This window comes from Carettochelys insculpta, chromosome 28 (genome assembly GCF_033958435.1).
Source record: "Carettochelys insculpta isolate YL-2023 chromosome 28, ASM3395843v1, whole genome shotgun sequence".
Classification (NCBI taxonomy): Eukaryota; Metazoa; Chordata; order Testudines; family Carettochelyidae; genus Carettochelys; species Carettochelys insculpta.
The window spans coordinates 9,863,916-10,005,937 of record NC_134164.1 but is presented as its reverse complement, the minus strand read 5'-3'; the positions used below and the strand labels follow the sequence as shown (position 1 = coordinate 10,005,937).

General features: G+C 51.9%; 1 protein-coding gene across 1 annotated transcript; it reads left to right on the top strand.

Annotated features, from left to right (window-relative positions):
* The first annotated feature begins 26,764 nt into the window (after nucleotides 1-26,764).
* Nucleotides 26,765-141,109, top strand: MRC2 (mannose receptor C-type 2). Its single transcript, XM_074978825.1, has 31 exons — nucleotides 26,765-26,805; nucleotides 27,317-27,648; nucleotides 77,295-77,702; nucleotides 79,732-79,905; nucleotides 80,889-81,053; nucleotides 83,201-83,314; nucleotides 84,854-84,997; nucleotides 90,627-90,815; nucleotides 93,506-93,660; nucleotides 94,621-94,731; nucleotides 106,977-107,092; nucleotides 107,312-107,460; nucleotides 108,242-108,459; nucleotides 110,408-110,550; nucleotides 112,402-112,504; nucleotides 113,797-113,935; nucleotides 126,319-126,354; nucleotides 127,588-127,748; nucleotides 128,416-128,483; nucleotides 130,859-130,959; nucleotides 131,524-131,669; nucleotides 132,309-132,423; nucleotides 132,641-132,804; nucleotides 134,322-134,430; nucleotides 135,142-135,380; nucleotides 135,497-135,665; nucleotides 136,323-136,472; nucleotides 137,356-137,475; nucleotides 139,097-139,276; nucleotides 140,147-140,173; nucleotides 140,889-141,109. Exons 2-31 carry the CDS (start codon nucleotides 27,546-27,548, stop codon nucleotides 141,107-141,109), a joined length of 4,437 nt encoding a protein of 1,478 aa, XP_074834926.1. The 5' UTR covers nucleotides 26,765-26,805; nucleotides 27,317-27,545.
* Nucleotides 141,110-142,022: the final 913 nt, after the last annotated feature.

Here is a 142,022-nt window from a genome sequence, read left to right as displayed (position 1 = left end):
TGTTCAGGCGGGGTGAGGCTGAGGGTCTGTTTGAGTGGATGTGTTCGTCTCAAGGGCCAGTTTTGGGCTGAGGCAGGTTAATCCTGTGAAGTGGGGGTGAGTCTGGGGCTGAGAAGGGTTAGGCCTGGGGATGGAGGTCAGGTTTGGAGCTGAGAGAGGTAAAGCCTGGAGATGGGGATGGGTTTGGGGGCCAAGGAGGGTAGAGCCTAGAGGTGCATGGATGGTTGATACAAACCCATATAAAAGGGGTGGTTCTTCGAGTGGTCCCCGTGAGTGCTCCACAGTAGGGGTCAGGCTCGCCCCGACACCACAGATCGGAAACTTCTAGCAGTGACTGTCGGGTCATGTATGCACTGATGCGCGCCGCTCCCCCCGCACGCTCTCGGCCACATACGCAATCCAGTCCCCGCCAGTTCCTTCTCAACCGCCAGCGGCTGCAGACGGAATTTGCTCCGGCTCTAATGCCTGAGACCCAAAAAAAAAAAAATTGTGGTTATTGTTGTTGATAGTTGTTAGTAGTTAGTCGTGTTCTCACTGTTCAAACCATTGTGCAAAAAAAAAAAAGGGAGGAACAAAGGGGAGAAGAGCAGACACAAGTGGCTGCCTTTGGCGGTCCGCTACCCCTGGAGGCCGTGAACGTTATTTGGTTAAAGACTTCATTAGCCAATAAGTACTCTTTTAACCTTTAAAGACTTACAAGCCGCAGCAGAGATGTCTTCGCAGGACTTTAAGAAGTGTGCGTCATGCCGCGAGACCATGCCTGCCTCAGACGGACATAGCGAGTGCGTTTGTTGTCTTGGAGAGGCTCACGTTACTCAGAAGTGCTCTCATTGCGCTAGGCTTACAGCCAGGGCCAGGAAAGACAGGGAAATGAGACTAAAAATGATCCTGTTTGATAAGGCCATCCAGCCTGAACCACCAGAGAAGCCCCAGAAAGAGGGGCCCTTGGGAGTGCACAAGAGGAAGGTGGCCTCCCTAACCACTTCGGTGCAAAAGAAAAGAAAGCTCTCTCCAGCTCAATCCTTGCCGGTAACACCAGCTAGCAGGATGAGCGAAACACAGGGCCCTGACCCCATGGGTGCTCATAGCGGGGATACAGCAGCACATAGGAACGCGCTTGGGCCTCCGATTGATCAGCAGTTGGCACCGAGGGCGCCGCAGGCGCCAACGCGGCAAGCACCGGAGCCGGTGGCGCAGACTCATGTGGCACCACCCCTTGCGGCACCGATGGCACTGGAGGAGGGGCACCCAGAACAGGGCCAAAGGGTAAGGGAGGAAGCTATCCACGTGGCACCATATGCAGTGGCACTGACAGCGGCACTGAGGTCCCCAGCACCGGAGGGAGCGGTGCCTGCTCTGCAGGGGTGGGGGAAGGCAAAGACAAAAACCCAGCTCTGCAGTCCGGCTCCGGACGTCATCGCGCTGCCTTTATCACCTAGCCCCCCGGCCCCCAAGATACACACGCCGCACCAGGCAGCCACTCCCAACGGCCTGTCTCAGACCTCCCTCCTCATTCCTTCAGCCACCATCATCATGGCTCAGACAACCTTCACCATTTTCCAGCGTGGGTCCCTACGAATACTATCACAGATCATCTCCGCCATTTTCAATGTCGTCATGGAGATCACGCTCTTCCAGACACCATATGTACACATCCCGATCGTGGTCCAGATCTCCATCTCCGGGCTCTTGCCCGTATTGCCATGGCCACCCTTATCATACTGAACACCGGCATCAGGGGTCCAGATCCAGGGGCAGATCCCCGCTAACACCCCCTCAAACAGTCCCACTCCAGCGGGGAACACAGCTTCCCCAGACAGACACTGGTCCAGAGTCCAGGGACCTTCCTTCACAACCCGCAAAAGAGTGGGTATATCAACAAACTCAAGGGTCAGAAGAATTAGAGGAGGTATACTGCAGCGGCGTCTCCTCATCCTCTCCGGATTAGGCGGGTGTCCCTGGGGACATCTCTCCTTCGGACGACCTTAAGCAATTCCAGGAGCTGTTCAAGAGAGTAGCATTCACACAGGAAATTCGAATAGCGGAGGTGCAGGAGAATCATAAACTCCTGAAAAATGTAAGACCCCCGGCTTCATCCAAAATAGCCATTCCACTAGACGAAGCCATTATGGAATCAGCCACCAATATATGGCAGATCCCAGCCTCCATCCCGCCTACAAATAAAAGGGCGTATAAGAAATACTTTCTTCCAGCCAAAGGAATGGAATTCCTGTTTAGTCATCCACAACCAAATTCTTTGGTGGTCGAATCATCGCAGCATAAGTCTGACACCCCAATATAAATCAGGAGGGTTGGACAAGGATGCAAGGAAATTAGACCTGTTTGGCAAAAAGGTCTACTCCTCCTCTACCTTATTACTAAGAATGGCGAACTATGCGGCACACCTGTCCAACCACAATTTCGACAATTACTCCAGACTGACCCCTCTTATGGACTTCCTCCCAGAGGATAAGAAACCAGTGCTGAAGACGATTGTTCAGGAAGGCTGTGCAGCCTCGCGAGTAGGAGTTCAAATTGCCCTGGATGTGGCGGACACAGTGGCATGCTCAACGACCACAGCAGTGGTCATGCGCAGGGAATCTTGGCTCCAGACGTCCGGCATTCCCAGAGACCTACGAACAAAAATCGTGGACCTTCCATTTGATAAGCAAAAACTATTTGCAGAATCAACCGATTCAGTCCTACACTCAAGCAAGGACTTGAGGGCCACACTTAGGACCTTTGGGTATATATACCTCCCCATACAGGAGAAAAAAGTTCTATCCCCAGCAAAGGCACTACGCCTATCAACCGCAGCGTGCACAATATCAATGAAGCTACGACCATGGGCGCCACCATCAGCAGCAGCAGTATAAGGCCCCCAGGCGACATCCTCAACAAAGTCGCGCAACCTCGGGGCAAGCCTCAAGACAGCAAGTTTGATGGCTATGTTGAGGACTGCAATATCAAGACCATCTCCCAATGCCACTCTCAACACATGTTCCATCATCGCCTCAAACCATTTTATTCCCAATGGCAAAACATCACGACAGACAAATGGGTGCTGGAAATCATAGCCACAGGTTATGCGATCCCCTTCCAATCACTCCCACCACCAAAACCTCCCCCCCAGTCCTCTCTCACAAACCTTTCCCACGAGACCAGGCTGAAACAGGAGGTAAATCATCTCATGTTCATAGGGGCGGTAGAGAGAGTAATGGAACAATTCCAAGGGAAGGGGTTCTACTCACGATACTTCCTAACAGAGAAGAAAACAGGAGGCTGGAGACCAATTTTGGACTTACGGGCCCTCAACAGGTATTTGCGCAAACAGCGCTTCAGGATGACTACAATTGCCTCCATAGTTACGCCACTGGATGATGGAGATTGGTTTGCAGCCCTCGACTTACAGGATGCCTATTTTCATATAACGATCCACCCGGCACACAGATGTTTCCTTCGTTTCAAGGTTGGCAAAGAGCATTTTCAATACAGAGTCCATTCGGTCTTTCTGGCGGTGGTATCAGGGTGGGTTCATTTTTCTATATCTGGACGACTGCCTACTAAAAGGGGTCTCGAAAGCAGAGGTCCTACACATGATACACGTCACCACAAGCACATTCACCTCGTTGGGCCTGGTTATCAACCTCGCAAAATCAAAGACCGAGCCCACACAAGATATAGAATTCATAGGGGCACGCATAGACTCTATTACAGCAAGAGTATACCTATCCAATGCCCATTTCTGCACGATCCAATCCCTGGTACAAGTTATGTACAGCCCCACGGTGCCAATCCTAACATGTCTGCAACTGTTGGGGCACATGGCGGCAGCCACATTCGTGGTACAGAATGCCAGGCTACACATGCGAAGCCTGCAGCACTGGTTGACGAGCTTTTACAGTCCATTAGTCCATACCGCACACAGGGTAGTATCGCCCCCGACGGAGGTGCGAAAGTCGCTGGCATGGTGGTCAGATCCCAAGAACATGCCAGTAGGGGTGCCCTTCCACCAACCACAAATCGTGATTTTTCTTACAACAGACGTCTCCCACATAGGATGGGGAGTGCACATTGGCAGCAATGTAACCCAAGGGCTGTGGTCTTCCTTGGAACAGACACTGCACATCAACGTACTGGAACTCAGAGCAGTGTTCAATGCGTGCAGACGCTTTCGGAAGGACCTGCACGGCAAAGTAGTCGGGATCAATACCGACAACACCTTCACCATGTTCTACATCAATTGACAAGGAGGGGCCTGATCCTCAGCGCTATGCGCAGAAGCAGTCTGGTTGTGGAACTGGTGCATTGCCAACAAGATAACACTAAAAGCTTCATACTTACCCAATGTCCACAATGTGAAGGCGGACCAACTAAGCAGGCGCTGTGCGTTCATGCACGAGTGGCAGAGCTGCTCCGACACGTATTCCACAAATGGGGGTTTCCCAAGTCGATTTGTTTGCCGCCCAACACAACAAGAAATGCCCTCAGTACTGCTCCAGAGCAGGCATAGGACAGGGGTCCTTGGGGGATGCCTTCATGATCTCATGGAAGGGTCCTCTACTCTATGCATTCCCTCCCGTGACACTCATCCACAAGGTTCTAGAGAAAGCCAGAAGGGAGAGAGCATGCCTGGTACTCATAGTCCCAACCTGGGACCGACGACAATGGTTTCCCCTGCTTCTGCGCATGTCATGCCACCCACCACTCCCCCTGCTGATAGTGCCGGACCTACTCACGCAGGCTCAAGGGTCCATAGTGCACCCATATCCTCAGGGGCTCTGCCTACGGGCATGGCTAATCCATGGCTAAGCGCCTTAGAGAGCACATGTTCAGAGGGAGTGAAACAAGTCTTGGAGTGCAGTAGAAGGACCTCCATCAGAAAGACTTACGAGCAGAAGTGGACGCAATTTACCTCCCGGTGCTCTTCCAAAGAGCTAGCTCCTCTGGACGTCCCTATAACTGTGATTCTAGACTACCTGCTGGAGCTGAAACGAGACGGACTCGCCTTATCCTCGCTAAAGGTCCATCTCGCAGCTATATCAGCGTTCCGACACAAAGAGGAAGGGCCTACCATATTCGCCCATCCTGTCACGAGATTCCTAAAGGGGCTGGTAAATTTGTACCCCCCACGGAAACTGTTACCACCGTCATGGAGTTTGGACTTGGTACTCCACACGCTATCGGGGCCGCCCTTCGAGCCATTGGCTATGGCACCCCTCCGACTGCTTACCATGAAAACAACCTTCCTCCTCACGATTACGTCAGCCCGCAGGGTAAGCGAACTTGCAGCAGTAATGGCAACGCCGCCCTGCACAGTATTCTCAAAGGAAGCGGTGACCTTACGGTTACACCCAGCCTTTGTTCCAAAAGTTTCCTCGGAGTTCCACATTAACGAACCAATAGTATTACCCTCGTTTTATCCGAAGCCTCACAGCTCCAGCAAGGAGGCGTGGCTGCACTTGCTAGACGTGAGGAGGGCATTGGCCTTTTACATAGACAGAACTAAGTCCTTCCGGAAAACAGATAGGCTCCTGGTGTCCATTGCACCGAGGTCGAAAGGGGAAGGTCTATCGTCCCAGAAGATTTCGAATCACATTGTATCCTGCATAAGACTGTGTTATGAGCTCCGTAAGACCCCTCTGCTAGCTCCGCCCAAGGCTCACTCCACCAGAGTGATGGCGGCATTGACGGCTTTCTTCAAAGGAATCCCGTTGAAAGATGTTTGCAGAGCGGCGACTTGGTCCTCTTACGACATCTTCGCCAAGCATTATGCCATGCACCGGGTGTTTGAGGAGGATACACGTCTGTCAACAGCAGTCCTCTCAAGGGCGAGCTGCACATGACTCGATTACCCACCTCCTTACTTGGGGTCACTGCTGGGTAGTCACCTACTGTGGAGCACCCACGGGGACCACTCGAAGAAGAAAGAGAAGTTACTCACTTGTGTAGTAACGATGGTTCTTCGAGATGTGTCCCCGTGGGTGCTCCACTACCCGCCTGTCCTCCCCGCTTCGGATCTGTCTATTGTTTTTCAGGAGCATCCGGGGCGGTTGGTCAAGGAACTGGCGGCGACTGGATCGCACACGTGGCCGAGAGCGCGCAGGGGGAGCGGCGCGCATCGGCGCATGCACGACCCGACGAACACTGCTAGAAGTTCCGATCTGCGGCACTGGGGCGAGCCCAACACCTACTGTGGAGCACCCATGGGGACACATCTCGAAGAACCATTGTTACTACACAAGTGAGTAACTTCTCTTTCCTCAAAATTCTCAAGTTTAAAAGGGTTCCATGGCCAAACACTGCCATAGGTGTACGCCGCTGGAGCCTGACAATTTCCACCTGCTGTCAGGCAGAAAGCTCCATGGCTGTAAGAGAGCTAAAACAAATTGAGGAACTCTGCTGTGAGTCTTGTGGCGGGGTGGGGTAGGGAAACTTGGTGACTTTCTGCTCTGTCCCCTATAGAGACGCCTATCTTCTTCTGAGTCACATAGAGAAGTGCCTGGACCCCCTGCTTGAGCTCAAGGGTGCCCCGTGCACACCATGAAAACGCTTAGTATCTGAGGTAGGACCCCAGCATGTCAGGGGCTGTACACAGGGTGGCCTGGTGTGTAGTCAACGTTGGCCTGACTTCTCCCCGAAAGTCAGTGGTGAAAGTCCCATTTGCTTCACTAGGAGCAGAGTTAGGCCAATGCTAAACAATTAAAACCTGCTCTTTCCGGGAGCCTGTGCTTGTCGCTAAAGAGCTACTGCCTGCAAGGTGAAACTGAGGCACAGCACAGAGAAGTGCCCAAGATCACCAAGTAGGCCAGTGGTGGAGCTGGGAATAAAACCCAAGTGGCCTGCTGTCTATTCTAGTGTGTCTACCCATGGGGCCATCCTGCCTCTCCAAGAACTGCTTATTTAGCGCTCCTGTTTCCCAGTTTTTAATGGGTTTCGCTACCTAAGAAGCATTCTCAGCTCAGTCAAGGTCTACTCTCCATCCCTCCATGCCACAGCCCAGGTCATGAGTGGAGGGGAGGATGGGCAAGGCCGGAGAGGAAGGGGCAGCTGTCCCTCAGCTGTGGGTACCTGGCTGGCTGCAGTCCATCTGGATCATTTAACTAGCTGTTGAGCCCTGGAGGGGAGGGGTGGAGGGGATGGTTAAGACTATTTCTTGTAGATTTAAATTCCTCCCTGTGTCTCTCCCAGGCTCTTCCAGAGCCCTTCTCCAAGGGCCAGGGAGGAAGATGATAGTTTACAGACGCTAAGGAGAGCGTCCCACCCCTCTGGCAGTCTCTGGCCCAGTCAGCCCCCACGCTCCTTCTGAAGAGGGTGGAAGGGAAGTCTTCTCTGTGCTGGCCTGTGCTGCTGGCTGGAGCGTGCTGGCATTCCTTACTGCAGTGCTGAGCGAGCCCATCTGGTTTTAATAAATTATTGGAAGCCTGAACTCTGCTGACTTTTAAGGGCTGCTGGGGGGGCGGGGAGCCACGAACATCCTGTTAGCAGAGGGAGAGAGCCCTGCATGCCACACTGAGGGGGCCCAAACAGGCCCAGTCCCACACAAAGGGGGACTCTGGCTTACTATCCCTGCCATGCTGGGGCCTCGGAACCAGCAATTCAACTGCAGGCAGCAGGAAATGCCAGTGGCTGGAAGGGAGCTTGGAGCACAAACCCCCTGCTGGAAGCATAGTTATCAGCTGCAGCATTAACTCTAAATCCCCGGGAGCCACAGGCATTTCTCCTTCCCGGTTGCCAGAGAGCTGCCTGGGAGTAGCCAGCCCCACCCCTAGAAGGTCACTGGGACCTAGGGTGGAACATCTAGCCCTGCCTAAGGCAGGCTGTGCACAGTGACGGATGAGTCTATGCCCCCCACCTTGGACACCAGAGGCTCCTCGGAGCTAGGACAAAACCCAGGCCCAGCCAGATGTTCTCTCAGGTTAGGTGCCAAGCGAAGGGGTAAAGATCACTCCTGTGTGGGGCAGACTGCCACCTGCCATTGCAAGGAGCGTGGGCTGCAGAGAATGAGGGTTAAAACACTTGGACACAGAAGGGCAAGTTGTGGCCCCAGCCAAGGATGGAGCAGAGGAGCAGCAGCTCTTCCTTTGTGTGCTTTGTTCCTCGAGGCAGAGACGTGATGGCTCCTGCTGAGCTCAGGCCAGTGCTGCACACGAGCCCTGCCACAGGTGGTGCCAGTGGAGGGCAAGTTGCGCAAAGCGTGCGTCCGAGCACAGCATGGAGAGCGCTGAAGGGCCTCTGCTGAGGCAACGGCACAGATGAGATTTTCTTTGCTGCCGCCGGCGTGCCTGATGTTGCGGCCGATGGCACCGTGCTCTGAAGCAGAGGCTGTGCAATGCCTCCACATGGAATCACATGCTGTTCCCAGTCACCCTGAGGGATTTCCTACCCCCTCAGTGGCTGAGGTTGGAGGGAGTGATCAGGAGCCAGGGCTGGAAGAGCTTGAGGAGAGCCTAAATTGTGGCTGAATGTCCCAGCCTGTTCCTGGACCGATGCTCTTGTGCTGGGTAAAACAGGAGGGTGCCGCCATCCTTTCCTGAGCAGCCTGTGCTCAGGAACCCTCCGCTTGGCTCTCACGGTGCTGCCAGCTCCCATCCCTAGGCCATTGGGTGTCCTGTGGAGTCTTCCACGTTCCCATCACGTCTTCCTGGCAATGTTCGAGTCTTACTGTAGTGAAGGGCTGCGCTGCTTTCTCTGGGGGCTAGGCCCAGCCAGGTGGGGGAAGAGCAGGGTTGCCATGGATACTACCAGCCATTGCTTTGAGGGCAAAGGGGAAAGTTCATTAGCCCCCCACCTTTTTTGGGGGGGGGATGTTTTTCATAGTGAGGCTGAGGTCCCTGCCCTCCTAACCCTGTTTGACACACTATATAAGCAGCTGAACAAGCTTGGCTAAAGAGACCCCTTGGAGACCCGCGGGCAGAGTCAGGGTCCCACCCTAGAATGGGGTGGAGTCAGACTGAGTGATCCTATTTGGGGCAGCATGGGAAGCTCTCTGCCTGCACTCTAGAGATCACAGACCTCAGGGTCCAGGGCTGCAAGCCATCACTTTTCAGTAGCTCTAAACCCATTAGCTCTGCCTGGCTGCTGTCCAAACACTTCCCCAAGGCCCAGAAGAACTTGTACCTGCTACCGACCTCCCCACCCTGCTAGAATTCCAGCTGTTTGCACCGGCTCCTCTTTCCTGAGCTCTCCTTTCCAAGCACCCGCAGCTTGCGGTGGGTGGGAGCCTCTCTTCCATGCTCCGAGCCTGTAGGAGGGTTGGAATAAACAAGCCCGGGGAGTGGAACTTTGGCTCTCAGTCAGTGATGCTCTTGCTAGGAGTTGTCTCCAATGTTTCCATTCCAATGAGGAACTGTGACCAGGCACGCCATGTCCATACTGCGCACAGGAGCCGCTTCTGGATTTTCCAGTCCTATGAACAGAAGAATGGGCAGGACTCATTCCCCAGCCGTACCCAGCTAACCCCTGTCATCCCAGCAAGATGCCTAACTCGCCGAAGTGGAGGATCCTGTTCCATGCCCTTCAAAGTTCTACTCAACCCCCCGCATGGGGAATCCTGGCCATCACTTTAACCTTCCAAACGCCAGTCCCTCAGTTTGGCCCAGGGAAGCTGGCATGATGGCTCAGGAATACCAGAGCACAGACAACATAGTGGGAGCTCTGAGTACTTTGCAGCTGGCAGGCAGGGACAGCCTGTGGCTAAGGCTTGCAGCCATTGCACCAAAAGGAAGGGAGGCATTGCCACTGGTGATTAAAACTTGGCTTGTTCTACACCTGCAGAGGCTCTGCTTCCCGCCCCCCGTTTATATTCCTGCCTCTGACACATCATTTCGTGTTCAAACCTGGTTGAGTGCCATTGTTCTCTGCCTTGGTTTCCCAAATGAAGGGAGCAGCTGCTCACCTCATCGAAGGGCTGCAAACCTGCCTGGCCAGCAGCCTGGCCAGGGCCTCGTGCCTGGTGACTGGAAGGCACTACAGGGGGGCAACACCTTACTCCTGAGCACCTTCTCAGTGTGACTTGCAACTAATGTGCCCAAGGGCTGGCTAGCCATTATTTCACACATCTGTGTGACTTCATTGACCTGCTACGTAATACCCTGTGAGTGATGTGAACAGTATCCAGCACCTCCCACCCGACCCCAGCATGTTCCAGACGGATCTCCGTTTTCACGGCTGCCAGTGGGAGTGGTGTCAGCCTCACAAAGGCACTGAGTGAGGAGCAAAGCCTGTGAACATCGCTTAGGATGAGCCAGAGACCTGCCTTCTCCTCAGTCCGCGATAAAGGATGGTCTGGGAAGGGCCATGTGCCTCAAACCAATGCTCCAACTAGAATGCAATCCTAAGTGCACTAGCCGATGGCCGTGGTCAGGGAATGGCAGAAGAAACCCCACTGTAGGCAGTTGGAGAGAACGTAACCCAAGGAAATGTTACCCCCGACTCCAATATTTAGAGCTGCTTCAGCCATAAAACAGGCAGGTGGCAGCCTTACCAAACTGGTAGGTTTTTTAAGCATTGCTAGGGGGCAGCGCCCCATCCTAACCACCCGCCCTCTTTCTGGGGAGTGGGGTTGGGGAGCTGCATGGCCGGCCCGAGGCAGGGAGGAAAGGTGCCTCTCAGATGCTATTGACGGGAGTCGCTTCCTGATGTCTGAGCCAGGGGGTGGGGAGAGCGGAGTTGGTAGCAGCATCCACAGCTCAGCTCCTCCCCTTGGCTGTGGTGGGAGGTGGCTGAGCTCTGCCCACCTCCCTTTCCACCCCGCTGGAGCCGCCCACAGCATTCTTCCCCAAGCCTTCCAGGGTGGCAGGTGGACACATTTGCATGATGTCACTATTGTCCAGGAGGAAAATGTATATACATAGAGAGGTGAGCTCTGTAGGCACTCATTCTCCGTACTAAACAGCTAATCCTTATCTGTGTCCTGCTGTGCCCTTCACCCCATGATGCCTGGTAGCAGTGAGTTGCATGAGATAAGTCCCAAAGTCACTGGGGAAATCTGCTACAGAAAGTACCATGCAACATATTTTGAATCCTGTAGTCTGCCTGTTGGGTATTCTCTAGAATACAGCATTCTAGCTTGTCTATTGTATATCCTTATTTTCACATAGAGGTGCATAACACATACAGATATGGAGATGTGGTGTAAGAATCCTGTGCCCTTCTGTACCCCCTCCCATTCAAGGATCTCAAAGCCCTTCATGCACATTAACTCACATTCTCTTCTTGCCCCTCCCAGGGTTACTGCCCCTGCTGTACTGCTGGGTAAAATGAGGCACGGAGTGGGGGAGCATCTTCATAGAATCCTAAGGCTGGAAGTGACCTCAAGAGGTCACCAAGTCCAGCCCACTTCCCAAAGCCGGACCAATCCCAACTGAATCATCCCAGCCAGGATGTAAAACCTCTCGGGATGGAGATTCCACCACCTCTCTAGGTAACGCATTCCAGTGTTTCACCACCCTCCTGGTGACATAGTTTTTCCCAATACCCAACTTCCACCTCCCCCACTGCAACTCGACCATTGCTCTTTGTTCTACCATCCTCCGCTACTGAGAACAGTCTCTCTCTGTCCTCTTTAGAGCCCCCCTTCAAGAAGTTGAAGGCTGCTCTCAAATCACCCCTCAGTCTTCTCTTCTGCAAACTAAATAACCCCAAATCCCTCAGCCTCTCTTCATATGTCATGTGCTCCAGCCCCTACTCATTTTGGTTGCCCTCTGCTGGACTCTCTCCAATGCATCCACATTCTTTCTATAGCAGGGGGCCCAACTCACAAGGGAATCCAGAACATCCTTGTCACTGTTTCTAACTGTGCCCTCTGCTTTCTACAGGAGTGATTAGCACAAGCTGGATAGGCAGAGATCCTTAGCACTCTGCTTTCTTTAACTTCAGTGGCTCGTAAGCCTGCTCTTCTAGACTGCCATCCAGGACACCTGGTAATATCTTTGCTGCTGCTTCTACCTTCTGCCCACAAGCGTTTCTGACTTAGAGAGAGACCAGCATGCCTCCCTCCCCTGCCATTCCAGCCCCAGAAGCAAGTGCTGCACTAGACCTGGGCAGGGTAAGCTCCAGCAGCCCTGAATTCCCCTCCCCTTTTGAAAGGGTGATCTCAGTGCTGTTGTTGCTGACCGAGGGTGCGGGGGGGGGGTGCTGCTCTTTGCTGCTGTGCTCCAGTTGAAGGCCAGCCATGAAGTCAGGTTGGTGCAGACAGAGTGCCGCACTCCAGGCGGAGCCCACAAGTGCTTCTGGTTTCTAGGCACACACTTGCAGCTGGTGACTCAGCATGAGACTTCACGCCTCTGGGTTTAATGCTACAACTTGAAACACAAAGCAGGACCCAGGCCCTCATCAGGGACTGCGTCTCGGAAGCACCTCTTGAATTCTGGCACTGGGGGCAGGACTCTGTGGGGCACTGGCAGGAACATGCCAGTAGCACTGCCTAGTTGTCCTCTGCCATCAGGAAAGGATTTCTGAGTGCTTGGGTTGCACAGCCCCTGTACTGAGCATTCCAGTTCCCAGCAGAGTGGGCACTAACCCACGTGTAGCATCCAAGGCAAGGTCTGGACAAGAACTTTGCAGCTTCGTGGCAAAACCCGCTTTGTGCCACCTCATATCTCCCTGCCCTGCCTGTAGCAGCTTTGCTGGCACCTGGGCAATAGCAAACTCTCATCCTCCTCTTAGAGCTGGGAGGGGAATCGAGGTGCACAGAGAATAAGTGACTTGCCCAAGGTCATGTAAGTCTGTGGCAAAGGTAGGACCTGAACCCCTGTCTCTGTGAGTACTAAGATAATGCTTTGTCTCGCCACTCTCCACCCCACCCTTCCCTTCCAGGGTTTGGTGAAAGGTGGGACAAAAGAGGCTCAGACAAGGCAGCTGTGTCAGATGATACTTCTGCACTCCAAGCCTGAAGAGATCCTGAGGATAGTTTATTCACTTCCCGGCTTAAGCCAGCGTAGTATTGGAGGGGACTGAACTTTCCCATCTGCCTCCCCACCAAGTCCTGTTTTTATTGGCTGCAGTTCATGAGATCACACAAAAGCCAAGGACCAAATCCATAGAAGCTCAGTATGCTGCTGGTCTTGTATATGTGCGAAAAAAAAAAGGCACAAATAAATAAGTAGAACTGCAACTGCCAGCCCTTGCACAAGGACGTGGAGCCAAGGGTAACTTACTAACGTTGAAGCTCTTTGCTCTGTGTCCATACAGCACAGGGCACACTGGTGGGCAACCTGCAAGCGGGGGGCCACATGGCCCATGAGATGTTTGGTTTATCATTGTCCACGTCACGCAAGATTGCGTCATTCCACTGATTTCCATCCACAGTTTGTTTTTTTTTTCCTCCCCGTGGTACTAAAGTGACTTCCTTGACTTAAACTCATGTACTCCGCATGGAGCACAGGTCATCTGCAAGTGTGCTTCACTTCACACTGTCATGGGCCAAAACTTCTAGCTGACTCCAAGAGCACTCCAGTTGTTGTCCTCCAGTCTCAGTAGATCTCCTTCATGTTGTCCAAGGTCTCCTCTTCTGCATTTTCCTTGCAGCTTCCATTAGAGAGCTTGGCGGAAAATGGGTTATTGAAGTGACCCCATAAAGCAAGGGCCCATGATGTGAGGGGCATGTTGATTGCACACGACACAGCCTGTGAGAGCCATGTGTGCCCTCTGCATCCAATCACAGCGCTGCTGCAGTTCAATCAGCACAGCCCATACATTCTAGGCACACAAGCACAGTGAGCAAAACTGTCCCCTCCCAGGAGACTGTCATGGTTGCTCCAATCTTGCCGCCCACTGAGATGAAGAAGGGCCACTCGTGTGACCTATTCGCTAGCCTAGGTGGTCCATCGCTGACCCGGGCATGCTAGGGTCCTGGTCCAGGATCACAGGTGTTTTGGCAAACAAATAATCAAAGTTAATGACGATGGCTCACAAATAGCCATCAAGAAAAACGTTCCTATGTGCTAAGGCCAGAAGTGTCCACTGTGACTCTCTGATTTGACCACCTCAGTCACGCAGGCAAGAGAATGCCCCTGAAATAATTCCACTTTTACACAGAGAACAGCTTTTTGAGACATGCCCCCATCTTGATTTAGAAATGAACCACCAGGGTAGGAAGTGTTGAGTTGTGCATGAATGTCAGAGTTCTCCCTCCCTCCCACCCTGAGGTGGAGTTTCACCAACCAGCCCCTGTGAAGAGAGTCAGGGTATCTTCAATGATCACCGAAGTGGTCAGACCATGCTTTGTTCTTCCTCTTCACTCCTGATAGCGTGGAGCCATCCGTTCCCAACTCACTTGCTGCACAATCATCTGTACCTCCTGCAGCACCAGGGGCATCCCTTGACGGTCACCCCAAGCTCGACTGTGCTTAATATATGAGAACAAGATGACCACTGCCTGGGGCAGAACCATCACAGGGAACAAAGCTACTGGGATAGTTTTCTCCTGTTAGCAACTTTGACAGTGTGGCAATGCCAAACAAAGGTAATGGGGCAAAGGGACGAGGTGAAACATTTCATCAACTTTGATTTTCCATCAGCCAAAGCACCGTAGCCTCTGGAAATACAAGCAGGACTCTAGCAATTGCTATGGCCAAGTAGAATGACATCTCATGGAAGCTGTGCCCAAAAAACAAGGTGACTTATGGCACACGACATTGAGCATGTTAAGAAATTCATAAGTGGTAACTCTATTGCCAGCGTTCCCTGGTGTGAGCCTCTGCTTGTCTGGAACCATCCAGCTGGCTCAGAGAGCAGGAAATGAGTTTGCAAATTGAACTGCAAGCCAGGCTGGGCCCTGATTCTGCATTCCTTTGTGCTCCACTGCCAACAAAGACGGCCTGGGTGTCCGAGGCCTGATGAATCTGCTCCTGTGCAGGAATGTCCAGATGAGAAAAAGATCCAGCCGTGTATGAGCTTTTTCCACGTTTAAGGCTGCAACCAGCTTCTCTTATTAAGATCTTTGTTAGAGCCCAATGCCTGTGACTTTGGCTTGGTCTGAAAACTGCCTAGTTTGTGAAGAAGGCAGAGGCTGTTTGGGCTTTTTTACAAAATGAAAACAGTTTGTCTAACTGTTTTTAAGGCTCTCTCTGCATGCGGATGTGGGTTTACAGGTGCATAGCTTGCCATCCATGTTTCCTCTAGCCCAGGGGTCAGCAACCTTTCTGAAGCAGAGTGCTGAATTTGACCTTTTGTTCTCTATATACGATCTGAGTGCTGGTGATAACGTTTAAAGTCACTGAGGCTACGGCCACACAGCAAAGTGATTTCGAGATAACAGACGTTATTTCTAAATAATTTTGCAAGCATCTACACTACGCACACTATTTCGAGATTCAAAATAACAGATGCACTATTTCAAATGTCATAAACCACATTGCAGGAAGAGTAATGCCTAGTTTGAAACAGCTATTGCGAAATAGGTGCTGTTGAGGCATGGAATAGCGCTATTTTGAAATAAGCCAAAATGGTGCCCAGTAAGGCTATTTTGAAAAAGGCACTACACTATTTCAAAAGAGCTGAGTGTTATTTTGACATGTTTTATTGGGTGTGGCTGTGTTATTCCAGAATGGCTAATGTGTAGATTTAGCCTAATGGTCCTTCTTATAACAGTTTCATTAATAAATAAAGATGCAGAGCTTTACCGCTCAGGTGGTGGTTGGGAGCATTAGCTGTTTCTTTGTTAATCCACAGGCTTTGAGTAAGCTCCCAACTGCCTGGGGGAGAATGGGCGGGGCTGAGCACCCCCCTTGTGTGCCCATGAAAATCTGCTCAGGTGCCGCTCTTGGCACCCGTGCCGGGGGTTGCTGACTCCTTTTCCATCCATGGGGAGAACAGATTTTTATGTGCACTGAGCCATGTGTGACTGCAACAAAAATAATTAAGTATCGGACAGGGTAGCCGTGTTAGTCTGGATCTGTAACAGCAAAGAAGGGTCCTGTGGCACCTTATAGACTAACTTTTCTGTTAGTCTATAAGGTGCCACAGGACCCTTCGTCGCTGTTAAAATAATTAAGGGGCTGGAGCACATGATCTATGAGGAGAGGCTGAGCGATTTGGGCTTATTTAGTTTGCAGAAGAGAAGAGTGAGGCGGGATTTGACAGCAGCCTTCAGCTTCCTGAAGAGGAGCTCTAAAGAGGATGGAGAGCGGCTGTTCTCAGTGGTGACAGATGGCAGAACAAGGAGCAATGGTCTGAAGTTATGGGGGGTGGAGGAGTTAGGGAAAAACTATTTCACCAGGAGTGTGGTGAAGCACTGGAATGTGTTACCAAGACAGGTGGTGGAATCTCCATCCCTAGAGATTAAGTCTTGTCTTGACAAAGACCTGGCTGGGATGATTTAGTTCGGGTTGATCCTGCTGTAGGCAGAGGATTGGACTCAGCGACCTCCTGAGGTCCCTTCCAGTCCTGAGATTCTATGATTCTATGAATGTGAACCAGTGGGTGCTCTGCTAATCAGCTGGACAGCACCTAAAACACTCCTGAGCGGCCACACAACTGCTCAACTTCCAAACTGCTGATGCAGGGAAGCAGCTACTGAACTGGCTTAATCCACCCCTGGCATTTGGCAAAGCTTAAATGATCGGTATTGATGGGGTTCCAAAGAGAACTGAGAATCTGAGTGAGCAACAACCAGACTTGGCTCTGCCAGGCTGGGCGGGGCTCCTCTGGCATTGCTCCAGCACCAGAAGGACCCTGACCATACCTGCGATGCCCTGTTGGAGGAAGCTGCCTTCTCCTCAGCATTGTCTTGTGCCATGCCCCTGTCATCAGCCTCTCCCATGGGCTAGTTTGAGGGCTTAGTGTGCAGGCTTTGTGGATGGCAATCTCAGGTGCCCCTCCCTCCATTGGTTGTGTAGGGTAGTGTTTCTCATCCAGGGGTGTGTGTCCTATTGGAGTTATACTGAGTACTTCTGGGGGGGGTACATCAACTCATCTAGATGTTTGCCTAGTTTTACAACCAAGCTACATAAAATACTCGTGAAGTCAGTACAATCTAAAAGTTCATTCAGAAATTGTTTGTTTCTACTGCTTCATATGTCTTGCACTGAAACGTAAGTACAATACTTCTGTTCCAATTCATTGATTTGCTAATAAGATGGTAGAAAATCCATAAGTTTTCAGCAATAGCCTTCTGGGATATCTTTGCCTATTTTTGCAAGTAACTCGTTTTTAAATTAGGTGTAATTTGGTGGCATGCAAAACAAATCTGGCTCCTGAAAAGAGGACAGTGATCTGGAAAGGTTGAATGGCACCTGTTTCAAGACCTCAGAACCATGTTTCTCAACCAGTGGGGCGCATAACTGTAGGCGTACGTGGGAGAAGTCTGGGGGTACTCCTAACTTTTGTTAAAACGGGTACTTCATTAAAAAAGGTTGAGAAACAGTGGTATAGGGAGCTTTGGTGGCTAGCTCAGGCTTTGTCAGCTGCAGCATTGTGCTTGTAATCTCCTAGACACCTAACAGCTGTTAGTTGCTGGGATGCATCTCACTGCAACATGGAACTCCCTTTGTGGATCCTAACCCTCAGATACCATAATGGAGGCCCCATAAGCTATCCAACCATTCAGCCCATGTCAGCAGCAACTGGGGATATGTTCAGACAGCAGGGGTGTTCCTTGTAAAGACCACGAGCTCAAGATGCACTACTCTGTACTCTCCCTGGGCTCCTTTATGAGGCAATGTTTCCTTCCCTACATGGATCCAGGGACCAACCAAGGTGAGCTTTATGAATGATAAGGACAGCAGGAAGTGGAAGACTTGTAGCTAAAAATTTTATTTAGCTGTAGTAATGATCCAAGGCCTTCTACCAGCATTGCATCAGCATGCATCCTTTTCTAAACAAATTACAGCTGTAGTTACATTGCAAGTTACTCACAGACACGAATCTTGACTTGTTCAATATCTTGCATGAACTGTCATGAAGTAATGACTGACTTTCCATAAGCTCTTTTTTCCTTCAAGAGAAGGCAGCCCTAAGTGCAAGGGTGTCATGCCAAATTCATTCCACTTTGAAGGCCTGTTTGCTTTAGAAATCCTGCCACTAGTACAGCTGCAACCCCAGTGAAGCTATGTTATAGCCAAAAGGGAATTGCAAAGGTGGAAAGTGCCCTATGCTAGTTGTGTTAAGGACAGGGGACTGGGTCATAATATGAAAGGATGCCCTGCTCGTGAAATGAAACTGGCTCTTCATTAAGACAACTAGTTACAGAGACATCACAACTGTAGTTGTAATTCCAGCCATGTGTGCACAGACTGACACTTCTGGGCACCTTCCTTTCTGCAGCTTCTGTGCCTCCCTCCACACACCATGCAGGCTGCTGCACTAGTCATGATTTCAAAAAGACCTGAGATCAGGATCTAGTCCTAATAACCTGGTGGCTGAAAGAAGAGCCAGACAACAAGAGATTTCCAATGTCCAATTTTAACACTGAGAGAGCTACCAAACTGGACAAACCTGAGCATGGGCATACTGTTGATTAGTCGTGTCCCTCCCTTGTGGAAAAATGGAAACCTAAAAGGAGACTGTCAAAGAATTGCTGAGTCAACTGATGCTACTGCCCTGACAGCCAGTTCTTGTAACTAGGCTAATTGGCAGACAGTCAGATTGGAGATGGGCTGTATCCCATTGGTTCTAAGTCTGCTAAGAAGCGTGAATAAAAACTGGGTCTGACAAGGGATTAAACATAGCTAGAGCCAGGCTGGACGCTCACAAGAGGCACTAGCCAAGCATCATCCAAAACAGACTTCTCTCTCTCTCCCTGGGTAAGAAAAGAGCAAAAGGGAAGTGAAATTCAGCAGTAAAAGTACTTTGAGTTACATATGCGAGGCCAAGGGTTGAGCTCTCCCCAGGAGTGGGGACAAGGTGAGACGTATCTCAGCCGTTTGTTTATTTGGCTCCTTTTAATCCGAGGGGTTTGCTGATCCCAGAAGAAAAGGGAGAGAAATCAGGGAGCTGGTGAACCCTCCAGCAGTGCAGGCTGAGCCGTTCTGCAGCCTGGAGGGATGCTGATAATGCCATGAGCATTGCAAGCTCTCAGATACATTCAGTGAGCTTGTGATGCCGTATCAGGTATTGGGGCAGAATGAAACCTCACTGCAAGGTCTTCCTGATGACCTAGTGACAATCTCTAGGGCTGGAATGGTACGTGCACCCAACACACAGGACTGCGAGTGCATCCAGAACTCAGCACGTCATTCTTCCACTGCATGGGACCCAGGTGCCATGCTGCCAGCAGCTCTGCATGTGAAAACGAGGGCAGATATGAGCATGCTCGCCAGTCCATCCCATCTCCCACACCCATGAGTTAGTAATTGAGGCTATGTCTACGCTAGCCCCAAAGCTTGACCATCTGAGGGTCAGTCTTCTGAGGGTTCAATTTCATGGGTCTAATGGGGTGTGTGAAATTGACCTCTCAGGGGTCACAGTTGACTCCTGTACTCCTCATGAGACATGAGGAGTAAGGGAGGTTGGCAGGAGAAACCCTCCTGTCAGCCTTGCTCAGTAAGGCTACGTCTACACGTGCACCCAACTTCGAAATAGCTTATTTCGATGTTGCGACATCGAAATAGGCTATTTCGATGAATAACGTCTACATGTCCTCCAGGGCTGGCAACGTCGATGTTCAACTTCGACGTTGCTCAGCCCAACATCGAAATAGGCACAGCGAGGGAACGTCTACACGCCAAAGTAGCACACATCGAAATAAGGGAGCCAGGCACAGCTGCAGACAGGGTCACGGGGCGGACTCAACAGCAAGTCGCTCCCTTAAAGGGCCCCTCCCAGACACTTTCATTAAACAGTGCAAGATACACAGAGCCAACAACTAGTTGCAGACCCTGTATATGCAGTACGGACCCCCAGCTGCAGCAGCAGCAGCCAGAAGCCCTGGGCTAAGGGCTGCTGCCCACGGTGACCACAGAGCCCCACAAGGGCTGGAGAGAGAGTATCTCTCAACCCCCCAGCTGATGGCTGCCATGGAGGACCCCGCTATTTCGATGTTGCGGGACGCGGATCGTCTACACGTCCCTACTTCGATGTTGAACGTCGAAGTAGGGCGCTATTCCCATCCCCTCATGGGGTTAGTGACTTCGACGTCTCGCCGCCTAACGTCGATTTCAACTTCGAAATAGCGCCCAACACGTGTAGACGTGACGGGCGCTATTTCGAAGTTACTGCCGCTACTTCGAAGTAGCGTGCACGTGTAGACGCAGCTTAAGGGCCCAGGGATTTCAGGCAGCATTATCGTGCCCACTTATATAAACTGAGGCCCAAAAACCTAAAGTGACTTACCCACAGTCACAGTGGCAGAGACACTGATTCCCTTGTCTGTCCTCTTATTTCTAAACAAAGGTTTTCAGGGAGATGCTCTGAGATAGTACTTTTCTGCCAGAGATCTCCAAACACCTTGAAAAGGAGGGAAGGATCATTATTTTCCAATTAGGGAAACTGAGGCACGGAGCAGGTGAGTGACTTGCCCAGGGGCACCTCTCAGGACAGTAGCAGAACCATGACTATCCTGATTCCAGTGTTCTGTGCAATGGGCCATGCTGCTTCCCAAGTTGCTTTCTGCTAGTGGCATTGTTAAGATAGCTGTATGTTTGCCTAAAGCTGTTTCACCCAGGCTTGAAATTCTGCCACATATCACAGAGCTTACACCATCCCTGGCAGAATCTTCCCATCTGCTGTGCTTTGAATCAGCTGCAGCTATGCTGTGAGGGCATCTGTGTGGAAAACATGCCCTGGACTTGTCTGTACTAACTGAGACTTTGCTCTGGGTAGCTCTGAGTCCTGTGGGGATGAGTGACAGGCAGATTTCCAGCAGCTTGGCTGCCTACGCTATCCTCGGCTGAATGTGCATGGGGTTGCAAAACTAGCTAGAAATCTTTGGAGAAGAGTGTATTATTTTTCCTCCAAGATTTCTGGTGCTGCTTCCTTCCATTTGGTCTAGAACAGTCCACACAAACATTTTCTCCAACAGTAGCTTGCTCAAAGCTCAGGCCAGAATCTGGCAGGACTGACACCAGCCCATGAGAAGGCCAAGAGACTTACGTGTTTGGACGGTTTAATGTGTTCAGTGCTGGTGAAAGCTGATGGAACCAAAATCTTCTTTCCAGAGAACTGGCAGAGACTCCCAGTCCTGATGCTGCTTTCTGATAGCCCTGCGTGGGGCTCAGTGTGCTTTATCTCTGTATCACACACACCACTGTGCAACAAAGGATTCTCAGCGGGTGAGACAGGAAATGCCAGACTATTCTTAATTCTGCCTACCTGTGCACTGAATGAGGCAGGGGCGTGATTTATTTAATTGCCTGTACAATTGTTGATTCTTGGTGAGATTTTGAACTCTGTCGTTACCAAGCTGCGAACTCTGGTTTGAAGGTACAACCTCTGTGTCTTCTCCACTTTGTGTCTGCTTGGACTGAAATTAGAAAGTCTGGTGGCAGACACATAACAAAGAGGGATGTTGATTTGACATGTTCCTCCATTGAAACGAAAGAGCTCTAAAAACATAGACTGGCTGCCAAGCAGAAATGTTTAGTGAGGGCAAGGTGGTTTGGCTGTGCTCAGTGGTGACAGATGACCAAATGAGGAGCAAGGGTCTCACGTTGCAGTGGGGGAGGTCTAGGTTGGATGTTAGGAAAACCTCTCTCACTAGGGGAGTGGTGAAGCTCTGGAATATGTAACCTACAGAGGTGGTGGAATCTCCATCCTGAGAGGTTTTTAAGGCCTGGCTTGACAAAGCCCTGGCTGGGATGATTTGGCTGGGATTGGTCCTGCCTTGAGCAGGGCCTTGGACTCGATGACCTGAGGTTTCTTCCAACTCCATGAGTCTAATGGAGTCATGGGGTGACTGCTTTGGTTTCTGGTCACCTCCCAGAGGAGAGTGCAAAGTTATTAAAAAAGGAGCTGATCTATTTGGGGGACCTTCTTTCCTCAGCTCCAGCCAAGAGAGGGAGAACACAGCTGGTCCCCATGGAAAGGGTGAGTGCATGCTGGATGCCTGGGTTAGGAGCTGTGTCATAGTCAGTGTGTTCTGTGCCCCTTTGTGCCTTAGGTAGTAAGTAAAACAGCAAAGGTGATAGATCCCATGTTTATGCGTGTAATACCCAGGGGCACTGAGACCTCATACTAGGGTGAGCAAAGTCTCTGCTCTACAGCCTTAGCTGAGAGCCAGCTGGCCTTTAGCTCATGTGGTAGAGCACAGGACTTTAGGCCCTATGATTGCAGGTTCAATCGCTGGTGACGTGGCTCTGTGAGCGTTATATATGCTTGGCATATACCATGAGTCTCCTGGGAGAGCTCCCCTAAGCCAGGCTGCTGCTGTTCTAGAACTGTGAAGGGGAGGGTTTGATGGTGGGTCTGTGCCCTGAAATATGCCTAGAGCTGGAGCAGTAGCTGGGCATCAGAGGCTTACAACACCTGGGGACTCAGTGGCTGGGTCCTCTCATGGGAATCTGGTGAGCAGTAGCAGAACTGGTTTGAGCATTGGTCTGCTAAACCCAGGGTTGTGAGCGCAGTCCTTTGAGGAGGCCATTTACGGGTCTGAGGTAAATAGACATTTTAAAAAAAAATCTCCCTGGGATGGTGCTTGGTCCTGCCAAGAGGGCAGGGGACTGGACTCTATGACCTCCCGAGGTCCCTTCCAGCTCTGAGATGTGTATCTCCATATATATGTATTTATATGTACATTAAACTAATGGGGCGGCTTGGGGGTGACTGCCTCACCCCTGGCCCCAGCAGCTGTTAGCCAGAAGTTGCTGCAGGCAGAAGCAAGAGATTGTGGCAAGGTGGCTGTGCCACACCCGCCAAGGCAGTGGTGTGATGCTCTGCCCTCATTTGCCCTGTGGCCAGGTCCCTGGTCCTTTGGGCACTTGGATCCCTGAAAGGGGACTGGAGGGAAGCACAGTGATGAGATGTCAATTTGAAAGGCTTCTGCAGGGCCCATGGAGTAGGGGGCTGGGTCCAGCCACTGGCACCTCTCCGAGGACAAGTGCCAGAACAAGAGCTACCCCTTGGACTGGGGGAGCGACCAAGTAAGTGGCACCCCTGCTTTCCTGTCTCCTCCCTGTCAGAGCCATCCTGCCCCTGTCAGGGTCTTAACCCCTCCCCAGCCTCACCTTCCTATATTCCATCTCCCCCTCTGTCCTCGCTCATCTGCCAGCCAGTCCCCATCTATCTTGTCTGCCTTTCCCAGGCCTACTGCCCCTCCGTATCCTGCCCCACCCTACCTGCCTTACTTGATAGCGGTTTTCAAGTACCTAAAATAGTACTACAAGGAGGAGGGAGAAAAATTGTTCTCCTTGGCTTCTGCTGATAGGACGACAAGCAATGGGCTCCAACTGCAGCAAGGCTGGACATTAGGGAAAACTTCCTAATGGTCAGAGTGGTTAAACATGGGAATAAGTTGGAATCCCTGTCACTGGAGATATTCAAGAATAGGTTCGAGAACATCTGTCAGGGATGGTCTAGAGACTCAGGATGGTTCTTGGTCCTGCTGTGAGGGCAGGGGCCAGTCAGTACTTGATGACCTCTTGAGGCCCCTTCTGTTTCTAGTGTTGTATAAACAGAAGTCCTGTGGCACTTTATAGACTAACATTTATTGCTGTTTCCAGTTCCAGTTCTTGGGAAAGATTTATTACAGACTAAATCTGTTAGTCTATAAGGTGCTACAGGACTTCTTGTTGTTAGTCTGTGTTCACAAAAACAGGGCTACCCCTCTGATACTAGAGTTCTATGATTCTACCCCGGAGGTTCTACCCTCCCCATGTCATTTGGCTCCTTTTCTAAGAGCAAGGGGGTTGTTCCCCCACCATTTGTCTCCCTCTGCTCATGAACCAAACCTAGTCCATTACTTGTGTCCTGGCCCCCAGCCCATGTCCAGACTTCAGTCCTCCTGTGTTATGCCTGCCTTGTTTCACTATTACTGCATGCCTCCTAGCCTCAAGGACCACCCCCCAGCTCTTTCTGAACCCTTGGGTTCCTGTTGATTGACATCCAGAAGGGTTCACTTGGGATTGGGTGGGGGCAGAGCCCAATTAGGGTGAGGTATGATGGAGCTGCATAGGAGGGCCAGTACATGGTGCTTTGGGGGACAGAGCCCAACTGAAGGCTGCTGGCTCCTGAGAGTGGATGACATGGGGGTTGGGGGATGGGTGTCATTCCAGGGAAATCTGTTCATAGAGCAGTACCTCAAAGACTAGCTGCAAACCATGCAGGGGGGAGAGCGTCCCAAAGAAAAAGTATCAGGAAGCCTTTATAAGGGGAAGGACCCGACAGACTAACTCCTGGTTCCACGGGCCACCACTGCTGGGTGAAATCAGAACTGCTCAGCTGTGTGTTACATGCCCCGTACTGCTGCATCCCCACCGCCCTGTCTGTGCTTCGCACCTACATGACCTCTGTGTGGGCCCTGCTCCTATCACTTTGATTGTTCTCTTTCCCCCAGCACTGGCCATTTCCCTTGTTCTTAGCCTAACTGTGTGGGCATTTCCCTCTACCCCGCGCCCCCCCACCCCCCCGCCGGCTTCTCATCCCCATAAACAGAGCTTCCCCCAGCCTGTCTCTCCCCTGCCACTCCTGGAGACCCCGCTTCTATCCCCCCTTCCTTTAATTCTCTCCCTTGCCCGCTTTGGGTGTTTTCCCTCTGCAAGAGGGGATGGGAGGAGGAATGACTGGCATGGGGCAGTGCATACAGGTGAGCTGGGAAGTGGGGAAAGCAGCCTGACTTGGGCTGGTCTAGCCTGGACTCTTCATCCCTCAGTGGATTGATTATCATGGGGGCAGGGGGAAGGGCTGCAGTTGACATTTTCCCACAGACTGGCATCGCTGAGCCCCACATTTAATGCTGATCGGTCCTTTCGGACAGGGCTGGCCAAAGGGCTACTGCTGGGAGCAGCTGGGCAGGGGAGGCATAGATGGTCTGTGCTTGGGGTGTGCACCCTCCTCCTCCAGCCAACACAGGTGTGAGAACTTGGGGTGCAGGGGGTGATGCAGCACCCTCATGTTTTACACAGGATTCCAGCTGCTGCCCTATGCCTGGGGTCCCAGCTATCCCCTGGGGCTGCTGTCTCATGCTGTGCCCCAGCTGTGGGCCCCTTATCCCTCTCTGGGTTCCCCTCCCACCAACACGGTCCTGCTCCCAGCGCCAGCTCTGGCAGAGATAAGAAAGCTGGCTTTCAGACCCCCTACTATTAAAAATGTTCCAGCGCCCCTGACTGCCAACCCACATTCCCCCACCCCTAATGGCTAGCTCCAGTGCTTGTGGGCCACCTTTGGGGAAGAGGCCAGGTAACCTGAGGGCTAGAGGAAAGTGGCATGGAGACTGGCGAATTCCTAGACTTTAAGGCCTTAAAGGATCATTGGATCATCTTGTCTGAGCTCCTGCAGAACACCCTTTCTTTTGTGGCTTTTTGCCGTAGGGTGGCCCCTTTGTTTGGGATGTACTGAAGGGCATTTTGTCCCTGAGGATGATCCCTTGGTGCAGGGCTCAGCAACCCCCAGCAAGGCTGCCAAGGTCATCATGTGAAGTGATTTTGATCGGCACTCGAGGCAGGTGCTTAGCTCCACCTCTCCTCCTGCCTGCAGCTCAGAGCTTGCTCAAAGTCAGCCCACCTGTGGATTAACGAAAGCCCAGGTAAGGTTACCAGCCACCACCTAAAGAGTAAAGCTCTGCCTCTTAATGGAGCTGTTGTAAGTGGGGCTATTAGTGCCTTTAAAAAGCATCACCAGCACTCAGACTGTACAGAGCGGTCAAAAGGTCAGATCATCTCAGCACTCTGCCTGGGAAAGGCTGCTGACCCTGGCCTTAGCGTGAGATGTACTGAAAGCTGGTAACGGGGGGAATAAAGAGCCTTTTTAATGCTACAGTGAAGCCCTATCGCACCTTATAGACTAAAAGATTTATTGGAGCATAAGCGTTTGTGGTCAACGACTGTGGTCAGCTGCTGCCTGAGGTACCTCAGGACTCCTAGAAGACTCACACTACTGCCCCTCTGCTACCCCAAAGGTGTTTATGGTGATTGGATTACATACCTGGGGGCAACAGACAGAGAAGCTGAGAGATTTGGGCGTATTTAGTTTATAGAAGAGAAGAGTGAGGGGTGATTTAATAGCAGCCTTCAACTTCCTGAAGGGGCTTCTTTAGAGCAGATGGAGAGAAACTGTTCTCAGTGCTGACGGATGGCAGAACAAGGAGCAATGGTCTCAAGTTAGGGAAGGAGAGGAGTAGGTTGGACATTAGGAAAAACCACTTCACAAGGAGGGTGGTGAAGCACTGGCATGCGTTGCTGAGAGAGGTGGTGGAATCTCCATCCCTAGAGGTTTTTTAAGTCCTGACAGGGATGATTTAGTTGGGATTGGTCCTGCATTAGGCAGGGGGCTGGACTCAATGACCTCCTGAGGTCTCTTCCAGCCCTTGGATTCTATGAACCGATGCCTCCCCTTGAACCAGACACCCATGAGGGAGTTTGGACATTGCTGTTTCCCTCACGTGTCCCCGCAGCCTGAGCCCTCCCGCTCCATGGGGCCTTCCCTTATTTCCACCCAGGGAAGGTGATCCCCGCTTGGCAGCCCACCAGGTGGACTCCAGAGCCACGAGCTTGGGCTCTGTCCTAAGTGAAGCCGCACGGGAGGAGGTTCCAGGGCAGGGGCTTGTCCGCGCTGCGGTTAAGGTTAAGTGCAGCCTGGTCCATAGCTCCGGGCCCGGCCACAGGGGAAGGCGCTGGAGCTGCGCGCTACTTGGCTGGCCCGGCCCGGCCCGGCGGGGGAAACAGGCTGCAGCTGGAGTCCCTGCGCCCCGCAAGCGGCTTGGCGGAGCCGCCGGTAAGTGCTGTCCACGTGAGCCGCCGCGGCGGGCGGCCCCTGGCGTTTCGCGCCCTGCCCGGGCGGCTGGCCACGCGCTGTGCATTGTAGTTGCCGCGCGTCGGCTTTTCTGCAGCATTAGTTTGCACAGCCCGGGAGGCGTTTGGCCGCCTTGGGGGTGGGAAGGGCACGGGGCAGCGCTGACCTCCTGGGGGAGGGGGCAGCCCCCGCGCCTCCCCTTACCCCGCCCCCCAATTGGTTGCCATTAGCAAAGCTCCCCTTGCAGGGGGGACCAGGGCGCTCCGGCGGGCATGGCCATCTGACCACCCCGGTGGGTTTTCATGCGCTTCCTCCCCCCGCCCTGCTTTGCATTCCTCCCAGAAGGGCTGCCCACCCCGCCTCCCCCCTGCCCCGCGTTGCGGCGACTCCCCCGGCCAACGCGCAGCGCGCCCTGCCAAGCGCCTCCGAAGTTTGCTTCCAGTTTGCTGAGCCTGAAACCGTTTCTTCCCCTCGCTGCTTTTTTTGGGCTCAGCCCACCAGTGACTGGCTGCCCGGCGCTCCGGTGACGCAGTGTCTGAGGCTTTCTTTGGATCCTCCGCCGACAGGCAGAACCACACTTTCGTGTCCCTCGCCTCCCCCTCTGCCTAGCCACCCGCGTCCTCCCCTGCGGGGCACAGACGGGAGACAGCAATTAACAAGCTCGGGAGCTCTGTGAGGAGAGAGAGTGAGGGGCGGGGGAGCCAGCAAACCGATCCCTGGGCATGAAACTCACTGGTCCCGCCGGCTCTCCAGGGCCACGGATGCTGCCATGCGCTTTCTTCTGCTTCCTGAGCCTGGACCTGGGACTCGGCGCTGCTCGCTCAGGTAGAGTTTGCGAAAGTTTTTTTTCCCCGACTAAGTGGGGCTGCGGGTGTGGGCGGAGGGAGGTTGTCGGTTTCTTTGTGCATCTGTGGCTCTAGGTCTACTTCTCTCCCCCATTTCCTCCCCCCCATTTTTTGGGAGCGAAGAGGAAAGGGAGGCAGCGGCGGGGTATGCACGGGCTCTGCAGCAGGCTGAGTGAAACCAGATGTGGGGGGTGTGGGAGGGAAAGAGCAGGAATGAAGCTGCACAGCTTATTCCAAGCACAGCCCCCCCGCCCTCCAGCAAAACGTGCTTCTCCTGGAAGATGAGCCCCTCTCTGCTCCCCGGGCGCACCAGTGATTCCACTCCAGAGAATCAGAGATGCCTGGGCTGGAAGGGACCCTCAGGAGGTCATCCAGTCCATCCTGCTGCCCAAAGCATGATCAACTCCAACTAAATCATCCCAGCCAGGGCTTTGTCAACTCTTCACATCTCTCCAGGCCAACACCTCTTTGGGCGATGGTGTTTTCCAGCCATGCTTTTCCCTTCCACCCAAAGGGCAGGCTGTTTGCTTTTCAATCAGTCCCCTCTGTTGGCTATGCCCAGGGTCCCTAGCGGTGTGCGGGTGACAGTGATTTGGCAGGTGCCACCCACTCATGTGTGATTCGGCAGGTTGCTGGCCATTTGGTAGGCGGCAGTAGCTAGTTAGGTTGATGGATGCCAAGCCCAGGCAGACACAGCAGGTCTGCGTGGGTTGATGGTGGTTTATTTATGTGTTTGCATTCGTCCTGCCTCATTTGGCCAAGTTGGCTAAAATCTACCCAAGTCTGGACAACGCTTCAAAAACACCAAGAAGTCCTGGGGCACATTATAGACTAACAGATATTTTGGAACGTGAACTTTCGTGGGCAGAGACCTGCGCTTCGTCCATGGCTCTTGGTTTGCACCAGGCAGAAAGACAAGGGGTGGGGGGGAAGTGGTGTTTCCAGCTCATTTTTAGGACACAAGCTGTTCAGTGCAAAATCCAAGTCAACTCTGCTTTAGGAATTTGGCTGTGGAGAGCAGTGGCAGCAGTGGGGCTGAGGGGAGGTGCAGGGAACAGGGAGTATTAGGTCAGATTGGATGCGAGTCAGAGGTTTGCTTGCCAGCGCTGGAGGCTGCGGATGCAGTGTGGAACCTTTTGTCTCCTGAATGGGAGAGGATTTGGTTTTTGTGTTTTGTTTTGTTTTTTTTTTAAAAGGAGTTTGTATCTTTAGGCCCCCATTCAGCCAATCACCCCAGTTAAGGCAAGAGCCTAAGTTCCACTGGGTAGTAAGCACATGCCTAACAGCGCTTCTGAAGTGGGTCTTGATGAAGTACTTGTCAATTATGATTTTTGTTTTAACTTGATGATAAAATTATTATTTTATCTTGGTGCATATCCTGTGGAACAGCGATTTCATCTGTGGTATAAATCAGGATGTGCCTATTTACATAAGGGAGTGACTGATGTCCAGTTAGTTGCTTACTTCAATTTGGCTTTATTAAAAAGAAATAAGGTCAATGGGCCTTAAACGAAAAACAAACTTAAACCTTTGGGTTTTATTAATTAGAGTGCACTCAGGAAATCCAAGCCCGATTCGTGAATGCCAGTCTGGGAGAGCAATGTTTTCCTTGCTACCCAATAAATAACAATGGGAACAAATTTCTGGTCCACTCCTTACCCTTCCTGGTTATTAGCTGCAGATGTGTGAATTGGCTGACTTCTTGGGGATAACAAAAAAAAGGAGGAATCGAAAATCGGGAGGAATCTGTTGGTATGGGTAGCATGGCCGTAAGATCACAACAGAGATGCTTCTGCTAGGTCTGTGCAGACCAGTGTTCGCTCTAATGCAGCGGTTCCCGACCTTTTCAAGATGGCAGCCCATTTTGACAATTCACTAAGACTTTGTGACCCAAGATAGTTCAAAAGTGGGGGAGGGGAGGTTGTTCCTGGGGGAAAAAATTATTACTCTTGATTTGTGCAGCACTGCGCCCCTAGACTTAAACCCTTTGCAGCCCCAAACCGGCCCTCCCAGCTTAAACTCCTCACAGCCCCAGAACATCCCCCCAACTACCTCACATGACCGCCACTGCTGGTCCTTTGCCGGACTGCCACCACCTCTGCGCGGCTCCCCTCTGCCATCCTACTCCCTTCCCCCACTTCAGCACAAGCAGTTCCCTGTCCTGCCGCGCTGAATGGAACTCAGTTTAATTGGCTTAATGGTAAGATACCGCCTGCTGGCTGTTAAACCAATTAAATTGAGCTCCGTTTCAGCATGGCACGGCAGGGCGGGACTGGGAGCCAGATGAATCAGTGGTGGGAGCTGCAAATGGCTACTTAAAGATCCACATGTAGCTCAGAGCTGCCCAGCTGGCGACACATAGAAAATGCAATGATGACCTATGTTTGGGTCCTGATCCATAGGTTGGGAACCCCTGAGCTAATGTTTTCTGTTCCTGTGCAGAATACATTTTATGTGCATTAGGGATGCAAAGTCCCATTTAATTGGTTAACCAGTTAAAGGATAGGTTTAACGGGGACTGGGGCTGCTCTGGCTGTGTTGGCTGGAGCAACCCCTTACCTAGGGGGCGCTGCTCCATCCCCTCTCAGTTACTTATTAACATCCCTAACGTACTGAGGCATGTGCAGATGTACAGCACCAGCAGAAACACATGCTGCCAGCTGTGGGCCTTCTGCTAATCATCTGGTGGGCATTTGACTTGCTTGTGGGTGGCTGCCCAAGCGCACAGCTTACAGGGAACACTGTCTGCAGACACCCAGAGAGAGGAGACTGTCTACACTGGAGCTGTAATTTGCAACTCAGATAGACATGATGGCCCTCGCTCTAACTAAGCAGGAGTGGAGGGTGAGCTAGCAGCCCTGGTTACATGTCCAAGACTTGCAGATGGGATCCTAGCTGGGGGATTAGTTTCTCCTGCTATTGCGGCTGCATTGCTGTTTTTAGGTGTGTCTGTCTGAGCAGGAAATGACAGCTGCAGTGTAGCTGTACTCTGTAGGCGACACACAGGAGGTCTGTGGAAGTGCCAGGAACTGAACCTAGGTCGTGCAGATCCCACCCTGATTCTGTAATGAAAAGACCAGCCTTACTCCAAGTAGCTGCTAGGGCCCACAAGCTCGCCATGTACCTGTGCGAAGCTGGGTATCACGTGCTGCTGTTCACACTGAGCTTGATGCTAGTGGCTGAAATTGGGGTGGCACAAGACTCCCTGCCCTCCGTCAAGCCCTATTAGCTGCCACTGGGAGGAAGGGGAGTGAGAAGAACTTGTCCTGTGAGGTGTTGTATGAGCAGCTGCCTTTATGGTGAGGGTTTGGGGCTCGGAGCAGGAACTGGAGGGCATGAATTTCTCCAGCTATTTGGAGTGTTTGCAAAACTGCTTTGCGTTCACAAACCTGTCCCTGCCACCACCAACACCCTAGTGAGTTATTCAAGAGAAATACAATGGAAAGTCAACCCCATCCTCACCAGCTCTCCTAGGCAAAGGGAGGCCTCTGCTCAGAAGTAGGGTGCAAAGTACCTCTTCCCACTTGCTTGCTCGCTCAAGCTCCTGGGGCATCTGTAGCCAAGCCGGGTGCTGCGCTTGGTCTGTGTTAGCTTTTCTCCTCCCTCTCATTGCTGCTTCCCTCACAGGCCTTCCCTATGGATGTTTCTATTCTCTCCTTCGTTCTCACTTCTCCCTCTCTTCCCGTCTGTTTCCATCTCTGGTCCTTCCTGCCTTGGCAGCTCTCTCAGCAGACCAGCGGGTCACGTTCCAGTGGAGCTCTCTGGTGGTTTCAAAGTCCAACTCTGGGTGCAGCTGGAGGTGACGCCACCAATGAGCTGACTGAGAAGCACTGGTAAATATCAGATTCTTGTCTCTACTCCTCCCAGGTCAGGCCTGTTTAGTTTATTGACACTGCTGCAGGCTGGGCTGGGGCTCTGCCCCTCACATCATGGGCTGCTGGGGTGCTCTCTGGGTTCTGGCAACTGAAGGTATATTGCTGGGCCTGCGTTATGCAGGGGAGGAGGCCCGGCTGGTCTGTGCACATGGGGCTGAGCTAACAGCAGGGAAGTGAGTCTCTCTTCGGTTTGGGTTCGGGGTGGTTGGTCATTTTGGAGTTGTGTTCTGGAACAGGCTTTAAAGGGATATAACATCATGATAAAAATCCTGGCTGGGGTCCTGAAGAACTGACGCCGGAGCATGGAGCGATCCTTTTATGGAGATACCCCACTGAGGGTCCAGAGGAGCACAGAGTTCCTGCCACGCCTCCCTTCCAGGGGACACTTAGGCTGGGGGAGGAGGAGGCAAAGTTTCTCCTGGGTCTGCAGAGGCACCTGTGGGTGTGGTGGCCCTTTCCAGTAGAAGCCATGCTGCTATTTCCTGGGCACTCTCCACAGCAGCTCCAGGACATGGGGCACCCCCTGGAAAGCCCAGAGGGAGTCAAGGCTGCTTGGGCATCTGCAGGATGAGCAAGGAGAGTGCCGCAGAGTGGCCATTGCCTTGCTGTGCACCTGGAAGAGCTAGACGGGACATGCAGGCTCTGCCAGGGAGTGGAGATGCCCTGGAGGCTGTCCCCTTTCCCCATTGGTTCAGGGCTTTGCCTGCACTGATCCTGGAAAGTGTAAGTAATGAGCTTTATTCCAGGGCAGGGTCCAGGGGCTCACTTCTGCCATGGCACTAGTTTAACCTTGTTGCTGTGGTATAATTCTGATGGATTTTATTAATGAAATGTACAAGTAAATGTAACCTAAGTAAATGTATCACTGGCTAAATGAATATAATTTCCCTAAATCAGCAATGGGGAACCTAGACTAGTGAGTGGGCTGCAGGAGCAGCCATTCTTCATCTCAGTGGGTCACAAGGGCTACGTCTACACGTGAAGCCTACATCGAAATAGCTTATTTCGATGTAGTGACATCGAAATAGTCTATTTCGATGAATAACGTCTACACGTCCTCCAGGGCCAGCAAGGTCGATGTTCAACTTCGACGTTGCGCAGCACCACATCGAAATAGGCGCTGCGAGGGAACGTCTACACGCCCAAGTAGCACACATCGAAATAGGGATGCCAGGCACAGCTGCAGACAGGGTCAACAGGCGGACTAGCGCTTCCGGGGCAACAGCTAGCCGCTCCCTTAAAGGGCCCCTCCCAGACACACTCAGCCTGCACAGCACGCGGTCTGAGGAGCCATAGGCACACAGACCCCGGGCGCCGCAGTCATGGACCCCCAGCAGCAGCAGCAGCCAGAGGTCTACCCAGCCCTCCCGGCAGGAGCAGGGCTTGCCCTGCTCCATGCCATGCGGGAGGCAGCTGAGCACCTCCTTGCTACCCCGGAGGAGGAGCTGCCCCCAGGGCAGCAGGGCTCAACCCCCAACCCTGCAGCACCCTGCCCCCACCCCTCGCCTCACACGCCGGCGGCTGTGGAGCTACCCCACCAGCACCGACTGGTGGGAGCGGCTGGTGCTTGGGGAGTGGGACGACGACCGCTGGCTCAGGAACTTCAGGATGAGCCGGCAGACACTTCTGGAGCTGTGCCAGTGGCTCACCCCCGCACTCAGGCACCAGGACACCGCCATGCGGCGTGCCCTCACAGTGCAGAAACGGGTCGGCATCGCTGTCTGGAAGCTGGCCACTCCAGACGACTACCGATCCGTGGGGCAGCAGTTTGGTGTCGGCAAGGCCACCGTCGGGGCTGTCCTCACGGAGGTAAGAGAACCTACGGGGGGAGGGCAGGGCAGGGGAGGGGGGCCCGGGCAGAGGAGGGGAGGCCAGGGCAGGGCAGGGGAGGGGAGGGCGGGGCAGGGCAGAGGAGGGCCGGGCAGGGGAGGAGGGCAGGGCAGGGCAGGGCCACGCACACCCTGCTCACCCCTCATTGGGGCTGTCCCATGTGCTTTCTCTGCAGGTCGTGCGTGCCATCAACGCCATGCTCCTGCACAGGCTCGTGAGGCTGGGGGACCCAGATGCCACCATCGCGGCCTTTGCCACCCTGGGCTTCCCCAACTGCTTCGGGGCTCTGGATGGGACTCACATCCCCATCCGCGCACCGCATCACAGTGGAGGACGCTACATCAGTCGCAAGGGCTACCATTCTGTCGTCCTCCAGGCCTTGGTGGACAGCCGGGGACATTTCCAGGACATTTATGTGGGCTGGCCTGGCAGCACCCACGACACCCGGGTTTTCCGGAACTCGGGCCTGTGCCGGCAGCTGGAGGCGGGGACCTACATCCCCCAGCGGGAGATCCCTCTGGGGGACACCACCATGCCCTTCTGCGTCATTGCAGATGCGGCCTACCCCCTCCGGCCCTGGCTCATGCACCCGTACACGGGCCATCTCTCCGCTAGCCAGGAGCGCTTCAACGAGCGCCTGAACCACGCGCGCCAGGTGGTGGAGCGCTCATTTGGCCGCCTGAAGGGACGCTGGAGATCTCTCCTGACCCGCTTGGATGCGGGCCCCAACAACATCCCCCTGATTGTGGGTGCCTGCTGCGCCCTGCACAATTTGGTGGAGAGCAAGGGGAAGACCTTTTTCCAGGGCTGGGCTGTGGAGGCCGGCAGGGCCGACGTCCAGCCACCTGCTGCCCCCAGTCGGCAGGTGGACCCCGAAGGGACCCGGGTCCGGGAGGCCCTGCGGGCCCACTTGGATGAAGAGGCCGTGGGGTGAACTCTGCCCAGGCCCCCCACTGCCCACCCCTTCCTCCACCACACTCCTGCCCCAATGCCCACACCATGGAGCACCCAACCACACCCCCCTCCCACTTTTCCTGGACAAATGACAGCACGCACTTGTGGCTGAACTTAAACTGCTTTTTCTTTGAGAACTTTTTTTTTTAACTGTAAATATATAAAACAAGAACAAACTATATACAACATGTGGAAACAAAGTCATATGTACAAATAAAACAATTGTCACAAACAAGTGTCCTCGTTAATAAAAAGAAAACCAGGGAGGATAAAGGGGAGAACTATTTACATGGGGGGGACGGGGCAAACAGGGGGCACAAACAAATAAGTTTAAACTATATACAAGGGGGGTGGCCATGTCCCGGGCCCCTCGCCCCTACAGTCCGGCACTGGGCGTGGGCAGCCGGGAGCCCCGCCGCAGCCGCAGCCCTGTCCTGGGCTGGCTGGGGGCGGGCCGGACCGGAAGATATGCCCGGCGAGTCTCAGCTGGCTCCAGGGGTCCCTCGGCGCTCTGGCCCTCGGCGGTGGGTGGCGGGGTGACGGCGGATGGGACGGCGACGGGCGGAGCAGCTGGTGGTGCGACTGGTGGAGCAGGCACGGCGGGCGCTGCGGCGGCCGGCGCAGCATGGGGGGCCGGGTAGTCCACCAGGCAGTTGAAAGTCTCCATGTAGGCCCCCCATGCCTCTTGGCGCCAGGCCAGCGCCTGCTCCTGCAGCTGCAGGTGCTGCTCCGCGACCTCCAGCTGCCGTCGGTGGATGGCCAGCAGCTGGGGGTCCGTCGCCGTCGGCTGGTGGTGGCGCGGGGTCCGCCGTCTAGCCCGCCGTGGGGCCGGTCGGTCCTCGGCCGAGGGGCTGGCCTGGAGCGATGGTCCCAGAGGGCTCTCCAGGACCACTGATGCCTCACCGGCGCTCTCTTCCGGTCCTTCTGATGGTGCAGGTGCGGGACACAGGAGAGGAGGGGGGGAAGAAGAATGGAGACATGCGTTAGTGTGGGCCCCGAGCCATGGCCTTTGTCCCCCCAGCCCTGTGCTGCAGGTTGCCCATCCCCATCCCCTGGAGATGCTGCTGTGATGGATGGGGTTCAGGGGTCCCCCTGCCCTGCACCCCGTCCCCTGGTGGGAGCAACTCTCACTTCACCCCGCAGGGTCTGACAGCAGGAGAGGTTTCTTAGGCCACAGATGCCCAGTTTCTCCCAGGAGTGACAGCACCAGCTGTCGGAAGAGACAGTCCTTCCAACCCGTCGTGGGGAGAAGACCCCAAGGGGGGCCCCTCTGGGATGCAGCTTTCCCCCTCCTCAGGCTGGCTGCCTTCCAGCTCTCCCTTCCCCTAGCCTGTACCTGTGGCCCCCGCCCTCCCCCACCAATTCCAAGCCAGCTCAGCTCCTCCCTCCTGTTTGTTCAGGGCAGAGGTGTCACCTGCCAGCTGTAGCCCCAGGATCCTCCTTTGCCCCTGGGAGCTATTTGGCTCTTGTTGCTCATATGTAGCCTGAGTCTCCCTTTTGCACTTCCCCCCACTCCATCACATGCTGCTGCTGCTGCTGCTGCTGCTGCTGCGGGGTGTCCCACCCCCTCCTCCCGGAGGCCCCTCGAGCTTCCGCTCCCCCCTGCCCCGGGGATGGGGCATGGCACTGTCGTGCGGGGGGCAGGGGCTGATGCACTGCTGTGAGGGCCATGGCCCTGCTGTCCTTGGGGCCATGGCCATGTGAGCATGTGGGGGGCCCTGGACACATATCTATTACCCCCCCGCCCCTCAAGCCCAGGGGTGTACACCAGAGGGGGGTACCTACCTGTCGGTCCGCTCCCACGGTCTGGAGATCCCCGGGGGGCGGAGGCCCGGCTGCTGCCCCGGGATGGCAGGAGGAGGATCTGCAGCCCGGATTCTGCAGAGGAGGAGCCCCCCTCCTCCTCCTCCTGCCGCGATGTCCCGGGGGTGGCCTCCGGGGGGGGCCCCCGGGGTGCAGGGTTTGCCTCCGGGGCAGACTCCGTCTGCAGGGCCTGCTGGGGCTCGTCAGCCGAGGTGTCAAGGGTGGCCGGAGGGGAGGAGGTGTGCCGGGAGCCCAGGATGTCCCTGAGCTCCCTGTAAAAGGGGCAAGTGACGGGGGCGGCCCCAGATCGGCTGGCCGCATCCCGGGCCCGGGAGTAACCCTGCCGCAGCTCCTTCACCTTACTCCTGACGTGATCAGGAGTGCGGGCAGGGTGACCCCAGGCAGCCAGGCCGTCGGCCAGCTGAGCGAACTCATCCGCGTTCCGCCTCTTGCTCCCCATTACCTGGAGCACCTCCTCCTCGCTCCAGAGCCCCAGCAGGTCCCGCAGCTCGGCCTTCGTCCAGGAGGCGGCCCGCTGCCGCTTGCCAGCCTGGCTGTCCTTCTGGCTGGGCTGGCTGCCCTGGCTCCCCTTGGGGGGGGTGCTGCCGGGCAGCCATCGCAGCTGGGTGGGTGGCTGAGGAACGTGCAGGCTGGTCGCGTGTCTGGGCTGCCGCCTGCACATTCCTTCAGCTTCCTGCACAGGAAGGGAGGGGGAGGGGACCTTTAAGGGGCCGCTCCATGCGGCCACCATTGAGCTGAGGGGCTGGAGAGAGCGTCTCTCAACCCCTCAGCTGATGGCCGCCATGGAGGACCCGGCAATTTCGACGTTGCGGGACGCACAACGACTACACGGTCCCTACTTCGACGTTGAACGTCGAAGTAGGGCGCTGTTCCTATCCCCTCATGGGGTTAGCGACTTCGATATCTCGCCACCTAACGTCGAAGTTAATTTCGAAATAGCGCCCGATGCATGTAGCCGTGACGGGCGCTATTTCGAAGTTAGTGCCGCTACTTCGAAGTAGTGTGCACGTGTAGACACGGCTAAGGTGATCTCCCAGGAGAGGGGTAGCATTGCTAAGTGTGCTTGTGTACCTAGAACAGCAGTGTCCAATAGGAAATCAAAGTTTGCCACACTCGTGGTTGTTGTCTTTCCATATTTGCCGCATTACAGCAGACTCCCAACTCACCTGTAGGTTGCATTCCTGGGCAACCACGTGTAAGTCAAATTTCACCCAAGTTGGCTCAGGGGAGGGGCCCTGCCACCTTTTGGTCCCCCAGTCCTGGCTGTGCCTGGCTCTTTGTTTCTGTGAGCTGTATGGAGCCGGGAGCCAGGCACAGCAGTGCTGGTCAGTTTCCTGACTCCTGCAAGTGGTGGGGAGCCGGGAAACTGACTGGCACTGCTGCACCTGGCTCCCAGCTGTCCGCCACTTGTGGGAGGTTTCCCCTGTCCACCAAGCTGTGGGGACCTGGGAACCGGGCAGAGGAGGTGCAGCAGCACTTGTTGATTTCAACTGGTGTTACTCCAAGAATTGCGCAAGTTGCAATAATATAATTTGGGGCGGGGGGTCTACTGTAATCACACTTCCCACCCCCTGCTCTAAATAAATACCCTCCCCTTCCCCCAGAGTCAGGCTGCCCCAGGGCCAGACACTTCCAGCCTCCCTCCCCCTCTTAAATAAATGCCCTCTCACAGAGTCAGGCTCTCCCGTTCCCTGCCCCCTTCTAAATAAATGCCCTCCCCCTCCTACCAAGTTGGGCACCCCCAGCCCCCTGTTCTAATTCAGTGTTGGTGACACACCAGAGCCGCTGGGGCCACTGCTGCCACCAGGCACTCCTCTCACTTGGAAGAGGGGAAAGCGATCGAATAGTCATGCACGTCTCCCACCAAGTGGTGAGATGCATACACAGAGCAGGCGGGCGGCATTCCCTGCAGGCGGCTCTCAGGAGGAGCCACATTTAAAGGCTCCGAAAGCCACATGCAGCTCAAGAGCCCATACAGTGTCCTAATCGCCACATGTGGCAAGTGGCAAATGTATTGGACACCGCGGACGTAGAATTTGCAGGGTGTGCTGACTGAACCATAGCAACAGTTTGGAAGCAGAGGGAGTTCATGGCTCTCACAGTCCGTGTGTAATCGGCACCCACTGCACTTCACGTGCCCTTCCTTTACGTGTCGCTTCAGTAAAACCAGGAGGAAAAACCACAATGCAGCTAGAAACTAGCAGAATCTGGCAACCCTGTCCATGGGCAGCGGTAAACAAAATGTCTCGCAGACCATGTTTAGAACCCAAATGGGCCACAGGCAGAGGTGAAAAAGTATCCAAAAGTTACTCGAGTAAAAGTGCAGCTGCTTTCCCTGCTAGATTCTGGAGCACAATCTAGATGTGACGTGTGTGTGCACGCACCTTTATGCACGCTTCCAAGTCACAGGCCCTGGTTCTCAAGGGAAACTTTAGCTACCCAGACATTTGTCGGGAGACTAATACAGCAGCACACAGACAATCAAGGAAGTTTTTGGAGAGAATGTTGGGGATAACTTCCTGGTACAAGTGCTGAATAAAATGACCAGGGGCCGTGCGCAGCTTGACCTGCTGCTCTCACACGGGGAAGAACTAGTAGGAAAAATAGAAGGTGGTGGCAACCTGGGCTGCCGTGATTATGGGATGGCAGATTTCAGGATTTTGACAAAAGAAAGGTGAGCAGTAATATATAGACTCTTGATTTCAGAAGAGCAGACTTCGACTCTCTGAGAGAACTGATGGGCAGGATCCCCTGGGAAGCTAATATGAAGGAGAATGGAGTTCAGGAGAACTGGTCGTATTTTAAAGAGGTCTTGTGGAAGGCACAGGAACAAACCATCCTGATGCACAGTAAGAAAAGCAAATATGGTAGGCAACCAGCTTGGCTTGCAAGGGAAAGCATTGGTGAGCTTAAACTCAAAAAGGATGCATATAAGGAGTGGAAACTTGGACAAATGAGCAAAGAGAAGTATAAATATATGACTGGAGAATGTCAGGGGGTGGGAGTCAGGAAAGTGAAAGCATAATTGGAATTGCAGCTATCAAGGAATGTGAAGGGAAACAAAAAGGGGTTCTACAGGCTGTTAACAATAAGAGGGTTATCAGGGAGAGCGTGGGGCTGTTATTGGATGAGGGAGGTAATCTGGTGACAGATGTTGTGGGAAAGGCTGAAGTACTCAATGTGTTTTTTTTGTTTTTTTAAATCCCTCACTCTTTACGGACTACAGCACTCTACAACACAGTATGGGAAGGAGGTGGGCAGTCCTTGGTGGGGACAGAACATGTTAAGAGCTGTTTTAGGAAAGCTAGATTCACACACATCCATTGGTTCGGATTTAATGTATTCAAGGGTGCTGAGGGAATTGGCAGATGTTATTGCAGAACATTTGGCCATTATCTTTGAAAACTCGTGGAGATTAGGAGAGGTCTCAGATGACTGGAAAAAGACAAAATATAGTGCCAATCGTTAAAAAAGTAAAGGAGCACAGTCCAGGGAACTATAGATGAGTCAGCCTTACTTCAGTCGCTAGAAAGATCATGGAGGGGATCCTCAAGGAATCCATTTTGGAGCACTTGGAAGAGGGGAAAGTGATAAAAAGTAGTCAACAAGGATTCACCAAGGGCAAGTCATGCCTGACCAATCTGATTAACTTCTATGACCAGTTAACTGTCTCTGTGGACATGAGGAAGTTAATGGATGCGATATACCTTGACTTTAGCAAAGCTTTTGATACAGTTTCCCGCAAGATTCCTGCCCATAAGTTAAGGAAGTATGGATTGCATACATGAACTGGACCTGGAATCTCGTGAGGTGTGCTGTTTACCGGGAGCTCGAATTCAGGATGTGACTGAGAGCCTTACAAAACCGCTCAAGCCTTCAGAATACTACCCCTTCCTACTGCTGCATGTGGGAACTAACGATACGGCCAAGAATGACCTTGGGCAGGTTATGGCGGATTGTGTGGCGCTGGGAAGAAGGGTCAAAGAATTTGAAGCGCAAGTGACATTCTCATCCATCCTTCCTGTTGAAGGGAAAGGGCTAGGTAGGGACTGTCCAACTGAGGAAGTAAATGCATGGTTATGCAGGTGGTGTCAGAGAGAGGGCTTTAGATTCTTCAATCATGGGACACTGTTCCGGGCGTAAGGATTATTGGGAAGAGATGGGGTCCACCTAACCAAGAGAGGAAGGAGCATTTTCGCAAGTAGGCTTGCAAACTTAGTGAGGAGAGCTTTAAACTAGGTTTGCTGGGAGACGGTAACCAAAACCCTGAGGGGAGAAAGGAACTTGGAGGCCAGGAAGAAATGCAAAGAGGAATGTACAACAAAAGTGGACCCCTGGTTTGAGTAGAGAGGGCGGGGAAATTGACTGGTTATCTAAGATGTTTGTACGCCAATGCCAGAAGCCTGGGTAACAAGCAGGAGGAATTAGAAGCCCTGGCCCAGTCCAAGAACTATGACTTGATTGGGATAACAGAGACTTTGTGGGATGACTCGCATGACTGGAGCGCTGTCATGAAAGCATATAAACTGTTCAGGATGAACAGGCAAGGAAGAAAAGGAGGAGGAGTTGCACTGTATGTAAGAGAGCACTATGATTGCTTGGAACCCCAGTACATAGAGGGAGAAAAGCCTGTTGAGAATCTATGGGCCAAGCTTTAGTGGTGTAGGCGGCACTGGAGATGTGGTAGTTGGTGTCTGCTACAGGCCGCCAAATCGGGATGCTGAGGATTTTTTGGACAACTGAGAGAGGTTTCTGGATCACGGGCTCTCGTTATCACGGGGGACTTTAATTACCCTGACATCTGTTGGGAGACCAATACGGCGGTACACAAGCAGTCCAGGAAGTTTCTGGAGAATGTCAGGGATCACTTCTTGGTACAAGTGCTGAAGGACCCGACCAGAGGTTGTGCACGGCTCAACCTGCTGCTTACAAACAGGGAGGAACTAATAGGGAAGGTAGAGGTGTGTGATAACCTGGGAAGCAGTGATCATGAGGTGGTAGACTTCAGGATCCTGACCAAAGGAAGGAGAGAGAGCAGTAAATTACACACCTTGGACTTTTTGACTCCTTCAGGAACCTGACGGGCAGAATCCCCTGTGATGCTACCATGAAGGGAAAGAAGTCCAGGAAAACTAGAGGTATTTTAAGGAAGCCCTTTTGAAAGCACAGAAAGAAACCATCCCAATGCGCAGCAAGAGATGTTAATATGATAGGAGACCAGACTGGCTTCCTGGGGAAATCCTTGGAAAACTTAGGCACAAAAAGGAAGCTTACAAAAGGTGGAAACTTGGACAGATGTCTAGGGAGGGATATAAATGTATAGCTCAAGAATGTAGGGCAGTTATCAGGAAGGCGAAAGTGCACCTGGAATTGCGACTCGCGAGGAATGTGAAGGATAACAAGAAGAGTTTCTACAGGCATGTTAGCAAGATCAGAGAGGGTGTGGGGCCCCTACTGGATGAGGGAGGTAACCCAGTGATAGATGATGCAGGGAAAGCTGAAGTACTTAATGCTTTCTTTGCCTCTGTCTTTATGGACAAGGACAGCTCCTAGACTAATGCGATAAGTGACGCACTGTGGGATGAAGGTGGACAGCCTTTGGTGGGGAAAGAACAGGTTAGGAGCTATCTAAAAAAGCTAAACATACATAAATCTATGGGCCCACACCTAAATCATCCGAGGGTTCTGAGGGAGTTGGTTTATGTCATTGATGAGCCCTTGGCTGTTATCTTTGAAAAGTCGTGGGGATCAGGAGAGATCCCGGATGATTGGAAAAAGGCAAATGTACTGCCCATCTTTAAAAAAGGGAAGAAGGATGATCCAGGGAACTATGGGCCGGTCAGTCTTACATCAGTCCCTGGAAAAATCATGGAGGGGCTCCTCAACAAAGTCATTTTGAGACACTTGGAGGAGGGGCAAGTGAACAGGAATAGTCAGCATGGATTCACCACGGGCAAGTCATGCCTGACCAGTCTGATTAGTTTCTACGATAACTGGCTCTGTGGATGGGGAAAATCCATGGATGTGATTTATCTTGACTTAGCAAAGCTTTTGATATGTTCTCCCACAATATTCTTGTCAGCAAGTTAAAGGAATGTGGATTGGATAAATGGATGGTAAGATGGATAGAAAACTGGCTAGAAGGTCGGGCCCAGCAGGTTTCTAGTGGAGTGCCCCAAGGTTCGGTTTTGGGTCCTGTTCTGTTGAACATATTTACCCGTGACCTGGATGAGGGGTTGGATTGCACCCTCAGCAAGTTTGTGGATGACACTAAGCTAGGGGGAGAGGTAGATACACTGGAGGGTAGGGATAAGGTCCAGAGTGACTTAGACAAATTGGAAGACTGGGCTCCAAGAAATCTGATGAGGTTCAATAAGGACAAGTGCAGAGTCCTGCACTTGGGCCGAAAGAATCCCAAGTATTGTTACAGGCTGGGGGCCGACCGGCTTAGTGGTAGTTCTGCAGAAAAGGACCTGGGAGTTGCAGTGGACGAGAAGCTGGACATGAGTCAACAATGTGCCATTGTAGCCAAGAAGGCTAATGGCATATTAGGTTGCATCAAGAGGAGCATTGCCAGTAGATCCAGAGAAGTGATTATTCCTTTTTATTTGGCTTTGGTGAGGCCACATCTGGAGTACTGTGTCCGGTTCTGGGCCCCCAATTATGGGAAGGATGTGGACACACTGGAGAGGGTCCAGTGGAGGGCAACCAAAATAATTAGGGGGCTGGAGCATATGACCTATGAAGAAAAGTTGACGGAACTGGGGCTGTTTAGTCTGCAAAAGAGAAGACAGAACTGGATAACAGCCTTCAACATACTGAAGGGAGGCTGCAAAGAGTCTGGAGAGAGGCTGTTCACAGTGATCACGGATGGCAGAACACGGAGCAATGGTCTCAAGTTGCAGTTGGGAAGGTTCAGGTTGAACATTAGGGAAAACTTTTTCACTAGGAGGGTGGTGAAGCATAGGAAGGGTCTACCCAGGGGAGTAGTGGAGTCTCCATCGCTGGAGGTGTTTAAGTCTCTCCTCAACAAAGCCCTGGCTGGGCTGATCTGATAGGTTTGGTCCTGCCTTGGGCAGGGGGCTGGACATGATGGCTTTTTTAGGTCTCTTCCAGCTCTATTGTTCTATGATTCTATGACAGTAGGATGGATAGAAAGCTGGCTTGGCAGACCGGCCCAGTGGGTAGTGGTGAATAGCTCAATGTCTGGTTGGTGTTGGTTTCAAGAGGAGTGCCCAAAGGATCAGTTCTAGGGCCAGTATTGTTCAACATTTTTATTAATGACCTGGATGAGGGGATAGATTGCACCCTCAGCAAATTTGCAGATGACACTAAGCTAGAGAGTTGGGTGGATAAACTGGAGGGCGGGGATAGAGTCCAGACTGACCTAGACAAATTGGAGGATTGGGTCAAAAGAATTTAATGAGGTTCAGCAAGGACAAGTGCAGAGCCCTGCACCTGGGATGGAAGAATCCCAAGCCCTGTTACAGGCTGGGGACTGACTGGCTAAGTAGCAGTGCAGCAGAACAGAACCTGGAGATTACAGTGTATGAGAGGCTGGATCTGAGTCAACAGTGTGCCCTTGTAGCCAAAAAGGCTAATGGCATATTAGGTTCCATTAGGAGAAGTACTTCTAGCGGATCTAGATAAGTTATTATTCCTCTCTACTTGGCACTGGTGAGGCCACAACTGGAGTATTGTGTCCAGTTCTGAGCCCCCCAGTGTTAAAGGGATGTGGACACATTGGAGCGGGTTCAGTGGAGGGCAATGAAAACAATTAAGGGGCTGGAGCACATGACCTATGAGGAGAGGCTGAGAGATTTTGTCTTATTTAGTTTGCAGAAGAGAAGAGTGAAGGGCAGTTTGATAGCTGCCTTCAACTTCCTGAAAGGGGGCTCTAAAGAGGATGGAGAGAGACTGTTGTCAGTGGTGACAGATGACAGAACAAGAAGCAATGGTCTGAAGTTACAGAGCGGGAAGTGTAGGTTGGATATTAGGAAAAACTATTTCACCAGGAAGGTGGTGAAGCACTGGAATGTGTTACCTACAGAGGTGGTAGAATCTCCATCCCTCGAGGTTTTTAAGTCCCAGCTTGACATAGTCCTGGCTGAGATGATTTAGTTGGTGTTGATCCTGCTTCTGGCAGTGGGCTGGACTAGCTGAGCTCCTGAGGTCCCTTCCAGCCCTAGAATTCTGTGATTCTATGAAGTAGTTTTCCAGAGGAGCACTGGAACTTGTACTCAAGTAAATTCCTCCCATAGCAGCTGTACTTTTACTCAAGTAACTTTTTGAGTACTTTTCCCACTTCTGGCCATAGGTTGCCCACTGCTGCCTGAACGCGCACACAGTGGAACACTACAATGATCAACTCACAGCTAAGGTTGGGGTTGAATTGATAGATTGGTAATTGCAGATTTTATTCATGCCTTGCCAGGCATAGCTCCCAGTGGAGTCCATGGTAGGTCAGGCTTAGGAAGGACCAAGAACGTTTGGAAGGAGCTCAGGACCCAGCCATGCAGATTTAAAAGCTTCTCACCTAGTGCTTTAGATTAGCAACCTGGAGTGCTTGACAAGCCTGATTTGGAACAAAATCAGTTTCCTGTTGTAGGGTGCGAGAAGACATAATGGTCGAGAGTGCAGTCCGACCCCTCTGTGAATCCTCAGGAGAATCTAAACAGACCAGTCTGTGCAAGGTGAAAAGCTGCAAAATAACTGCCATGGGAACTCCTGCAGAACAAGGCGCGCTTGCCAAGACTTCAAGGCTACGCTGGCAGTAGGCCACAAGAGATAGTGATAGGAATGTATAGGCAATTTTAGGCAATCTTATGTTAATGAGTTGAGCTTTATGAGCTAGTGTTAGGAGGCCTGTTACAGAGCCTCTCCCTGAGCGAAGCTCTGGCGCGTCGGGTCGTCCCCCACTGGTGACTGCGGCGTCTCCAGGGCTCCCGTCGCGAGTGTCACGCGCTTTCAATAAACCAAATATAGCACTCGCCTTCTGGGTGCAGCCTCGTTTCTGGGGAACCCGAGCCTGGTTGGCTACACCTGTGTATGTGAAAGTTGCATGGAACTCCTGGGCACAATGCAAGGAGGTGCTAATAGAAAATGCACAAATGGCCTTATGTACGTCCAGTCCTTGCACAAGCTGTGGAAGGCACGTGGAGTTCACTCCTCCATGTCTGACTGCTAGTGTGAGTTAGATGCTTGTGCATGGGAAGGGAGGAAGTAAAAGGGGCAGAGAAAAGATGAACGGTTCTTGTGTAACCAGTCCTCCATTTCAGTGACAACCATTTGTTTAGGTGTAAACTTTCCCCTGCAGTTTTTGCACCTCAAACATTGTGACACTGGGCTATTAACAGACTTTTGCCCTCAGTCTCCCATCTGCTGTCTATCATTTGTAGTAGAGAAGAGTGCACAGGCTGCCTCTGAGATCAAGACCCCAGTGTGCTCGGTGCCATGTACACGCACAATCTGCGATCTGAGAAGCTGGCAGTCTGAAGGGACAAGTCAGACAAAGGGTAGGAGGGGAGGCAGACACAGTGTGGGGGAAGTTGCTTGCTCAACAAACTTAGAAAGTGAACAAACAGCATAAATCAGCCACAGTAAAATAGGCTTGTGGGGTTTTGTTGTTTTACATTCCTAATTTGACTAATCCTGGTGGCACAGATCAGTCAGCCCAAGGAATAGTGATGTGGTAAGGAGAAATTTCCCATGTTCTTCAATATTCCCATCTCCGCCCTCTGTCAGCTCCCCTGCTGCCCATCTTGTAAAATACCTGGCCTACTCTGCTCCCTGAGTCCCAGCGGATGGGTGGGTGGATTGAAGACTGGATGGCTAGGGATGGGATGTGGATATTTTCACCTCTAGGTCATTGGTTCTAATCCAGCCCAGCTTGTTAGTGACTGAAAGATGCTCTCCCTGGACAGCTTTTTTCTGTCTTGTCTGGACAGTTTTGGTGGGTCTTAGTCCAGAGCCTCCTGGACTAAGACCTCCTGTGTCTGCAACACAAAAACCACCATCACATCTGAGCCCTCAGCAGCCAGGCCAGCAATGCATTCTAGGTGGAAAACCAAAAGGAAGCATTGAGGGAAGGGATTTGGGGCATGCCAGAGACAAACCAAATGAACTGGATGCTTGTTGACATGCTCATGACACGCTGTAGAAAAAGTAGTGTGAGGAGAAAACAGAAAGGGAAGAAAAGCTGCCAAGACTAGAAAGGGCCATGGAGATGGAATGCCCCTTTCCCCCAGGGCCTGTCCTCCAAGGATGGAGCACATTATCGTGGGCTGAGAAGCTTGAGCAGCCACTTTCAGCACTGCATCTGCTCTGGGATTAAAGACAGGACCTTATTTAGCGTCTTTGTGTTATTGTGGCATCTAGTGAAAAAGGCACGGGCTGTCTGGGAAGGACTATAGGGGCTCAGACTGTTCGGGAGCGTGGGCCTTAGATGCAGCTTTGGTTTGAAAGGGTTTTAAGAAACCCAGTGTGAACTACAAGACACAAAATTCCGTTAAGATGGAATGAAGGCTGAGACTGCGTTTCCGTAACCTAGGGGTGAGAGTGACCACCCGGATGTTGTAATTGTCCTTGACTCAAGCATTGCAAAGCTAAGGCAATTCAGGGCTAAGGTTATGCTTAGCTTGCTGTAGTACAAACATAACTCATAGAAACGAAGCATAAGGCACCTAAACAACCTAATTCTACTCTTGGAGAGATGCCATAACTGTGTGACTATAATAAAGGCATTTTAGGGTTTGCGATCCTGGTTAAAACAAAACTCAAGGGTTGCTGAAACATTGGAGGGATTTTGTAATTATCCTGAAACCAAATAGGGATGCTAAAGATAACCGGTTAACCAGTAAGCCTCATTCTAAGCAGTACAACTAACTGGTACAAGTTAGGGCAGGCAGGAGGTTGCTGTAGCCCTGCAGGGCCACTGCAGGTGGGGGTCACTCCAGCTACAGCAGCCCCAGTGGGGAAGGGCAGCTTGGAAAGCCACTCCAGCCCAGCTGGGCTAGAGCTGCCCCCCAGCAACAGCCTGTAGCACGCCAGGGCAGTGGGTGCTTTGGCTTGGCTGGAGCAGTCCCTGTCTGTGGCAGCCCTGGGCAAACCCTGTATGGGGGCTGCTCTGGCCACATTGGAGTGCCCCCCCCACCTGTGACAGCACTATGGGAAGGGGTGCTCTAGCTGGGCTGAAGCAGCCCTGCTCCCTGGTATGCCATGGGGGGGCGTGTTCCATCCTGGCCAGAGCAGCCCCTGGCCAGGAGCTGCCTCCCCAGCTGCTTCCCCCAACCCATTTAATTGGTTAACTAGTTTGGTTAATTGGTTAACTGGTTAGGCCATGGCTACACTAGCACCCCCCATTTTTAAAGGGGGATGCTCATGTGCCACTTTGGCAGATGCTAATGAGGTGCTATCATGCATATGCAGCACCTCATTAGCATAATGGCAGCTGCGCGTGTTTTGAAAGTGCTGCTTTGAAAACGCACGCTGCCAGTGTAGACAGGGACCTTTCGAAAGGACTCTCAGATTTCGAAGGCCTCTTCTTCCAATTTGGTTTTGGGAAGAAGGGGCTTTCAAAGTCAGGGGGTCCTTTCGAAAGGCCCCCGTCTACACCAGTGGTTTGCATTTCTAAAGTGGCACTTTCAAAACGTGTGCGACTGCCATTATGCTAATGAGGCGTTCCACAAGGTACCCAAAAAGACTTACCTCTGCTTTGTAGTGATGATATGAGGAACTCAAAGGGAATGCTACCATGTAGTATTTCTGTGACTTGGAAGATACAGTGGTAATCGTAAGTCATTTTTGTTAACTTTAGAGGGTGGCATCACAGGTACACCAGAGCAGTGCAAAGCCATTGATGTGTAGTAGTGCATCCAGCTCTTTAATTTGCAGCAGTCTTATTGGATGAGATGGTTGCATGAGTAAGGTGGGTGCTCTGTGAAAAGGGGTGGGAGTCCAGCCCTTTAATCCCAGTGTCTCTGGGCACAGGTGTCTAAGGCTATGTCTACACTACAAAATAAGTCAAATTCATAGAAGTCAACTTGTTACCATTGCATTTTATAAAGTCAAAGATGAGTGTTTACGTAGTTCTTGTGCACCTGGAGAGCAGCGCAGGTGAAAGCAGCCAGAACAGACACGTGGGGCATTGTGGGATACCTCTGGAGGCCAATACATCAATTTAAAATAATGCTGTTTCTACACTAGCATTAATTTGACCTTTTTAAATTCAAACTTGGCATTACACTGCCTGGGTGGGGTGGGGTGGGGTGGAGCAAGAAAGTTGACCTTACTGCCCCTTACAATGATAATGTCCCAAAGCAAGATGGGACAAGTAATTGACCAATGAGCGCTTTTGAGACATGTGCCCAGTCTCTCACATAACTAACTCATTGCAAAGCATAGAATTGTGGCATGTGGAAAAAGAGCGGCCATTGATGTCTCAGTGGTCCGAAATTACCTGAGCAGTTGGTCTGACTCAGTCTGCAGCTTATACATTCATCATAATTAAATGTAACAGTCGCTAATGTTTTAGCTTAATTACAGTTATCAGTATGTGCATAGGACTTCAGTTAAATGGAAAGTGTGAAGTGTCTGCATTACTCCACTGTTATGATCTTTTGGAGCAAAGAAAAGGCCAACACAGATGCACTTCTGTTTTTTAAAGAGCCTGGTTTTTATTTATTTTTAGTTCACAAACTCACCAGTGCATTTTCTTGTAAATTGTCTTTATTCAAAGAGTTATGTCTCGTGGGTTTGGGGAGGGTGTGCCCAATTTTTCATGTACAAGGAAAAGCAAATTAGAATGAAACCTGAATGGTGAAGTTGTGACTGGGCACATATTAGAAATGCTCCTATGCATTGTCTTTTTTTTTAACCTGAGTGTTTGCGGGGAGCAGAGAGATTTAATTTTTCCCTGTAATGTTGTGAAGGCTCACACAACATGTTTCCAATAGCTCGAGAGAACCAAAGAGTTAACACACCAGTGTAGTTTCAGGGTCCTGGTGTGAGCGAAGGGCACAAAACAACCACCATGGGGAGAAGTTAGGCTTCATTTTAAGCATCTTTTCTGTATCGATAATCTAGAATGTGCACAGAATATGTGAAGCCAGAGCCTTGTGATGTGTAAATCGGCACAGTCTTCTTGGAATCAGTGGAGCTGCACCAATTTATGTCAGCTGTGGAGCTGGCCCAGGATTTAAGGAGAAAGTATTTAACAGCAAAGTTGGCTGACAAATGAAAGAGGGTTTGTGGGTTTTTTTTTCTTTTTAATTTTGAAATGTTCATTGATTTACAGCTGCTGTTCTCAGGTGCACACCACATGCTGGGAACAACCAATTTACACCTGATATATTTCACAGTAAACATGGATTGTTAGATTGTCAGGAAAGAAAGGGATCATCTTGTCTGACCTGCTCCATATCCCAGGCCAGAGAATTCACCCGGCATTTCCTGTAGTGGAAGGAATTATTGCTCTCTGATGGACTAGACATGTTCTTATGTCTTGTACCAGAGAGGTAGCTGTGTTTGTCTGTAGTCCACCTAGCAGCTGGCTCTGCTCACATATCTATGCCGGTGACATCACCCCGGGACCTGGCACCAGCTAAGCCGTTGGGGGCTCCTTTGCCTGCACATCTACTAATATAATGTATGCCATCATGTGCCGGCGATGCCCCACTGCAATTTGCATTGGCCGGCCTGGACAGTCTCTCCGTAGGAGAACGGATGCACATGAATCAGACATCAGGAACGATGGTGTGCGGAGGCCTGTGGGGAGCACTTTGGTCTCCCTAGACACTCAGTGGTGGATTTGGGGGTGACAGTTCTGAAACAAAAAAAATTTTAAAAATCAAATGGATGGAGAAATCTCTGAGCTGCAATTTATTTGCAAATTTGACTCCATTGGCCGTGGGTTGAAAGGAGACTGGGAGTGGCTCGCAGTTTACGGGGGCAGTTTCTCTGCTCTGGGTGCTAATAGCTCCCCATTGGACTCTGATGGGGGCTCACATCCCCCTGTCTGATCTGACTTGTTTTTTCCTCCTTTGATGAGTACTGTTGATACTGGGCCATTTCCACCTTGCTGAATAGACCTTGTCAGTTCTGGCCCTCCCTCTTACTGGGACCCCACTCTTTAAATACCCCTCTGAAACCACCTGTTCGCTGTCTAGTCCTGTAACTCATGGCCCGGAGGTCCGACTAGATAATCCTGATGGTCCTTCTAAAATCTGCCAATCCCTCGCCAGGCTCTTCCAGGGGTCAGTTACTCTCATTGTTCCAGTCAGTTTTGGATCACAATTGAAGGCATATCTATGCTTTGAGGTGGGGCTGTCGTTTCCTGCTTGTGGAGATGTACCCATGCTTGGGTGCTAGAAGCAGAATATAGCCAAGGCAGCGTGGGCTGTGGGACAGGCTAGCTGCCTGTGCAAGTGACCTGCACTCATCCAAGAACCTAAGCAGGTAGCTAGCTATGTCAGGTGTGTCACTTTTTAGCTCTGTAGCTATACTGGTCTAATCCTCTTGTGTAGCCATGAGGCTGCAGTAGGTTCTTTATTCGCGATACCTACATTGATTTAATGGATGGGTAATTTTTGCCTTTGAATAAGGGAATTGGGAACTGCTAAATAAGGAACTAACTTCATCCTCTTAGTGTACATGCAGTTATACCTGTATAAAAGTGCTTCCTACCAGTGTCGCTTGCTTCCATTAGTGCAAGGGAGTGAGTTTGCATTCAGTCGGCAGGTGGAGACAAGGCCCAAGACTGAGTTCAACTTAGAAGAGTCCTAGTGGGGGATGCAGGAGCTCAGCCCCTCTGAAAACGGGCCAAGTGAGGTGCCCCCAAACAGGCACTTAAGAACCATCAGCAAATTGTGCAAATAGAATCTTTATCTGAATCTGGGGATATAGTGCTATCACTATTTTACAGTGGGCTCATGTACTTTATTAAAACCCCATTAAATCATCCAATGCATATTAGAATATTTTGCCCTTTCTTATCAATGATCATGCAGGACTAAATGCTATCTAGACTTAGTATTGTTGCCATCCATCATCTTCCTTGATGCACCTCAGCCCACCTGAAACGTGGGCAGTGTCAAGGTTGCATTGATCAGTCAGGCTGAGCAATGGGAAAACTGAGAAAAGAAGTCTGCTGTTAAAACCTGTATTTTGGTAAAAAGCCGTAGTGAGCACTGTTGGAAACTTGGGAAGTAGGTGGGCATAAGCCTGCCCACTGCTGGGAGGGGCCACTGGACCCAGGGACCCATTGATGCTATGGGACAGCTAATGAAAAAATAGAGTCAGGGTGCAGGTCACAGGCTGAAAATGAGGGAACCAGAGGGGGACATTGAGCAGAGAACCTCAGTGTTCACTGCTCCACGAAGCTGTCCAGGGAACCAGTGGACACTGCCTAGAGGAATTCTGCCTAGATATGTGAGACAAGGGAGGAGTGGAAATAAGCCCCACTGTCGCAGAGCAACCCCCGTTCAGCATCCTCCTCCTGGTGTTGTAGGTGGTGGCCTTAGCCAGTGCCAGGAGGAGGTTGATGAGGCAGTCCAGTGACTTTGTGGGGCCAGGGATCAGGTGTGTGTAAACAAACAGGCGACGGGGGGAGTTCTGGAGGAGCTGAAATTGGGGCTGGTGGCTGCTCACAGACCAAAAGGGGGAAGAACCCCTCCCTGAGTGCTGGTAGGCTGAGCCTGGCCCCGTGCCTTTGCCTGAGCAGAAGACAGGAAGTAGGACAACCTGTATAAAAGCCCAGGCCAGAAGCCTGCTCAGGCCCCAGCCATTGGAGGAAGCAGAGGCCTGTCCTAGGCGCCCAAGCTGGGAGACCTCTGCGGATCTGGCAGATGCCAAGGATGGGCCCAGACTGCCAGGCCCTGTAACAGACTAGGAGAAAGACCTCCTGGCTTCACCCAAAGGTTCAGACCCTGGTGACCCTGAGGATTTGTTGCGAGGCTGGATATACCCGTGGAAGGGGTGGGTCCTGAAGTGGCCTGGGGCAGCCGACAAGAGTCAGGCCGAACAGAGGGAACTGTAGTGAGTCAGTGTGTTGTGGGCCAGATTCCTGCTGAGCCCAGTGGCCCTGCCACTGCTGGGACCTTGGGCTAGATTGCAATGCAGTTGGCAGGCCTGTGCCCCCATCCTTCCCGCAGGTGCTCCTAGTCCCAGGGTGGCACCTTCCCACCTGGTTACTCTTACCTGTGTGTTTGTCAGCCCTGCCTTGAACTGGGGTCTGAGCATAGAGCACTGGTACTGTTTATTGCCTTGCCTTGAACCTGTGTCTAGTGAACTGCTACAGTCTGTTACCTTGCCCTGAGCCAGGGCCTGGGCCCCAGGTCTTACAGTGTTGGGCTGAAAGACTGCTACTAGTGCCTGAGCCCTTGGCTAGGCCTGTTGGCTAACAGTGTCAATGGAAAATCCCATGGCAGCCAGTGGGGAGTAGCTGTGACTTTGTCAGCTGATTTCTGCCGTTTGATGCATGCACATTTCTCTGCTTGGGCGCAGTAGAAGTCCTGCATGTCCATGGGCAGCATTCAGCTCTTAAAGATTTTTTCGGTCATGCTTGTGGAGGGAATGTAGGTACTGGAATCAAGATGGGAGACTTGAAGGCCTCTGTCCTGTGATTGGCTCTGTCTGAAGTAAAATAAAGCTTCGGCTGTGAGAAGGCATGAGGGGCTGACCCAGGCCTGTATGTGGGTATAATAGTTGGATTGGGGTATTGGGAGATAGGTCTATTGGATTTTGCTCCTGACTCTGCCCCTGAATCATCACATGAACATGGGCAAACCACTTAACCTGCCTGTGCACTGGCTTCACCTCTGTCACTCAGCTATAAATAACATTTGCCTCCATTCTTAGCAGATTGGGAAAATAAATGAACGTACAGTGCTCTGAGATGCTCAGCTTAACTATGTTTGAGGCCAGTGTTTCTTAAACTTTTTTTTAAAAAATACCCCTTTTTTAAAAAAAATTACTTCCAGATTTCCATGGTCCTAAGGTAATCTGAAGTCTTGAAACAAGTGCCATTCAGTCTTTCTAGATTACTGTCCCCTTTACAGGAGTCAGATTTGTTTTGCATCCCACCAGTTATAGCTCGCTTAAAAACTACTTACTTACAAAAACATGCAAAAATATCACACTACAGAAAACTTACTGACTTTTCTACCATCTTATTATCAAATCAATGAGTTGGAATAGAAATATTGGACTTACATTTCAGCAGTAAGGCATATGAAGCAGTAGCAACAAGTCATTGTCTGCGTGAGCTTTTAGATTCTCCTGACTGCACTAGTATTTTATGTAGCCTGTGTGTAAAATTAGGCAAATTATCTAGATGGGTTGTGGGGTACCCCCAAGGGTACATGTACCCCAGTTAAGAAACTGTTCTGTGTGCCTGCTCCAAAGCTCATTGTCAACACTTGAAAGATTCCCATTAACTTCAATGAACTTAGAGTCGGGTCCTATAAGAACCAACACTGCTAGCTTGCATGGGGTGAGACCAGCTTCAACAAAGAAGCAATCTGAGTAACTCCCTCTGCTCCCTCCCACCACACACACACTTTGCTAGTTTTGGTTGATGTGCTGTGTTGGCTTGGCTTAAGTGAGTTTGTTGGTGCTTTGCTTTGTGGCATTTTGTGCAGAAATTTGACCCATCACAAGAATCCCTTTCATTCCCTGTAGTGATTGCTGTTTATTTTTCCTTGAGGTTTAGTTAAAAAAAAAAAAAAAACAAAGGCTTTTATTTTTTTAACTTGTTGGCTTGAGTGTGTAGCTCCACTTCCTGCTGAGTCAGGCATTAGCCTGAGCCAATGTGCTTCTCTGATGGAACAGATTGTGCTTGGGAAGGGTGCTGGAATGGAGGTGGAGCACTGATGGGAAAATCAGACCCAAGCTCTGCCCAGAATGGTTTTATTTCTTCTCCTTAAGCAGAAATGTTGTGTTTTGAAGAGGGGGATGTAGAGCATGGATGATGTCTCACTTAGGGCACCCCGATAGTAAACATCATCTGAACTGAAATACTTGATTTAAAAACTCCCCCTCTAGATCTCTGGGGAAGCTGGGACAAAAACCAAGACCCAGACTTGGGTTTTGCAGCCTGAGCTCATCTCTGGAGGTACTGGGTCCTATGTATAGGGAACTGGACTCACTCAGTATTCCTAGTCGTGACTTTTGGGGTAAGTGGCCTCTCCACTTCTGTTTCCTCTCTCCCCTGTGGCTTTTTAGCTCATTCAAGGTCTATCTTCTGGGGTTTGATTTAGCGTGTCTAGTTAAGGATGTGCTAGTTAGGGATGTGCTAAATCAAACCATCAGGGCTGTACTGTCGGCCCTGGTACTCCTCATTGTCGTGAGGAGTAAGGGAGGTCAATGGGAGAGTTTCTTCTGTTGATCTCCACCTCGATTCCAATGACACAATTGTCGTAGCTGGACTTGCATATCTTAAACTGACCTTTTGGCTTAGTCTAGACCTGGCCATAGGTGGTAAGGTACATAGACATACACATCTCACAGAGCGGGAAGAGACCTCACGAGATGGAGTACAGTCCCCTGCACTCACAGCAGTACCTATTGCAGTCCCCGACAGATTTTTTTTTTAATCTAACCTTCCCCAGACCCTTGAAGGGCCCCCTCAAGGACTGAGTTTACAACTGTGTGTTTACAAGGGCAATGCTCTAACCACTGATCTCTGCCTCTTAGAGGCACAGCAGGGTTCTGATCTTAATTGGTGTAATGTGTTAACACTTGTCTTGACTGGGTTTATTTGGTTATACAGAAAACTCCCATTTTGGTGGGGGGGAAACCCTGGTGTTCACACTGCAGAACTATACCATTAGGGCTTCTTTACCTGCACATCTATTAATATAATATGTGCCAGCAATGCCCCACTGCAATTTACATTGGCCAAACTGGACAGTCTCTCCGTAAGAGAATAAATGGACATAAATCAGACGTCAGGAATGATAATGTACAGAAGCCCATGGGGGATCACTTCAATCTCCCTGGACATTCAGTGGCAGATTTAAGGGTGACAGTTCTGAAACAAAAAAAATTTTAAAATCAAATGGAGAGAGAAATCTCTGAGCTGCAATTTTTTGCAAATTTGACTCCATTAACCATGGATTAAACAGAGACTGGGAGTGGCTCGCAGCTTACAAAGGCAGTTTCTCTGCTCTGGGTGTTCATATCTCCCCATTAGATTCTGACAAAGGCTCACATCCCACTGTCTGATCTGACTTGTTTTTTTCCTCTTTTGATAAGTACTGTTGATACTGGGCCATTTCCACCTTGCTGAATAGACCTTGTCAGTTCTGGCCCTCCCTCTTACTGGGACCCCACTCTTTAAATATCCCTCCAAAACACCCCCCACCCTCCACTCATGCATCTGATGAAGCAGGTCTTTGCCCACGAAAGCTTATGCTCCAAAATATCTGTTAGTCTATAAGGTGCGACAAGACTTCTTGTTGTTCTTGAAGCTACAGACTAACACGACTACCTCTCTGATACTGCAGAGCTTATTACTCTGGAATAACAGGTAATTTAACTCAAAATAGTAACTCCACCAAAATGAACAACTTTTGCCAACCCCTCCCTTTCATTTCGAAAATGACTCAGTGTTTACTAAGCAGAGGTGATTTATGATTTAATTGACCTCCAGGGAGGCATCCCATCATTGCTTTTATTTCGATGTTGGGCTCTCTCGTGCGAACACTCAATTTCGAAATGCTCTTGCAGTGTGAACGCTCTTTTCAGAAATAACTTATTTCAGCGTTATAATGTCGACATAACTTATCTCTGGAAAAACCTTGCCAGGTTGACATCGCCTTAAAAACTGTTATACTGTAATTACAAGCTGCCACTTTAAGGGTAAAGGGTAAATGCTGGAGGGAAGCTTGTAATCTGGAATTTGAGCAGTTAGTCTGCCAAGGCTCACATTAGAGCAAGGTGGAGTGAGTTGTGGCTTTCTAGAGAGTAGCCTGCTTTGTCTTTCTCTGTTTAGGGTTTTGTGTGTCAGGGTTCTGAATGCCAAGGAGCAAACACAGCATTATGTTGCAGCCTTCCAAAAAGAGCATTTTGTGGTTTTAGCTCTCATTTTTCAGTCTGTGTGCTATGAACATACCATTTGGGTCCTCTGAGCACTACTGGAATTCGAGTAGAAAGAAGTTGCTAGTCAGAATACCAGATAAATGACTATTTTGGTAATAAGATCACCTGTCTTTGGGATCTTGCTGTGAGTCAGTCCCAGTGAAACTCATGTGGAGTTACTCCTATTTGGAAGGTGACCATCTGTCCCGTATTGGGTGGGACGGTCCCGTATTTGGGATGCCAAAGAGGCATCTTGACTAATTTTTTAAAAAGGACAAATTGTCCCGTATTTGGGCCCTCCCCCCGCTGACCTTTTCCGCCAGCAGCTGCGTGGGCAGGTCACTTTCCTGAGCCTTGGGGAAACGTGGATAGCTACCGTGTCCCTGCCGCTTCCCCGAGGCTCCCGGGGAGGGCCAGAGGCTGCTGCTTCCCCGGGAGAATGCCAGCAGCTGCCATCTCCTTCCCAGCTCCCCAGGGCTTTGTGGACCCGAGAGCAGCTGCCCCTCCCCGCTCATATCTCCCTGTTCTGTATTTGGGAATGGAAGTTATGGTCACCCTACCTATTTATACTGGTGTAAATGAAATGAGAATAAGGCTCTCAGGCTCTGCTTCTGTATAGCAGGGAGAGTTTTCCTAGGCATAAGAAAGCTTTATAAATTGCAGACGTCTTGTCATCTACCAGCTTGGGGATGTGGGTTTGCTCTTCAATTTGACTTGCCCTTCCTGTATACCAGAGCCTAACGGAGGTTTTACACAGCACATAACGCAGAGAGGGATACAGCTTCTGGACCGCAGCCACAGCAGTGACTTCAGAGGTTTGCTTGGCACTGTGGGTGCACCTTTGTAAAAAGCCAACATATGTTCATAGCACAGACATGCCTCAGAGAATGTTTTCCTCTTGGCCTTTCCGAGTATGGGCTAAAACACGTGCTGCTGTATTCCTTTTAGTTCTTCCGTAACTAAATGAATGGATGACCTCAAGATAAATATTTGTGCTCATCTAATCCTTCAAGCAGGCACAAGGTGCTATACTGTGCCTCTGAGCGCTGTAAGAAAGAGCTCTCAGTTGCAAAGTGAGAGCCATGCTGTGACTTTCACACCACCTCCTGAAGCCTACATGTCATGTTGGGCTGAACACCAGGGAGGAGTGGGTGTTTTCAGTATTGCTAGAGACTGTGCATCATCCGCAACATACACAGGCCAGCTTTTAGTCTGCTGTTGTGCTGTAAAACTGGATTAACTCAGCTGGAGTCCAGGGAGTTATTTCCGTTTTAAAATTCTGGGTTTTTCTGATCCATTGAAACACCAAGACCTGAGCTACACCTAGAAATTGCTGTGACTGAGACCAGAGCCAGACGTACAGAGCCTTGATTTCAAAAGAGCAGATTTGGACTCCCTGAGAGAACTGATGAACAGGATCCCTTGGGAAATGAAGATGAAGGGGAGGAGAGTTCAAGAGAACTGGCAGTATTTTAAAGACGTCTTACTGAAGGCACAGGAACAAACCATCCCACTGTACAGTAAGAAATGCAAACATGGTAGGTAACCATCCTGGCTTAACAGGGAAATCCTTAGTCAGCTTACACTCAAAAAGGGTGCATACAAGAAATGGAAACGTGGACAGTTGGCTAAGGAGGAGTATAAAACATACGGCTGGAGAATGGCAGGGAGTAATTAGGAAAGCGAAAGCATGATTGGAAGTGCAGCTGGCAAGGGATGTGAAGGGTAACAAGAAGGGTTTCTACAGGCATGTTAACAATAAACAGGTTATCAGAGAAGGTGTGGGGCCATTACTGGATGAGAGAGGTAACCTAGTGACAGGTGATGTAAGAAAAGCTGAAGTACTCAGTGCTTTTTTTGCCTCACTCTTCAAGGACAAAGACTGGTCCCACACTACTGTGCTAGACAATGCAGTATGGGAAGGTGGAGGGCAGCCATCTGTGAGGAAGGAACAAGTTCTGAGCTATCTAGAAAAACTACATGTACACAAATCCATGGGGTCTGGATTTAATGCACCCAAGGGCACTGAGGGAATTGGCAGATGTCATTGCCGAGCCTTTGGCCATTATCTTTGAAGACTCTTGGAGATCGGGAGAGATCCCAGATGACTGGAAAAAGGCAAACGTAGTGCCTATCTTTAAAAAAGAAAAGGAGGACAATCCAGGGAACTGTAGACTGGTCAGCCTTACCTCAATCACTGGGAAAATAATGGAGGGGATCCTCAAGGAATCCATTTTGGAGCACTTGCAACAGGAGAAAGTGATCAAAAGTAGCCAACATAGATTCACCAAGGGCAAGTCCTGCCTGTCCAATCTGATTAGCTTCTATGACAAGGTCACAGGCTCTGTGGACATGGGGAAGTCAGTGGATGTGATATACCTCAACTTCAGCAAAGCTTTTGATACAGTTTCCCACAAGGTTCTTGCTTATAAGTTAAGGAAATATGGATTGGATCCTTGAACTATAAAATGGATAGAAAGCTGGCTTGACGGTTGGGCCCAACAGGTAGTGGTCAATGACTCATTATCTGGATGGCAGTCGGTTTCAAGCGGAGTGCCGCGAGGCTTGGCTCTGGGGCTAGTGTTGTTCTACATCTTTATTAATAACCTGGATGAGGGAGTGGATTGCACCCTCAGCAAGCTTGTGGACAACACGAATCTAGGGGGAGAGGTAGATAGGCTCCAGAGTGACTTGGATAAATTGGAGGATTGGGGCAAAAGAAATCTGATGTGGCTCAACAAGGAGAAGTGTGGAGTCCTGCATTTGGAACAGAAGAATCCAAAGCATTGTTATAGGCTGGGGACTGACTGGCTAAGCAGCAGTACAGCGGAAAGGGACCTAAGGGTTATGGTGGATGAAAGGCTAGGTAAAAGTGAACAGTGTGCCCTTGTAGCCAAGAAGGCTAACGGCATATTAGGATGTATTAGGAGGAGCATTTCAAGGAGATCTAGAGAAGTGGTTGTTCCCCTCTATTTGGCACTGGTGAGGCCACATCTGGAATATTGTGTCCAGTTTTGGGACCCCCAGTATAAAAAGGATGTGGATGTGCTGGAGCAGGTTCAGCAGAGGGCAACAAAAATGATTAAGGCGCTGGAGCACATGAGCTATGAGAGGCTGAGGGGTTTGGGCTTGTTTAGTTTACAGAAGGGAAGACTAAGGGTCAATCTGATAGCAGCCTTCCGCTTCCTGAAGAGGTGTCTCTAAAGAGGATGGTGAGAAACTGTTCTCAGTGGTGTCAGATGGCAGAACCAAGGGGCAACGGTCTTAAGTTAAAGAGGGAGAGGTGTAGGTTGGATATTAAGAAAAACTACTTTGCCAGGAGGGTGGTGAAGCACTGGAATGTCCCTAGAGGTTTTTAAGTCCCGGCTTGACAAGGTCCTGGCTGGGATGACTTAGTTGGGGTTTATCCTGCTTGCAGCAGGGAGCTGGACTAGATGACCTCCTGAGGTCCCTTCCAGCCCTGTGAGCCCATGAGTCTGTGTTCTTTTTCCCTGGATGGTCATAGCAGAGTAATGCTGGTGTCTGAGGCAGTGAAGTGACGGATGCCAAAGATGAACATTGTCATTGTGTGATGCTGTCTCACTCCTGCATAGAGTGTCTGAGAGCTGGGGAACATTGTTCCCTCTAATTGTTTTCATCCATGGGCAGAAGTAGTTTTATTACATGATCCAGGGCATGTGCGGGTGTGTACCACCAATAGAAACACATGCTGCTGGCTGTGGGTGCCTGTGGGCACTTCGTAATCATCTGGGTGGCACCTCAATCTTTCCGGGGCAGGGAACACTGGTTAGGGTCGAGGGGGAAGGAACCCATTTCGTACCTGTGGGATCCTAGGCCACTGCAAGGGCTGAAATGGTCCTAGCCACCTTGGGGCTGCTCTAAATGGTGGCAGACTCGTGAGGGCTGTCCGTGGACTTCACCATCATTCAAAAGACCCCTGAATCCATCTGTACTACCAAGACTCCCCCTCCTACCTCTGTACTTGGCTATGTCTCTGGCTGTAGGGCGGGGTGGGCAATCATTTTTGATGGGCAAGACCGCACTTTTCTACAACATTAATGGAGGGATACAGGCTCTGGGTTGGAAGATGGGTACCGGAGGGAGCTCTGAGTAAGGGCCTGGAGTGCAGGATCTGGGAGCAGGTTTGGGTGCTTGAGAGGATTCAGACCTGGTGGAGGAGTTTAGGAGGAGGTGTAGGGTCTGGGAGACAGTTGTGATCTGGGGCAGGGAATTGGGGTGTGGGAGGGGATGGAGTCCCTGGGGCAGACTCTGTCTGGGAGATGCTTACCATAGGCAGCTTCTGACCAGAAGCCCAGCGAGACCCTCAGGAAGGCTTTCTGCCTGTCACACCCCCACCTTGGAAAGCGAGGCATTTGTGCGTGCTTCTCACACCCGCATGCATGCCCAAGCAGCTCCCATTGGCCAGTTTCAGGCCAATGAGAGCTGCAAGGATTGTGGCAATAGCCCATGCCCCAGGTATCATAGAATCATAGAATTCTAGGGCTGAGAGGGATCTCAGGAGGTCATCCCAAAGCAGGATCAATCCCATCTAAACCATCCCAGCCAGGACTATGTCAAGCCGGGACTTAAAAACTTCTAGGGATGGAGATTTTATTACCTCTCTCAGTAACACATTCCAGTGCTTCACCATCCTTCTGGTGAAATAGTTTTTCCTAATATCCAACCTACACCACCTGCTCTGTAACTTCAGACCATTTCTCCTTGTTCTGTCATCTGTGACCATTGAGACCAGTCCCACTTCATGCTCTTTAGACCCCACCTTTCACAAAGTTAAAGACTGCTATGAAATTGCCCCACAGTCTTGTCTTCTACAAACTGAATAAGCCCAAATCCCTCAGCTTCTCCTCATAGGTCATGTGCTCCAGCCCTTTAATTGTTTTCGCTGCCCTCCGCTGAACCCTGTCCAGAGTGTCCACATATTTTCTATACTGGGGGGCCCAGAACTGAATCCCATACTCCAGATGAGGCATCACCACAGCCGATGAGAGGGGAATGGTAACTTCTCTAGATATTCTGGAAATGCTTCTCCTAATGCAACCCAATTTGTCATTAGCCTTCTTGGCTACAAGGGCACGCTATTGACTCATGTCCAGCCTCTCATCCACTGTAATCTCCAGATCCTGTTCTGCTGCACTGCTACTTAGCCAGTCGGTCTCCAGTAACAGTGCTTGGGATTCTTCTGTCCCAAGTGCAGGACTCTACACTTGTCCTTGCTGAACCTCATCAAATTTCTTTTCCCCCAGTCCTCCAATTTGTCTAGGTCATACTGGACCCTGTCCCCACCCTCCAGTGTACCTATCTGACCTCCTAGCTTAGTGTCATTTGCAAATTTGCTGAGGGTGCAATCCATCCCCTCATCTAGGTCATTAATAAAGATTTTGAACAGTACTGGACCTAGAACCAATCCTTTGGCACTCCACTTGAAACCAACTGCCAACCAGACACTGAGCCATTGACCACTACCTGTTTGGCCTGTCTGTCAGCCAGTTTTTTAATCCATTTTACTGTCCATGTATCCAATCCATACTTTCTTACCTTATGGGCAAGAATGTTGTGGGAGAGTATATCGAAAGTTTTGCTAAAGTCAAGGTATATCACATCCATTGACTTCCCCATGTCCACAGTGCAAGTTACTCATCATAGAAGCTAATCAGATTGGTCAGGCATGACTTGCCAGTGGTGAATCCATGTTGACTACTCTTGATCACTTACCTCTCTTCCAAGTGCTCGAAACTGGATTTCTTCAGGGTCCCCTCCATGATTTTTCCAGGGACTGAGGTGAGTCTGACCAGTCTATAGTTCCCTGGATTGTCCTCCTTTACTTTTTTCAAGATGGGCATTACGTTTGCCTTTTTCCATTCATCCAGGACCTTTCCTGATCTCCATGAGTTTTCAAAGATAATAGCCAAAGGCTCTGCAATGATATCGGCCAATTTCCTCTGTTCCCTTGGATGCATTAAATCTGGACCAATGGATTTGTGTGCATCTACTTTTTCTAAATAGCTTTTAACCAATTCTTTCCCCATTGAGGGCTGCCCATCTCCTTCCCGTACTTCATTGCCTAGTGCCATAGTTGGGGAGCTGACCTTGTCCTTGAAGACTGAGGCAAAAAAAGCATTGAGTACTTCATCTGTCACTAGGTTACCTCCCTCATTCAGTAACGACACCACACCCTGCCTGATAACCCTCTTATTGTTAACATGCCTGTAGAAACCCTTCTTGTTCCCCTTCACATCCCTTGCTAGCGGCAGTTCCAATTGTGCTTTCACTTTCCTGATTAGCCCCCAGCATTCTCCAGCCATATATTTATACTCCTCCTTAGTCATCTGTCCAAGTTTCCACTTCTTATACGCATCCTTACTGAGTTTAAGTTCACCAAGGATTTCCCTTGTAAGCCAAGCTGGTTGCCTACCATATTTGCTTTTCCTGCTGTGCGTTGGGATGGTTTTGTTCCTGTTCCTTCTATAAGATTTCTTTAAAATACTGCCAGTTCTCCTGAACTCCTTTCTCCTTCATATTAGCTTCCCAGGGGATTCTGCCCATCATATCTCTCAGGGAGAAGTGCGCTGTTCTGAAATCAAGGATCTTTATTGTGCTGCTCACCTTTCTTCCTTTTGTCAGAATCCTGAAATCTGATCTGAAATCTGAAATCCTGATCACTGCAGCCCAGATTGCACCCCCCCTTCTATTTCTCCTACTATTTGTTCCCTGTTTGTGAGCAGCAGGTCAAGCTGTGCACAGCCCCTGGTCGGTTCCATCAGCACTTGTACAGGAAGTTACCCCAACAATCTCTCCAAAAACTTCCTTGATTGTCTGTGTGCTGCTGTATTGGTCTCACAATAAATGTCTGGGTGATTAAAGTCTCCAGCGAGAATCAGCACTTGTGATTCGGAAGCTTCTCTTAATTGCCTGAAGCAAGTCTCATCTACCTCTTCTACCTGATCTGGTGGCCTATAGCAGACACCAAACACTACATCGCCTCTGTTGCTTCCACTCCTAAGCTTAACCCAAAGACACTCAGCTGTCTCCTCTCCCTCCGTAAACTGGAGCTCTGAACACTCATATTGCTCTCTCACATAAGTTGCATCTACTCCTCCTTTACGCCACTACCTGTCCTTCCTGAACAGTGTGTACCCTTCCATGACGACAGTGCTCCAGTCATGTGAGTCATTCCACCAGGTCTCTGTTATTCCAGTCACCTTATACTTCTTTGACTGTGCCAGGGCCTGTAATGCCTCCTGTTTGTTTCCCAGGCTTCTTGCATTCATGTACAAGCACCTTAGATAATAAGCTGATTGACCTACTGTCTCCTTTCAGATGAGTGGTCCTCCTTTGTTGTACTTTCTTCCTCCCCCCCTTAACTCAGGGCTTGGGTCAACATCCTCTGAGGAACCTAGTTTAAAGCCTTCCTCACTAGGTTTGCAAGCCTGCCCGCAAAGATGCTTTTTCCTCCCTTCATTAGGTGGATTCTGTCACTTCCTAGCAATCCTTGCTCCCAAAACAGAATCCCATGGTCAAAGAAACCAAATCCCTTTTTCCAGCACCACCTGCACAGCCACGTGTTTACTTTCATGATTTGACAATCTCTACCTGGACCCCTTCCTTCAACAAGGAGGATGGATGAGAGTACCACTTGTGCTTCATATTCTTTGATTTTTCTTCTCTGGAAGGAGTTTTGTAATTCACATTGTGGGATGCAGTAGATGCTGCTGCCATATGGTGTCACCATATGGTGACAGTGGCTTGCTTTATTCCTTATTGCAAGCTCACAGGCTCTGAGATAAGGCTGCCACAGGTAGCCAGTTAGGAAGTGGTTTAATCATAAAAGCAGTAAACAGATATAAAAAGCCCAAACCATTAGACCGTCCCAGTGGAGAGGCCAAGGCTCAAATAGGCCATGGAGCTGGAAAGCCTCTTCTGCTGCTGTTGGGATTTGGTTTGTCAGGCATCCCAGCAGGACTGTGTGAGAGAAGTTTATATAATACCACTGCCTGTGCATATGTGTTTGTGGATAGAGGGGATCAGTCGCCAGGGGAGCAGATCCACCCCTGAAGGCACTCTAAAGGCATATTTCCAAGATAGGAATGGGAAGATGGGATAGCGAAGCCAGCAATTTAGCACCCTTTAGTCTGTAATGTTACCTGGCAGATCAGAGCATCTGGCCAAAGACGCACCAAAAGGCATTGGGGCTGCAGAGCTTTTGAAGTTAAACCTCTTGAACAGCCCACGGGCAGTGAAATCTGAATGGAGAGGAAGGGGGCAACTTAAGTGCCTGGAGCCCTGCAGGCTCTTTGTACTTTGCAGTGTGTTGTTCAGAAAAGCTCCTCCAGCTCCCATCAGCCAGAACGGCAAGGTCCCCAGCAGAGCCTGTTGGCAAAACCAGACTAAATGTTTTCTGTCAGAATTCATGAGTTCATCAGAACTGAAACATTCTTCAGAGAGGACATGATTGCAGCACATTTATGAGAGCCCTAGAGGTTTCCCTCAGGATTTTGGCTTTTCAGACGGGGACCCCTCAGAGTTGTGTACTGCATCAAAGGGAGGGAGAGAACTCCAGGTTGGGGCAAATCTGTCCCATCCCCTCCTCTCAGGAGCTGCTCTGAGGTAGCACCCATGTGGCCAGGGGTATTGTAACAGCACTCAGTAGCAGGAGCTAAAGCCATAGTGGGTTACATAAATATGTGGCAAATTTTTAATAACATGCACATAGGCTCCTGAGGAATATTAAGAATCATAAGCAACCTGGGCTTGTTGTCCAGAGCCAGCATTGTGTGATGGCCAGCATCCTGGCCAGCACTCTGGGGACAGAACCAAGCACTTCCAAAGATAAAAAGCACAAGCCACTGCTTCCTGCTTGTTACCCTGATGACCTCCTGAGGTCCATTCCAGCTCTAGGATTCTATGATCTTGGGGCTGCTGGAAAAGGCTATTTTATAATGACTCGTGCTGTCCGAAGATGTCCCTTGGACATCCCTTGGGAGTTGAGCAAGTAGAAGACAGAGGGTGAAACTCTTCCCTTACCAGCTCTTTCTGTTTGCCTCAGCCTGGACTTGGAGGAACAACTAGAGCAGGATGGAGATTTTCCATCAGGAAGTATTTTGAACAGAATGTTGCTTTTTATTGAAAATGGGGGGGAAAATGGGAGAGGATAATTGAAAAATCATGTAAACAACCAGAAAAAAGTGTTTTCTTTGAATTTTTTTTGTGGGTGAGAGGGAAGTAATTTTCTGTCCTGCTCAAGGGACAACCTCTGTGGAGGAGAAGGATATTCAGGCTCTAGATCCTATGATTTCTCTGCCAGGGACTCCCCATCAGAGGGCAAATTACTGGCCTGTGTTGGATTTGAACCAGCAGCTTAGAAGCTGGAAGTCTGTTTCTTAGAGGATTAACTCCAATTAATGCAGACAAAGAGAGACACTGAATCTGGATGTTATGTGGGATTCTGACAGGATGGTGACGTTGGGACATTCACTGTGAAGCATTAACCTGGGAACCCAGCTTGGGCTAAATTCGTCTAATTTACTTCTCCGTGGACCAGTAGACTACCGTGGCCCAAATGTCCAGCAACCTTGAGTTGTTACACTGGTCTGAGTGTAGTGTGCTAGCAGATTTTGCTGCTTTGGGTATTCCAGGGTTTGTCTTAGGAATGTTCTCAGGGGGACACTAGTGCTTAACTGCTTTGGAGATCAGCTGTCTGAGGTGATCTTGTTTTGTAGCCTATGAGCATTTGACTAAACCTGGGATGAGATGTTAGGAGAATCTGGGAAATGTTCTGGGTAAGTGGGAGGTTGGAGGGTCTGATGTGAAGATGTGTCATCAACCAGGAAGTACCTGTATGGGGGGAAGATGTTTTCTTAGAGGGATCTTAAGTCTAGTTGATGAAGACGAAGTGAGACTCAGTGAGTGGAAGCTTATGTTATATACATTCAAACTGGCAATAAGATGCACGTTTTTAACAGTGAGGAGAACTGACCTTTGGAGCAGCTTATCGAGTGATGTTGTGGGTTCTTCATCAATTGTATGAAAGAGTAATGGGATATCATTTAAGAAAGGGATCGTTATGAAAGTTTAAGGCAGTGAGAGCTATTAGGCTGTGGAGAAACCTCCAAAGGGGAATAGGGAAAACAGAAATTTGGGGAGTACAGAGGATAATCTTTGTTTGCAAGGAGGTCATTGGACAAGGTGGGACTTAATGCATCTTTGCATCCTTAGGGGTGTGAAGTGGTTCCCCTCTATGGTCATCTTTGCTGAGTCAGGTGTTCTACAGGTGTAGTTCTTTAGCTCTGGACGAGAAAGCAACGTTATAGGACAGCAGGCAGCAGTGCTGTAGCGCCAGGAGATGGCTGTTCCCTGCAAGAGCAATGCACATCAATTCTTACACTTTTTGGCAAAGCTGGCCCAGCAATGTTTGCCAGCTTGGATTCAGAGCAAGCACATTGAAAAGCAGCTGCCCTTCAAGGCTCTGGTTAGTGTCTGTCTAACCATGAGCTTTATCTTCGCAGGTGGTCATGATTAGAATTAATTTTAAGCTATTATTCTGCTTTCAGAAGCTTTGGGGAGTGTTTCCGTAGACCTGTTGGGGTCTTGATCACCTCAGCTGTCTGATAGACTTTGCACATCCGTGACGCAGAGCTTCAGAGAGATGCTGCATGGCAGTTCAGGTGTAAGGGGAACAGGTGAGGATGACTGGATGGAAGCCCCTCTCCTTAGGAGGATCCAGATACAGTGTGTTTAACCCATTCTACCAGAGGAGAAGTGGCTGGTGAAGGTGGAAAGTACATGCTCTTGAACTGAGGCAGGCTCATGGGTTGATTATGGTTGGTGGTGGTTGTTTTAATGATGCATTTGTCACTAAAAGAATGGAAGGAAAAGAAGAGAATGAGCAAAAAGTATGTACAGGGAAGGGCGGGTAAGAGAAGAGGAAGGGGAAAAAAAGATGCAGGGGAGCAGAGGGGCCTTGGCAGAGGTAGGGGGAGGTAAGGCAGTGGGACCGAAGCAGCAGGAGTTGTGTTGCATTGTGTGTTGTCTTTCAGGCCGGGCAGAGCTTGGCAAAACAATGAGCTCTCCTAGCCTCTCTTGTTCTCTCATCTCCCCTGCTGTCCTATTTTTGCAGTGTGGTCTTGGCTACAGAAATAAGCCATGCAGCGCCCATTCCAAGAGAAAACGGCCACCCCAGCAAGGGTTCATGGATTCTGCTCATTGGCAGCCGTGGAGGAGGCACTGGGGTGGGAGAGGGCCAGGGAAGATGGACTCTTCTCTCGCTCCTGAAGGTGGTGTATCCAGGGCAGGATGGAGGCTGGGGCTGCTCAAATGGCAAAGGGAAAGATTGCGGTGCTCACGCTTCCTTGGTTGCCAATCTCTGGGGCTGTCAGTCACTGGGCTAAAATTGCTGGGTATGTCCAGCCCAGCCCCCTGGCTCTGGAGACGGCGTCTCTTCGGTGCTTTCCCGAGGTTGCAGAAGCCAGAGCAGTGGAGTGTGGAAGGGAACTGGCTGCCTAAAGGAAGCTTTCCATTGTTTCTTCTCAGGGAGAGTTTCTGTAGCTGGCAGGTCCCACGCTCCAGGCTATAATTTTCTACTACCAGCCTGTGCCTCTTTTTAGAGTAAGATGTTATTTGCTGCCTTTCTGGTCCCAGACACCCCACTCTGGTCTGGACAGTTTCCTTTGACCTTGGCATGACCTGTGTCTAGGACTCACAACTGAAGGCTGAGCTTCCTGAAAGACTCGCGGTAGATTTCGACACCCTTTAATTTTAATGGGAACAGTGCATAAACCTCAGCCAGGAGAGGCAATTTAAAAGCAAAGCAGCTCTTCTGAACAGATGTTGGTTTGGGAGAATTGAAATGGGGTTAGGGGCCTGCCCCATTTTGGAGTCAGTAGGGGCTGAGGGCACTTAACACCTCCCAGGATCAGGCCCCAACTGCAATATCCGGAGCCAGAACTAGAACTTAGATGTCCTCCTGAGATCTTGCCCCAGTGCTCAGAAAGCTTCGCTGAGGGGCAAAAAATGGAAGTGCAAGTCATTTAACCTCTTAGCCTCAGTTTCTCTGTCTGTTTGAAGGGATAATCATGCTGACCTGTCCATAAGGGATACTAATTGAAGTTTGGAATGTGTTTTGAAAACAGGGAGTGCCACATAAACCCTAACTCTTACCACTGCCAGAACCCATGTGTGTCAAGACAAGCCATGGCGATATCATCAGCCAGATCTCTGGTCCTGCACTTATTGGAGGTGTAATGTACTGATAAATCAGTAATTTAAAGAACCAGCTGTATGAGCAAAAGTCTGGGCAGGTGCTGTCGTATACACAACTATACTCTAGTTTTGGTTAACTGCTGGTACAAATGATTGGCTGAACTGGATGTTCTCGTAGGTGCAATTGAATGTGTGATCTTCTGCCCTGGCAATTGGTGGATGAGTCCCATGGAGCACTTGTAGGCTAAGAGGCATCACAGTCACAGGCTAACCCTTCCCTTGCCCTGTAATTCCATGCAGTTCCCTAGGGGGGGCTGTGCTGGTGTTGTAAAGGGGGTGTGACGCTTAGGCCATGTGAAGTTTTAGTTATTTTCTATAAGAGGTTTCTCTTTCTGCAGTGGTCAGAGAAAGCTTTAGAGTTCTCAAACTGCAGTTCGCAGGCGGGATCTGGCTTGAGGAGGGAAGAAGTGTGGCTCTGTGTGCTCCCCATCCCCTTGGCTGGGGGAACGCAGTGTTGGAAACTGCTCGTGGGAAGCTTTCCCCGTTGCTCCCATTGGTTGGATTTTGTCCAATGGGAACAGCAGAGGGTGGTACCTGGGGGTGGCAGGGTGTGCAGAACCAGGTGAGCAACCTCCCATTATGGCCAGGCCCTAAACCCCAAACTCCTTCCTGTGTACCCCCTCACTCCACCCAGCTCTCCCACCCCTGTTTTGCTCCGGAAGTGCCCTCCTACCCATCTCTCCTGCCCCCAGCCTGCTCCTGCACCCTCACTCCTGACCAGATACCATGTTCCCAGACTGCTCCTGCATACTCGTTCGCAGCCCTCTCCAGCATCCTACCACCCAGACACCCACCTTCACCCCCTTCCCCCTCCTACTCCTTGGCATCCCCCTTCTGCACACTGAACCCCTCATTTTTGGCCGTGTATCAGAGCCTGGGGGAGACTTTCAAAATCTAACAACTCCAGAACCCCAAAAGACTTAATCTGGTTTGTTGGAAGCCCTGAAGCTTGGTCCTCTCTGCCTCCTCCCTGCCATGGGGCTAGGGAACCGGGGGAGTGAGCTGTCTCAGTTGGGAGACAGGTCAGTGAGGGTTGCGGTCTTTTTGTTTGGGCGTGGTTTGCCTTTCATGTGGTTCCCAACCAGCATTTCTGTAGATTGGTGGTCCATGACCCAAAAAAGGTTCCCCACACCTGCTAGAAATAAACAGAACATTGAAACCGTTTTTGTACATAAATTAATGTTTTACTTTATCATGTTGTTTACCCAACTTCTTTATAACTAAAGTTAAAACACTGAATCCGTTTAGTTGTTTTGATTTTGATTAATATTTCCTTTCTTGCCAGTTATATGTGCTCCCTGATGTTATAGCTTCAGGAGCCTAATAGGCATAACTTAATATTTAGGGTAGCTAGAGTTGAATGAAGGCATTTTGTCCTCCTGGACGGTTGGCTGGCAGTCTGTGGAAAGGTTTGTGCTGAGCAATATGGGCCCTGGGCCAAAAAGTTTGACAACCACTGAAAGAGAGACAAGTGGTGGGGGAGATGAGACCCTGTCTTTTAGTGGACGGGCTTGAGCTGGGAAGAGGAAACAAGCTTTTGGACAAGGCAGTCGGCACTTCTAGCTTCCCTCCTGGAGTGGCAGTTGGTGGTAGCGTGGCTGCAAAGTACCAGTCTCACTAATAAGCAAGCAGCAACAGGTACCGGGACGTTGACTCTGTTTGGTCTAAATCTACCCATTTATTGTAATTGATACTGAAACCCCTAGAGACCCACAACTAATACAGTGACATGCAACCCCCCCCCCGCCTGTTTCGCTTGGGGCTATATATGCACCAAGAAAGAGTCCCTGCCCCAGAGTGCCTACAGTCATAATAGACCAGAGCAGCCAGGTTCAGAGAGGAAACAGGGGCACTGTGAGGGGTGGATGGACTCATCCAAGGTCACTCATTAGATCAATGTCAGAACAGGAATAAAACCCACATATCCAGGGTCCCAGTCTGGTGCTCTGCCTCAGGATCACATCGTCCCTTTTAAGGCTCTGAATGTAAATCTGTCATAGAAGCCCTTGGTCTGTTTCTACCACTCAGCAGCCAGACTGTCTTCCCCAGCCACAGCATCTTTACTCCTCACTTCTCCTACTTCCCCTGCCACTGAGATTCTGGTTCATTGGGGCGCCACACCCCCCACCTCCCCTCCCAGCCAGCAGAGTGCTTGCCACAGCAGGAGAGATCAGCAATGCACAACTGTTATGCTAGACTGCTCTACAGGGCAGGACCTGTCTGCTTGGGGTTATGTACTGTGCCTACCGGTCCTGGGCTTGGTCCTTAACTGCTGTCATAATAAATACGATTAACACATATATCTCAGTGCTGATTAGTGGGTTTTTCCTCCTCCACGCTTACATTTTGCAAGGTTATTGTAACTCCAGCAACCAACCAGTTTCTAAAATCATTCCTATCTGTTTACTGCCAGTATGGGGTTAGCATGCTACTGCTAACAAATCTTTTGGTCGCATGACAGTGCTCATCCACACAGAGACGCTGGGATTTCAATATGGTCCCATATGATGTAGTTAGCAAAAAAGGCGCCATGATAGCCCATTGCCAAGAGAGTCCTCATCCTGCAGTAGTAGAGGACACAGTACTGCTAATTAGAATTTAGCCCACAGGTGGGCAATAATTTTTTATGGGGACCACTTCAAGATTTTGCAAAGCGGTCAAGGGCCACACTTTTCTGTGGAGGGGAGTGCAGGGTCTGGGATGAAGGTTGGGTGCAGAAGAGGGTGTGGGGTGTGAGGCGTTTGGGTGAAGGAGGCATTGTGACCTGGGGAAGGAGAGGATGCTGACCTGGAGGAGGCGCATAAGATGGGTTGCGTGGTCTGGGAGTGAGTTGGGGTGCAGAGGGGGGGGCCAGAAACAGGCTCTGGTCAGGAGGTGCTTTACCTAAGCAGCTCCTGTCTAGCAGCTCTCTCAGCAACCCCAGCCAGCTGCCTCTTCCATCTGGTGCTCTGTGCTGAGGGAGGTCTTCATGCAGCTGCCCCTCAGCAAAATCCTCAGCTTCTATCAGCCAGAAACTGACCAATGGGAGCTGAGAGATTTTGCTGGGGGATGGGGATAGCACATGAATCTCTGCCCCCTCTCCCCCCGGGCACAAAGAGCCACAGGGAGCAGCCAGCTGCTTTGCTTGGCACTGCTCCTGCTGTAGGGCCGGGCTGAAGGCTGGATTAAAAGGCTTGGTGGGCCAGCCCATGGGGCTGTATCTTGCCTACCTACCTTGCATTGGTTTACTTCCTGCAGCACCATCAGTGCTGTACTAGTTCAGTGAACTTCTGGTACTGAATATACTCTTATGTCTGACATTCCTACTGCAGGGGTGCTTGATGTTAGAGCTTTGTGCACAAGCAAACACTGCACATTGGTCTGCTTAAACTTTTTTTTATTGTGTTTAACACTCCATCTTCTGACCCATCCCCAACAGAGCCTCTTTGGCAACAACAAAACTCCAGTGTATAAGCTGGATGTATTGTATAGGCAGCAGCCTCCTAAGGAGGGGTCAGGTGGAAATGTTTGCAGTGTTGCCGTGTTGTCAGCTGGCACCCATCTGTCCTGCTCCTTGGTCACCCGTGGAAAAAAAGAGTATGTTGTCTGCTGGGAGAGGTTCAGTGACACTGACTGTCCCCTCCGCGTTGCCTATCAGGGAGCCAAATGGATATGAATTTGTGCTTCAGTGGATCTGTTATGTTGTCCTGCTGGGCCTCCTGCAGAGAGCGTTTCCTTGAGGTTCATGCTCAGGTCGCTGTCCATTTTAGGCCCTGTTCAGCTCTTCATGGGTTTAGTTTTGTAGATGAGAACTTCAGGGCATCTTTATAGGCAGCGTTTGGCTGTTTTTTCTCATGGTGTTTGAAGGCCCCAAGGATGCTGGCATTAAATTCACATCTGGGAGTGGAAGGGCTGAGCTGGCAGAGCTTCTGACTGCAGAACTGTCTTGGGAAGAGCTTGGTATCGCCACCGGGCCTTGTGCAATTCAGAGCAGGGACAGTTTAAATTGGTTAAAATAGGCCCCAGGTCTAGTTTGCGGACGTGCCTGAAACATGCAAAATGGCAGCAGTTTAAAGTGACAGCAGTGAGTCTGTTTCTCTAGCGCAGGGCCAACACTTGCAAAGTTGACTGCTTAAAGCACAACATCTACCTCCATCTTTAGGCTCCATAGATTAAAATAACACCATTGCCATTTGGAGTCCTGCGACTCCCATTGATTTTCAACAGGGTTGCAGACGTGGAGTGCCCAGAGTAGCTCACGAGTGTGACTGCCAACCTCAGGGCAGGTTGTCAAGAAGCAGAACACAAACTCCAGATTGGTGTAAGTTCTCTTCTTCAATTTCACTGGCCAATAACCAGTGAGAATTCCCGAAGCCCATCTGCAGCCTCACCTTGCGGTGAAACAGTCCCCGTCAGTTCTCACATTCAAGATGCTTATAGCCAGTCTCATAATAAACCAACTAAAGATTTATTAACCATGAAAAAGAAGTGAGGTTTATTGACAGGGTTAAAGTAGGTAAGTCTACACACACAAGTTAAAAAGGTAATAGAAACTGCTGTGATGTGCAAGCTTTTTGTGTCCTCGATATCTAACCCAAGCTAAGCAATGTGTGTGGGGATCTCTGGCTCATGCTTGGAAATTTTGCCCTCTCCAAATTCCAAGCTATGTTGTGAGACAGGTCCTTCTCATCAGGAATTTTTATTTCCTTCCCTCAGCATTCAAGCTGGTGGGACAAGTATTTATATCTATCTCTTCTTCGTATGGGGACACCATAAACCAGGTCTTTGTCCTTTGATATTTCACAATGGCTCATTTGCTTTCAATGGACATTCTTGTGGGCAGGCCTGGCACTTCACATTAATTAGTGCTGCTTTCTAATTTGGCGTGTTCCACAGTTGCAGAGTTGTACAATGCAAACCCTCAGTGTAATTTTGTACCATGGACTGAAAATGTCATAATGGACATCAGTACACACACCCATCAAGTCTAACATCTGTTTTAACAAGATTAACGTGCAGGTGAGCCAGACTGAAGGTTCAGTTATGCATTGGTCAATATTCTGCAAGGCCCACAGGTTTTGGCCTGAGTTGGCACCAGGTCTGCCAGCATCGAAGCAAGCATCTAAAAAAGACAACCTGAATCTGACACAGGATGTCTGACTTTAATCAATAGACTTTGAAAGCTAAGGATTCTTGATAATTTTTTAACCCTCCATCATTTATGACATTGCTCTTAGGGCACGTCTTCAGTACCAGGAAGGTTGATGCTACCATGGTTGATCTTCCAGAGTTCGCATTAGCACGTCCCTGCCAGGAGAACTCCCAGGGCACCCCATCAGCAAGGATTAGGGAAAGCTGATGGAAACATTTGATCCCATTGACCTCCTGCAGTAGAGATGTCACGGAAGCTTGAATTAAGGTGCGCTGACTCCAGATATGTAATTACAGAGCTGGAGTTGCGTATCTTAATTCGCCCTTCCCCTTCAGTGTAGACCTGACCTGAGAGAAAGAAACCTGTTCTCCTTTTTCTCCCTATTTGTATCTCTTTTCACTAAGCAAATGTTATTTTTTCTTTTATTCTTCCTCCTCCTGCCTTGTCCCATTGGGTATTGAAATTGACGCCTTCTTTTGTCTCCTTGGACTTGCCTACAATGTTTGCAGCGTCCACCAAGGAGATGTGTTTTGCCCTGCATGGATTCTGCTTTTAGTGGGCATCAGCAGAATGCACATGTTGCCGTTACAGTGAAGCTCTTTGGTGCGCTCTGCCATTTACAACATCCTGGTCCACACTACAGTGTTGTGTAGACATGGCCCTAGTTCAGTACCATTCATGGTGTTACCGCTACTTGGGAACTGGGCTGTAAAGTAAGTTCTGTTTCAAAGCCAGCCGGGAGGAATGTAAAATGTTGTTTAGAGATCAGTTCTACAAAAAGAGAAACAATTAAAAAAAAAAACTTGCTACTATATACATTCTTTAAAATTGGTGAGCTTCTGAGTTTCTGTCAGCTTCGTTATGCTGGGGCTCTGGTAGCAGGAGCATAATTAATCTGGAGAGGAAATTTCAGTTTAATAGGAGTTTAAGGATATTTATTGCTATAAAAATGGTAAGAAATCCTCACCTTCCAAAAACCTAACCACAGAGTGTGAACATTGAGTAGGATTCACTTTTTTCATGATGGAAAAATAGGCTGATAAAAATAGAACAGAATTGCAAAATCTCACTTCTTAAAATTTTTTACTGGAACGTCTGGGGATTTTTTTAACCCCTTTTTTGCGGAAACGCTTGGTTCTGTGCTCTAGGCCACATATTGCTCCTCATATAGGTCAATACAATATCAGTTTGCCACGTTTCCCTATATAACAGGTGGGAAGAGGCACCCAGATGACCCCACCACGTTTGACAGTGATGTCATAATGCATCAGCTGGAGAGAAACACGTGTTTCCACTGATTCTCTAACAGTTCTGGAAAGCCACAGCCTAACACAAACCTTAATGGTGACCTCAGCCTATTTTTTTCAGCAGATTCATTTCTCAAGTGAATGGACCCATGACAACAGGGCCTGCAAGGTACAAGGAGGATGAAAGTGCCTGTACAGTGACAGTTTGGTGCAGGAATAATAAATTATACTTTCAAGTAGCTGTTGGAGGTGGAAATGAGAGCCTTGTGGAGGGCTGTAGCCAATGCAAAAGTAGCAAGGAATGCAGAAGGTTTATCCCTGAGTTAATCTTTGTGCTTTCAAGGTCTCTGAGGGGTAGAGTGTATTCTGATGCAGCCTCAGCTGTGATTAAACTTAGTTTTTGTTTCTGTTAGATCTGGGAGCTCTAAGGCTGGTTCTGTTTCACTCGGCAACTATTTGATAATGTCCCTTCTGAGGAGAAAGTGCTGCTGCTGCAGGATCAGTGTTCCTTGCTTCCCTTCCTAGTGTAGCCACTGACTTCAGGTACGTCTGTTGCAAGTTGTGATTGCAGCTTATGCAGCTGTACCTGAAGCGTCATCACAGGCTATTAGGCTGTACCTAACTGCTGGGAGCTCTAGGAGCTACTCTGTGCTCAAGCCTGTATTGCTACAGTTTCACTGTTCGGATACCTGTGCTAGTTAGATTAAATCCGGCTCTGGTGCACATTCACATCATCTGCAATTGCACCTGGGAGTTGCAGAATAGCTTTACAGGTCATCATGTGGTGTTGACCCATTCACATTACTGTGTGCTTCTAGCATTTCCCCAATGGTAAAATGACCATAAAATTGGGCAGAGTTAGGTGCTCAACTCCCCTTGGTCCCTTTGCAGATCACTGAGTCAGGGTGAGAAATGTACAACAGAGACCCATGAGCAAGGCACAAAAAGACCAGAGCTCAATAAAGAAAAGGGAAGAAAAGCTAGCAGCATGTATCCTGAGTCATTGGCTTTGCCTTCGCAGAGTGTTTTCCGTCAGCAGAGAGGAACTCATGAGTCTTGTGGTCTGAGACCTTCCCCGAAGTACTGTGTGTGTGTTCCAATTTTTTTTAACAGGACCCCAGATGTGCATAAAAGTGATGAACACCATTTTATTTCCCTGCGTAGCTGTATTTTTATAGACCTGGATGTATTGGCTGAAGAAGACACTCTCCAGCTGAGCCGTGAATCTGGGCTCTGCTTCCAGTGGTGAAGAGCTAATTTAAAACTCCGTTATAAGGCTCCATAGCATCCTTTTAAAAGGCCAGTTAAGCTGTTGGGGCCAGTCAATGAACTCAGTGCAATCAATGGAAGCTCAGGCTTTCCTGGCCCTGTAATTTCTCTGTTAGAGAAATCCCTTTTCACCAGGGACTTTGTATCCTTGCTAATACCTCAAATTCACCGGTTGGCGGGCTCTGAAGCTTAATTGTTTTTCAAGCACTTTGAGATCCCTCCATGCAAGTCGGTGGAAAAATGCACCTCTTTTTTCTCTTTAGAGACTAAGGAATAAGCAGCTGCTGAGGGCAGGGCCTGGTTGCATTAGATACTGTACTATCCCTCAATAAAGCGATATAGTCCCTACATGCAGGCATATACAGTCCCAAAAGAGCTGAGGCAGAGCCACGAACGGGAGAAAGTGATGCAGCAGGGCTGTGAATAGACTCTTGGTGCTATGACTCCCACCCTAGTGTCCTCTCCTCTAGATTGGAGTAGAGACAAGTGAACAGGGCAATGGACTATTGTGCTGCTTGGCTTTTTTTTACTTGGCCGCTTGGGAACAGGGAGGGAGGAAAAATATTTTCCACACTGGGCAGTAGAATGCTAAAAATTGATCCATCTTGCCCCTGAGACTGTGTGGCATCTCTGATCAAATCTGTGCAGCAAACCTGGAGTCTAAAGCAGGATGCTTCGAAGGAAGGCACAAGCCCCGATGCATCCCATGCAGCTGTGCAACAGTTATATCGAGGAGTGGGAGATGCCATGAGAAATATCAACATTTATAAGCTGGGCAGGCTGGGGTGAGGGCGGCTAAATCTCATGTTTCTGGTCATAAGATGAAAGCTGGCCAGGTCAGGAGGAAATGTCCTCCAGCCACTTCCGTGCCTGTGGCCAGATAGCTTATAGGTTAGGGAGGTTCTCTCTCTTCTGAAGCATGGGGCATTTCTGGAGTCAGGACTCTGGATTTTGAGGGGCTGGCCACTGGTCTAATCTATATAGGTGGCTCCTGTGTTCCTCTAGCAATGAGTTCATGCCCTGCACCAGGACAATTGATTAGCCCTGGCAATTGTTCTGTAGGCCGATGCCATGGCAGTGGCTGCCCCCTGTCACATCAGGGCTTTATCTTGTTTTCACTGGCTTTATTCTCTTTGTCTTCCAGATTCCAAGGTGTTTCTGATCTACAATAGCAGGCTGCAGGGCTGCTTGGAGACCAAGGACACCCTGGTGAAGGTCTCCAAATCCTGCAACGTCAGTGCCCCTGCCCAAAAGTGGAAATGGGTCTCCCGGAACCGACTCTTCAACCTTGGGACCATGCAATGCCTGGGGGTTGCCTGGCAGGGTGCCAACTCCACCACGACCGTGCAGTCACTGGCCACCTACGAGTGCGACCGCGAGTCCGTCAACATGAGGTGGAACTGCTGGAGCTTAGGGGAGCAGCTCTCGCAGTATCTGAATGCCAAGGCAGGGAACCTCTCCCTGGCACCTGCGGAGAGAGGGGATCAGGCACGCGGCAGGCAGTGGAGTGTCTATAACACCCATGAAGATTTGTGCTCCAGCCCCTATTCTGGTAACACCTGGGGAGGGCTCTGTGCTTTTTTATTGTCCCCAGGATCTCTGATTGTTTCCCTGTTGCTCTCTGATCAGAGCAGAGCCTAGAGGCTCCTCCTGAGATCAAGGATATATTGTGCTTGGTACTGTACAAACACATGGAAGAAGGTTCAGAGTCAGCAAGAATTCAACCACGTGTGCCCATTATTACTGTTGATGATGACAAGGCTGAAGACCTCATTTACGTCACCATCATCAATTTAACCAGATTTAAAGAAAACGGCCCAGAAAACCCCAGACAGCTTCTAACACAAGGCGTCTGTGTCTGTTAGGCCTTGATCCATTTCCTGTTGAAGTCAGTGGAGAGACTCTTATTGGCTTCCTGGATCTCTAGGTCCAGGAGGGAGGGTTATGATTTATTATGGTGATTTTTTATTTTGTGCAGTGGGAGCCCCCCCGGTTGTGGACTACCATCCCATTTTGCTAGGCACAGTATATCCTGTGTTGCGTATGTCTTGTTGCACCTAAATGGGAATTGGACTGGGCCCTTTATAACTCACCCCTTGTGCAATCCCACTGGCTTGAATGGGCTCTGCAAGGGCTGGTCCCATTACAGTATCGGGGCCGAGGAGCCAGGCTCCCTTGGAAGTCCCCAGGGAGGGGAGAGAGAATTTATAAGGGGTTTAAAAATTATTTTTTTCCTCCCATAAATATAGTAGAAATTCGTACTTATGGGACCGATTGGCTCCCTGGGAGCTGGGCACTGTCCAAATGAAACATCCATACCAAGGCTGCATGGGAGGTGAGGGTACTAGCAGCTGAAAGGTTCACAGAGCTTTGCATCTTTTCTCCCGAGCATCTCAAAGCACCAGCAAACGGGAGGAGGAGGGTGTAATGGTATTTAAAGTACCATCCTGCTCAGAGCCTTGCGAACAAATCGAAGTCTGCCATGCAAACCTAACTAAAGCCCAGCTTCTGAGGCTGTGCCTGCACTAGCGACCTCCCAGCGGCAGAGCTGTACTGACGCACCAGCACTGTCAGATGATCTCCTGCATAGCTGCAATAGCGCTAGTCCACACGGTTGCCTCTATCAAGTGACTTAGCCAGAGGGTATGTGGGAAGGGTGTTTTTTCATTCTCTGACTCACAAAAGTGCTTGCATAGAGGTATGCACCCCGTTAGGGACTAAGAGCCTTGGACAGAGTGCAAAGAGCTATGTGTTGTAATCGACCTACCTACCTAGATATATACAAATAAATATATAATATTTATAATATTAAGATTACAATAAATGGCTCCGTGCCCTTCCCCAGAGCCAGGCACCCCCAGCCCTCCTGCTCTAACTTCATGCCTGCCCCCTCCCACAGTGTGGCAGAGAGCGCTGTCAGCGCCTGGCTCTGAGGAAGAGCTGCGTTTAAAATCTCAGAGAGCCGTGGGTTGGCCACCCCAGGCTAGTGCATAGTCGAGGGGCTCACTACTTCATCACCCTTTTGTCATGATTTTTGCCAGTGCAGAGTGGGTGTGAGTCAGCCGGAGCAGCGTCAGAGGTACAGCTACGCTACCTGATAGGTTGACCCAGTCAGGGTCAATCTTCCAGGGTTCGATTTCGTGCACCTAGTGGGGACACACGAAATCGAACTATCTGGGGTTGAGGGTCCATCCCCGAATTCCTCCATCTCACGAGGAGTAAGGGAGGGCCACGGGAGAGCTTATCCCTTCAACCTCCCTCAGTGAGGACAGCCAGGTAAGTCGATTCCAGCGACACACATTTCCAGTGACAGCAATGGCGTCTGCGATCGACTTTAAGGTCTGGTAGACCTGGCCTGACTCCTGCCCTGCTGTTGTGACTCACCCAGGCACAGAGCAGTGGAATCAGGGCAGCAGGGTTCTGAAAGATCAGACAAGGGTAGGCTAGGGCGAGAAGGGGCAGAGCCGGTGCTCAGTGTGGCTGTCCCAGTAGGTGTGGCGTGGCCGTCTCCCTCAGCAGCTCTCCGTCCCCGGGCAGGGAGGCTGAAGCCAGATTTGGATTCTCTCGCTCTCTATCTGCAGAAATTTATACCATCCAGGGCAACTCCCATGGGAAGCCCTGCACCATCCCCTTCAAGTACGACAACCAGTGGTTCCATGACTGCACCAGCACAGGGCGGGAGGACGGCCACCTCTGGTGCGCTACCACGCAGGACTACGGCAAAGATGAACGATGGGGCTTTTGTCCCATTAAAAGTGAGTGGCGACTGGCCCAGCCTGAAGCTTAACAAAGAGGGAGGGAGAGGCATGGGGGAAGAGGGTGGCACTGGGCTTTTTCTGGAATGCCAGCCTGGCAATGCAAGGAGAGGGGAGGGTTGTATCAGGGATACCAGCCTGGCAATGGTGAAGGGGTGGGAGCTGTAGCTGTTAGGGGGACACCAGCTGGGGGCTCTATGCTGGTGACATGGGGAAATCCAGCTTCTCCTTTTGAAGGAACTCAACTGCGCTTAGTGGGGAGGAGGTGGTAACATCACCGTTATCCTATCAGAGCCGAGGCAAAGAGAACAAAGCCCGCACTCCCTTATCTTTCAGCAGTGTAGCTTGGGGTTCAATTCAGGGCTGGAAGGTGCATTGCCATTGGGTTCTCAGATGCTGGTGTATTCACAGCATTTCCTTCAGAGCTTGCGTTGTTAGCGCCTGGCCCCTTGGCCCTTGTGGGAAGTTCTCAGCCTCTCCTCCATGAGTGACTCCAAGAGCAACATGAGTGGAGAGACCCAGACACCTGTCCCTCTGCTGTACAGGGCAGCGTGCGGATGAGGCACCTCCTGATGGCTTGGCCCATTGTCGGCTGAATTCTCTGACCCTTCCTCACGCAGGCTGGTCCTGAACTCCACAGGGTCCCAATGCAGTCGGAGAGATGCCTGGCAGAGGAAGGTGCTGCCCATTGTGATGCACAGAGTTAGTCCTGCCCTCGGTCAGAGAAGGGGGTAACGGCCAGTTTTCTGCCTGTGACACTTCATGCATTTGCCATGGTCTCACACCTGGCTGGAGCCAGAGGCTGCCTCAGTCCTTTGGCTCTCCTATGGGCCTGGCCTGCCATTGAGTGTCCCTGAAAGAGAAGGAAGCCTAACAAGGGCCAACAGAGGTATATATCTGTCCCTGGCTGAACAGGGAGCTCTGTGCACACATCAGAGGCAGCCCCTGGCTCTCCCTGTCCCCCTTCCCCTCAATCCCCACAGGCAACGACTGCGAGACCTTCTGGGACAAGGACCACCTGACCAACAGCTGCTACCAGTTCAACTTCCAGTCCACCCTGTCCTGGCAGGAGGCGTGGAGCAGCTGCGAGCAGCAGGGGGCCAACCTGCTGAGCATCACAGAGATCCATGAGCAGACCTATATCAATGGTGAGTCTGCACGGTGCCCCCAGGGCTGGCCCAGGAAAGGAAGGGGCTCTGGGAACTGGGGAGCCCTTGTTCCTCAGGCAGGGGTTGTGGTACAGGGAGATGCCCCTTTGCATCAGTGAGGCCATCCCCAGCAAGTTCAGGGCTGTGTGTATGTGCTCAGTGACAGCTGTTCTCCTCTGCACCAGCTTCCAGGCAGTCCCTAGCACCTCCCCCGCTCCGCCGACATCTGGTCCAGCACCCATGGCATGTGCTAACCATGGTGTCGCTGTGCCCGCCACTACTTTGCTGCAGAAGGGTGCTTGGAGGCAAATCAGCTCATTGCAGGCAGAGCTGCACTGCATAGTTGTGTGTTCACACTTGACTGAGCAGGGTGGGGCTCCCCAGGCCAAGCCGGCCCTGGGTGGGCATGTGCATGCTATCACGATCGTTGCTCAGGAGTGGTGTGCTGGGCAGCCTGACTGGAAAAGGCTATAAAAACACACTATGGCCTGTTACTGCCATGGGCACGTAGGCGCATTCCTGCAGCCTTAGGTAACACGCTCACCTCAGTATTCACCCCCTTCTGCGAGTGAGTGGGTGAGTCCTTGCCAGGGGCAGCCTCGAGAGACACTGTAGGTGTGGAAGGACAGCGCCTTTTGCCTGGAACTTGGCAGAGGCAGGGTCTGCAGAGCACAAACTGCTAAGGAGCCAGTAGCTGCACCTGTCTGTCTAACCTGCGAGATGTGTGGCGGCCTCTTGAGGCACCGGGAGTTTAGCAAACAGTCTGAAGGGAGGTGGGCAGGTTCCCAGGGAGCTCGGTGGGCCTCAGAGAGACTGCAGCTTGCTGCCCCGACGTGGCACTAGGCACCGTTATCGTGCAGGAATGACTCTCAGACCCCCCTGGACAGCTTGTGCCTGCAGCTGTGTGTGTGTTCCTCCCACAGCCATCCCAGTGAGGGAGGAGGCACTGCACACTCAGCCAGGGGCAGGCTGCAGCATGAGCTGTAAAGTTCTCGTCTTTCCTACATGTGTGGAGGCTCTGGGTTGCAACATGCAAGAGGCTGTGGGAATTCTCGGTGCTCTGAGCAGGGAAGAAGTGCGGGTGATTTCTTTTAGTGAAAGAATCTTCATTGGCAGCCTGCCGAATGACAGCTGCCACATAGTGGCTGAAGAGCGACAGCCTGGGAAGCAGGAGGAGGGCAGGTGTCACCTCCACAGTCCTTGGGCTGACAGGAGAGCTCAGCCTCTCACTCCTCCAGTCTGCCCACCAGCCCCTGTCATGTCTGCTGCTGGCCAGTGAGGTGGGTCAGCAGCCACAGGTGCAGTAGCAGTGTGTATGCCATGGACCCAGAGCTGTGTTTGCAGAAGCTGATGCTGGGGGTCATAGAATCCTAAGGCTGGAAGGGACCTAAGGAGGTCATCAAGTTCAGTGCCCTGCCTAATGCAGGATCAACCCCAACTAAATCATCCCAGCCAGGGCTTTGTGAAGCCGGGACTTAGAAATCTCTAGGGACGGAGATTCCACCACCTCTCTAAGTAACACATTCCAGTGCTTCACCACCCTCCTGGTGAAATAGTTTTTCCTAATATCCAACCTACACCTCCCACTCTGTAATTTGAGACCATTGCTCCTTGTTCCACCATCAGTTACTAGTGAGAACAGCCTCTCACCATTCTCTTTAGAGCCCCCCTTCAGGAAGTTGAAGGCTGCTATCAAAGCACCCTTCGCTCTTCTCTTCTGTAAACTAAATAAGTCCAAATCCCTCAGCCTCTCCTCATAGGTCATGTGCTCCAGACCCCTAATTATTTTCCACTGAACCCCCTCCAATATGTCCACATCCTTTCTACAATGGGGGACCCAGAACTGGACACAATACTCCAGATGTGGCTTCACCAGTGCTGAGTGAAAGGGAATAATAACTTCTCTAGATCTGCTGGAAATGCTCCTCTGAGTGCACCACAATATGCCATTGGCCTTCTTGGCTACAAGAGCACACTGTTGACTCAGATCCAGCCTCTCATCCACTGTAATCCCCAGGTCCTTTGCATTGCTGCTGAGCCAGGCAGCACCCAGCCGGTCTTGTTGTGTCCACTAGCCTTGAGCAGCTTTACTTGTGAGGCCTTCCCAGATGGACGGGTCTGATGCTACCTTCCTCTCTCTGTCCCAGGCCTGCTGACAGGATACAGCTCCACCCTCTGGATTGGGCTCAATGACCTGGATATGAATGGGGGCTGGCAGTGGTCTGACAACTCGCCCTTGAAGTACCTCAACTGGGAGAGCGGTAAGGCCAAGGGGTATTTAAAGGCTGATGCGGTGGGGGTAGAATGTGGCAGTGGGGTGAGGTCCTGGCACACCCACTCCAGGAGGGAGACAAAGGCAAAGGTAGAGGCTGTTTGCCGGTAGGGCGGAGGAAGGAGGGTCGTAGAGATCCTCTGGTGTGGGGTTGTGGCAGATCCCAGCGTCTTGCCTCAGGAGGTGAAGGAGAGATTGTCCAGGCTGAAGCAGCATTTATCAGCCAGGCTCACTTGCTGCTGCTTGTCTGTTGTGCTGGCAAGAGAGACTGTGCCAGCTGACAGCAGCACTTTTCCCTCAGTGGGATTATGTCACTTCCTTTTGCTCTGGGTGGTGCATGGGAACCGAGTGGAAATAAGGACGTCAGTGCTGTGGCAGGTACTGGTCTCAGGGCTGATAGGTGCCAAGGAACAGTGTGCCGGGGTGGGAGTTGCGATGGAACTGTGTTGCGCAGGACGTCAGAGAAATCTGAGCCATGTAAGAGACTCCATGGATCTGTGGAACTCCATGTCCAATGAAACCTGATGCTGGAGGGGACTGTTCCTGGAGTGAAACCCTGGCTCTATTGACAACAGAGGGAGTTTTGCTGCACCTGGACCAGAATTTCATCTTGTTGTTGTAAAGGGAGAAAAAATATGCTAGAAAATGAAAATCTTAAACTTTAATTTACTCTGATCTGGGACCACAGGCATTAAAGTGGCTTAATTGTAATTACACAGTTTTTTCCCCGACAGGGCAGAGCTCAGAGCTGGGTGCCTTAAATGTGCACTTCCACCTCTTACCCTGATTGGATTTGTCAGCCGTGTCACTTTAACTCTGGATTTTCTTGGCTCACAAGTCTTGATTTGGGTTTGATTCCAGCATTCCTGTAATGTGCTTTATCCCTAAATTACGGCTACTTAATTACTCTGTACCTAAACTCCTTCCTGACATAACTTTTTGCCGTGGAATATAAAATAATGAAAGGTCCTGAATAATAGAGGCCAGCTGTCTGTTCTTCTTTACTGCATTCCATGATACAAGCCCTCTGGGACATGCCATTAATTTTAAAGGACACATCTTGAAGTCACTCCTTTCTTTTTTTGTGTGCGCGCTTAACCTTTGGCAAGTTGCTGTGGCAGGATGTCATTGGGGGAACTCGTTTAGGGAGCTGGAGTTTTAATATTGACTTCAAAAGTAGTTGTGGAGCTCAGAAGTTCAGGCAGTTTTAGGGTTACGTGTTTACCTGAATGAGAGTAGCACCTGCCTGCACAGTCTTTAAAGGCCCCCTGGCCCTTATGCTTCAAAGCTTCCACTGTTAAGTGGTCAGGAAGATTTTTCTCTTGCTGGATAGTAGTGCCCCAAAAGCAGTAGTATAGAATTTAATTCTTTGTTCTCATGCATCTGGCATTGTCCACTAGATGGACCACACTCTTGTGCTGTGGTTTCTGTTTAACTCCTTGGAGCCCATCCCTGAATGAATATCAAGCTTCTTTTCCCTCTAACCTTCCTGTTCTCTCCCCGACTCTCCCCAACCTCCTGCATGTAGACCAGCCTGACAATCCCAGTGAAGAAAACTGTGGGGTGATCCGGACGGAGTCCTCAGGGGGCTGGCAGAACAGGGACTGCAGAATCGCACTGCCCTACGTCTGCAAGAAAAAACCCAATGCCACCTCGGATCCATTCATAACAGGTGAGCTGGAGAGACTGCTGGTAGCACAGAGCTCCAACGCAGCACTGGTATCTGGGATCCCTCTCGTCTTCTCCCGCTCTCCCATTTCTCTCTTTTTGTAAGTCCGGGGTGAGCAAACTTTTTACGTTGGGCCCCACTTTTCCTCCCTGCAGTTAGCCGGCCCCCAACCTGTCTAAGGTCGTCCAAACTGACGGGAATTTCAGTTGTGTCCATATGACAAGAAAAGCTCTTTTGGCAGGTGTAAGTCAGTCTGTGGAATGTAAAAACTATGAATCGGTTTATAAATGTGAAGACACCTACATAAAAACAGTAACGGATTTCAGCATTTGTAGTGAGAGGGATGAGCCTGAGATCCAGCAGTCAATTCGCTGCACCCCCCCTTAGCAAATTTCACGCCCCACTGGATAGGGCTCACCCTGCTCTTTGCTCACCCTTGCTTTAGATAACAAAACAACCCCTTTCCCCCCAAGCCTGGATACACTCTGCCCAGATGTCAATATTGGTTTATTATTTTTAAAGAAAGAAAAAGGGAGAAAGGAAATGAGGGTGCACAGCACCTATGGGTGTCAGACCCTATCATCCTCAGCAGGGATGGGGCCTGCTTCTGCCCTGTCTTGCACCTTAGGTTGGGTCCAGTCTCGATCACACGCTTTCCTTCCAAGGTACAGCTTGCCAAGAACCCTATGTGCAGAACTGTCATCGGCTGTCACTGCAGCTTGTGTTTTATTCCCTTAGCTAGGGATGAGCGGGGAAAAAACAAGGATGGCAGTTTTGCCCCAGTAGCCAATGAGAACCTTGACCCATCATGAAAACCGGGCAGCTTGTGGAGGTTCTTTTGATTATTTGATTATTTTCCACCTCTCCTGCAGCCTCTGCCCTTCCAGGTGGGATGTATTAAAAAGTTGCTTGCAAGGCTGTTGGTGGGAGATGTGCAGGCTGAAATATGTACCCCCTGGTTTGGGAGGGAAGCTGGAATTTGAGGGGTTCTCCTCCAAACTTGAGCCAGAGGCTTACTCTGTGCTATAAAGTGGTGTCACAGAATTGCATCAGCTTGGAGTGTAACAAAATCTCAAGCTCCCAAGAGCTGTGCTAGCAACGCCCCCCCCCGCACCCCCGTGTAGATGCAACTATGTCGAGAGAGGAGTGTATCTGTCTGCATCACAGAGGCCATTCTGGGAGGTGGTGTGGCTCTGTCAGCAGAAGTCGCTGGCCTACGCTGCCTTTGGGCTGCACTGGCTTTGGTGACATAAGCTCTGCAGCATAGATCTGGCCGAGTTGTTCCCTGCCTTGTGCCTAGACTGCTTGTTAATTTGTGCACAAAATGGGGTGTAAAATGTCTCCCCTCAGGTTTTGTCCTCATTGGAATCACTCTGCACAGGGGTGACTGATACCCATGGTGCAAAGTGGTGGGGAACCCGCCCATCCCTTTACAAGACGTTCATCTGGTGTGATGTGAAGAGGGGCTCAACGAATGGGGTTGGAGGCTGCTGGGCACTTTGCGGGTTCAGCTCCTTTCCCCGTGGTGGGGAAAGCTGCCAGAATGCTAGTGTGTGCCATGGAACCTCTACTCCTTTCCTCTCCTTTCTCCCAGCTCCTTTCATCCCTGCTGCCTTACATGATTACCTGTCTCAGGTGTGTTTTGCCTTCCACCTTTCAGTCACACCAGACAAAGAGCAGTCCCCCCCGGCTCCGGCACTGTACAGCCTGGAGACGCTTGGTGCAGTTCTGAAATGGAAATTAGAAGAGGCCAAGTGGGAGCTTTCCTGATTTTTCTGGGGGAGGAGGGACATCACCGCACTGGGTGTGACATCCCTGCCATCCAATCAGAAACACTCTTTGCTGTCTGGCACTCTAAATCCTTGCACAAACTGCTCTTCTTTGTAGCTGATTGCTGCAGGTTGAACCTCTCTAATGCGGCATCCTCGGGACCTGACTGATGCCGGATGAGAGAATTTGCCGAACCACGGAGGGTCACTGTTGCCTAGCAGCATTACCAACACTCCCACTGCTCACTGGGCTCTTAAAAGACGCTAAGGGGTAAATTGCAGCTAAATAACAGCACGGAACACTAAGATCCAGGACTGGTGGCCATAAACAAACTTTATGGGACTGCAGGAAAGTTGGTCACACCCACGATTCGCGGTCATCTGGCTAACTAAATCATACTGGATTACGGATGTTGCTGGACGAGAGGGATTAGAGAGGTTCAGCCTGTGTCTTGAATGTCTTGGCTCTCAGTGCCACGTGGGCCATGTCTCCCAGCAGCTAAAGCCCCTCAACCTATTCTCTGCCTTAGGAAGATTACAAAACAATCTCCAAGCTGCTGGCCTGCCACCTGAGGGGACATGCTGAGATGTAAGCCAAGCCAACTGCTGTGTCGGAAGTTCTAGGTCTCTGGATGCACATAGCTGTGCTGCAGCAGCCTTAAAGCAGGGCCAGTACATTGATGGAAAGAAGCTCTGCAAAATCCTGCCCACTCACCACTCTGTCCTCATTCAGCCTGGGTCCAGACTCAGGGGCCTGTTTAACCATTCCCAGCCCTCCTCTCCTTTTGCTGTTGTTTAAATGCAGCATTTGTACCAACAGCAGGGGCCAGTCTGTCATCCTGCATTTAATCATGGAACAGGTCAGGTTGCAAGTGGCAGTGTGAGCTTGTCACCCCCCGTGCCAGTGTCTCTGCACTAGTGCTCTGGGGCGACTCAAGGGCAGGAGGTGAATTCAGGGTTTCTGGTATCTCCTCTTGAGGACATCCAGTGTTTAGCTCTTCTCACCCTCAATTTTGTTTTATTTATTTGTTTTTAATAGTTTTTATGGGAGGGTTTTTTTTCCAGCACATCTTTCCATGAGATTGATTGTTTGTGGTTTTTAGGGTGGACTTTCTCTGGCTATGCTTGTCAGTGCATTGTGGTTTTGTTACTATTTCAATAATACCGTTTGTGTTGTGATAGCTCCGAGGCATCCCCATCGTGGACTAGCACTTCATTGCGCTAGGTGCTGTACAAACACAGAGGAAGCCACCTAACATAGCAAGGCTAACTGGCGGTTCATGCAATGTGGATGTCCATCCTCGGAGAATTGTACTGCAGCCCATCATATAGTTAGGGCCCTACCAAATTCACAGCCATGAAAAGCTCATCATGGAGCATGAAATTTGGTCTCCCCAGGCTGTTGCAAGGAAGCCCTGATATTGCCACCCTTACTTTTGTGCTGATTTCACAGCTGAGCAGCTGGAGAATGGAGACTGCTGGCCAGGCACTCAGGCCAGAAGGCAGCACCACTGCCAGCAACAGTGTAGAAGTAAGGGCGCCAAGGTATGGTATTGCCACCCCTACTTCTGCGCTGCTTTCAGAGCAGGGCTCTCAGCCAGCAGCTGCCACTCTTCAGCTGCCCAGCTCTAGAGGCAGCATAGAAGTAAGGGTGGCAGCCATACCACAGTACCCTCTACAGCCATCTTGTGACCCCCCCCCAACCCTCTTTTGGGTCAGGACCCCCACGATTACAACATTGTGAAATTCAAAATTTAAAATCCTTGAAATTGTGAAATTCAAATGTTTTTAAATGAGCAAGTGTGAAATTTACCAAAATGGAATTTGGAAGGGCCCTATGTAGAGTCCAGCAGCAAGCTGCCACCTGGCCATAGCATTCAGTGGCTGTGAGCCGGACTGACTGATTTGCACATCTGTGGTGGGGGTAGGAAGAAGGGATTGAAGAAAGGAGAACCTCAGTGCTCTTCTCAAACTGCAAGAAGACCCCTGAAATCATGGATTGAAGCTGTAAAGTGTAAAGATGCCGCCTGGGGAATGAGGCAGCCCATAAGAGTTCATGGAGCACTTGACTCCTCACACAGAGATGGCAGTGGGGCTTGCGAAGGAGGGAGTTGCAGAGAACATGCCAGTGAGAGATGGAAACTGGCTGCCACTGAGGGAAGAGTTACCAGTTCAGGATAAGTCATCTCTGCTCTCCCCGTCCTGTCACTGGACAGTGGAACAACTGGGGAGAGTAACTCAGGTCTGGTTTACTTTTGCTGCCTGGGGGCTCTGCTGCTCCTAGCACTGAGTGTGGCTGGACGCCTCCTGCACCAGGGAAGAGAAAGGGCTTAGAAGGAACATAAGAACGGCCATACTGGGTCAGACCAAAGGTCCATCCAGCCCAGTATCCTGTCTGCTGACAGTGGCCAGTGCCACGTGCCTCAGAGGGGGTGGACCGAAGACAATGATCAAGCGATTTGTCTCTTGTCATCCATCTCCAGCCTCTGACAATCAGAGGCCAGGGACACCATTCCTACCCTTGGCTAATAGCCTTTTATGGACCTAACCTCCATGAATTTATCTAACTCTTTATTAAATTCTCTTATAGCCCTAGCCTTCACAGACTCCTCTGGCAAGGAGTTCCACAGGTTAACTATGCACTGAGTGAAGAAGAACTTTCTATTATTGGTTCCAAACCTGCCACTTATTAATTTCAGTTGCTGTCCTCTAGTTCTTGTACTATGGGTACAAGTAAATAACGTCTCCATATTCACCCCCTCCACACCTGTCATAATTTTATATACCTCTATCATGCCCCCTCCTCAGTCTCCTCTTCTCCAAATTGAAAAGTCCCAATCTTTTTAGCCTCTCCTCATATGGGACCTGTTCCAAGCCCCTAATCATTTTAGTTGCCCTTTTTTGAACCTTGTCCAGTGCCAGGATATCTTTCTTTAGGTGAGGAGACCACATCTGTACACAGTATTCAAGATGTGGGCCTACCGTAGATTTATATAGGGGCAGTGAGATACTCCTTGTCTTATTTTCTATCCCCTTTTTAATAATACCTTACATCCTATTTGCCTTTCTGACAGCCTCTGCACACTGCGTGGATGTTTTCAAGGAACTATCTGTGGTAACTCCAAGATCTCTTTCCTGATTAGTTATAGCTAAATTAGCCCCCATCATATAGTAAGTATAGTTGGGGTTATTTTTTCCAATGTGCACTACCTTACACTTATCCACATTAAATTTCATTTGCCATTTTGTTGCCCAGTCACTCAGTTTGATGAGATCATTTTGAAGTTCTTCACAGTCTGCCTTTGTCTTGACTATTTTGAATAGTTTAGTGTCATCTGCAAACTTTGCCACCTCACTGCTCACCCCCTTCTCCAGATCATGTATGAATAAATTGAATGGGACTGGTCCTAGGACTGACTTTGGGGGACACCACTAGTCACCCCTCTTCATTCTGAAAATTTACCATTTGTGCCTACCCTTTGTTTCCTGTCTTTTAACCAGTTCTCTCAATCCATGAAAGAACCTTCCCTCTTATCCCATGAGAACTTAATTTACATAAGAGCCTTTGATGAGGTACCTTGTCAAAGACTTCCTGGAAATCTAAGTATACTGTATCCACTGGATCTTCCCTGTCTGCATGTTTGTTAACCCCTTCAAAGAACTCTAACAGATTAGTAAGACATGATTTGCTTCTGCAGAAACCATGTTGACTTTTGCCCATCAAATTATGTTCTTCTACGTGCCTGACAATTTTATTCTTTACTATTGTTTCAACTAATTTGTTCCGGACTGACGTTAGACTTAGGAGTCACGTGAGAAGTTAGTGATGAAGATTCTTAGCAGTCAGCTCTGTGTCCCAGCAGACTCCTGGTCAGAGGTGAAGGTGGACTGTGACCCCAGCTGGCAGCCCTTCCAGTCCAGCTGCTACCGGCTGGTGGGTGAGAAGAAGAGCTGGCAAGACGCGAAGAAGACCTGCTTGCGTGGCGGTGGGGACCTGGTGAGCATCCACACGCTCTCCGAGCTGGAGTTTGTCACCAAGCAGGTCAAGCAAGGTAAGGGTTAAATTTGGTCCGCTTGCTTGCCACATAGGGACACGCTCAGGTCAGAGCTGTGGCTGGGACCTTTTGGAATGTATGTGGCTGGGGGAGCCCCTGTCTCTCCAGGCTTGGTTCCTGCAGGCACCTGGATCCAGGCTGCCTATGTTTATACAGGTGGCACATAAGGAAATTGTCACCGACTTATTGATGTGTACACCTGCTTCAGGTTTCAGAGGTAGCCATGTTAATCTGTTTCAGCAAAAACAACAAGGAGTCCAGTAACAGCAACGAAGGGTCCTGTGGCACCTTATAGACTAACAGAAAAGTTTTGAGCATGAGCTTTCGTGAGCACAGACTCACTTCATTTGATCCTGGTCCATCTGATGAAGTGAGTCTGTGCTCATGAAAGCTCATGCTCAAAACTTTTCTGTTAGTCTATAAGGTGCCACAGGACCCTTCGTTGCTGTTACAGATCCAGACTAACACGGCTACCCCTCCGATACTTGACACCATGTAAGGAGTCCAGTGGCACCTAAAAGACTAAAACTTAACTTAAAATTTTATTGTGCCATAAGCTTTGTTGAGTTGCAACTCTCTTCATCAGATGCACGAAGTGAAAGAAAACAGCGGTGCATTCCCATGGGAGCTCTGCCACAGGTACTTGCATAGCCCCCCCAGACTTGTAGCTCTGTCCCTCAGACTCTAATGCATTTGTCTTCCCAGCACCCTAGTGAGGCAGGTCAGGGCTACTCTCCCCGTTGTTCAGGTGCAGAGTTGAGGCCCAAAGGGGCTTAGTGACTTGTCCAAGGTCGTACAGTGAAGCTGTGCCTGGAACAGAGATTTGAACCTGTGTTTGCTGAGTTCCATGTTGAGTTCACTAACTACTGGGAAATCTTTCCTCTCTGTACAATACCTTACACCAGCAGTGGTCCCAGTGACGCTACTAGGGAGGGCGCTACTACTTGAAGTGAATAAAGGTATCCCAATCTCATCTATACTGGGCTCTGTTCCTGGCTCTAACACTGGCTGACTGCGACCAGGGATAGTTCCCACCCTCAACATCCATTTCCCCATCTGTGAAATGGGGTTAAGGATACTCCTCTGACTGCCACCAGTACTGTGAAGATAGTGAGTTCAAGTCCATGATTCCAGTTGAGATCCGTAGATGGAAGGCGCCCTAAAATGGATCATCTCCCCTTTTGACTCTATCAGAGGCAGCACAAGAAGCACGGCTGGGCAGTGGCTGGCATGTGATGTGTTTAATTTCAATAAGGAATAAAACAGGAAGAGCCCCATTCTCTGTGAGTCAGTGTTGGCCCAATGCCCAAGTGGGAGTGTGGGGGAGGGGCACTGGGGTTTGTGGAGGTGGCATAGTTTCCATGAGGTGTAAAACAGGCCCTGGACCACTAGAGATTATTGAAGCTCTCCTGGTACTCTTTAATTAATGGGGTGGCCCTGGCTGACTCCAGATTGGGTACCTGCCTTGAGAAAAATTCCCCTATCTGTTCTAGTTTTAGTCTACACAGCCTGTCCTAATTTTGTTGTTTAATGGTGTTCTGGTGGGCTGTTAATGAGCTGCCATGTTCCACCCAGGATGTGGCTGCATTTCAAGAGTGAAGTTATACCCTAACCTACCTTGAAGAAAGGTTTAGAAAGCACTTTCAGACCCTTCCCTGCAAGAATAGACGTGTGGAGTATTTATTGATTATTGGCCAAGGCAGGGCTTGTCCTTCTGACGGAGAACTTCTTGGCTGGTACAAACAGGGTCTTATCTTCCAAGCCCAGGTCAATGGAGCTGCTAAAGATGAGTTTTACACAGTTTTGAATTACCATTGGCCTGTCAGAATGTCCTCTTGCAGCTGTGTAATACACCACACATAAAGGTGTGAATGCAGTGTGGGTAGGCCTACTGGGTTAGTTTTAACCCAGCTGGCATGGGTTACAATAACAGAGGGGACTTGAGGATATACACAGAGTAGTTCAAATTAAAGTTGTATGGGGCAACTTTAATTCTGGCCTATCCCAGCTTGGAGTGTTGGATTTCACTACTCTAAGGTTCTCTAACGAATTTGTTTTGTATGGAATATTGTTGTCATTGGCTTGGATTTCAAAGGAGCCAGAAAGTTGGGATCATAGAACCTCAGGAGGTCATCTAGTCCAGCCCCCTGTCAAAAGAAGGATCAACCCCAACTAAATCATCCCAGCTAGGACTTTGTCAAGCTGGGACTTAAAAACCTCTGGGGATGGAGATTCTACCACCTCTCTAGGTAACACATTCCAATTCTTCACCACCCTCCTAGTTAAATAGTTTTTCCTAATATCCAACCTAGACCTCCCCCCACTGAAACCAGATCTCACAAGACCAGCCTTCCTGCTTAAGACTGTAAAGTGGATGCTTAGCTCCCTTGAATACCTCAGAAAATTCTCATCGTTATTTATCTGTAACCATGAGAATCCGAGTTGAGGATCAAGTCCCCATGGTGCTAGATGCTGTACAAATAGATAACTGGGAAGCTAGTCCCTTTCCCAGGTGCATCACAGCCAACATGGCTCCAAACTTGTGAGAAGCTTGTCTCACCCCTGAATGCTCAGAGAGGGAAAACTTTTCTCAGGACCATTATAGCGTTTTGGAGCTAAGCAGAGTGAAGTTCACCCCAGATACCAGAGCTGGACTTTGATCTGCTCTTCTCTTCTCTCTTTGGCAGATGTTGAGGAGCTCTGGATTGGCCTGAATGACCTCAAGCTGCAGATGAATTTTGAGTGGTCAGATGGGACGCCGGTGAGGTTCACGTACTGGCACCCCTTTGAGCCCAACAACTTCCGAGATAGCCTGGAGGACTGCGTGACCATCTGGGGACCGGTGAGGACTGATTGTAGAGGAAGAGTGGAAGGGGATGTGGGAACTTTCTTGCCCAGTTGCAAGGCTGGGATGGAATACTTCAAGCTTGGCAGAATTCAGTTCCTCTTCTACTCTCAGCAGAGATTCATATTTATTTTTAAGCCTTTTTACAGACGTAAGAAATTATTTGGGGGACAGGCAATAATTATTTGACGACAGTTGACTTTGGCATTCAAAGAGTTAAGCTTTGTAGTCATCAAAACACGCACCTTGTCACTCTTGCATGTCTAAATATACAATTTAAATATCCTTAAATCAATCCCTTGTAAATTCTCAAGCTGCATTTCTCTTGCTTTATGTTCTTACTGTCTGTACATTGCAGTTGTTATCAATGGAAGTAGTTCTCAGTTGGCTTGTGTGCTTGTGGTGAAATTAGTGTTCTCTGATGTTCACCAGTTGAAATGGAACTCCGCCAAGCCTAGCTGGATGGTGTCCCTGGTCTTGAGCATGGTACCAACAGCCTTGGAGAGTGGAGCTCTAGGTGTCCATCTCAAGGGTGTGGCATGAAACCTTTCCCAGTGCTGTGCTATCACTGTCTCCTGAACCTGACCTCAGGAAGGTCTCCATGGCCAGCCTGGTTCCTTGCTTTCTCCTTTTGCTCACAAGGGGGCCGTTTCCAGTGGTGGCTGTATTGTGTGGTTCACTGCCCTCTGAGAATCAGACCAAATGTCCTCAAGCTCCTATCGTCCAGGCCACCCAACAGCCACTTTCAGTCTCTGCCCTTCTAAACTGGATTTGAACCAGCCAGAGGTTCTCTACAAGATCAGGGACAGGGTGGAAGAGGGGATATGTAAGGCTGGTGTAATGTAGCACAGCATAGACCTATGCTTGCCACAGGCAATACCCTGTCTTGGGTCCTTTGAGAGCTACATTTTCTGTGATCAGCCCTCTGTGTGACTTGCTGTTGGCTGTTTGATCCAGGAAGGGAGATGGAACGACAGCCCATGTAACCAGACACTGCCCTCCATCTGTAAGAAGCCCGGCCGAGTGAGCCAGCGGGGAGAAGAGGAAGAGGACCACGGCTGCAGGAAGGTCAGAGGGCCGGGCTGGGCTGGACTGGAGTTACCCTCTCTGGGGTCCAGGGCAGAAATTGAGGCATGGGCCTTACCAGTGCAAGCCCCACTGATGGGTTGAAGCCCCTTAGCCTCACTTCTTTCCTTCCTGGAATATTCCTGCCTGAGGGAGCACAGTTTGGGAAGCTCCGCTTCAGTGTGACTTATTCCACTTGTCACACTCACATGCAGTTACCTGCGGTGACCTCTGTACACAGCATATAACTTGGCTTCCTGCCCTCACCGCCTGGCGAGCACGCTACACAATTGCCTTGCATGCTACACCCTAACGCCGGCCCCGGCCAGGGCAGGAGCCAGCTGAAGGAATCTTTTTTGGTCCTGGAAGCAGTGAGCGAAGGAGCTGTTGCGTCAGTGTCTTAGGTCACGTAAGTTCAGAATGCAGCAGGATTACCCCAGGGGAAGCCAGGCTGCAGTGGGGTATTTAAGTGGGCCTTTGCCAGTGGTGGTGTCTTTGTTCTTTGGAGGCGTTGGGTCTCCAGGGAGAGATTTAGGAAACTTGAATGGGCCTGGGATGGTCAGTGAAATCCTGGACTTCTCCCTGCCTCCCCCTTAGCCTTGGAAAGCAAGAGCTAAACCCCTTCATTAGCAAGGTGAGACAGAGGAGCCTTCCTAGTCACCCCGCTGCAGGGCACAGCAGAGGGAGCATGGCGTCTCAGCTCATTGCCTGTGAGCCCTGCAGAGCCAGCAGCTTCCCTGCACAGCAGCGGTGGGGCACAGCTTCTAGGGAGACTTGCCTAGTGAGGTGTGCACAGCTGGCAGCAAGATGGTGCTTTGTATGGAGCTACAGGCATCTCGACTGCCTGTCTGACTGCAGAGTGGCATTGAGATGTGGGAGAGCTGTCACCCTATCCTGTGCCTGAGTGATTGATCCCGGGAGCTGGAAACGAGGATTTTGAAGGAGAAGGTTAAAGCTGAACAACGAGGGGTGAAGAATTAAAGAAGCCAGCCCCTGCCCTGCCCCACCATAAGCACCTATGTCCCTGAGTGGCGTGCTGAAGGCTGTGGGGAGGTGGCTCACACCAGCTGTGTGCTGTCCCACGCAGTCCAGCTGTGTATCCATCCTTGCATCAGGTCAGCTGTGCAACATCCAGCCATCTGCCCCTCTCCATCCAGCTGCATGCTGGCCTGGGGCGATACGGCATGCCTTAATGTTTGTCTGCCATGGAGAGGACTGGCAGGGCGAGGCGGAACTCTGAAATACTAGACCCACTGCTCCCAGCGAGCGCTGCAGTGTGACACACTGGGATCAGCCAAGGGCTTCCTACAAGATCCTGGGCGCCTCTACTCCCATCCACGAGAGCGGAGGGCAGTTAGTGTGAGCGCAGGAGGAGGAGTTCTGAGCACTACTGGATAAATCCAATTTTCCATCTGTTCCCTTGTAGATTAAATCAACACTGTTACTTTACTGCGCTGCAACTTTCTGGCTCGGGGCAGGGTTCCTTGTAAGCTGGGTGCTTGCATGGCCGCTCAAGAGAGATTCAGGTGCTACGCAGCTGATTAGCAGAGCACCCTGCTTGGAGGAGTAAAAATTACCCACCCAGCCCTCCGAGTGCCACAAGTTACAGCACTGTAAAGCGCTGGAGTGGACATGCTCCCAGTGCCATTAGCTGCTCCCCTGCAGGAGGTGGTTTAAGTAAAGCACAATGGCCGTGGCCACACTTTTCATTGTAGCATGCTGATGTGGGTGCACTTTCCTTTTAGGGGTGCAGATGCCGTCGGTGTGGTTAACATGAGGCTGGTGGGGAGGGGACCCATCAGCAGGCAGGTAACAGGCAAACCCACTGGGGTAAGATGTGCCCCCGGCCGCCTCCCAAAAGTGTTCTGTGTTTTGGACAAAATGATTGGTCATCCCTTCCCCCACCTGGCTCCCGGCTCCAGCCTCAGAAAGGCTGTTCTGCTGCTGAGGAATCTAACCCATCTGGGCAGCCCCAGGAGGAGCTGAAGACCAGGAGTCCTGGGTTTAAAGCAAATTAAAAGCAGCTATTGTGGGGCACTGGAAACTGCCTTGAATCACTGCAAAGGAGCCGTCATGGCTTAAATAGACCCAGACACATGGAAGGAGAGGTGGAAAGAGGTGTCTAGGCACATGGCAGGTCCCTCATGGCACAGCTGTAAAGGGGAGGGAATGGGGCCTTGTAAGGTGCAAGTGCTTACGTTCACTCTGGAGCCAGCTGCTGGAGGGCACCAGGCCAGCGGTCCCTTTGCCGAAGGGTATGGTGACACAGCGGTGGCGATGCTGCCCAAAGCAAGGCCCTCTACCTGGGAGAAGCCAACCCTGTGACACCCACTGCTCTGCCCTGGGAGGAGCCCCGTTTTCAGGCTGCCTGTTTGCAAATCCTCATGCTGTGCCTGGATTGCTAAGGGATAAAACAGCTCCTGGGTCTGCCCCAGAACGGGTGGCCAGGTTGTCAGAAGAGAGACCCCTTGCTCAGCTCACATGGCTTGTGTGGACTCAGAGTTGGATGTCGGCCCCACTCTTCATTTATCCTCTGTTGGGAACTTCTCTTATGCCATGTTCCTAGTAGATGTGCCAGGCTGCTTACCCCGGGGCATTGCACAATGGGTAGTGCAATGATCTGAGCTTCAGGTGACCACAAGTCTGTTCCTGGTTCTGCCACCGGCCTGCTGGGTGGCTTTGACTGGTGCCAGACGAGAGAATTTGCCGGACGACAGGAAGTCACTATCGTCTAGCAGTATTACGAACACTTCCACTGCTTACTGGGCTCTTGGAAGACACTGAAGGGTAAATTACAACTAGATAACAGCACAGAACACCGAGAGCCAGGACTGGTGGCTGTAAACAAACTTTATGGGACCGGGGGAAACTTGGCTCCATCCATGGCAAGTGGTTGTCCAGGTAACTAAAATCATGCTGGATTATGGAGTTTGCTGGATGAGAGTGTTGCGGATTAGGGAGGTTCAGCCTCTGGAAGGATAACAGTACTGACTGCTTTCAGGGCTGCAAGTGAAGAGCACTCTGTAAGAGGTAGGTATAATTACATCCCATCCATCTCTCTTTCCGCACTAAGGTTCCTAACAGTGCACACACTCTACAACCTGACCCTCGCGGACACGGGTGTGTGCCAGCTGGCTGCGGCATCTCTTAGCATTGCCACTAACATCCACGAATCTGGTTTCAGGTCCCTTAGGGGTTAACGTGTGTAAATGAGTGTAAATGCAGGAAGGACAGAAGTTGGCTGCGCAGGGCTCAACTCATGCTGCTGCATGGCACTCTGCTATGAGAGTCCCCGGCCTGCCTTCAATGGGGTTGTCCAGTGAAGACACTTGCTCCTGCTGGAGTATTGGACTTGACAGTCTCACACCCTGTGTGTCCTGCATGGAGGACTAGTGAGCAGGAGAAGCTCCATCCCTGGAGATGTTTAACACCAGACCGTACAGAGCTCTTGGGAATGGTGATGCAGGGAACAAGCCTGTGCTGGCCCAGGGGTAGTGGGGGGTGTGGAAGGACCTGTTGTTGCCTGGCTGGGATGTGAGTGCCGTGCTTCTTGATCAGCTTGGCTGACACAGAAAGATGGTTCAGAGCAGCCCCTTCAGCTGGAGCATTGCCTGGCCTGTGTAACCTGGGGGCAGTGAAGGCTGCAGTACCTGGGTCCCTGCCTGAGTTCAGAATGGCTCAAGGGGCCATAATCTTGGGAGTGAAATCTGCACATTTTCGTTGCCCCCAGAAGCCCATAATTGTTCCCTACAGTTGGAGGCTGCTGCAAGCTTGGGTTGTGGGGGTGGGCGGAGGGGGGTGCAAACAGGCAGATGAAACCACCACTTCCTGTAAAAACCCCGCTGGGAGGGTTAAAAGCAGTTGCCCGAGCAGTATTGGTTCTACAGCAATTAGCAGCCGCCTTCAGCTTTCTTGATGATGCTGCTTCCTTAGTTGTCCCCTAGTCTGTCTCGTGTTGTTCCCCCACCTTCCATGCCACTGGCCTTGGCAGGCGGTGCCGTAGCTCAGGAACGCCCAGACTCAGTGACACTAATTGCTCCAGCATGGCCAGGCTGCCTGCCCTTTGGGAAGGATCTGGCCCCTTGATGCACGGAGATGGGTGGGATTTGGGAGGCAGCGGATGAGGAATGTCCCTGGAGTTGAGGGTGTGGCAAGTCAAGCGGCTGGCTTGCAAGTAGACAGAAGGGCTGTGGGGTGTTGTGGGGGATGGATTGCATCGCAGTGCAGCCATGTTCCTCCCAGTCCAGTTCCTTCAGCTAGAATGAGAAGCAGAAGTGTCTCTGCTGTGGGACCATTCTACATGTAGCTGGTAGGTCCTTATGCAGTCGAGGTGTTGCAGGCAGCCCTAGCTGGCCACGGACTGATCACGGCAGCCCAGGGTGGGAGCCAAAGGTGAGCTGTCCTGTACAGAAGGGATCGTTCCAGGGTTAACTGTTCCTTTTTTCACACCCCTTGTTTTGTCCACACTTCCTCCCCCTGTGCCTGGGGTGTTGCTGCTGAAAGCAAGGACTGCAGTCAGGTCTCTCTTGGGTTTGTGTTCTGGGGTCTTTGCACAAGGGCCTGCCCTGAGTGAGTTTCTGTCCAAGAATCCATTGTCCCAGGAGGGGACCTCATGCTGTCCTATGAGGAAGTCTCCTCCTGCCTGCTCCTCCTAGACTTTGTCAGTGCTTGTGCTTAAGACATAAGGCTTCCCTGGGCTCAGTTTCTGGCTCTATCATGGTCGCCCTGTGTCGCTTTGGCCAAGTTGCTCTCTGCCTCGTTTCTCCATCTAGTAAATGGAAGCCAATACTCACTGGCTGCCCAGGAAGGCTGTAAAGCCCCTTTTGATCCTGTTTGTAAGGTGCTTTGTCTTGAGGGTCGAACAGGCTAGAGCAGGTCACAGGTGGTGGCTCTTCATCAGTTTCACCCACGTCGTGAAAAGCCTTTGTGAAGTACAGTAAGGCCTTGGTGGTCCGAAATTACAGCAGCGTCCTGCATCCTAAGCTGCCTTTCTCTGAGGATCTCTTCTCACACCCCGACTGCAAAGACCTCTAAGGTGGGCCTCATCAGCTGGTGTGACGTCTCTCAGTAGTGCTGCGCAACAGCTGAGGAGAGGAGGGGGCGAAGAATCCAGCCTCCAGGTACACTGGCAAAGGGAGTGGTGGTTCCAACCTAGATAATGACAATGTTAATGTCCCTCCTTTACTGGGAAAAGTGCCGTTTGATCTTAAGTTACACCCCCCCACCCCCCGTGCTCAGGGCCTCAGCTGATCTGAGGAAGGTGCCCCAAAGGGCAGTGTCTGTTCCTGCCAGACTGATGCATCAGGTTCATCCCTGATTCAGAGCGCACCAAATAGTGGGTCATCCTCCTCACCAGTTCTTGTAAACCTGGGGAGATTTCCCACCACAGCTTGCCCGGCCTAGGCGTGCTGAGCTATGAGATCAGCACACCTCTGCCTGCAAATGGGCATCCCGTCCCTGGATTGCTAAGGGATAAAACGGCCAGCAAATTAAATGAGATCCTGAGAATGCAGCTTATAATGGAGAAAAATTGATTCTTCTTCCTCCCCTTACCCCCAGCTATTTGCAATAAGGAAATCAGCGCCCTGCTGCAGACTGGCCTGCTACCATGTACCTCTTTCTGGGTATGTCTGGACTATGTGGAAGACTGACCCAGTCAATACTAGGGTCACGCACCAGGTAGAGACACTTGAAATTGAACTATCTGGGGTTGGCAGTCGACCTCTGTACTGCTCCTCTCCCACTGTGAGGATGGCCAGGTAAGTTGATTGCAGATAAGTCTATTCTAGCTCTGCCATTGCCGTTACTAGAATGGCCTATGTACAATTGACTTACCTGCCTAGTGTAGACCTCGTCCCAGCCTAAGCTATGAGATCTGTGTCACACATGCACAGGCGCCACCATATGCACATGCTGCCCAGAGCGAGGAAAGCAGGAGCACCTAAAAGCTCACACTGTGAGGATGAAGGCACAGCTTACCAGAGAAGTGCCAAATGGGAACTCAGTGTGAGTGAAGGATGCTTGTGCGGAACTCCGAGGCCAGGTGAATTCATGCCCAGCTGGCCGGTCTGTGTGGATACAGCCATCCCATCCCACTGGTCCATCATCCGTTGATTCACCTTCTGAAGTGCTCTGGCAGAGCTTCTCCAGCATTGGCAGGCATAGGCGGAGTTTGGGAGAACCTGGGGAGCGTTACCCTCCAAGCCTCAGTCAGGAAGCCAGTGTGTGCAGTGTGAAGGGCTATGCAGAGGAGAGGAGAATTCTCAGCTTGGGTCTCTGAGGCAGGAAGTCCCCAGAGCTTTGCCTATAAAACAGGGTGATTAACAGATGAGTAAGATAAGAAAGGCTTGTTGGGGTGTCCCTTAAAGTCAAACACTCTGTTCCAAGCAGCCCAAATGAGAGAAATTGGTTTTCTAGAATCGTTTGTGGTTGGATTCCAGAGTTGGTAACAATGTTACTAAGAGCTTTCTTTGAGAAGATAACTGGTTTTTTAAACAAAGGAAGTGCAGTAGACCTGATCTACCTGGATCTCAGCAAGGCATTTTGTACGGTTCCAGATGAGAAATGGTTCGCTAGATTGGAGAAGATTGGGATTAAAATGAAAACTAGAAGGTGGATAAGGAACTGGTTAAAGGGAAGAGCACAGCAGGTCATTTTGAGAGATTGGTTACGACTGGAATTCCTCAGTCATCAGTCTTGGGACCAACCTTTATTTAACATTTTTTGTTACAGACCTTGGCACAGAAAGTGGGAGTGTGCTCGTAAAATCATCAGATGAGTCAAAGGGGAAGGGTATTGCCAATAGCAAGGAAAACCGGAGTACCATACAGGAAGCTGTGATTGATCTTTTAAATGGGAGTGAAAGAAATGGGGTGATATTTAATAGTTGAAGTGGAAGTGACTAAGCGCATATCTACACTGCTGACACTTTAATGTGGGAAAGTTTGAATTGGAGAGTTCTCCCAGCGCTGTACAAAGCCATCTCCGTGAAGTGAATAGCTGTCTGGGCAGGGAACACTGGTCTCTCTGTTATTGCATGGTCTGTGCTGCCGCTTCGCAGTGTGGAAAGTTGCATTGCTTGCAGGCGTTTCACACCCCTGAACGAGGAAAGTTTTGGTGCTGTCAGTGGCTGTGTAAACAAGTTCTGCCAGCAAGAATTTTTGCTATAATCTGGGCCCCTATCAGCTGGAAGGGACAGTGGAGGAGAAGGAGCTGGGCAGTTCTGTTGATTGCAAGGTGGCTCGGGGATGTTGATGTCATGCAACCATGAGTAGCGTGAACATCTGTCCCATACTGGGTGGGACAGTCCCATATTTGGGATGCCAAAAAGACGTCCTGACTAATTTTTTGAAAGGGACGAATTTCCCAAGCCTCAGGAAAGCGGGGGAGTGCGGGAGGCTGCCACAGCCTTGCCGCTTCCCCCGGGCTCCCAGTGGCTGCTGCTTCTCCAGGGCCGGGAGCGCCTGCAGTTGCTGCTTCCCTGGGGCTCCCGGTGGTTGCTGCCTCCCCGGGGTTCCTGGGTGGGCTGGCAGCTGCCACCTCCTTCCCAGCTCGCTGGGGCTTGGTGGAGCCGGGAGGAGCCACCCCTTCCCTCCATATCTCCTTGTCCCATATTTGGAACAGGGAGATACGATCACTCTAGCCATGAGAAAAGGCTAATGCAGTCCTAGGGTGGATCAGGCAAGGCATTTCCAGTGGCGACAGGGAAGCATTGGTACCATTGTCCAAGGCACAGTGAGAGCTCGCCTGGCATATTGTTTTCAGTTCTGGTCGTCTATGTCCACAAACTGAAACAGGTGCAGAGGAGTGCTACTAGGATGATCTGAGGAATGGAAAACCTACCTTTATAAGAAGAATCTCAGAGAGCTTGGCTTGTTAACTCAATCAAGAGAAGGCTGAGGGGAGACATGATTGCACTGTGTAAATGTGTCAGAGAGGTAAATGCCAAGGCGGGAGAGGAGTTATTTAAGTTATGGTCCAGTGTGGAGTCCAGAATAAATATGTATAAACTGGCCCTCAGGGCAGTTAGGTTTGAAGTTAGGTTCCTAACCATCAGATGAGTCAAGTTCTGGAGCAGCCTCCCAAGGAGAGCATCGGGGACAGAAAACCTAACTGGCTTCAAGACAGCTTGGAAAGTTTAGGGTGGGGATGGTGTGATGGGACTGCCTAGAGTGGTGTGTGTGTGAGTTACTACAGGGAGTTCCTTCCTGGTGTCTCCCTCGTTGGGGCTAATTGATCATCCTATTTGGGATCAGGAAGGAATGTTCCCCCAGGACAGTTTGGCAGAGACCTGGGGGGCTTTCGTCTGGGGCATGGGGTGACATGTCAGCTTATGCAGGGTAAATGGCAAGTTCCCTGTAACCTGAAGTCTTTAAACCATGATTTGATGACTTCAGTAACTCAGCCAGAAGTTGAGAGTCTGTTACGGGAGCGAGTGGGTGAGGTTGTGTGGTCTGCAAGGTGCAGGTGCTGGGACGATCATGATGGTCCCTTCTGACTTCAGTAAGAGGATCTGCATGAGACTACACAACCCAGCCAGCATCCTTGGAGTGACTTTGCCACAAGATGACAGAATGTGTTTGTGTTACAGCTGAGTGGGTCTAACGTTTATTTAATTTTCTTTCCTGGTGTAGGAATTTAATGCTTACGTCAGATATTAAGTTACTATCTGCGAAAACACTGGAGTTTTCAGTTACCGAAGTAGCCCCTGAAATTAAAGTTGCACCCTGCAGTCTGAAATGGTGTCTCTCTTCGCAGGCTTGGAATTTGTACTCCTTCCCACGCACAGCCTTGTTGGCCTGGCTGGAGCCGCCTCCTCAAATATGGAAGTCAGATTAAGCCTGTGGTGACAGGAAGCTGGGATGTGGAAGGAAGAGAGAAGAGAAGGGGAGAGGGGAAGGAAACAAAGGCTCAGGGGTTTCAGGAGAGGAGCCTGAGAGGCTGTTTTGCCACCCATGTGTTGTTGAGGGATACTTACCCACAGGTAACGTCTTGGGGGCACTCAAGGAACTGCAGACATTATCCACTCAATCAGGGACCCCTAATGTCCCCATGTGTCTGCCCACACAGCCCCCCCAGTGCTATCGTCACATCCCCTCACCCCAGCATGCCTCCAGCGTCTGCCCTCACGGCTCCCTCTAGAGCTGTGACCCTCAAGCTTGCCCCACGCAGCCTGCCTCCCTGCTGAACCTACAGAGCTGGGTGAGACTGACCAGGGAACCCAGGCATCCTGTCCCCCAGCCCAGTATGCTCACGCCAGAGCCCTCCTGCCTTTCCCCAGATTCCTTCTAAACCAGATCCAGATGCTCCCATCTCCCAAGCCAGCAGCTGTGCCATGGGGAAGGATGCCCCTCAGCGCCGTGGCCCACCCTGAATCCCTTCCACTACTGGGGCTAGGTCTGTTGGCTCCGATGCCCCCCATTGAGCTCTGCTGGCAGGCAGCAGCAGCAACAGCACCGCTTTGACCTGCACAGAAAAGGTCATGGTGGTTTTTAGCAAGTGGAAGCACCATCTGCTAAAGCTGTCGGCCATGTTTCTCCCAGACAATGCTGCTAGGCTGGCCAATGGGCTGCTTTTCTTTTCCCTTCCCCATCTGCCACCCCCCCCCCCGCCCCCACCTCCATTGATGGACTGGTGTAAAATCCACACGCCAAGCACACAGGTCAGGGGTTTGGGTACCATGTGTGCTGGGAGGAGGGCACCGGAGAGAGGTATGGAGAACTGGGTGGGGGGAGGTCATGAAGGTAGTGGGGGCAGGGTTCTGAGCCGGAGGGGGCAGGGGGGCTGTGTGATGGTGCCCAGAAGAAAAGGACATGGGGAAAAATGTGTCCCAGAAGCGCTGATGGATGGAGGATGCAGCACTTACTTCACTGGGTGGGGATCACGGTTCTCAGTCCCAGTGTGCATAAGTAAGACTGTCAGGGAGGGAGCTCAGAGCAGCTTCGTCTTGTGGCACTTACCAAGTGAACTGCAGGCAGATGCTGTCGCCCATCTCCCAGTGATGACACATCCCCTGTCTGTGACCGGCAGCCCACCCCACTCTGCTGTGCTGGGACCCTCCGTTCCAGTGCTCCTGGCATATCCTGTGCTATGGCTCCTGGGAATTCTGCCACAAAGACCTCTCCTAGCTCCCAGCCCAGGCCTCTTCCGAGAAGAGCTGCCCCTCCTGCCAAACTGTGCGGTGGTTTGTCATGTAGACGGACAGGGACAAAGGACTGGTCTGGGGCTGCCAACCTCCTTCTCAGTAATCATAGAACCAAGGGCTCCAGTGGGGTGAGAAGCTGGTGCTTTGACCTTCTTTGGTCCAGAGCCCTTTGCAAGCCAGTGCCTGGGAATGCAGCTTGCAGGTCCGCGAGCATGTCCTCACCCAAGGTGACTCATTGTGAGACGCCGGGGGGGGGTCTCTGCCACACCAGGGGGTACCATTCTCCCTTCCTCCTGCCTTCCTTTCAGTGCAGTTTCCCTTGAGGGTGGGATGGGGAGGGAATTCCAGGTGGATCTGAAAGGCTGTAACTGTTTGTAACCCCCAGCCGCAGGCTAGCCTGGCTTGGAGTCCATGGGGGAGATGGGAGATCAGAGCTGGGTCTCAGACCCAGAATCTCCTGTCCCGTACACGAGGGCACATCAGCAGTAATGGGGACAGCGTTAACGGAGACAGGCCGGTGTGCAAGGAGAAGAGAGGGCAGGTGGGCTCTGTCTCAGGCTCTCCATGAAAGCAAGGGACAGGTACCAGGGTTCACAAGAACCGTGGAGGGGACTGGGAGGCAGGGCGCGTGGGCTCTGTTTGCCCTTTGCAAATGCCCCCGGCCCACCTTGACCAGGAACTCCTCAGCGGAAAGGAGCCATTCCTGTCCATGTCACTGCAGTGCTGCTCCTTACAAACCAAGTCCATTGCAGTGGTGTGTGATGACCAAGCCCGGGGTGGTGCCTGCCGGGGTAGGTGGGCTCCAGCAACACACACAGCAGTGAAGGCTGGAACCAAGGCCTTTTGCGTGCACTGGGACTCAAGGCGGCCGTAGGGAGGGAGAGGGGTGTGCAAGAGCAGCTCAGCCGGGCTCACACGCATGTGATTTGTCAGTTCCTGGGGACAGGCAATGTGGCACGAGCCTGAGCAAAGCGAGTGTCTCCAGCTGAGCCCCTCCTTACCCACCCGTCGTTCACCCCGGGCTGGGCACAGGAAATCCCCTCTTTCCTTCTGAATCTTTCACTCTTCCTCCCTTTCTCTGCAGCCATCAGGTCCCTTCCTCCCGCTGGGCAGTGGGAGCGGTTGCTGCTGCCGGTGCCAAGTGGTTCTGGAGCTCTCAGCACAGTCCCTCCTGCCCCTCAGCTTGCCCTATTTATCCTGCCCTGGCAGAGAATAGAGCCTATTGTATCCCTAGCTCCAGTGAGGCTCCAGCATCAGCAAACCAGGGCTATTAAAGCGGCTGCGGTGGGACATGCTATTTGCTCGGCCTTCCCACATAAGGAGAGGATTGTATTCCCCTCGCCAAGCCGCCCCTCAGGGGTGGGCTGTTGGCAACACAGACACTTTCTCTTGCTTTGAAGCTGCCTCAATATTTTTTCTGCAGCACTCTCCTCTTGCAGCAAGCTTGTTAGATCTCACAAGCTAAACAGGGTCAGGCTGGGTTAGCGGGGGGATGGGAGACCTCCCAAGACAAATCTAGGGTGTCTCAGGAAGTGCTGTTGGTGAGTCGGGTCACGGTGCTGTTCTCTCAGAGGCCATGCTGAGCCCAGTGCCCCAGGAGTTGCAGGGGGCTCTTTGCCATTGGGTTATGGATGAGATATGATGATGATGTCCGAAGTATTTCTAGTTAGTTGTGAAGAGCTCGCCAGACAGGAAGAGACCCAAGGTCTGTCTTAGGCCAGTCTCCATCTCTGACTGTAGCCAGCACCATCAGCTGCTGTCAGAGAAAAATTCAAGGAACTCCCTACCAGATTCTTCTTCAATAATGCATCTTCAGGGGAAATTCCTTCCAACCTCTAAGTCATCCGTTGTTCCTTGTGTCCTGGCGCGGGAGAGTTTATATCCCTGGCAAATTGTGTCCCAACTAGTAGAACTGCAGAGGTGGTTCTTATTCATGCCCCTTTTCTGACTCCTGCAAGGGTCCTGGCCGCAGTAACATCGTGTAGCAGTGAGTTCCATTGGACAGTCGTGCATTGTGGGTAAAGGGCACTAGGAAAGCCCATAGGGTCAGGTGATACTAAAGCCTGCAGGATGTCTTTACCATCCTTGTTTTCTCTTGTCCCAGGGCTGGAAATGGCACAGCCCCTCCTGCTACTGGCTAGGAGAAGACCGTGTGACTTACAACGATGCACGGAAGATGTGCGTTGACTTCGGGGCCACCCTTGTCACCATCACCAACAGGTGGGGGCGCTCTGGAGATTAGCATGGCTAGGGGGGCCGGGGGGTGGTCAGCTTCTGGGGATTGATCTGGGACTTTCCAGGGTTAAAAGCTGAGTCTCTCTAGCCTGAGTCAAAACACCCGGTGGCTGGGGCTGGGTGCTGGAACAGACCTGTGCCTCTGTGCCCCAGAGAGACGGGAGGACTAACCACAGGGTTCCTCGCTGCTCTCCCCCATGGCAGGTTTGAGCAGGCGTATGTTAGCAGCCTCATATACGGCTGGGACAATGAGTATTTCTGGACGGCGCTGCAGGACATCAATGAGACAGGCTCTTTCCGCTGGCTGAGTGGTGATGAGGTCATGTACACCCACTGGAACCGCAACCAGCCCGGTAACACCAGCTGGGATGGGAAGGAGGTGTGCCAAGCGTGGGGGGGTCCCTCCCCAGGTTCCCCTTTGCTCTCCTCCCCAGCTAGCCACATGGCAGCCTCTGTTCCTGGAGCGTTCTCCAGAGGGCCGTGTCGCAGGGGTTTTATGAGAGGAGGAGCAGTGGCCAGATGAGGACAGCAGCTCTCTCTCTCATCCGCGTGGAATGGGAGCACACCCCAGCCAGGGAGGAGGGCCATCTGGGGCAGCACAGGCAGTGCGGGGCAGCTGGACAAAGGAAAATGCCATCGTGGTCCCATCTCTTGGGACATGGGGTGATCTCCCATGGCCTCCCAGCACTGGAGACATCGGCGAGAGATGCCAGCGCATGTCCAGGGCCTGTTGGGCAGGTGCTCCTAGGTGCACCTGGCAATTCTGTTCCCTTTCTCCTTCTGGTGGCCCAGCAGCCCTGCTGGAAGGGGATTGATCTTGCTCATCCCGAGGTCTTTTAGCCGCTGCCCCCCACTCCGAATGTGTTCCTTCTCCATTGTCCATACAATCTACCGCACTGGAGGGTGGCACCACCAGCCATTCTCCCCATACTCCTGGGCTGCTTGATGCCCCAGGGCAGCAGTGGGGGGGTCTCTGTTCCTGCTGTGAGCTCGGTGCTCCATCGCTGGCAGGGGGTAGAGTGGTGCTGATGTCCCTACACAGGGGATGGTTGAGCCCGGGGCTGGGGTTCTGCTCTCAGATGTCCAGGCTCAAACCTCATGCCCCTCTCTGCCCCCTTTCCTTGAGCATTCCAGGTTACAACAAAGGCGGCTGCGTAGCCCTGGCCACAGGCAGCTCCATTGGGCTGTGGGAGGTGAAGAACTGCAGCAAATTCAAGGCCAAATACATCTGCAGGCAGAACCTGGGCACCCCAGTGAACCCTGAGTTACCAGCCCCATACCCCACACCCAGCCTCACCGGCTCATGCCCCCAGGGGTGGAGCTCGGACCCCAAGCTCCGACACTGCTACAAGGTAAGAAGCCAGCAGTTCTCTGGGTTTATCTACAATCCAGGCCCTGGTTCAGGTTTGAGTCCAAGCCTCCCTTCTGTCTGAAAGGATCTGGGGCCTAGGATGGTACGTGGGTGGGTGGGACCCCAAGCCCCACTGCGATTCAGAGCCCCATCACATTGCAAGGTGGGCACAGCTCAGCCTGCAGACCAAAGTTGGGTGTTCTGTGTAGGGTGGTTGTGGACGCATGAGTCTGGCTGTGAAATCCAGGCCCTGCCATTTTAAGCCCAGATGTGCAATGCAGCATGAATACTAACGCCCTTTGTTGGAAACACAGGCCATGAGTCTGGGGCCAACAGACCCGGCTCAGGGTGCAACGTAGACACAAGCTTGGTGTCCTTGGGGTGCATCCCACCCCGCAGTTGCCAGTCTAGAATTACCAATTTACTAATTGCTCACAACCTGACACCCACCCCTGCCCCACCTCTTCCCCTCCATACCCTGCCCCTGCTCCACCTCTTCCCTCTGGCCCTGCCCTTGCTCACCGCCTCCCTTGAGACTGCCCCCTCACTCCGATATGTCCCTCAAGGCATGCCCCCTCCTTGCTCCTTTCTTCTTCTGGAGCTGTAGCCTGATACAGTCTCTCCTGCCTGTCTGTAGGATGCAGGTAGGAGGTGGCTGGAATAGGTTGATGACCTGGCACCTCCCTCCCCACAATCGCAGTAATTGGACTTTTGGGTTCTGGTTGGTACCTCTGACTGGACGCTGTCAGGTTCTCTTTTCAAGTGGACTTTCCAGTTGAAAACTGGACACCTGGCAACTCTGCACCAGCCACAGACACAGAGTCACTGCAGGGAAGCCAGGCACCTTGCGCGACCGGTCAGGTGGGAATGGTTATGAGGAGTGAGGGCGCACCCAGCGCCGCTCTTCGCTACGGGGAGCAAGACAGACCAGACTGAGCCTGTCACACAGGCCCTCCCCAGGCTGGAGGCCTTTAAGCAGGTGCTCGTAGATGTTTGCATGGGTGAGTCAGACAATACAGCTCCTGCTGCTTGGCCCTGTTCCTAAGCGAGCTGCCCATCCTGCGCCCAGTTAGCCCTCCTGGCTGGCTAGAGGGTAGGACAGAGTTGTGGACTTGCTCTCACAATGCTGCTGGTGGTGCTGGGCTCTCCCAAGCCCATGTGCATCCAGTGCCCCAGGACCAGCAGTGCCACTTGCTCCTGGGCAAAGAGTGGTGGCCAAGGTTCCTTGTGGCTTGGACTTGGTGTATGGGGAGCTGCATAGTGGTTAGGGGCCAGAGGCAGGGGGCAATTACGTCGCACTGGACGTGTCTCGCTCTCTTTGCTGCTGTCGAGATGGAGGAGCGAATGCAGGCTGTCTGCCCGAGCCAGTGCCTCAGCCCAGGAGGCAGAGCAGCTGGCTGAGAGATGTCCCTAACTCTTAAGTATTTGAGGTGGGAGATGAGGCCCTGCTAGGGCTGGGGAGCCTCCTTCCTCTACCCCTTGCTCACAGCATTCAGGGATGGAGCACTGAACTTCTGTAACTTACTGCATTCTGTTGGCATACGTTGCACAGGCTGGCCGGTGCTGTGGGATAGCCCCTGTGGGTCACCAGGCTGCGAATGGCACCTGTGGGCATGGGAGGCTCTTTAAAAAAGAGTGTGGCAGCCCCCTGGGGAGCAGGTCTGAATTGCCCCTGGACCTTTCCCACCTTTGGGAATCTTGGCGCTGGGGCTGGGTGTGATGGCAGGTGCCTGGTCAGCAGAGGGTGGGCTGTCAGCTGAGAATCCCAGTGAGCAGACAGGCAACAGCCTTCGGGGCAGATGGACCAGAGGACAGACTGGAAGTGGGCTCAGCATCACACCGTGCTTAGGAGGTGCTGGGGGGAGATTCGGTGGCCTGGAAGCTGCAGAAGGGAACGCTGGGTGTGCTCTGGGGAGGAATCGGAGCAATGCCCCTCTCTCCCATGCCAGGTGTTCAACTTTGATAAGCTGCAGGACAAGAAGACTTGGATTCTGGCCCAGCTGTTCTGCCGTGAGCTGGGGGCCCAGCTGCTCAGCTTGGGCAGCTACGAGGAGGAACACTTTGTGGCCAACATGCTGAACAAGATCTTTGGGTGAGGAGCAGGTTGTCAAGGGGGAGCGTGCGCGTGCGTAGGTGCCTGTGTGAGTGCACACACCCTCTTGTGGCCGTGTGTGCAAGAGTCCATGTGTGCTTGTGTCTGTGCATGTGCTTAGGCGAAGCACGGGCACTTAGCTGCATGTGAGCAGGTGCACAAAGTGATTGTAAATGTGCGAACGTTGCATGAGACTGAAAAGACAAACTTTACTTTTGAGGGGGTAACAAAGGCGGGATGCAGATGCACGGAATTTTGAATAGGCTCAAGGAGGTGCCCAGAGTCCGTGGTGATGGACACCTGGTAAGAATATAAATTGGCAAGTATAGGGGTGAAAAACACACCACTGTCTGCCTTGCCCTGTCGGAACAGGGAGAAGCTGAGTGAGTTATAGGGAGCCAGCTGGAAAACGAGGAAAGGCCTTTTTTACCTAGAGGGTGATTGGCCTGTAGCGCTCAGTCCCACCAGGCCCCTTTGAGCCTCCTACACCTTTGCAGGATTCCAGGCAGAGATGTGGAGAATGAGAATGGCCAGAGTTACACAGTACAGATTTAAGCCAAGGAGCATAAAGCTTTCTGTCCCCGGTCATAGTCCAGTCACAAAGTGCACCTTTAAATAGCTACCTAGGAGCATCCCTGGAGCAGTTCATCCCATAACTCTCCACTGGGAGTTCCTGTTCCTTCTGCTGACGTTTCTCGGACAGGGCGCTTGGACTACCTGTGCCTTTGGTCTGACCCTATGTGGCGTTTCTATGATTTGCCAGTGAGCCCCTGCACACCTAGGCAAAGCATGCACACGAGTGATTTTTTGCACTAATATCCTTGGGGATGGGGATAAAATCACAGTTGCAAATGCCTTGTGAGCTGTACCTCTGGTGGGCAAGGTGCAGCCTGGGGGTGAGCTCTGTCCCATCAAGCCTTTTTATCTGGACTGGAACTGGTCCTACAGCTACGGATGGGGGAGAGCTTTGAGTGCTGCACCCACCCCAGCAAAATCTTTAAGCTCCCATTGGCTGGAAATCGACCAGTGGGAGCTGAGATATTTTCCTATGGACTGGGGGCAGCACAGCCCAATTTCTCAGCTCCCATTGGCTGCTTTCTGGCCATAGGAGGTGTGAGATTTTGCTGGGAATGGAGGCAGTGCGGGAGAGCCACATGGAACAGAGTGGGCTGGGGTTGCTGGCGGGCAGGAAAGCCTGCCTGAGAGGGCAGCTGCCCAGGAGCTGGTTAGATAAGTGCCTCCTGGTCAGAGCCGCCTTCTACCACCCCATCCCAACTCCCTCCAAGACCCTGCACCTACACTTCTGCCCCAGACCAGAATCCTCTCTTGCCCCCATACACTCTCCCAGACCCTGAGTCCCAAGCCTTCTGCCCCTGGTCACTACTCAAACCCTCTGTACCCTCCACCCCAGGTTACAGCTCCCTCCCGGACTCTGCCCCCACTCCTACATCTGTCCCCCAGACCAGAATCATTTTCTGTACCCATGGCCCATCCCGGACCTTGCAGCCCATATGCTGCCTCAGGTCACAGCCCCCTCCTTCATTCAAACTGCCTCTCTAACCCCACACCCTGTCCACCTCCCCATCCCTTATTTCGAGCTCCCTTCTGCACCCAGCCTCCATCCCAGTCCCTGCACCCCTGCCACGGAAAAGTGTGGCCCTTGATCACTCACCAAAATCTTGCCGTGGCCCCCACCAAAACCTATCATTCACTTGCGCTGTATGTACCGCTGTGCCTCAGTGGGGCATTAGAGCTGCCCCGGGCAGTCATCTTAGTAGCTCCTGTCCAGCTCCACGCACAAGGAGGTGTGTCTCCCCCCTCACTTCATCAGCTCCATGTGGTTTCTTCCAGTGAATCAGAACCGGAGATCCACGAGCAGCACTGGTTCTGGATTGGCTTGAACCGGCGAGATCCCGGAGCAGAGAGGAGCTGGAGCTGGAGCGATGGCCTTGGGGTGAGTGTAGACGCGCTTTGCACAGTAACAGATGCCAGACCAGCAGTGCTGGGAGTTCAGAGGCAAGCGGGAACACCAGCTGTCTGCGAGCCTGGCATACTGGCCTCCAAAGACCTCACGGTGCTGGACACACTCACTGCAAATATCAGCGTAGATACATATATATGCAGCAGTCGCTTCACCCGTTGCTGAAATGCAGCCATCTCTGGGGTGGACAAGAACAGCTGTTCAGTGCTGCCCAGTAGTTCAGGTCAGGAGGCAGAGTCTGCAAGGGGAATTTTAGGGAGGGAGAAGGTGACTGTTATTCCTTTCGACTTTGCTCAGAGCACCACAGAACAGGTCAAGAGCTGGTGCAGGCAGGTGCTACTCCATTAGAGTTACGTCGATTTGCACCCGCTGAGGATCTACTCTTCTGACTTGCGAGGGCAGCTGAGTGCGCTTCGATATCTGTGCATGGCAACATCTCTTGTGTTTTGTCTTTCTGGGAGGATTGGTCCCCCTGGGCACTGGAAGCTGTTTTATTGAGGCAGGATGGTAGTGGTGAGGCTCTGGGATTGTCCCCGCATCTCTTTGATAAGGTTCCTGGGATCCATCCCTTCTGCCCATTTGTCTAGATAAGCACCCGAGCTGGGCTGGTGCAATGTCTGGAGGGGATCATGGAGAGACCACAGAGGCTGCACTTCATTTTTACCCAATCCAGCATTTTTTACCCTTTTTTTCATTGACTGGCTCCTAAATATTTTTGAATGGAGGTGGGAACACCTTTGGAAATCTTAGCTGTAGTCTGTGGAACCCGCCCCCCCCCCGCAGCGGTTGAAAACTGCTAGCCTGATCCACCACGTCTGGTCCTTCTACAGCACAGTGACTGCGGCCCTGAGCTTTTAAGGAGAGAGAGACAGTCCGGCTTGCACTCCCGGGGGTGTCGGTCACCTTGGTCCAGGGGCTAATTGCACAGAGCTCCAAGAGACCCACCTTTGCCCAGATGTGTAGGGCAGTGGGGAATGAGGCTGAGATGGGGCAGTTAACTGGGGTTAGCTGAGCACTGGGGGAGGGTACAGTGCTGCTCAGCTGGTTAAGTGCATTGTGGGAGGGCTCTGCTCGTGTCTGAAACATCTGGCACCAGCTGTGTTCTGAATCAGAACACCAGTGTGGCTGTAGCTGGAGCAACGTGCCGATCTGTTGCACCAGGAGACCAGGCCAGGCTGCAAGGGCCCGTTGCCCAGCCGCGGGGAGTGAATCCAGTTCCCAGGGGTTTGCAGGCTCTAACTTTGTCCATCTTTTTTGGCTCACAGTTTTTGTACCACAACTTTGACCGCAGTAACCACGACGATGATGACATTCGTAACTGTGCTGTGTTGGACCTGGCGTCCTTGCAGTGGATGCCCATACAGTGTGATTCACAGCTGGACTGGATCTGCAAACTGCCCAAAGGTAAGGGGCTGGAGGCTCCCAGTGGACCAGGGGCCTGAGGCAGTGCTGAGAGGGAGAATGCGGTGCATTCCATCTGCTAACCTCAAAGCACTTCACCGAGTGGGCTCTCTGGGCTGCAGTGTAGCAGAGGGAGTTTTCTCTTCTGGGGATGGAGTCACCTCACCCTGGATGTAACGCAGGCATTGCAGCAGTGCAAACATTAATCTGGTCTTAACATGGGTAAGAAGCAGCTATGAAGAAGGATAACTTATGGGTGCAACCGCAAGCCTAGACAGGAGCCTGGGGTTGAACTCTCACAGCTAACCCAGACACTAGCCAAGTTGCTGTGTCTGCACTGCTGTTTTAGCCAGAGTTCGTTAACCCGAGGTGGAAAACAACCTTTTTTGCAGCGTAGACATACCTAAGCCATCCAGGCCAGAGCTGATGCCTTGCAGGGGAGCTGCTGTAGATAAATTTTCCTTTGGAATATCCCAGACTGAAGGGAGGAAAAAAAACCAAACAACCCTTCCTAAACACAGTGCTGCACATGCCGGCTATGTCTACACGTGCCCCAAACTTCGAAATGGCCATGCAAATGGCCATTTCGAAGTTTACTAATGAAGCGCTGAAATGCATATTCAGCGCTTCATTAGCATGCGGGCGGCAGCGGCGCTTCAAAATTGACGCGCCTTGCCGCCGCGCAGCGCGTCCAGATGGGGCTCCTTTTCGAAAGGACGCCACCTACTTCGAAGTCCCCTTATTCCCATGAGCTCATGACTTCGAAGTAGGTGGCGTCCTTTCGAAAAGGAGCCCCGTCTGGACGCGCCGCGCGGCGGCAAGGCGCGTCAATTTTGAAGCGCCGCTGCCGCCTGCATGCTAATGAAGCGCTGAATATGCATTTCAGCGCTTCATTAGTAAACTTCGAAATGGCCATTTGCATGGCCATTTCGAAGTTTGGGGCACATGTAGACACGGCCACAGTGAGAGAGTAGATGGCCAAAAAGTGAAACGTGACAGATGTCACTTCCATCACTCAGTCTGACTGGGAGACACTGTCATGGGGGTGGGACGGGAGAACGGAACAGCACCAACTGCAGAGGTGTGGGAAAAATTCCTGGTGAGGGGACAGTGGAAGGAGGAAATCTCCACCCACCAAGGCTCTTCCGAAAGCTCTCCGCAGACTCACTTCTAATGACGCACCCTCAGCCCTGCAGTACTGTCAACACACTGACTGGGACTCAAGAGCTGTGTCTACACGTGCACGCTGCTTCAAAGTAGCAGCACTAACTTCAAAATAGCGCCCGTCGCGGCTACACACGTCAGGCGCTATTTCGAAGTTAACTTCGACGTTAGGCGGCGAGACGTCGAAGTCGCTAACCTCATGAGGGGATCGGAATAGCGCCCTACTTCGACGTTCAACATCGAAGTAGGGACCGTGTAGACGATCCGCGTCCCGCAACGTCGAAATTGCCAGGTGCTCCATGGCGGCCATCAGCTGGGGGGTTGAGAGATGCTCTCTCTCCAGCCCCTGCGGGGCTCTATGGTCACCGTGGGCAGCAGCCCTTAGCCCAGGGCTTCTGGCTGCTGCTGCGGCAGCTGGGGATCCAAGCTGCAGGCACAGGGTCTGCAACTAGTTGTTGGCTCTGTGTATCTTGCGCTGTTTAGTGAAAGTGTGTCTGGGAGGGGCCCTTTAAGGGAGTGACTTGCTGTTGAGTCCGCCCTGTGACCCTGTCTGCAGCTGTGCCTGGCACCCTTATTTCGATGTGTGCTACTTTGGCGTGTAGACGTACACTCGCAGCGCCTATTTCGATGTGGTGCCGCAGAACGTCGAAGTTGAACATCGACGTTGCCAGCCCTGGAGGACGTGTAGACGTTATTCATCGAAATAGCCTATTTCGATGTTGCTACATCGAAATAAGCTATTTCGATGTTGGCTTCACGTGTAGACGTAGCCAAGGAGTGGAATCCAAATATTGACAGCAAATGCACGTCAGTTTGTTTGCCAAGTGGCTCGGGTTCTTTTTATGAAAAATAGCTTTGTTGAAATAGGGACGCTTGTGAATCTGGGTCTTTGATCTGTGTATCAGCAGGCACAGAGAACAGGGTTTGTGGGAGCGCCTGGTTAAAATGTTGTCTGTCCATCACTGAGCCTGGTTTTAATCATTGTGAGTCATACAACAGTTTGAGACAGGAAGTGAAGCCAGATCCTTTGTCCATTTGTTCACCAGGGCTGACATTTTCAGAGCTGGGAGGGAGGTTTGGACAGAATTCCTGGGTAGCCTTTGAAATATGGACTTGGTTACGACTCAGTTGTTTAAGGTTCTTGCTTGCAGAAGGGGTTCAGCTTGGCCAAATGGCGGCAGACTTCCTCGAGCACTGGACAATGTGCGTTTGAGGCAGGACTCAGCTCTGAGTCCTGCAGAGGAGACAGGACTAAGGCCAGCCAGACCTAGGCCACCACGCTGCACCTCCCACAGCCAGCTGTTAACACTGCCTGTACTGTGCTGCATGGGGCTGTAGTGGTGATTTAAAGTGCCCAGGGCTCCAGTCACAACCCTGCTAGTTTTTATGAAGATACAGTGTAGCTTCCCTAAATACCCAGCACACAACAAAGGTTAAGTTTTCTGAAATATACATTGCACCACAAAAAACCCTACGATGAAAGATGAAGGTTGAACAGAGAACAATTCTTAGGAAGTTCCAGAGTTAAGCTTTGCTGTGCAACCCTGAAATTCAGCCCCTTCCATATGTGCATTACAAAACAGTCTTTAAGTACTTGGGCACATGTTTGATTTTCCACAGGGCCCTGCCTCATTCAGCACACAGGAGAGCTAACGCTTCATGAGTAGCTTTTTGGTATTAATTTTGAACCTGATCATTCAGTGTCTGGCCTCAATCCTTACTGAATAATAGCAGTGAACACTGTGTCTCTTATCTAGCACTTTTCACCCACTGATCCCAATGCACTTTACAAAGGAGGTTGGTTTCATTATCCCCATTTTACAGATGAGAAAACTGAGGAACAGCAAAGGGAGGTAACTCACCCAGTGTCATGCAGCAAAACATTGGCAGGGCCAGGAATTGAACCCAGGCCTTCCAAGTCCCTGTCCCATCCACTGGGCTACACAGTCTCCTGTCATGTATCATAAAACATTCAAACTCAGCTCTGAATAGACTTGTTCATTTCCTCAAGGGCTTGTCTGTGATACAATGCAACACTGTCTCTGAGTCACAAATCTTAATGAATTTAATCTCACAATGCCTTTGGGGGGTAAAGTGATGTTTTCCCCATTTTCCTAATCAGGTAAAGGGGGCACAGACAGATTGAGAGTAGTTGTAACAGGCATAGGCATGATTACAGTAACTGAGGTGTGATCAGTGTCATTACTGTAGAGGTGTAAAATTGTTTCCATTGCAAACCACCCCGGCCTCCCACGCTTTTATTGTGCTGAAATGTTCACCTCTGGGGCTGGCACATTTAGTAGAATCATAGGGCTGGAAGGGACCTCAGGAGGTCATCTAGTCCAGCCCCCTGCTTCAAGCAGGATCAACCCCACTAAGTCATCCCAGCCAGGACCTTGTCCAGCCAGGACTTAAAAACCTCAAGGGATGGAGAATCCACCACCTCCCTAGGCAATGCATTCCAATGCTTCACCACCCACCTGGTGAAGTAATTTTTCCTAATATCTAACCTACACCTCTCCAACTTCAGACCATTACTCCTTGTTCTGCCATTTGACACCACTGAGAACAGTTTCTCACCCTCCTCTTTAGAGCTTCCCTTCAGGAAGTTGAAGGCTGCTATTAAATCATCCCTCAGTCTTCTCGTCTGTAAACTAAACAAGTCCAAATCCCTCAGCCTGTCCTCACAGGGCTTGTGCTCCAGCCCCTTGATCATTTTTGTTGCCCTCCGCTGAACCTGCTTCAGCACATCCACATCCTTTTTTTATATGGGGGGGGCAAAACTCGACACAGTATTCCAGATGTTGCCTCACCAGTGCCAAATAGAGGGGAGCAACCACTTCTCTAGATCTGCTCAAAATGCTCCTCCTAATGCACCCCAGTATGCCGTTAGCCTTCTTGGCTACAAGGGCACACTGTTGACTCATATTCAGCCTTTCATCCACCATAACCCCTAGTTCTTCTACAAGTGTCCCCGTGGGTGCTCCACAATAGGTGTCGGGCTCGCCCGGCGCCGCAGATCAGAAACTTCCCAGCAGTTTCTCCTGGATCGCACATGCGCCGGTGTGCGCCGCTCCCTTGCGCGTCCCCAGCCACGTGCACGATCTGGTCCCTGCCCGTTCCTTCTCAACCGCCATCGGCTGCAGACGGAATCTGCTCAGGCTACGGCCAGTCAGATTAGATAGAGTTTTTACGTGTAAATTGTTGTTGTTCTTTTCAATAAAAAAAAAAAAAAAAAAGAGAGAGAAAAGAGAGAAAGCAAGAGAGTAAAAAAAAAAATACATATAATAAAAAGGGGGAGAGGAGCGGAGAAGATGCGTGGATGTGAAGGCCAGTAGGCCTCCCGCCGCTGCAGGCTGGTGTCCGCGACGGGTAAACAGGCAGAAATTAAGTGCTAAGTGCCCTATTAACAGCAAAAAGACTCACCACGATGTCCTCTTCAGGCTTTAAAAAGTGTGAGTCCTGCCGCAAAGCTATGCCGGCCTCTGATGGGCATAGGGAATGCATTCGGTGCCTGGGGGAATCACACGTTACCCAGAAGTGTTCCCACTATGCTAAGCTCACAGCCAGGGCCAGAAAAGACAGAGAAATGCGGCTGAAAATGCTCCTGTTTGACAAGGCTCTCCAGCCTGACTTGCCAGAGAGACCTCAACCAGAGGGACCCCCTGGGCTCCACAAAAGAAAGGCGGCTTCCCTCACCCCCTTGGGGCAGAAACGGAGGAAGCTCTCTCCAGCCCGATCCCTGCCGACGGTCTCAGCGAGTGGGACGGGTGGAGCACACAGCCCCCAGCCGCATACTCAAACAAGCGGCAGCGCGGCAGCACACGTGGCAGAGGCTGAGCCTCCGATTACCAAACAGCCGGCACGCACAGCACTCAGAGCGGCGGCCAGGCAAGCGCTGGAACTGGCGGCACCGCCACAGGCAGCACCGGCCCCTGCGGTGCAAGCGGTGCAGGGCCAACAGGCACGGAGCCTGCAGGCACCGGAGGACGTTATCCGCGCAGCTCCGCAACTGAGCGGGCCGAGCGCGGCGCCGACAGTGGGGCCGAGATCCCCGGCACAGGAGGGGGCGGTGCCAGCCCCGCAGGGGAGGGGAAAGGCGAGAGCGAAAACCCGGCACCGCAGCCCTTCTCTGGACAGGGCTGCAATGCTACTATCAACCAGCCCTCCCCTTATGCTGCACACACCACCCAGAAGATCTGGGTCTCCACCGGCCTATCCAGAGCCTCCTTCTCCGTTCCTCCAACCAAACTCACCATGGCTTGGGCCACCTTCACCCTTTCTGGGACTGGATCCCTTGGAGTACTATCACAAACCAGCTTCACCATTATCTGAATCGTCGCGGAGATCTCGCTCTCCCAGACATCGGGGGTACGCACCCCAAGAGTGGTCCAGGTCTCCATCCCTGGACCCGTGCCCGTGCTGCCATGGTCGTTTTTAGCATGCTGGACACAGACACCCCAGGCATACACCTAGGGGCAGGTCCCCCCTGGCCGTCCAATACCCCCGTGGTCACTCCCGGCCGGGCATGGAAACACAGTTATCTCAAGGGGAGTTAATTGTAGAACCCCGAGACTTTCCTTTGCAAGCCTCCAGTGAGCGGGTGTTCCATCGACCACAAGAACCTGAGAGTTTGAGGGAGGTTTACCCTAGTGGTTCCTCCTCGTCCTCCCCTGACGAGGCCACAGCCCCCGGGGACGTTGCTCTCTCGGACGACCTCAAACAGTTTCAGGAGCTGTTTAAAAGGGTGGCTTTCACGCAAGGCATCCAAATGGCAGAGGTACAGGAGAAACATCACAAACTCTGAAAAATTTGAGACCCCCAGCTTCATCCAAAATAGCTATCCCACTCGATGAAGCCATTATGGAGTCAGCCACTACCATATGGCAGACCCCAGCCTCCGCTCCGCCTATGAACAAGAGAGCGGATAAGAAGTACTTCATCCCGGCGAAGGGCATGGAGCTCCTCTTTAGTCACCCTCAACCAAACTCACTGGTGGTAGAATCGTCTCAGCAGAGATCAAAGACTTCTCAGTACAAATCGGGGGGTTCAGACAAAGATGCCAACAAGCTAGAGCTGTTTGGCAGGAAAGTATATTCCTCCTCCACCCTGCTATTGAGAATGGCAAACTATGCAGCACATCTAGCGAACCATAATTTTGATAATTACTCCAGGCTTACTTCTCTCATGGATTCGCTTCCAGAAGATAAGACGCCGGTGCTAAAGGCGATTGTGCAAGAGGGCTACGCGGCTTCGAGGACGGGAGTCCAGATTGCCCTGGACATGGCAGACACGGCAGCACGCTCAACGGCTACAGCAGTGGTCATGCATAGAGAATCCTGGCTCCAGACATCGGGTATCCCAAGGGATCTGCAGGCGAAGATTGTGGATCTTCCCTTTGACATGCAGAAGTTGTTTGCAGACTCAACCAACTCGGTCCTCCACTCCAGTAAGGACTCCAGAGCTACACTTAGAACCCTGGGTATTTATATCCCTCCGTATAGGAAGAAAAAGTATTACCCTCAGCAAAGACGATACCCGTACCAACCACAGCGTGCTCAGTACCAACAGGGCTATAACCAAGGGCGACATCAACAGCAGCAACAGGTATAGAACTCCCAGGCGACGTCCTCAACAAAGCCGCGCATCCTCTGGGCAGGCCCAAAGGCAACAAGTTTGACGGGCAGGTCGAGGGCTGCACTATCACTACCATCGCGCAATGCCATTCCCAGCTAATGTTCCATCATCGCTTCCGACCGTTCCACCCCCAATGGCAAAAGATCACCGCAGACAAATGGGTACTGGAGATCATAGCCACGGGTTACGCGATCCCCTTCCAGTCGCTCCCACCGCCGAAACCTCCGCCCAGGCCCCACCTCAGGGACGCTTCACACGAGGCGAGACTCAAACAGGAGGTGGACCATCTTATGTTCATAGGGGCGGTGGAAAGAGTGCCAGAGCAATTCCAGGGGAAAGGCTTTTATTCACGCTACTTCCTTACAGAGAAGAAAACAGGAGGCTGGAGGCCCATCCTTGATCTTCGGGGCCTCAACTGGTACTTGCACAAACAACGTTTTCGGATGATCACAGTCGCCTCCATACTCACGGCACTGGACGATGGAGATTGGTTTGCAGCCCTTGACTTACAAGATGCTTACTTTCATATAACGATCCACCCGGCTCACAGGTGCTTCCTCCGTTTTATGGTCGGCAAGGAGCATTTCCAGTACAAGGTTCTTCCATTCGGCCTCTCCTCGGCCCCCAGAGTCTTTACCAAAACCCTGGCAGTGGTGTCAGCCTACCTGCACAGACAGGGGGTATTTATATTCCCATACCTGGACGACTGCCTATTGAAAGGGGCCTCGAAGGCAGAGGTCCTACGCATGATACGCATAACAGCAGACACGTTTTCTTCGCTGGGCCTAGTCATCAACCTCGCAAAGTGAAAGATCGACCCCACACAAGACATAGAGTTTATAGGGGCACGTATAAACTCTATTACAGCAAGCGTGTATCTACCCGACGCCCGCTTTCGCGCCATCAGTTCGCTGGTGCAAGTCATTACATACAGCCCCATGGTGCCGGTCTTAACGTGCTTGCAGCTGCTAGGCCACATGGCGGTGGCGATGTTTGTGGTGCAGAACTCCAGATTACATATGCGCAGCCTACAACATTGGCTGGCGAACATCTACAAGCCGGCATCCCACACTGTCCACAGGGTGGTGTCGCCCACGACAGAGGTGCGCAGATCCCTGCAATGGTGGGTAAACCCCAAGACCCTGCTAACAGGGGTACCCTTTCACCAACCACAAATCTCTATTTTTCTTACTACCGACGCTTCCCACATAGGGTGGGGAGCACACATCAGTGACAAGGTGACGCAAGGACTATGGTCCCCTGCGGAACAGTCACTGCACATAAATATACTGGAGCTCAGAGCAGTGTTCAATGCCGGCAAACACTTTCGAGACCACATACAGGGCAAAGTAGTCGGGATCAATACAGACAATACCTCCACCATGTTTTATATAAATTGACAAGGAGGAGCCCGATCCCGTGCCCTATGTGCGGAAGCAGTCCGACTGTGGAACCGGTGCATCGCCAACAATATAATGTTGAAAGCCTCGTATTTGCCTGGCGCTCACAACGTGAAAGCAGACCAGCTGAGCAGGCGCTTCGCACTCACACACGAATGGCAGATTCGCTCCAATCTCCTACGACTGATCTTTCACACATGGGGGTTTCCCCAGATGGACCTGTTTGCCACTCAGCACAACAAGAAGTGCCCCCAGTACTGCTCCAGGGCAGGATTGGGGTGGGGGTCCCTGGGGGACGCATTCGCGATTTCATGGAAGGGCCCCCTACTTTATGCGTTCCCCCCCACAGTGCTCATCCACAAGGTCTTGCAGAAAGCCAGAAGGGAGAGAGCCCGCATGATTCCAGTAGTCCCAACGTGGGATCGACAGCAATGGTTCCCCTTGCTTCTGCGCATGTCGGACCGCCCACTGCTCCCCCTTCCGGTGGCGCTGGACCTACTCACGCAGGCCCAGGGGTCCATAGTGCACCCACACTCCCAAGGTCTGCGCCTAGAAGCATGGCTAATCCATGGCTCAGCTTCCTAGAAAGCACATGTACGGAGGGAGTACAACAAGTCCTGGAAAGTAGCCGAAGAACCTCCACCAGGAAGACCTACAAGCAGAAATGGACTCGATTCACTGCATGGTGTTCTGCCAAGCAGTTAGCTCCCCTTGACGTTCCTATACCTGTAATACTAGAATACTTATTGGACCTCAAGAGGGGCGGGCTTTCCCTATCCTCGCTAAAAGTCCACCTCGCCGCTATATCTGTTTTTTGGCATGCAGAAGAAGGGCCCATGGTATTTGCCCATCATATTGTTACCAGGTTCCTGAAGGGGCTGGTAAACCTCTACCCCCCTCGGAAACCGCTTCCACCATCGTGGAGCTTGGACTTGGTGCTCAGCGTGCTAACGGGTCCACCTTTTGAACCATTAGCCACAGTTCCCCTACATCTCCTTACGATAAAAACAACCTTCCTCCTTGCAATTACGTCAGCTCGCAGGGTGAGTGAGCTCGCAGCAGTTATGGCAATACCACCCTGCACAGTATCCTCAAAGGAGGCGGTAACTTTACGGCTACACCCAGCCTTTGTTCCGAAGGTTTCTTCAGAGTTCCACCTTAACGAACCCATAGTTTTACCCTCGTTTTACCCGAAGCCTCACAGCTCCAGCAAGGAGGCACGCCTACATCTCCTGGACGTGAGGAGGGCGTTGGCCTTCTACATAGACAGAACTAAGTCCTTCCGGAAAATGGACAGACTTCTAGTCTCTCTCGCTCCCAGGTCAAAAGGAGAGGGTTTCTCTTCACAGAGAATCTCAAAGCACATTGTGTCCTGTATAAAAATGTGCTACTCACTTCGAAAGACTCCTTTGCTGGCTCCGCCCAGGGCCCACTCCCCCAGGGCGGTGGTGGCGTCAACAGCCTTTTTCAAGGGCATCGCGTTAAAAGACATCTGTAGAGCGGCGACCTGGTCATCCTATGACACCTTCACCAAACATTATGCACTACATCGGGTATACCAAGAGGACACCCGTCTGTCGACAGCAGTCCTTTCGGGGGCAAGCTGCACATAAACCGATTACCCACCTCCTTACCTGGGTTACTGCTGGGTAGTCACCTATTGTGGAGCACCCATGGGGACACTCGATGAAGAAAGAGAAGTTACTCGCCATAGTAACGATGGTTCTTCAAGATGTGTCCCCGTGGGTGCTCCACCACCCGCCCATCCTCCCCACTTCGGATCGCTGTTTAGTGTTTTACAGGAGCATTCGAGGCAGTTGGTCAAGGAACTGGCGGGGACCGGATCGCGCACGTGGCCGGGGATGCGCAGGGGAGCGGCGCGCGCCGGCGCATGCGTGATCCATGAGAAACTGCTGGAAAGTTTCTGATCTGCAGCACCGGGCGAGCCTGACACCTATTGTGGAGCACCCACGGGGACACATCTCAAAGAACCATCGTTACTACGGTGACTAACTTCTCTGTCCCTTTCCATCTTATTGCTGCTGAGCTATTCTGTCCCTAGCCTATAACTATGCTTGGGATTCTTCCGCTCCAGGTATAGGACTCTACACTTCTCCTTGTTGAACCACATCAGATTTCTTTTGTCCCAGTCCTTCAATTAATCCAGGTCACTCTGGATCCTATTTCTACCCTCCAACGTATCTACCTCTCCCCTTAGTTTTGTGTCATCCGCAAACTTGCTGAGGGTGCAATCCAGTCCCTCATCCCGGTCATTAATAAAGATGTTGAACAACACCGGCCCCAGAACCGGGCCTTGGGCACTCCATTTGAAACCGACCACCATCCAGATATTGAGTCATTGACCACACCGGTTGAGTCCAACCATCACGTCAACTTTCTATCCATCTTATAGTTCAAGGATCCAATCCATATTTCCTTAACTTATAGGCAAGAATGTTGTGGGAAGACTGTATCAAAAGCTTTGCTGAAGTCATGGTATGTCACATCCATTGACTTCCCCACGTCCACAGAGGCTGTGACCTCGTCATTGAAGCTAATCAGATTGGTCAGGCAGGACTTGCCCCTGGTGAATCCATGTTGTCTACTTTTGATGACTTCCCTTCTTCCAAGTGCTCCAAAATGGATTCCTTGAGGTATCCCTCCATTATTTTCCCAGGGATTGAGATAAGGTGGACATTTGGTTTCAGCATAAAGGTACTTTTTCTTTCTTGAGCTCAGTCCCTTCCACTGTGAGATGGAAAACAATCAATTTTTCTCAGTGTTAGAAAAATCTGAGCACTGTTTCTGGAGACCTCTTTAGCAAAGGTAACCGAAGCTTGAAATTTATTGTGGACTTACGTGCCCTGAAGGGCTTGTGTCTGAGCTTGTTAGGGAAGTTTGGTTTGCAGGGAAGCTTACAAATAAACGAGTTTTAAGCAGTTAGAAAACATTTCTAAGCTGGGTTTTTGGGTGAGGTTTATAGAAGCTGCATTGTGTACATAATGGCCATCTGGAGGTTGGGGGTGGGGCGAGATGGTGCACTCATACACACAGCTCCTTTGCCCTCTGTATTGTTATTTAAGCTTCTTGATGCTGTTGTAAACCACCCGAGTGGAGCTTGAGTAGTTTGTTTATATACATCCTCCAAACCCTTAGAGAGCAGAAGGGACTGTCTTGCTTGATGCACTTTTATGTCTGTGATCTTCCCAGTGCTTCGTGCTGTCTCCTCCCTTCAGACACAAAAGCAAATCTGCGGGCTACTGAGGACGCTGCTGCCAGAGCAAAAAGGGAAATTCCTTGTCGAAATGTCTGGCACGTGGAGTTTACTGTGGTTAGAGCCTGTCCTGCACTCCAGGGCAGCTTGGCAAGAGTCCAAAGTCCTTACCAGTGGTCTGAGGCCACCTCAGTGGCTTGTTTTCAAAGCGTTGGTTGCCTTGGTCCCGGGGTTCATTGCACAAATATCCAGTAGACGCTAAGAGCCAAACTTTCCAATGAACTTCGCTCACACTTAGGCACCCAAATAAGGGCTGGATTTTTTTTTCCCAGAGTCCCCAACACCCAGCACATCCCCCCTCCCCCCACTCTGAGATTGCAGCCAGATTGTCCAGAGAGCCACTGTGTGACTGGGAGAAGTCGGCCACGGCTGTGAGTGCTGAGTCAGTGTTCTCCATTCTGGCCTGGGTGACTCCAGTTCTGGGTTGAGGGCTGTGATCATGGGAAGCTGCTGATGCTGGTCCCCAGGCAACGCTTTTCCTGTGGATTCATAGGTGGCGCCCCTGCCCAGGGGCATCAGTCCTGTGCTTTTCACCAGCGCCAAATTCAGGAAATAAAAATTCTTCCTCCATCCCCATTGCTGCAGGCCCCCTGTTGGCGCCAACAGCTGCTGCAGTGCTCTGCGGTGTCCCTCTGAAATCGGTATCTCCCCTTGGGTCCTCAGCTGAGTGGGAGAGTGTCAGTGGGCTCGGGAAGCAGATGAACCATCATTCAGAAGTGATCTGAAAGCCAGAAGAAGCTGCCGCCAGCCCAAGACACATGTCTTGTGAGGCCACGTTTGTGTAATTGAAATCATCTGATTGGATTCACAGCCTTGAACTTAAAGGGGGAAAGTGTCTTCCCTGCAGGAATCTGGGCCTGCAGGTAGAAGCTGAGCATTGCTCACCCCACCTTCTCCTCTGTGTTTGACAGGTGCTGATGTGAAGGAGCCAGAGATCACCACCCAAGGTGTGTTCTTCCATTCTCTCCTGTGGGTTCCCATGTGTGTTGGCGTCACTGTGTCTCCCATGCTGTCTACCTCCCTGCATGAGTGTGGCCACATCCCGAGGGCATGCTGTGTGTGTGCATTCAGGGAGAGGGGCTCACATGTCTGGGAGGAATCTGTCTTGTGTGTGCATCTGCCTGTTTGCATCCACCTTGCCTGCCTTTCCAATGAGGTGTATGTCTCCTCCGTGTGAGCATGTCTGTCTTTCCAGGGGTGCCTCCCATCCAAATGCTTTAACAGCATTAGTGAGCAAAACCTCATCAACCCCGTTGGAGCCTGGGCAGTATCTCTGGACACATTTTATGGTGGGGCAAACTGAGGCACACAGCAGTGGCATGACTTGCCCACCATCACCCAAGGACCCAGGAGTCCTGGCTCCCGAACCTGTATTCCAAACTCAGGACTAGTCTTTCTCCAAACAGCATGTAACGGTTGCCCTCCGACTAGCCCTGAATGTGCCTTTGACAGTCTGACCCAATCTCTGTGCAGCGTAGCTAATCTCTGTGCAGCGTGGCATCAGAACCCTCCTGGTGAGTTAGGGCAGAAGACAGGGCAGGTGGGCCAGGGAGAGGACCGGAGTAGCAGGGTATGGTGCAGAGAAGGACTGAAGGGAACAGGCCAGGCTGTGCTACCGGAGCAGCAGAGACCACGGCAGGTCAGGAATCCAGGGAATCGGCACAACTGCCAAGGAAGTTGTCAAGGAAAGACTGGAACAACACCAGATGTGCAGCTCAGGCTCGAGGGGCAACAGCAGTGCTGACGGGGGACAGCCAGGACTAGACAAGCCTGGGATGCTGGAGCTCAGGAGCCAGGGGCATGAGCTGAGCTGTGGGGAGATCCCAGAGCTGCCCTGGTGGGAGGGACTGCACATCAGGTGTGAGGGGCTGCAGATCAGGCATGAAGGGCCCTGGTAGAGCTGCAGAGGGGAATTCTGGAGCAATGGATGCTATGCTATTCATTGGTGTTGCCAGTTTCTCACAGCACTAAAATGCTTCCAGCTTGTCAGAGGGAGACTCCCTAGCCTGTTACATCCCCTCACCAGTAGCAAGAGTGATGGAGGCAAAGGAAGCCACACAGAGGGCCGCTGACAGGCCTGCTATTGTAAGAGTAGATTTTCTCCTGGCTCGGTCACCGCTTTCCCCAGCAGCCTGTGCTGCCCATTGAGCCTTGTCTTGCCTGTGCTTCTGTGTCCCCAGGCAGCAAAGAGTGGGTGAAATACCAGGACGCAGAATACAAATTTTTTGAGCATCACTCGACCTGGGTGCAGGCTCAGCGCATCTGCACCTGGTTTCAAGCCGAGCTGGTGTCCATTCACAGCCAAGCTGAGCTGGATTTTTTGGGGCAGAGCCTGAAGAAGGTAGGAGAATGTTGCCAAGCACAGGGTCTCCTCGGGTCACTGTTGGGCTGCTGCATGTCACTGAGCACTGAGGTTAGCAGGAAGTGCTTCCGCACGGGTATGAAACATGCTCCTTTTCTCTGTGGTGTATTCTGGTCGTTTGTATAACATTAACCCCCAGCATTAAAGCCAGAGCAGGGATGTAGCAACTTAATTCCAGCACAGCAGAGATACTGGATTTACACCCATGTAAGTCAGAGCAGAGGTGATGGGTAGGGAACAGCTCAGTGGTTAGAGCACTGGCCTTGTAAACCCTTCAGGTTTGATATGATGGCTCTGGCTTGGCCTTAGGGCTGTGCTGCCTTGCACCAGTTCTTGCATGATCCCACCAACTGGCACCAATGAAAGCATCTCATTGGTCTTGAGCTGCAGCACAGGGAGAAGCAGGAGGAGGGAGGGGCACTGAGCCTCTCCACTGCCAGGCCTGGGGGAGAAGTGGAACTGTCCTGCAATGGGCAGGGGGCACCTCTCTTTGGGCTCTGAACCTTGGGAGCCTGGATGGAGCCTAGGCCGACAGCCACTTTCCAGCAGCCCCTGTAGGAGGAGGCAAAACTGAGTGGGCCCCTGCTGGTTTGCCCAGTGGTTGGCTCTGCCCACTGTGCTGATGTGTCGTGTGTTTGAATTTCAGTTCTCCCGGGGCCAGGAGCAGCACTGGTGGATTGGGCTCCACAGCTATGAAAATGACGGGCGATTCAAGTGAGTTCACAGAGCTCAACCTCCCTCTTCCCTCAGGCTGCTGCTCTCCACGCAGCACCCTCCAGTTCTGTCTGAAGAGGACTGTGTGTCCGAGCAAATCCAGCCAGGGACCCTGCCTTTCAGTGCAGTGGTGGAGGGGACACTGGGCAAGTGCCTTAGCTGGGGTGGGAGCAGGAGTTCAACATTCAGCCCTCTGATACACACCTGCCCCAGAATTGCCCCTGAGTCTGGGAGGGCAGAAGGGCCTCTACTTGCTCACTCCCGGCCATGTGCTCTGGCGATGCTGTCTGCTGGTGTTCCCTCGAATCGCTTCTGTCCACGTACAGAATAAACATCTAGGTGCACTGAGGCACGTGTGAATGTGCTCTGCCAGGAGAAACGCAACCCCCAGCTGTGGGCACTCTGCTAATCAGCTGGGCAGCGTTTGACTTTCTTCTGAGTGGCAGCACAAGCGCAGAGCTTACAGGGAGCACTGCTGCCTGCCCCCACGGGCCAAGTGTGGAGTCTCTCCCGCCCAGAGAGCAGGTGGCCAGTTCCAGTCATGCAGAGCATATGTCCTAAGAGCAGGCCCAGATGCCTCCTTCTCTGCTTGCCTTCCAGCCTTTCTCTCCCCTGCCTTCACCCACACCGGCCCTGCTGGGTCCCAGCACTGTTGAGGCTGGTTACTGGATTCTCTGCTCCCATCAGCATCCTTAGGAGGCTGCAAGAAGCCTTTGAGCAGCTGCTGCTGTGAGTTTCATTCCAGCCAGTTCAGTGCCAGGCCCTGGGTCGGCTGTTGGCAATGGGCATCAAACCTGGGTCTTCAAGCATGAGCTCAGCTGCCTGAGCACAACAGCCAGCCTCTGTTGGCTGAGGCTGTAGCAGGCTCATCATGAAACCTCTGCGAGAAGAGGGCCAGTGTGCCGTGCAGAGCGCATGTGGGTTGCACTCTGTTTATTGGGGATTAAACCTGCCTCAGGAGCCAGAATTGGCCCAGGTCCAGTCTGTGCTGCTATGCACGAGCCTTCGAGGTGTAACCATGCAGTCTGCACTCTTACTCCTCTGCCCTGCCTTCCTCCTGTCCCACCAGACACACTGCCCAGTCTACCCTTAGTCTGGGAGCTCCCATGGGCAGGGTCTGTACTGGGCGGCGCCTGGCTTGCTTTTGGGGAGTGATGTAGGAGCTCCAGCCACATGCTTGAGCAGTTTTGCCTGTGCCACCTGTTGAGGGCATCGGCCCATCTTTACTGCAGCCAGTGGAGGAGCTTGGATGGGAGCAGGATTACTCCTCAGCTCTTTCATTGCACTGGCTGCTCTGAAGCTCACCTGTTTGATTATAAGCAGCCCAAGGCTGGTGAGTGCCCCCAGATGAACTGGCAGCATCAGTTGGCACAGGGAGACCTGCCCAGCAAGGTGGCTGCACTGCAGGAATCACACTACCCTCTGGGCTCTCTGCTCCTCACACCGGGAACCAATTCGCTAAGCAGCAGTTCTGCAGACAAGGACCTGGGGATTACAGAGGATGAGAGACTGGATATGAGTCGTCAGTGTGCCGTTGTGTCCAGGAAGGCTAATGACATATTGGGGTGCATTAAGAGGAGCATTTCCAGCAAATCCCGAGAATTACTCTCCTCTGTTCAGCACAGTTCTGGGCCCCCCAACATAAGAAAGATGTGAATGCATTGGAGAGGATCCAGAGGAGGGCAAAAGTGATGAGGGATCTGGAGCACTTAACCTATGAGGAGAGGCTGAGGGATTTGGGCTTATTTAGTTTGCGATTTGATAGTAGCCTTCAACTTCCTGAAGTGGGGCTCTAAAGAGGTTGGAGAGAGGCTGTTCTTGATAGTAAGGGATGGCAGAATGAGGAGCAGTGGTCTCAAGTTACAGAGTGTGAGGAATAGGTTGGATCTTTGGAAAAACTATTTACACACACATCTCATAGAACTGGAAGTGACCTCGGGAGGTCACCGAGTCCAGTCCCCCGCCCTCTTGGCAGGACCAAGAACCATCTCTCTCTTTTTTCTTTTTTTTTTTTTAAAAATTCTGTTTGCCCCAGAGCCATAAATAGCCTCAGTGATTTCACCAGGAGGGTGGTGAAGCACTGGAATGTGTTACTTAGAGAGGTGGTGGAACCTCCATCCCTAGAGGTTTTTAAGTCCCGGTTTGACATAGTCCTCACTGGGATGATTTAGTTGGGGTTGGTCCTGCTTTGGGCAGGGAGCTGGACTAGATGATCTTCTGAGGTTCCTTCCAGCCCTAGGATTCTAGGATTCAGACCCCTTTTCTGACTACGTGAGGACTTGCCTGCCTGATCAGTAGCCATGCCTCCCACTTGCACTACCTCCCACCCTCTTCCACGTGCAGCTGCTGATGTGCCCTCCCTTGCCCTTCCCCAGGTGGTCCGACGGCTCTCTCCTGAACTTTATCTCATGGGCCCCGGGCAAGCCGCGGCCAATCAGCAAGGAGAAGAAGTGTGTGTACGTGACGGCCAGCAGAGGTGAGAGGTTTGTATGCGTCAGGTGACTGGCCATGCTGTTGGAACAGCGATCTTGAAGCATCCCAAGCCCACACCCGTGTCCTGCTGGTATAATTTCTGGCTGGGTGGCTCAGTACCAAGATTCCCTGTTCCCAGGTGGGGGATCCAAGGAACAGAGATGGGGGGAAATCGTTGTAAGTGGCCTCTGTCTTTGGGGAGCCCAGCCTGGAGGCACCTTGTGCCTGCTTCTCAGACGTGCTGGGCTCCCACAAGTGAAGCCAGTGGGAGCTGGAGGACCCTGACCTAAGTGACTTGCCCAGCAACTGCTAATCCAGCTAGTGTCCTATGCACCCACCATGCCCTGTGCGTCTTGAGTCCCACTTGGCAGACCCCCTAACCATATCCTGGCTGAACAAGCTGGTCCAGGCATGCTGACCCGTGAGGTTAATATTCATGTAGCTGGCATATTGGAGGCATTGTGACCATTGCATCAGCAAAGCCCCTTGGTGTCGGGGGTGTTGTGTTCCACTGGCTGCCAGCGGCCTGCAGAGGAAAGTCAGCTGCTCTCTCTCCCTTTCTCTGAAGAGGACTGGGGGGACCAGAAGTGTCTAACAGCTCTGCCGTATATCTGCAAACGGAGTAACACCACGGCTGTGAAGCCCTCGCTGCCCCCACTGCCCGCTCCTGTTCGTGGCGGCTGTGCCCAGGGCTGGGTCCCATTCATCAACAAGGTATTGCAGGAGGGGCGCAAACACAATGTGTGTGTCTGTCTGTCTCTGTCTCTGTCTCTGTCTGCCCCTGCCCCCGTGTGTGTCTGCTTTACGCTCTGGCGTATTCCTGCCCTGGGACCAAGCACACCAGGGTGGTTCTGATCTCTCAGCTGTGGCCGAGGGCCCTCTAGGCCGGGGCAGGCACGTGCTGGGCCTTTCCCCTCCTGGCTGAGGGACTGAGGAGAGTTGGGTAGGTGCTGAGGTGAGGGGCTTTGTATGAGTGTATGAGGGTTACATGTGTGGATAAGTGAGGAGGATCCCAAGGGTGTTTGTAGGTAGATGGGCTCTGTGGCCAGTTGAGGGAGGGGAGTACATGGGTGGGAAATAGGTGCCTGTGGGAATGTTTGCAAGGGGCTATAATAACAGAGGTCATTTTTGCCCTGTTTGTACAGCACCTAGCACTTGGGGGTTGTGCTCAGAAACTGGATCACTTGGTGTATCAGTGACACACTTAGACTTTCAGACGGGCTCCCTGCAGCACGGGGAGGGGAGAACGTGGGGAGGCAAAGGGGGATGGCAGGGAGGTGGGTGGCTGCATCACTCTCTGGTTGTGAAATTCCTCCTTACCCCCTCTCTCATCTTCCCTCGGGCCTTTCCTAGTGCTTCAGCATCAAAGGCCATGCCAAGGCAGAGCAGGTGAAGTGGCAGGAAGCCAAGCAGGCATGTGAGAGCCAGGACGCCATGCTGGCCACCATTTCCAACCACCTAGAGCAAGGTAGGGCATCCCCTGGGGCCTCTCTTCTTCTGCCAGGCCTGGCACTTTCAGGGTATCCCAGGGGCTGCATGCCAGGGGCTGGCTCAGACAGCTGCACTGGGGCCCCAAGAGCAGCCAGGCTCCGAACCTGCTGACTTGATGCAGGGTCAGGAGTGTGCCTTGAGATGCTGCCAGTGGTCAGCTGGGTCCCTCCCTCCCCTGTGTTCCCATCTTTCAGCTTTCATAACCTCTATCCTTCCCAATGTGACCTTCGACCTCTGGCTTGGCCTGCACGATGCCAAGAAGGAGTTCCAGTGGGTGGAATCGGAACCTCTCCGATATGTCAACTGGGCCCCAGGGGAGCCTTCCGGGTACGGCACCTCCACAGCTAATGACAAACCGGTGAGTGACTCTCTAGGCTGGCCCAACCTGGTGCTTTCAGCCTGGCTGCCCAGGCAATGGAGGAAGGGTAGGGGCATTCCCACACGGGGTCCCAGGAGGGGGCCATTAGCCCAGTGTCCCATCCCCAACAGTGGCGAGTTTCAGAAGGAGGGGCAAGATCCCTGCAGCAGACAGGTCTCTTCCAGATCCTGAGTAGAGATGTGCTGAAGCCCTGAGATTGTCTCTTCCCAGCACTGGCCAATAGGATGACTCCATCCTCCCAGCTCTGCTTGGCTAAACAAAGGCTACAAGGGGAGAGGTGACCAGTGTTCCCTGCAAGCTGAGCACATGGGCAGCTTCCCAGAAGAGATTCAGGTGCCATGTAGCCGACAAGCAGAATGCCCACACCTAGGTTTGTGCTTGTCCTGGTGGTGCACATCTCCACATGCATCAATGGGCACAACAAAATTTATTCCATCTTTGGGTGGCAAAAATTAGAAGGAACACGGGAGGTGACCATTGGCAAGTCTCTGAGGGATGTAAATCCATGGGCCAGGAAAGGAGTGACTGACATCAGGAGGGGGCGGGAGGGATGGGTCAGGAGGGGGTGGGAGTGGTTGGGTACATAGGAGTCCAGGATGAACAAGAGGCACAGAGGAACCTGGGTGGGCCCCAGGGAAATGTGGCATGAGGTTGGGAGCTCTCAGGCTGTGGAACACTCTCCTGCGAGTCTGGGAGGAAGCCCCACCTCTGGGGAGGGTTAAAAGTGCAAGAGAGAACACGCCATAGGGATCAGCCTGCCCTGGTGGCAGGGCAGAGCAGGGCTCCAAGTGGCCTTTGCCCTCCCTAGCTACCACCAGTGCATTTAAACATGAGCCAAGTGTTGGTGAGCGTGGTGTGCTCAGCAGTGCTCTACCGGCTAGATCCCTAGCTGCATTCGGCACCCCAGAGGAGGAGGGAGAGTTAATAGGTTTTGTGCCACTTTATCCTCCCTCACCCTCTCCCCATCCCAGATGAGGGGTTGGCAGCAGCCAGGGTGAGCTCCTGGCACTTCTTGGAACAGCTGCCCCAAGAAATCTGTCAGTGTTCCAGCGATACCACTGGGCAGGGGCACCATGGAGCTGGTGTCACATGGGGAATCTGCAAAGCAGCCAGCTCTCTGCACCTGCTTTGGCTGCCAAGACGTGGGGCCGGGGTCCTTTCTGCTCCTGGGGTGGGTTTGGGACATCTCTAGTTCCCAGTACAAACCCCCACCCTTCCCAGACCTCCAGGCACACCCGGGACATGGAGCCTGGCCGGCCATCCCCTCCTGCCAGTGGGAACCTGCTGTGACTGCACCGTGAGGGATACTGATGTGCCCAGGAGGGATGCTGGCTCTGGGTTGTCAAGCCAGGCAGGCTGAGTGCTGCTGGAGGCTTCAGAGCAGTCTGCCTGCCAGCATGGGGTGTCCTTGGCTGCTTGGCCGGATGCCCCCTCTTCCGAGCAGAGCCGGGCCTGCGGCAGTGACAGCGCTGACCTCGCTGGCTTCCGTTTGGCAGACAAACTGTGCGGTGGTTTGGCACGGCTCCCCCCCCCACTTCACCGGCCGCTGGGATGACAGGAACTGCCTGGAGGAGAAGCACGGCTACATCTGCCAGCGCAACATAGGTATGGGGGAGGGGCCGACAGCCCCGGGTGGGGGGCAGTGCCTGGTCTGCAGAACGATGTAGCCATCGCCCCCCGGTGAGCTGGCAACACAACCCTCAGCTCTGCCCCAAGGGGTCAGCATCCAGCAGCCTCTGGGCACCGTGTGCTGCCTGGGTTCTCTGGCACCAGCCACACCCATGGATTCAAGTTCTCATGTGCCATGACCCACCTGGCTGCGGAAGGGACCGGTGTGGAAGGCCTGTGCGCCACCCAGGCACCATGCAGTACATGTGCAAGCTGAGAGCGTCCAGCGATGCACTGCACAGAAACACAACCAGAACTCCAGTACCTGTTGCAAAATAGATTCTGTCCTGCCCAGGCTGAGCTAGCAGCTGCTTCAGCTCCTGCTGAGTCCATGGGATACCCATCTCTCGCTCTGCACGTGGGCAGCAGCCTGGGGCCTGGATTCCCCTGGGAGAGTCTGCAGGCTCCGGGGTGCTCCTGGGCTGGGACTGTTTGTTCGTTCAGCAGCGTTTTGCCATGCAAGATGCTTGCCCCAAGCTAGTGTAACAGTTACCCAGGGGGCATTTTCACTGGGTCCCGTTCCTTCCTGCACCCCAGGGCACACCTCCCACACTGGGATGGCTGACCCTGCAGCAGTGCTGAGGGACGTTACTCCAGTGCAGAGACAGGCTCTGGACACAGAGTTGACCGTATCTATTTCCTCCCCAGACCCAACTCTGAGCTCACCGCAGAGCAGCTACCCACCGTCCCCGACCGCCCCACTCTCCTACCTCAACAGCACCTACCGCATCCTGCACAAGCCCCTGAAGTGGCAGGAGGCCCTGCTGCTGTGTGAGACCCGCAATGCAACGCTGGCCAGCATCCTGGATCCCTACACCCAGGCTTACCTCAGCCAGGCCATCAGCAGCCTGCGCGCCCCTCTTTGGATTGGCCTGGCCAATGAGGAGGTATGCAGGGGAAGGAAGAGCTGCCTTGTCCCCTCAGCTGGCAGGGGAGGCAGTGGAGGGGAGAGCTTTGTGATCTGCGCTGCCCCTGAGCCTTCCCCTTTGTCAATGGTTTGCAGGGAGGCCGGAGCTATTCGTGGCTCACGGAAGAGAGCCTTTCCTATGTCAACTGGCAGGACGGGGAGCCTCAGCAGCTGGCGGGCTGCTCCTATGTAGACGTGGATGGGACCTGGCGGACAGCTGGTTGTGACACCAAATTGCAAGGGGCTATCTGCAAGATCAATACAGGTGTGTGCGCTGGCCTCCCGGGAGCACAGGGAGAAGGGGCATACTGGGCAAGCCCCAGTGCCGCTCTGCGGGGCAGCTGGAGACCATGGGGGGAGCTGCTCGCACACCAGGCATTCCCACATTCCCAGCTGTAGCTTCTGAGCCACAAGACTCCATCCAGGGAGCATACACTCTGCAGTACTTCCTGGGGGCCCAGAGGAAGGTGTTCCAGATGTCATGTGCCCCTCTGGCCCCTCTTTTGCCCTCCCCCGCATGCAAGGCAGGGCACAGGCAAGTCCAAAACTCTAATGTTGGCAACCTCCTGCTTGCAACGTTTCCTTAGAGAGGCTGCTAGGTCTGCTCCTAATCCCTCCCCGGTGGGGTGCTCCCTCCTGATCCAGCCTCTGTGCTTTGGCTCACAGGTGTCAACTCCATAATAAATAGTAGGTGCTCAGCATGCACGAAGCACAGCTGTTTGGTGGCTAGGGGAAGAGGGCTGGGGGAGAGTGGGAGCACTGAGTGAGAGGAGGGTGGAGTGGAGGTGTGAAGAGGTGGAGATGGGGACAGGGCTTTGGGGAGGGGGCAGAGTCAGGGAGAGGGGGCAGAGCAGAGGTGGGGTCTCAGCCAGAGAGGACCCCTCTTGGGAAAAGAAAATCCCACGTGTTGGCTTCTTTGCAGGGTCTGTCCCGTCGCATAAGTGGAGTTACAACGGGAGCTGCCCCAAGTCGGTGGAGGATTCCTCCTGGGTCCCTTTTCGGGATCACTGCTATGCCTTCCACATGGAGGTGACCCTGGGGCAGAAGGAAGCCATGAAGAGATGCCAGAAAGGTACGGCCAAGGCGAGAGCGTGGTGAGACAAACGTGAGCACCTCAGAGAATGAGCTGGTTGCTAGGCTCCATCTGCTGCCCATGCAGGGCTGGTCCCTGTAACGTGTCGGCTGGTGGTTTGTCCAGTTTGTTTCAGATCCCCTGTGTAGTGCAGTTCTCACCCCTTCCTGTGCAGGGCCCATCCCATGGCCTCTGGCACCTGCTGTCCCTCGCAGTCCTTGTAAATTCAACTCCCTGCCCTGTGCACATCTCTCCTAGGGGCTGTCCCACTTTGGTCACTTCAGGTCAGCCGAGTTTCCTGCGTGTTCAGTATGTGGTCAGCTGATCCCCCAGTGGTCGTGTCGTCTCACAGGCTGCAGGTGTAAATTGTCTGGTGTCCTCCATGCAACATTTTGCACCAGCTGAGGCACTGCACCTCTGCTTTGTTTGTCTTTACAGCCATGGCCAGGTGTAGGATTGACTTAAATGCGGGCCCCTGCCTGTTAGGGTTCAGCAAAGCGAGCTGGTGCACCATGGGACTGAGTGCCAGCACCTTCAGGCTGTGCTTCCCTTCCTCTGAGCTGCGGCTCCAGGGGTGCTCCACCAGCCACCTTGGTGCCCCTTCCTCCAGCACCTCATACCTGCCAGCGGCTCCACTGACCACCTCCTACTCCCCAGCCTGGCCCACCACAGAACAACATGTGGGGCACTTGTCAGGGGAGAGGGAACAGGCAAGGTGGGGGCTGGGGAGAGGGGGTGGAATAGAGCGGAGGCAGAGGAGGGCCCAGAAGAGTCTGGGCAGGGCCAAGGCTCCCCTCCCAGAACACACCCTCAGCTAGAGGAGCAGTTGGTGCTTGTGGATGGACCCATGACATTCCTGGATGATGTGCCTTTTCCTCTGCAGCTGGCGGCACCGTGCTCTCCATCCAGGATGAGACAGAGAATGTGTTCATTTGGGAGCATCTCCAGGGTTATGAGAGCCAGTCCAAGGGCGCCTGGCTGGGGATGATGTTTAACCCCAAAGGTAAAGGTAACCTGTTGGAAAGAGTGATTTCTCTGCTTGTACTGTTCTGAGCAGCTGGTGAGGTTAGAGCTGCGCTTTTGAGCTTACCGCAGATTGCTGGTGCCAGGGGGTGGCATAGCCGAGTGGGTAGAGCACTGGGCAGGGAGTCAGGGCAGCTTGGCGCTGTTCCTAGCTCTTTCATTATTTACCTCCAGGACTGCCAGTGAGGGGTAGGGAGAGTAAAGGGGGCAATTGCCCTGGGTCCTGGTGTTTCAAAGGCTCCTGGAGCGCCAGACACTGCCGCTGCTACAGGCCCTTTAGACGTGCTGCAGCAGCTCTGATCCGGCTGCATGCGGTGATGTGGGTGTGATGGAGTGGGGGAGAGTGCATGAGAGAGTCAGGCTGGATGTGTGTGACAGGCAGAGCAGCTCTCAGCAGCTAAGGATGACCCCTAGGGCTGTAACCTAGGCTAGCAGGTAACACCTCTGACCTAAACAAAGAGCAGGGAAGAGCCGAGTGGGGTTTGAATCGGAGGCGGCAGTTAGAAGCTAGGGGAAGAGAGGAACTGGAAGGCAGCCAACCTGGCGAGGGGGAAAGCTACACCCCAGGGGGCACCCCTCGGGCTCCTCTCCCCAGGGTGGGTTGGAATGACTGTCTCTGATTGCTGCACTGACTCTTCTGAAAAAAACTGTTCCTCTATTGCCTTATGAACTTCCTGTTCTATCTGCTGAGTGAGAGTCACTCTTGCCTGCGGACAGGGTGCAGTGCTTGGGGACCCCGAACCCCATCACAGAGGGGGACGCAGCGCTGAGAGCTTGACTGCCTGTGGCCTCCCTCCCACCTTGCCCTGGGGCCTCTGGTGATTGTTGGCCCTGCTGTTTGCCTCAGTTTCCTGTCTGCACATGTGGGGATAACCACACCGTCTCTCCTGTGCTAACATGCTTGGAGATGAAGAGGGGAACTGCTCAGTATTACTGTCACCAACAATGCACTGCACCCAATGTGTGCACAGGGAATTGCATGTACCGAAAAGCCCGCTGGTGTGGAAGTCAGGCGCTCCCTTATAGGTGCTGTTAGCTGGGCAGAGATGTGTCTTACGCATTCAATGGCCTGTATAGCTCTAGGCACTTCGGGCTTGACAGGTGGAGCTGGAAGATGACTCTCCACTGAGTCAGTCCCAAGGGCAGAGAGACAAAGGAGTGGTTGGACGTTTGTTGCCCCAGGCTGGTGTCCCATGGGAGAGCTTGGTCTGTCACAGGGTCTCCTACGTGCCTGGATCACCTGAAGGGCTGACCTGAGGGGACTTCCTTGGCCACACTGGACATGGGCTGGGATTGAGCAGGTTCCAAGGGGTGGTTAGAGGTCACCCCACGAGCCACGTGCAGCCCCAGTTGCTCTTCAATGCAGCTTATGTCTTTGTCCTTGCTGGAACATACTGATTCTGCCAGCTGCTGCTGAAATCCAAGCAGAGCATTGCATGCTGGGAACGGTCGCATCAGCACACTGAAAATGAGGGCATCAGTTGCGTGCTCCCGTGTGAGGCCAGAGAAACATCCTGGCAAGACACCAGCTGTGTTAGGCTCAACTGGCCAAGGTTTGGCTCCCCTGGCAGCTCTGTGCAATGGTTTCTTCCCTTCTCTAGGAGGCACCTTGGTTTGGCATGACAACACGGCCATGAACTACTCCAACTGGGGCCAGCACGACACTGGGCCCAGCATGCTCAGCCAGAACAGCTGCTACTGGATCCAGAGCAGTAACGGGGTGTGGCACCTGGGCTCCTGCTCTAATGTGACCATGGGGGTCATTTGTAAGATTCCCCGAGGTAAGTGGCCCCAGGGAGCCAACTGACTGGGCTTGGTGCCTTTCACTTCCACTTGAGAAAGTTTGAGAACTAAACAGCCTGGGGCCGGTATAGAGCAAACCGCAAATCACTCCGAGGCTCCGGTGCTGTTGAGGTGTCATGGATTCATTTTGCTCCTCTTGGGCCTGGCCTCAGATCATGGTTGGAGGTGCTTGGGGTGGTAATTCCCATCCCCAAAGTCATTTACTTATGCCTTGCACTGGGCCAAGGGTTCTTCAGGATTCTGTGCTTTAGGTGAAAGCACCTAGCTCCCTGCAGAGTTGTCCCCCACAGGCCAGTGCCGCTCTGGGAGGGCCTGGAGGCCGATGTTTTGGAGATGCTAATGAGAGGCTGTGATGGGCCTGAGCTAGTCACTTTGCTCCATCCTGCTGGGGTAGCTGCCATGCTTCTATGACAGTGTCTCTGGTGTGTTGGGGTTGTACCAGTATTTGGGACTCAGTAAAAACAAGGAGCTGGAACTTGACAAGTACAGACATGCTCAGGGAGTGCCAGGGAATTGTGGAGTGCCAGGAACTTGGTTGGAGTGGGGGTGGACTCAGAGGGTACCAGGGACTCAGGTGGGGGTGAGGGTCATTCTTGGCAGGGGCTGGGGAGTCGACGGGTGAAGTGCCAGGTGCGGCAGGGGCCAGGAACCCCAGCAGATAGGGGCCACTCCACGAAAAGAGCTGAGGCAGTGCCTAGACTAGGCGTGTATTGTGTATTGCAGCAGCCGTTTTCCCCAGCAGGCTGGGTTGGGCAGTGGGGGAGGAGCAGCCTTTCCCCACTGGCAGCAATGGGTGTGGAAGGAAGGGTGCTCTGGCAGGCTGCTGATGTGTCTCTTTCCCTTTGCAGCCGAGGAAAGCAGCTTCTCCCAATCAGGTGAGTGGCACACCAGGGTCACAGATCCATATGGGCCCAAGGCCTTGCTCTTGTCCAACCTCTGCTTTAGGGGCGGTAGGGGAAAAAGGGAGTACCAGGGTCTGGCACCCCTCCTCCCCTTAATCCCAGGGAGTGACTGTGTTTGCCACCAGCAGCAGCACCCATCTTCCTGGCAGGGTGAATGGCTTTTGCTGTGAATCCTCAAGGCAGAGGCCACACTGGATTTCTGTGTCTGGAGACCATTCCCTTGCTCCTAGCAATCCCCTCTGAGACACGAGAGGCTTGTGTCAGCTGTTGGGATGCAGGGGCCCATGCCTTGTGGGATGGCAGCGAGAAGTACGGCACAAGTAGAGGCACCAGGCAGAATAACTGGTGAGCCAAGAACTACACCACGGAAAAGGACAACTCCAGCCCTCCAGGGATCCGCCTCTGCTTTGGGAGACCCAGCTCCCCACCTCCGAGCCATGGGAGCTGTCTCTGTTGCAGTGACCTAACCTCCTACTCTGAGCTAGGGAAGCCAAAGCTGTGTGTTTGGGAGTAGGCTAGGGCTGAAGTGCAGGACCGGAAGTCAGGGCACCTGGGTTCTGTGCCTGGCTGTAGTGTCCTGGAGCAAGCCTGTTCCTCTCGCTGTCCTCCAGCTATCCCTCAGTTCAGTGGAAGACAGGGTTTGATGTTAGTGGTGGGGGCTTCACATGTGTTTTCCTTTCTCTCTCAGCTCTCCCAGAGAACATGACAGCGATCGCTGTGGTCATCCTCTCAACGCTAGTGCTGTGTGCTTTGCTCGCCCTCAGCATCTACCTGTACAAGCGTCGGAGGAGCTCTGAGCGTGGGGCCTTTGAGAGTGCCCGCTACAGCCGCACCACCTCCAACCCCAGTGAATCCGCCGAGAAGAACATTCTGGTGTCTGACATGGAGATGAATGAACAGCAAGACTAATGGGGGGAGCTGGGGGAGGGGGAGGGACTGAGAACACTATGCATCTGATCTCCACACCAAATACACAAGGTCAGCAAAGGGCAACAGCAGAATCACTCCAGCCAGGACAGGGGGAGAGGAGCCAAGGGACCTGGAGTGGAGCAAGGGCCTTTTTCACTAGAAAATCAAACACGGGGCCAGCAGGGAGGGCAGAGCATTGCCCAGTTAGACCCTTTAAGTGACCTGTGGGTGCCTGGGCTCCTATGCTACCCTGAGGTATTAACAGCCATGAGCATTTAGGGGCATGATGTGGCTCCCTGGACTGGCTTCCCTGAGACCAGAAGACACAGGCTGGTGGCCAAAGAGAACTTCCTCCCAGGTGAGAGGTCTCAAAACTCAATCCTTCCATGCTTCACCTATCCAACTAGGAGGGTTCTTACTCAGGCAGACGCATGGGGGAGAATCTCCATCACACCTCCCTGGGTTACTGAAGCATGAACCCATCCTCCAGCCCTCCCAGTTAACAGAGCATGGCTGCATCCCATCTTCCTTCAAGCAAACACAGTGGGTATCCCACTAATTTCCCTGGGATTGTATCAGATGCCCTCTGTTCCCATCCCCCCACCACATATGAAGGCAGGAGGACTCCCTTCTCTTCTAGTGACGTGTCTGATCTGAGGGGTCGGGGACTGCTTCAAGGGAAGGGTTCTCATCCCAGCCTTCTTTCCCACCCTGCCATTGTTCCTGCAATATCATGTCCTGCCATGGTGCAATTGTATTTACTCCATAGGGTGTTAGAAACAGAATTCCCTGCCCTCCCCCACCCCCACATCTCTTCTGTGGATTCCACCGGTGCCATGTCCAATGCGCCCAAATGATTTAGAGAACTGGAAAACAGCTCACCCACTGTATCTTATGTGCTGATAGGTGGCTT

What these genes read in the sequence shown, in the direction of transcription:
- MRC2 (XM_074978825.1), top strand. Translation starts at nt 27,546, where the DNA reads ATGAAACTCACTGGTCCCGCCGGCTCTCCAGGGCCACGGATGCTGCCA. An exon ending in GTACGTGACGGCCAGCAGAG is followed by an intron (nt 130,960 to 131,523) that starts GTGAGAGGTTTG and finishes CTTTCTCTGAAG; the next exon opens with AGGACTGGGGGGACCAGAAG. An exon ending in GGGTCCCATTCATCAACAAG is followed by an intron (nt 131,670 to 132,308) that starts GTATTGCAGGAG and finishes GGCCTTTCCTAG; the next exon opens with TGCTTCAGCATCAAAGGCCA.